At 36.8% G+C, this 122,720-nt stretch overlaps 1 protein-coding gene and 1 long non-coding RNA gene across 5 annotated transcripts; both read left to right on the plus strand.

The window, feature by feature from the left end:
- The first annotated feature begins 454 nt into the window (after positions 1–454).
- Positions 455–111,271, plus strand: RFX3 (regulatory factor X3). Of its 4 annotated transcripts, none has more exons than XM_057406068.1 (17): positions 455–793; positions 51,265–51,389; positions 59,839–59,936; positions 71,174–71,432; positions 82,420–82,494; positions 87,077–87,258; positions 87,820–87,939; positions 93,716–93,837; positions 94,722–94,834; positions 98,894–99,006; positions 99,529–99,683; positions 104,526–104,623; positions 104,922–105,071; positions 106,556–106,764; positions 107,749–107,902; positions 109,955–109,997; positions 110,943–111,271. In XM_057406068.1, exons 2-17 carry the CDS (start codon positions 51,273–51,275, stop codon positions 111,179–111,181), a joined length of 2,247 nt encoding a protein of 748 aa, XP_057262051.1. In that variant the 5' UTR covers positions 455–793; positions 51,265–51,272; the 3' UTR covers positions 111,182–111,271. The 4 variants fall into 4 exon arrangements, with proteins under 4 accessions (XP_057262051.1, XP_057262048.1, XP_057262050.1 ...); XM_057406065.1 differs by lacking the exon at positions 455–793 and adding an exon at positions 1,036–1,216; XM_057406066.1 differs by lacking the exon at positions 455–793 and adding an exon at positions 1,057–1,220.
- On the plus strand, positions 30,988–31,736 carry LOC130597499 (uncharacterized). Its single transcript, XR_008971785.1, has 2 exons — positions 30,988–31,375; positions 31,506–31,736. It is a non-coding gene; the product is annotated as an uncharacterized LOC130597499 (long non-coding RNA).
- Positions 111,272–122,720: the final 11,449 nt, after the last annotated feature.

Raw genomic sequence — 122,720 nt, forward strand, 5'->3', positions numbered from 1 at the left:
CGGCTGCGTGCCCGGGTGCAGCCGCTCCTCCCGCCTTAAAATGGCGGCAGCCGGGTAGCTCCCCCATCGCCGGGGGCTCCTCGCTGCCATTTTCCGAGGGAAGGAGGCGTGGGTCGCCCGTGACAGGCGGCGGTGGGTGGGGGAGAAAAGCCGCCGCTGGGCCCCACTTCCTGCCCGTCCCGCCTAGCGGCTGTCCCCTTGCCCGCGGGCAGGCGCTCTGAAACCCCTCCAGCAGCAACCGCGCCGCAGCCCGGCCAGCTGCTCCCCGCCCGCCGGAAGTGGCGTCAAGCGGCCGCAGGCCCGGCCCAGGCAGCACCCGCACGGCCACGCCCCTCGCGGCGGGCCCCGCGCCGCCACCCGCCGCCAGTAGCCCCATCGGGCCTCCGCTGCCACTGCTTCCGCGCTTCCGTCCGCGGCGGCACCCCTCGTGCGGCGTGAGAGCAGCGCGGGAACCGGTCTGTGCTGGGGGAGCCGCCCCCGGCCGCCCGGCGCCGTCCGTTAGGGCAGGCCCCGCCTTTTCCGGGACTCTCTGGCTGGGCCACCGCCTCCTCCTCCCTCGCTCGCTCTCCCTTTTGTGAGTTATAGCAACCGTTGCCTTGTGAATCAAGCGCCATAGTCACCGTAGTCCTGGCGACTGTTACCCATCAACAACAACCGCACCTCTCCTGCTCCTCCTCCTCCTCCTGCTGCTGCTCCTCACCCCCTTCCTCATCGTCACCCACAACAACAACAACAACAGCCACCTCCAGCAGCAACGACAGCGGGAACACCACCACAGCCCGCCTCAGCCCAGGTGAATACGCTTGTCGGGCGCACGCTGGCCCTCCCTCCGCTCTCCCTCCCCCAGCCGCTGCCTCCCCAGTTTTCGCAGCATCCGGGCCGGGGTGCTCCCTTGGGCAGCGCCGTTGGCCTCGGCGCAGCGAGGGGTACGTGGGTCGCCCTCACGGCTCCCCCGCTTTTCCCTGCCGCCACCCTTCTCCGTCCCTCTTCTGTGTGCCTTTCCCCCCCCCCCCCCCCTCACTCCCCGCCCCGCTGTCCCTGGGTGTACTTTGCGGTTGGGTGGGGAGTGCGTTCTTGAGAGGGGCGCTTGGGATGGGGGTGTCTGTTGGGCGGGGAGGGGAGCTGGCCGCTGTGCGAAGCGAGGAGGAAGAGTGGCTTGGCGGTGATGGGGACGGAGGCACGCTTCTGGGACCTCCAGGACAATTGCATGGATGCGGTGGGTATGCATCTTACTTGGTCTCTCGTTTGCATGGATGGGGGAACGTAGAAATTGGGGAACGAGGCTCCGGCCACAGTCTAAGGTTACTTACTTGAAACCCGAAAAAACCCGTGGGGTGGGAGGAAAGATGTAGCCAGACTCGGATCCTGTAGCACACCAAGAGGCAGGGGGTGTTTTTTGCTTTTTTACTTACAGGGGCCTTGTTCTGATTTGACGCGACTAATTGTTGCAGATTTTTGTAAACTTGCCGTGTCTTATAATGATACTCTTGTGCTATCGATCGTATTAATCACTTTTTTGTGCTTTATTTAGCCATGTATTTTTTCTTTTATTCATAATTAATGTTGCTGCTTATTTTAGTGCAAGCTGTATTTTCTTTGTATTGTGAAGCGTTTTTCTGCTTATTCAGTACCACCCCCACCCCCCATACACACACACAGAGCAGGAAGGGTTTTTTCCTTTCTGCACTCCTTCTGCAGGGGATTATTTTTTAAATGATGCTTCATACTGCCAGTGCATGTGCATATCTGGTTTATGCACAGTGAATTATGTTCACGTGTAGAGAATTTATTTCGTTTTCCTTAAACTCTGCACAATAAAGGAAATTCAGGATATTGACTGTGAGTTTGTGTGCTGAGCAACACAAAGAAGGGAGAAAACAAGAAACAGTACTAAAAAAAGTCTTTGTGATTTCATAATTGCCACTGTATTTCATGAGTACCTTTGGGAAAGAGGGAAGAGGCAACTTTTTACTTCTCAAGGAGCAGTAGTAGAAATTGTTATTAATGTGAATGGTTTACATTTGGTTTTTTGTTTTTAATCCAGAATGCTTGTTTTCTTCATCCTTTTTGTGTGCTTATTAAGATATCAAGATCTTCCTCATCAGTGATATCAAATTATACTTTATATACTTTTTAAATTCTGTGAGATGCAGTGAATTTTTGGCATCTATTATGGCAATGAAATTTTCTTATAAAATCTCCATATCCATGTTGCACTCTCCCCTTAGACTTGTAAAATCATGTGTGGCAAGCTGAATGACAGCTTGTTTATTTCCTTATTGCTTTATTTAGTAAAATAGGAAAAAAGATGGTTTTAATGTAAACCCTACATTATAATTGTATATACACTTTTTCTGGGTTTATATCTGTAGAAGCTGGTATAAAATGCAGGGTTCCTCACTGCAATTTCAGCAATAATGTATTTGTCTCACATCTGAACTACAAATGATTGTGACATGGGCAATTTTTCAAAGCAGCTATCAAACAAAAACCATGCTAAGCTGTTAGTGCACTGTTGATATGAATATTTCTTAGGCTAAGGCATATTGGATCTGTCTTGTCTTTTTTTTTTTTTTTTAATATATATTTCATGGGCCAGCAAGAACTTTGAAAATTTATTGTTTCAGTAATGACCAAAGGTTTCTACATCATCATCTTTTTGTGATTTCACTCAAAGATGAAACCACTGAGTACTGATTTTCTAGGTCTTGCTGTTAAATAAGCTCTAAAGAGAGTAAGAATTTTCAGTGGGACTTACAGTACTGCATCAGTTACATAGCACAGTTGAATCATAATGTATTTGTTATTTTATTGGGTAAATTATATGATTCATTGGTTGTAAAATCTTTCCTGGCCTTCTACTGTTGTTGAAAAGAGAGGATACTCATTCTGCTCCATGCCTATCTTGAGTAGCCCTCTTACAGCAGGACAGAGTACTACTTGGGAATGGAATCCTTCCTAGGCGTTGAATCTCTTTGCAGAACATGTATCCAGACCTGGTAACAATGGAAAGTGCATGTGTAGGCTATTAGACAAACTTTGTGTTTTTAACTTTGTGAGGAGACATGCATGTTTCTTAATAAATCAGATTAAAAGTATATGATTTTTGTCTAAAAAAAAAAAGACTTTTTTAGTACTATTTAGACATATGTTCCTTAGAAAATGACTGCAATTTGGAAAATAATTATGCAACTGTAATCACCAGCTTTAATGTTATGGACTTTACTGAGAGAAGTATTGACTTTTTGTTCTCTCTAAAATATAGTAATGATCATGAGATCTGCATTATGCATTCTGATTTCCTAATGCTATCAGTTATCAAATAGCTGATGCCTGTGATGGGAACCAGTATTTGAAAATGAGGTGGCTTCTGATTTATTTTTTTTTCCCCCATTGGTTTTCATGGCTTAGACTTTGTAACTGTCTAATTGTGTTTTAACGTATCCTCATGAGCCAAAATGGATCATATGCTCTATTCTGTTATTACTGAGCTAACTCTACATTGTGCTACTCTGGAGAAACCTTTTCAGTAATGTAATGTTGATAAATGAAATGGAAATCAAAGATACAATGCTGTTGAAGAGTTTAAAGTCAGAGTGCTTTATTTGATAATTAGGTTTGGCTTTGTTAGCACTATCCTGTTTCTCGTTCCCACTTGATAGGGTAGTTTGCTAATCACAAAATTGTCTAAAGAATAAATTCTGTAATTTTTTTTTTTTTTTTCATTTACTAAACTTTACATTGAGAAGGAAGGCTGTTAGTATTTTCCTCTCTTCTTGCTTGCAATGTAAGCAAGTGTCTAAAATGCAGTAATCTTTTATCATTGCAGTTCTAGCTAGTGTTTCTATCTTCACTTTGTCCTCTTATGAAAGGTTTCTTTCCCTCTTAAGGTATTCTGAATTAGTTGTATTTTTACCTGCAGTAAAATGAATAGGTTTTCAACAATATAAGTTTTATGACTCTTGAAGTCCTTTTTAAAAATTATTTTCAGCTGAAACAACATGTTATAAGTGCATCACAAATACAGAATAAAAAAGAAGCTTTCAGTGGTACTGAAGTGTCCTTGTAGTTGGAGTTCCATTTCAAAATCAAGCTCTTTGTTGAATGAATATTACAATACCAAAACAGTATGGTTTTGAATTATGAATGAAACTACTTATTTTATTACTAATAATGAGAGCTGAAAAATTAATGAGGCTTTTAAAATGAATAGGCTAATGCTTAAATCATGTTTTTCTGTTCACCACAAGTTTATTTACGTATTTCTGGTAACGTCCATTGTCAATTGCTACAGGACTTGTCTTTTCTCACAATCTGCCAGTATTCTGGAAATTTAAGGAGCTGTGCATATACTGTTTGGCTAAATCTAGTTTGTTAGGGACAGATGGCTGATTTAAACAGGTGTCACTTCCAGTTCTTGTGTGTTGTGTTGAGACTTCCAGAGGTTTACAAAAGAGCTGCTTAAAGCAGGTGGTGATCTCTGCTTTTGTGATTAGGAAAATGTACTTTTGTAGGAAATTATTTTCCCGGTGAGTAGGAGTGTTACAGTAGTTAACATGTCATATCAGAGTCTGAGGTGTTCCATATAGTATAATCATGTTATTTTTTAAATTCTGTTCTCATTGGACTTTTAAAGAGATGTGACTATTTGGGTGTAAAACTTAGCAGTTTGCAACTGTGTGATATAGTCCTAATAACTTGCTTGCTTTCAAAACCAGGAGCAGATATATTGCTTGATGTAACAATTTTTTTACTGAATTACCTTTTTTTCTTAAATAATGTTTGACTTTAATTTTAATAAAAATGACCTGTTAAGAATATAGGGTAAATTTCAAACTTCTTTTTTTTTCCCCACATTAGGACACCTGCAGTTTTCCTTTTTTAAAATTATTTTGTTCTTTAATAGTTATAATTTCCCCAGTTATAAAATATTTTAATAGAGACAATGAAATTTGATTTCTAATAATTCTTAGGCATTTCTTGTTTCTAAGATTTTCTTTTTTTTTTTTTTCCTTTTCTTCTATAATAATGACCGGTGTTTATTCATAGTTGTTTTCTTTCTAAAAGATGCACCAGAGGGTGCTATACTATTGGAAATACAAAAAAGGAAAGAAAATGCTAAAAAATCTTTCTTTCAAATACACTGATAACATAGATGTGATTTGAGTATATCTTATTTATTTCTACTTTTTTCTGTTCATTGCAATATATCAAGCTTCCTATTTTGGCAGTATTGTGCTAAAAAGCATGGGAGAAATTGGCTGTTCATAGGTGAGTATGTCTGTATGTGTAGGTACATATATAAATACACACACTTAAAACACAATCAATCTCTGTGAAAGAGAACAACTATTTGTATGTAAATTATGGCTATATAGCATATAGCTGAAATAGTGTATGCTTAATGAAGTAAATTATTGCTCATCTGAAAAGTTAGATGAACTTGAGAAACAAATGCCTTTTGGAGTGACTTTTATTATATGTTATATTTTTTCATTTATAATCTGTATTCACATTTTATGTAACTTGAACATTTATAGCTGAATTACTTTTAAAAAATGATTGCTGCTTATAGTTGTTTTGTTTTGTTTTTTCTTTGTTGCTGGAATTCTTCCTGGGTGAAACTGAGGTTGAAGTTTACTTGTTCACTTCCAAATTGCAAATGACACATGAGCTCTAGTTGATTAGGATAGGTTTCTCAATTGATCATCAGTTATGGGAAAGGAAAAAAACCAACAACCCCACTAAAAACCTCAACCCCCCCAAAAACAAAACAAAATAAAAACCAGCAATAAAAACCATATCCTCTACATATTTGAGTACCACTGTGTTAACATTGCAAAAATTTCTCTGTGTATATGAACCTAACAGATTAGAATTTCACTTTTGTAACTTCCATAGCTTAATAATATCTACTGTTTTTCCATACACCATACGATTAATAAGTTAATGTTTCTTTTGTGCATATGGATGATGGTGTCTAGTGCAGTACAATTTTACATTGCAAGCATGTGTAAAGGTGCAGGTTGTTTTTCCTGTTCCACCATGGTAAATTGCTTGTCTTTGGTTTCCTAGCTCCAGATATAGTGGCCCAAAATCAAAAGGCAGTGGATGGACTATACTGTCGGTTGTATTAGAAAAAAAAAGTAATAAAAAAAATAAAATCCTGTGTTACAATTTTAATATATTTTAATGACGCTTGGAAGTTTAAATTTTGGCAGTTCAGACTTCCTCTGTAAATTTGTAACTTCTGACCTGTCTTACTTGTTTAAATTCTTCAGTGGCATTTGTAACAATGCTGTGGGAACACCAAAGATTGTATATTAATTGCTAAATTTGAGAGATTTTTATTTATTCATTGGTAAGAGGAAAAAAATACCTAGCATGATTTTTAAAGGTCATTTCATCCACCCATGGGCCCAGTACACTGAGTATGTATCAACTTCTTAGACTTTCTTGGAGGAAAGAATTTCTTTAGTTCTTTCATTTTCATCATATTGAAATCTTATCTCAGGTAGGTTTATAAGGTCTTTGAGGCACGAACCATGTATTTAGATTTTGTTCAGGCTTTGGATGCTACCACTACAACTAATGACTCAAAGCCTCATTTATTGTGGATTTGCCAAGTAAATGGCTTCTCTCTTCTGTTTTATTACCTTGTGATAATTAATCTGTGTTTTCTCTTATATACTACCTCAGGGATGTTTTCTGAACACTTAAACTTACTGTAGTTAAATCATACAACATTGCAAAGTAGAAAGAGAAATGGGCAAATCTGTTAAAAGCTGCAGTATATCACTTTTCAGGTGTCATTGAATCACTTTAGTCTGCTTCAGTCAAGGTGTTGTGTTTTCTTGTTTGATTACCTTTTTCTGTGTTGCTTACCTATACTTCCCTTATGAAGAACTGAAGAAACGTAATGGCATTCTGAGCTGGAAGTACATACAATACAGTTGTTAAGGTTATATATAGCTATGTATTATGCCTATGTGGAGCTAAAATTCAGAAATACATATTTAGCTCCAATAAGCTAGTTCATGTCTGCTGAATTTTCAGGTGATGCATTTTACATTGTTTCCAGAGTAACTTTGGTCTGATTTTCTCCTTCTCCTGCCCCACACCACCTCCACCCTCAATGTACCAAAATCCAAGAGGGGAAAGGGGGCACTGTTTGGTTACTTGCTCCCTTAATCTGACAATGGTATTGGATATTTGTAGGCTATCTAAAAGGTTGCTTGCTAGTGTATTAGATGACCAGGATTGCCAATTTGAGCTAGTGTCTTTCAATGTGATCTGTTGAAGATTATATACAAAGCATTTGCAAAGACTCCTATTGGTCTCTGTAGCCTAATCGGTACAAAATGAGATTCTATCACCTTTTCTTCTTTCTTATCTCTTGGTAGCATTCTGCACTGTGAACAGTCTTACATGAGTTGAACTGCAAAAAGTAACTAGTATTTATTAGGGAGGACTAAGTCTACTCATTAAAGGTAGGTGAAAGCAAAAATAACAAATTAATTGTAATTCTCTTGCCATTGGAACAAGTGGTAGATATCAGGATTTCTGTCTTCATGTTAAATGTCTGAAATGTGAAGATTCACCTTCTGTTTAACTGCTGCAAAAAGTTTTCAGAATTCTCCATCTAAAGCCCCAACTACTTCTCTGCTCTCTCTCCCTCCCCCTTTACCCTCCTCCCCAAGTCTGTGCTGTATTCTTACCTCTTCGATATTCCGTATTTTACATAAGCAGGAGAGACAGTAGACGTACAGATTTAGTGAAGGCAGTTATTGTCCTACTCCACATTCCTGTTGAGGAGATCTTCCATGAGGAAGGGTATGTGGCTGTACACAATGGATTGTTAATTTGTATTTCTAGTTAAATTTTTATGTGCTATGTTTATTACGGTTATTTGATGTTAATGGCTTTGGGTGTCTTTGAGAATTTGTAAAGAAAATAAACTTGCCTTAAAACTACTTGCTTTAATTAAAAACCTCTGCTTGCTTTTTAAAACCTTTTCTTAGGAAAAGAGTTGTTCTATAATCACCATTTTAAAACTAAATTTACTCAAAATTTCTAATTAAAAACCCTAAATTAACGATCAGATCACACACAGTTTACAGTTAATTTATAGGAAGTTCATGGTTAGATACCTATAGGTCTACACACTATTACACCCATTTATAAAATTAATATATGATTTATGAAAACTATTTGGATTACTTCTGCAGAAAGGTCTGCTTGGATGCATTCCTGTGTAATGTGCTCTAGGTGGCCCTGCCTTGGCAGAAAGTTTGGACTAACTAATCTCCAGAGGTCCATTGCAGCCCTCACAATTCTCTGATTCTGTGAAGGTCTGGCTGTATTCAAAGTCTTGGCTGGTGAGGAGCAGTTGAACTACCTGCATAGTAGCTGATTTACCAAATTAACTGTTAGCCATGAGGTGAAACTGATGTCCTAGTTTGTTGAACATTTGTAGCTAAGGTCATGTCAACATGTTGGTTTGCATTTAGTATTTAGTTCACTCCTATTTCATTTGTCCCACTCTGTGTTAAACCACTTCAGCTAAGTTGCAGTGTGCTAAAGCATCAATAAATAACTCTTCCATATTTATTTTATTGTTTTATATCAGATTTAGTAAATGGAAAAAGTAGAATCCAGCAGATTTTGAACTCTGAAGAGTTGATTCTGTGTAATAATAGTAGCAATTCTGTGTAACTTCTAGGAAGACTATTATTTGGAAAGCTCTTCTGTAGCTATATCATCCTTATGGTTGTTTTAGGGATTAAAACATGCTTAGTTTTAGAATAGAGGTATGTATCACAGAAGTATGGCTGCATTCCCTTATTCTGTGAAAGTCCTCTTGTGCTCAGATTCTAGGTTTTGAAGTGAGGTGAGCGAGAGTGAGCTAACATGAAACTCTACATGGTATTGTCTCTTTCCAGTTTTCCAGGTGCTTTCCAACTGAAGGTTGTCCTGAGTTGCTGAGTTTTTCTCCAGCTCTCTGAAACTCCTTTGTACTGTAAGGAGCATAATCCTGACATGGTATTTCGAGGAACAGTAGCGGGCAGATAAATTTGTAGAAGTTTTGGTGCACTGGGTGTGTAATTATGTGGAGATAAGAAGGGCTTAGGGCTTTCCAAACCTCAGGCTGAATCTCAGAATTCGGGTTTTGTAACTGAAGTACACTTCACTAGTGAACTTATGCCAAATTAAGGGCAAGGTTTATTTGCAATAGACTGAGAATTAGAATTGGTCATACAAAGCAGTAGTATAATTTATCATGCAAGTAGTGATTTTGTTTTGTGAAACAGAGCTTCTCCTGGTATTTTAAAGGTTGTGTTTTTATGCTGGTTCAGTTGCAGCTGTTTGGTGCGTGCTTTTCCATGCACTTTTCAAGTCATCCAGATGGTCAGTAGTCGGAGAGCGTAACCTTATGAACTTATGTGGTCTGGGTTATTCAGATTTCAATTACCATCTTATATCAGTAGTTGTTTGGTGAGGCAGATCTTACTAAGATTTAAATTTCAGATACTAAAATCACCAGCCATGATCCTGATATGAGCCACTGAGTAAAGTTTTCTGTCTTTAATGGGGTTTGAAGGTGTTCAATATCTTCCGTGCTTGTCTTTTGTATAGTACAGATTTTTTTTCTGATTGACTTCTGAAGAAACTGACATTTCTTGACTTATGGGAAGAGCTAGACACAGGATCATAACTTGGGTGGTGACAACTTTCATCATTTAAGAAAGACATAGTCTTCATGTGGCCTTGAGTCATAAATTATGCATCACAAACGTATTTCAGATAGCTGAGATGAAGGTGAGTTTTAGGATTGCTTTGCATGTGGAAGACTGCCTTTTAAGGACTCCTACTGCTTGATTTGAGGATGGCATACTGGCTTAATTGACTGGGACCTGGGACAACCCAGTGCTGTGAATCTCAGCAGCTTTTAATGACTTGTGTCCTCAGCACAGTCATAAGCTTGGGATACTCAAAAGTTCTGTGTCAGCATAGTTGTGTTGTTGGTTACATGTTATGATTGAAGGATGGTTACTGTTCAGCTGAATTTCTTGAAAGCTCAACATCAACAGGCTGGCCATCTGTAGCCTACTGAAACAAGATTAAGCTGGAGCTAGCAGTTGTTTTGGTTTGTTTTTCTTTTTTGTCTTTGTTTTTGTGGGGTTTCTTTTTTTTTTCTTTTTGCTGTTGTTGTTTGGGGCTTTGTTTGTTTTGTTTTGTCTTGTTTTTCTTTTTTACCTGTACTGAAAATACCTGATGTTTTTATTAAAGTATATAATTTTCTTCTCACACCTTATAGTATTGGAAAAGGTATAATGTCCAAAGCAGAAAAACAGATGTATCTGAGAGGAGATTAGAAGTTAAGTTTTGGTCATCTATAACAAAGAAAAGAGTGTGTGTGGGAAGTTGTGACCAGAAGTGCTAATGTACGTAGTCCAAATCTGTTGTATAGGAAGGGCAACACAGCAGGATTTGGCCATTAAAAATGGCTTGAAGTTGTAATTGGATGTTAATAGTGGGTATAGACACGTTGATTGATAATGTGTAAAGTCCTCTAATAAAATTAGCTGTGTCATCTCCATAAACCAAGCTGCCTAGTCACAAGTGTAACTGTTTTATAGCTGTGCTTCTGAACTCCCAGTGATCTGCTTTCATTGGCTAATACTTATATTCTGTTTTAAAAAATGTATTTATTCTACATGAAGTACTTGTGTCTTTCATGTACTGATTCAAAAACTTTTTCCATACTCTAGATACAGCATTTAATTTACTAGTATGAAAATTGTTAAGTTTGCCATAAAACCAAAGGAACAGAAGATGCTTAGGGCATTCAGTGCTGTGTCCTTTGGTTGTTGTTTTTTTTTCTCAAAGAGCAAAAGATATGTGGCAGATAATTTCATAGGAATAAGAATCATCTAGTAGGGCATCACCTTTTAATCTAGGTGGTTCAACCTAGTCAAATGGAGTTACATTATGACAGTGGGTAAAACTGGTGGGTTTGCACATCTCTGACTGTTATGCTGTTTATGTATAAAGTGTATTTTCTCAAATAATCTGTTAACACAGAGTGTTAGAAAGTGCATCTTCTCTTACAGCAAATGTATAGATTATCTGTTGTCATCATGTTGGTTTTTTTTTGTGCTACTTGGTGAAATCTAGTACAAAAGCTGTCACTGAAGAAAGGATTCTCTTTTAGCTTACTTTTACAGTAATCTACTTGCCAGAAGGGAGAGGAATACCGGTCCTGACCCTCAGCCAGTAGTCAGTAGACTATGGGCTGGCGACAGAGTGGCTGGAAAGCAGTGCTGTGGAGGAGGCCCTTAGGTCCCTAGTTGACAGTAAGCTGAACGTGAGCCAACAGTGTTCCTAGGTAGTAGAGAAGATCAGCAGTGATTCTTGGGATGTATGAACAAGAGTATAGGAAGGAAATTGAGGGAAATTATTATCCCACCCTTCTCTGGAGTTACTAGGCAACATCTACATCCATGTTTAGTTTTGCCCTCACCATCCTGCCATTACGTGAAAAATGTTGGTAAACTGGGGTGTAGCAGAGGGCAACTAAGATAGTCAGGAGCTGGAAGAGCAAATGTCTGGGAGGAGACACTTAGGGACCTGGGCTTGTTCAGTCTGGAGAAGAGCTTCATGCTCCTAACAGCAGCTTTGCCTAGTGCCTGCAAGAGATCATCAAGATGGAACCAGTTTTTCGCAGTGGTGCATGGTGGAAGGATGAGAGACAATGTTCCCAAGATAAATCAAGAGGTTTACACTGGAGATAAGGAAAATCCTTTTTCCCCATGAGGACAGCCCAGCAATGCAGCTGGGGCCAAGCAAGGCTTTGTCATCTCTGTCCTTAGAGATTTTCAAGCCCTGACTGGATAAGGCCCCTCAGATGGCAAGTCTGAGGCTGCTTTGGGAAAGAAGTTTGACTTGAGAGCACCTGAAATCCTTGGCAACCTGAATGATACTGTGGTTTTACTTGTGACTCTGACTTTACAGAATATCCTAGGCTGTAGTTAGTTTGTCATCTTTTTCATGTTGGTCAGTTCCTTTTCTTAGGCCTGCAACTGAATCATCACTCTGGAGGAGTGAGAGTATCTAGAGCCAAAATCACAAAATAGTTGTCTGAGACATATCACAAAGTTATCATTTGGGTGCCCAAGAGATGATCTCCCTAAGAACACAGAACTCTTACATTCCTTTTTCCTTCAGTGCATTACTACAGTTATGTTATTTTGGTCTAACACTTTATTCTCTGGATTTCACAAACTTAGGACTGGACATAGACTGGGTTCCATGGATTTATTTATGAAATAGTTTACAGTGAAACCTTGAGAATTCTCACTGGAGCCCTGCAGCAGCAAAAGTAACAACAGTATAAAAAACTGCAATAGAAGGAAAACAAATTTGTTAGTCTCTTCAGGAAAAGGCAACTATGGATCTAAAAAGCAAGAAGAAAAGACCTTGGGTAAATACATGGCAAAACCAAACCCTAGTTGTTGATTTCTGTGGACTTTTATTTGTGTGTGTTTGTTAGGGTCTAAATTTGCATTTCTTAATTCTTTTATTGTAGCAAAACAGGAAAATAAAAAGAAAACTGCAAACAAAATTTTTATTGGATTTTATTTAAAAATTTAAAATTAATTTGATATTTCTTTGCTTCATTGAGAGCAGTTCATGGGTATTGATGAAGCATTCTGTTCTTTGCTGACTGGTTTGTAAGTGCTATTCAAGAAACAAAGGCCAGGAATCTGAAAAGTGTTGTGCTTCTTGGGGGGGCTGGTGGTGGTGGTTGTTTTTGTTTAGTTTTTTTTTTGTGTGTGTGTGTTTTTTCATTTCTTTATATTTTTGCTTTGTCTTGTTTGCATGTTTGTTGTTTTGGGTTTGTTTTTTTTTTTGTTGGTTGGTTGGTTTTTTTTTTTTTTTTTTTTTTGGTTTTTTTTTTTGTTTTTCCGCCAGTAATTAGGATATCTAAAATACTTTCCATACAGATGATCATTTCTGAGTGTCTGCAAGGAGGTGTTTGTTTAGAAAAAAAATGTTTCTTTAATCATGTAGATGCAAATAGAAAATGAATAGCAATGATGAAGAGCAATGGTGTAAGGAAGTGTATATGGCAGTAAATACTATTGGTGAAAGTATTTTTGTGATCAATACTTCTGTTGATTGTACTGGTTCTGGTTTGGTTTGGTTTTTGGTTTTTGGTTTTTTTTTTTTTTTTTTTTTGGCTGGGGTTTTATCACTTTGGGGCATCCAGATGCCAAAGCCCATAGCAAAATTAATGTATCTCTTACTGTTGTTCAACACAGCTTGAAGGATAAGCAGAGACATATGTATATAGTACTAATTGTGATACAGCCTTAATAATCAAGGTCGTACCAGAAAGTAATCTCTTTATTTAAATTCAGATGTTTCATTCTTGTCTGAATCAAATTCAATGACTAAGGTGTAAACAAGCAAATGCATTATTCAGAACCTGCATTTTGACTTTATTCATAAGTTGTTAAACTTACCTCCCTCAAATTTGAGAATTTCAGTGAAAGAGGGACATAAGATTTCCATAAAGTGTTTGCAGTGCATTTTTTCTTGGGAAAAATCCTTTTCCAAGTTGAACTAAATAACTGAATGCACAGTGAAACTTGAACTGTCCTAAAAGATCCATTACCATAATATAATCATTGCTTTCTTCAAGTATCTCTATTCTACTGTGCTTGTCTTTAAGAACATTCCTGTCAAGTAGGGTACATACCTGAATTTTGCAAGTGATTAGAATGAACACCAAGAAAATTTCTGATACAAATTTTGCTAAGCAAAACAATGAGCTTTGAGAAGAAAATTAAATAGAATAATATTTGGCGTATCTCAGAAACTGCGTAAGTAATATTCAGTGTTGGTGTTGTATGTGTCATAGTTTAGGTATTTATGTTCCTGTATGATAAATGAGATAGCTCATGGTATCCATTTAATAATGTTGTTACTTGTCAATTATGAAAAACAATGAAATTATGAAAGTTACATAGTCATAGTTTTTTATTTTAAGACTTAGAAATCAAATTCAGTTTCTGCTGTTCATGACATATACCTTTAATAAATATTGTCACTGAACATTATATTTGTATTGTTTTCTTATTCTATGTATGTGCAGTAGGGTGGAGCCTAATAAATCTTAATAATTACAGAAATAAGTTAACATTATCTTTCATTAAACTGTCTTTCAAAAGTAATTTACATTACGCAAACATCAAGGTTTTTGTCAGATATTATGAAAATTTCTGTTACGAATGTACTGTAACCTTAGAAACTAGAAAGCAAGCAAACAAACAAATATGCTTCAGATCCAGTTGTGCAATTATTGATATTGCATTTGTATTGTAAGTACAATAGCCATAAACATAGTTTTTTGTTAACAATTCACTATTGTACAGTACTAGATTGATTAATCTTTTTTTTTTTTTTTTTAGAATTAATGTACTTTTCCTAATTTTATGTCTGTGTGACTCTGTTGTTCAGTATTCACTACTTTATTTTGATTTTACACTGTACTTCCTATTTTTTCTACCTCGCTGATTTTTCTTTTGAGGGGGGAAAAAAGGTATGCTGGATAATCCTAGCTAATAAGCGCCATTATGCATGCTTTTATTTCACAATTTCATGTTTTCACATGCTTTCTAAAGTCAGTCTTAGCTAAGAGCTTGGAGAACTGTTTCAGAGAGAAATGCAATGTTAAGTAAGGAGGATATGATAATTTCAGGGTGTCATTTGTAAATATATGCCTGTAATCTAAACACAAATGTTGGAGTGGTTGGTTTTAGGTCACACATGGAACAAAAATAAAAATACGGATTTCCATCCAGGAAATACAAGTTAAGATTTTGTTCAAATCACTGTCTTTTAAGGTGCTCAGCACTCTTAGGTTGGAAAAGCAGAACAGAATGCACTATTTGCAACTGTCTTAACTGGAAGGTGGACAGAAAACCATGTGGGAGATTTTTGACATGTTTGAGTTAACAGAGTTTTATTGGTTTATTTTTGTGTGTATGAATTTGTGTATATTTTTACATTGGAAATATTTCATGATTTTGTGAGACACCAAAATCAAGCTGCTTTTCTCCCCTGACTCCCACCCCATGATAATAAAAAGTGACTTGTGAATAAATGTATGCTTGTGAAAGCTAACATACTGGAAAAAGTCATATGAGAAAGGAAACAAGGTTAAAATGAGTATCGTAAATGTTGTCCAGTGTGATAGTGAATTTCAAGCATGTTTGGTAAAACAGTATTCTTACAGTATTTCTTTGTCATTGCTTCCAACAGAATACATTTCTTATGTATTTCCTGTAGAATTACTGGATTTTCTCTTAACTTCAATGTGCATTGCTTAAAAAGTAAAGAAACATTTTGATAAGCACAATGAAATATTAGTCACCTCAAAAACTATACTCAGATGGCAAAGGACATGGATCCTTTTATCAGTTACTATATGTCTTTTTTGTTAATATTCTTGTACAAAGCAGAATGAGATCTATTTCTTTTGAACTAGCTTTAATACGTTATTAGGAAAATGATAATTTAATTTTAAAATTACTGTACTTTAAATATATAAAAAGTAAAGTGGTAGGTTTTTAAAGATATACTAAAGATTCAGGCAGCAGTGGGGCAGGGTGAAGGATATCTTTAGGACACGAAGCAGTATTTTAAAATCAGGTAGCTTCTTCTAAATGTGTGTACCCAATTTTGTAATTTCTCTGTGAATACTTGTTTGAAAGTTTTCTTTCTGATGTATATATACTTGAAGATTGATTGTTCATTTTCTTTTATTTCTTTTTCTTTTTCCTAAACAGGAAATTAAAGTATACATGACTCTTTAAGTCTCCCTTCATGTCAACATTTTTTTAATCTGTAATGTTCTTTTTTGCTGCTGTACTATATTATCACTGATGGCAGTAATCATCACATATGAACATATTCTGTTCACATATGTTTTGTAATTTCAGTTGTATTTTTAATATTTTTTGGCACTTGTTTTAGTTATTAAACTGCAGTTCAGTATCTGCTGTTCGGCTGGTTTTCACCCTCCCCACCCCGTTCCTTGTGGATGCCTGGCTTGCATATGGTTTAATATTTAACAGTTTACCTGAGATAATTGGCTAGGACAAGGCTGCTAAGGATCATACATTGTTGACATATTGCTATTCCTACAAGGCTGGATTGTACAGAGAGCCTACAGCTACTGATTTCTGCTTCCAGGGACTGAATGATGTTTTCTTTGCCAGCAGCCACTTTGCTTTCGTGTTTGCCAATCTCTAGTTTTCTCTCAGGGTGCTTTAGTCTACTTCATGTCAATGTACACAAATTTGACACTTAAAAGATATATTCTGAGGAACATTCTTTTAACCAATTTTATATAATTGGAAAAAATGTGTATTGAGAAGTTCACAATCTCTTTCTTTTACCAGCAACCTGAGAATAGCTGAATCTCCAGATTTTGGGGAAAAAAAAATTACTGCATGTAGGAGTTATTTGGGTTTTGTTTGGTTGCTGGTTGTTTTTGCTGTTGTTTTGGAGTTGTGGTTGGGTTTTTTTGTTTGCTTGTTTTTATCCCTCCTGCCTTCTTTTCTTCTTTTTTTACTTTTTTTCTTTTTTTTTAACTCACTTGAAACATACTAAGATTTTTCTGCAGAGCCTATTGATACCTGCTGCCTTTGTGGAATGACAAAGCCAAGCTCCCACAGCTAATAGGGCTGACCAAGGAGCTGCTGTTTGCTTGGGTTTGTCACAGTCTGTCCTGAAAAACATTCATACAGTCCTCCAAAGCAATTAAAGGCTAACCTTTGAAAAATCTGTGTGATTAATCCCAGAGTATCATCATTTATTATGGTCTTTACAGCCATAATTTTCTACACTTCTTTCCACACACAGTTATTTCTTGTTCACCGTTTTGAACAGTTCATCCGCAGTAGTTTTTAAATATATCATCTTTAAGGTACTAGCTTGATATTGCTTAGTTCAAGAAAAACTGAGGTTTAGGATTTGAAATGTTCAGACTGAGTAATTTGTTTTCAGTTTAGAACTCTAATGGAATGAGAAGCTGAATGTTTAGAGATTCAGGTTTCTTTAAGAATTGTTCTGGATTCTCACAATCTTTTATATTTTTCTAGTCATATACATATTCATAATCCTTTATATGTGATAAATTTTAATCTGTTTTCGTATTTGAGTGCATTATCCATACACAGAGGTATGAAGATTTTATAATTTACAATCGTAATTTTCATTTAACTTCAGAGTATATTATTTCAATAATGTTATTGTGTCAATATTCAGACTATGACTTTCATTAATATAATGACAAAGTTTTCAGTGGAACTATAACAGAATTAGCTTTGTTATTGTTTATAGAATATACCAGTCTTATTTAAGGTCATCCTTTTATGTTTTGAGATATGAAAAGAATGCCATCTCCTTTCATGTAATTGATTATAATACCATAAAAATTCTCAATTAATTTTTGCCAAAATTTTTAGTAACAGATACAAATACGGTATTTTTGCAGCCCTTTGTACGTGCAAAGTGAAAGGGTATAGTTTTTATTTCTGTATGGTCACTGTTCCGTACCACTTGGTCTTATGTGCTCCTGTTATTTCTGAATATGAAATTTGCAGCTCTCATAATCCTGAAAATTTAATACCTATTGCAAATAATAAGTGATGTGATTGAACACAAGAATATAGTTTTGATAAATGAAGATATTAAGAATGTATTAGATTTCAGTAAGAATTGTAAACAATTTAGAGAAACATATCTAGTCTTGTTTATTTTAAGCAAAAGATGTGTTTATTGTTGTAAATTTCATACACTTCTGACCACTCTGTATGGTCATTGTATTCTCTATATTAGGGGTAATCAAGTTTGGGCCTGCAATGTGTCTGCTTTTTTCTTGTCTACAGTTCACCAATTTTACAATAATTTTGAAGATATATGGACAGTGTCTTCAAAAGTGGTTTTGAGTCTTCTTTTTAGGTTTACAGCAGGAAAGATGAGATTCTCAGAAAGCTAAGAACCATTAATTTATATGCATTAATTCCAGCTTGTCTTCCCTGCTTTTCACTATTAGCTTTTGCTTGTGTATCAGCCCATGGCTGTTCTTTTACACATGCTTTATACCCGTTCTCCTGATAACTCTCTTATGCGCTTGGCCTTTTACAATCACTGATTCAGCCTTTGTCCTTTGTCTTCCACTTCTTCATGCTGCAGGAGTGTTTGGGATAAAGGAACAATAATCTCTTAATTATTGACTTTGGGACTGAACACCTTAATGAATTTGTAGGAAAGCAGTTAGGCAAAATCATAGCTTCAGAGTGGTGTCTTCACTAACCTAAGTGTACCATGTCAGTAATCTGTATGTGGAAGATGATTATGTGACCAATTTGTGCGTTTTTAAACAGAATCTCCAGAGAAATTTGGCATGTATGTATTTCAATACATACAGGCAAATAACTTTTTTCCCTCTATTTTATTCTTAGCATTGCTGAAAACTTTGATCTTCTGAAACTACTTATGCATGAGAAGAACTGTGTATCAAAATATATATATATATTTTTTAAGATGCAATAAAATAAGAACTGGTATAATGGGAAATGTATAAAAATGTGAAATACAGATAATAACATGTACGCCATTTAGTTTAGATGGGAGGATGTATATGTATTTCATGGATGAAGCAGCTGTTTTGTATAGGTATGTTTATATAAATTTACATGTACAGTATATGTGTATGCAGAGTGACTGTGTATGTATGTATATAATGTATGTAGACCCAAGTGTAGTCCATCTGCATTAAGTGATTTGACATCTGGAAGAAACTAGTAGAAGACTACAGGATCCCTACTGCCATGCACTGTTTCTGAAGGCTGAAGCAACCTTTCTAAGCACCCTAAACGACTTCAGGTTTTTTTGCTTGTAGCAGTAGTTACAGTTTACCAATCTCATGTAATTCATTTGAAGTTTTTCATCTGAACAGGAAACACAGGGAAGCAGTTCTGTGTTTATTTCCTCCAATATATTTGTGATGGTAATGAACTATATATTAAGAATAGGAATTCTAGAGTTATGTGGGACATTAACTTCTTAAATCCAATTGGTAATGTAGGACTGTCTCCTAGAGCTAATTTGCTACTGCTAAGGGAACATTCAGCTTGCACAGCTTCCTTGAATGGCCAGTCCTACAGGTGAGCTATCTTCTATAATAAAGGATGGAGGAATGCTAGGCTTGGCGTTAAGCTCCTTGTGGCCAGATTCTGGTCAAATCTCTTTTACTGTTGAGCAATCAGTGAAGACAGCCAGGGTAACTCAGCTAATTTGATAAATGAAGGCCCTGTTCTGTTTTTTGTAAACAGAACCTTGTTGTCCACAAGCTTCGTTTGCATTGGCGATGTTGACTTATGACAGGTTGTTTCAGGAAAAATGGTAGATAGGTATAGCTTTGGATCTCTGCTGTCTTTGTAAAAGTCCAAAATAAAGGACCCAGCTGGAGGAAATACAGCTTGCTTAGTTCTGGTGGTGTACAGCAACTTATTCTTTGGTGCAGTCGAGAAAAGCAGTAATATTCAGCTCTTCTGCCTTTCATTTCGTAACCATTCTCCAGTAAATTTACAAAAATACTGGCAAAAGAAAGGAATCTGCAGACATGTATGTAGATGTCTTATTTGGCTTGCATAATATGTAAAGGTGACAGATACACAAAGGCAGAAAGAAGTTTGACTGCAAAGTCTTGGATTTATAGGCTGCTTGTACATCTTTTGATACAGAGAATAAATACTAAGTATTATTCTGCCATTTGAAAGTTATTTTTAGGTTTTTGTTTGTTTGTTTTCTCATAGTTCTGCCTTATGATCCAGATTATGAAGCCTAGTGAATTGTTCTGTCAAAGTTTATTGTAAAATATCTATGCAGACCATGTTGTGCAACTCCACCATACTAGGTTTTGAAAGTTAAACTTTGAAGGGTTTTGAAGTTCGCAGATTTTAACTTGGGGAGTTGGGGGTTGACTGAGTGTTAATCCATTTAAATAAACTGGTTAGAGCCATGAGAGAAGGCCTGTGGTGTTTTCAATGCTTTTCAGCCTGAAAGGGCTGCATAACCCTTTTAGGTTGCATAGCAACAGGCTCCTAGCAACCACAGTAGATTGAATTTCCAATAGTGACCAGGCCGGATGTAATAATAAAACAAGAGTACAAACAGTTGTCATGGTCTTCTTTTCATAACAAACTAGTCTGAATTTGGAAGATTCTCTTCCTCAAAGTGGCAAACCTCTTTGCAAAATGAAGGCACTTTTGAAAATTTGTGGTACTGAAACCCTGACAAAGCTAGTTAGAATGAGTGACTCTGAAGTCTAGTAGTTTGAGACACAGGAGAGAACAATGAAACACTGAATTGAGTTATCAAGGAAAAAAGAGTATTTAATACTCTCTATAAATGGCTTGTAAATCTCAACTTCTTTTATAAATTGATCTATACTGGAACTTCATAGAAGTCCCTAGCTACGCCGGTAGACGCATATTATGGAAGGAGTATCATTGCTCACACTTGAATTGATGAAGTTTAGAAGAGACTTCTCCAAAGGAGGTTATTCTGTAACTGGCTACTATTTGCATTTGCAGCATCTATCTTTGAAGTATGTGGTATCAACTACTACTGGAGATTGGATATTAGTTATTATAAGGCTTTTCTAAAGTTAGTGTTTGTTATCTTCCTTTGATTCAGCTATCAGATACTGTGCAGCAGTTCTCTTTTTTTTTTTTTTTTTTAAAGATATATATTGGTACAAAAATCTATGTACAAAGATACTGTTCTGTAAGATACACCATAAAATAGCTTATTTTAAATCATTTGAATTCTAACATATTATTTAGAAAAGTTTGGAAATGTCTTGTGAAGATAGTGTAAAAAGGGATAGTGAATAAAACTGAGTGTCAGGCAAGTTTATTTTATGTCGTACCAATCTGTCAGGCTTTCATGTTTTCAAGAACTGTTATATGTGAAAGGTAGAAATATATTGGCAAGCACACGATTTGGGATGAGAGACAGAAATTGTCTCACAAAATAGTAATAGATATAGTTCTGGAGGATTACATTTTAGTTTAAAGATTTTGACCTGGCTAACCAAGTTGAAAATTGAAACACTGATTGTTAAGCAATGATATAGATTTACATTAAATAAATACCCGTCTTCCTGGGTCTGCTTTTGGGAATGATGGTTGAAATGTCACTGTGGTAAAGGCTAGTTACATTAACAGAAGGCCCAAGTCAGTTTGTAACTTGTTGTATTCCATTAAGGTGGCACTATATTTACTGAATAGGTGAGAACTGTTCGAAGAGTCTAAGACTTAACATGTTCAGTTACTGAAAAAAGGGGCAACTCCGGGGCTAGCTACACAGTGTAGAAGGAGAAACTCATAAAATGTAAACACATAGATGCTGCAATCTTGACTTCGGTTGTTTCACTGGATAACGCTGTTTCAGTAAATTCAGATGTTGATTGATAGTGCTTTCTTTTATCACAGGAATTTAAAAACAGTAAGTCTGAAAAAAGCTTTTCTTTTAAATGGACCTCTTAGGTCTGACAGCATAGATGGTATCCTCCAGCTTAACTATTCATCTCAATGTTTTTCCTCTACACCATTTAACACTGGAATCCTCACTGCAAAAGTTATTGCGGTATGGTGAAAGAGAGATATTTTGTATATATTCAATGAAACAGGATGGGTTTATATGATTTTATTTTAAAATTATATTGTGATGTATATATAAATCCAAATCTAGAAAAAAATCTTAAAAAGGTAGTTTGATTCATCTGAGCAATCTTTAACAAACTGCTCAGCTGGTGCTAATTTTCAGGTATGTGAGTTCTGTTAGTTTAAATCTGAGTTAAGTGCTAGTCTGAGCAACATTCTGTATTCATGTGATGTTCCTAATTTAGAGTTATCAACTCATTTAAACTCCAGAATTTAAAAAATTAAAACCAACTGATTTAGCAGTGTGACCTAGTCTGACTGAGTATGATATCTACTCAAAAGCATTTGAGCTGAAGAGCTAGGAGAGTTTGAAAGATTTAGTAAAACTGGAAACTTATGAAGAGGTTAAAATCTGATAATGAAATTCTATATACTATATAGAAAGCAGAAATTTAAAAAACCAAGAGCATACCTTTGTGGTTTTCAGATTCCTAAGTTGTATCCTTTTAAAGGTCTTTTTACTAAGAGTTGTTACGTGTATACACACACACATAGAGCTCAGACTTTTTCAGAGGACCCTGAAGCATTTTAACCTTACACTATAAAAATAGCATCCAGTATTTATTATGGCAAATATGTATTCTCAAATGATGTAAATTACTTTCAGAATTTCAGTAAGGATGTAATTTACTTTCCAGAATTGCAGTCACTATCTTTGTTCAGCTGCCTGTGCCCCTTTTCCCAAATAGCTGGATTTCTGTACATAGTATTGGTGCTTGTCTTTATTTTTAGACTAGATGATGTTGCTTAGAGTAGTTACTTCCTAATATTTTTCTTAGTGGACAAAAGCAAAAAACCTGAATTTGCAGGTTAATTCTTCTGTTTGCATCCAGACATAACCTCCTGGGCTGCGTAATTCATGATTTAAAAAAATACCAAAAACCAACAACAAAAAAACACCAGAAAAACAAGCAAACAAAAAACCCCACAAAACTGAAAACAAGCCCCACAAAAACAAACAAAAAAACCAAAAAGAACAAAACCAAAAAATCCCCCCAAACCCAAAATCAGACAAAATCCTAACCAACTAGTAAAAAAATAAACCCAAACAAACCACCCAACCCAAAACACAAACAAAAAAACTGCCAAAACAAACTGGACCAATGCTCCCCTAGACTCCTCTCAGCAAACAAAACCAGTCAACCAAAAAAAATACCCCTTCCCTTAGATGATGTGCTGTGCCAGTGTGATAGTAATGTTTCATGTTGTCAGTGAAGTTCAAATTGAAATTACATCTGAAAGGATACTTTGCATTTTTTTGAACTTTACCATTTTTATAAAAGTGAAATAACCTTCTCAGAATAAGCCCCCCCCCCCCCCCCCAAAAAAAAAAATCCAACCTGAGCGGTCAGAAAAACAATTGTATGTAGTGTTGTAGCATGTGACAATGGAGAATCTTGGGGACTGAGGGAGGAACAAAAAGGAAGGTAAACAAAGAGAAAATAAAATTATTTCTGAATTTATTAGTTTATTTGTAATATGACTATGTTATGCTGTATTAACAGTGTAAGTTTAGGAAATCTGTTCAGATGTTTGGGAATGTAGAAAAATAGGCTGGGAGGAAGTAGATTACTAAAGTTCAAAGGACAATACAAAACAAGAAATTTGGGAAAAAAGCTGTAGTCTGTGTGTGTGTCCCTCCAGCTGAACTTCCATGAAATTTAAAATGTTGTAGCATCACATTATGTGCTTACTCCTAACTTCTTTCTTAATTACTTCTGTTGATATGCAAATTGATTTCATGTAAACATGTTTTATTTGCATACCGCTTTAGTGTAAGCACAGTGGAAGTTGAAAAAATCGTTTATCCTTTTTATTTAATGTCTGTATGTTGAAAAGCGTAGCTTGAAATAATCGGACACCAATTCTGAAATAAACTTCATCTGCTGCTTAACTTTTGTAGCGATGTCTTCTTTTCTTCAATACACTAACCATGACTAAAATAACAAATCCAAACAATAATGTTAGTTTATGTAGTGTTATTGAAGTGCTCTGTAAAGATACAGGATGTTTAAAAATAAGAGTTCTTTTTAATGGGTAAAGAAAGTTTTAAGTACTGAATGTTTTCAAGCAAAAAACTGTATTTTCAGTAAATGTACTTGTTATGTGAGTGACTTCAAGATATAATAAGTTTTCTGGGACCCATCTGCTATTTATATGCTGCTAAAGCATGGATGGTACTCTTCTTAAATGAATTTACCAATATGCAATGTTCACTGTGGGATCATATACTGTATTTATGGCACAATTATCTATCAAGAAGAGTGAAGAACGTCAGTGAGCTATTTTCTGCTTAATTGAATACTTAAGACTCAACTTAATGGGCCTACATCATGTAAACATAGCATTTAATTAGATATAAGTACAGAATGCTGTTTGCATTGCAGCTATATTTGTGTTTGTCAGCATCTCCTTGATAAGCCCGTGAAAATTTTGAACTTATTTGTATGTGAAAGGTAGTTGTAGGAAGCTACAATGCAGTATTTTTATGTATCAGCCCTGCTTTTATCTAGAGAGGACAAAGGTATACAAAAATGATCTTTCTTGATGACCTTCTGATGAGGCAGATGGAATTTTCAAACTGGTAGATTCTGTCTGTTACTTCAAAAATTAAAGATTATGTTTCAGGAAATAGACGAAATAAAATGAGTTTCCTAGAGACAAATACAGGAAGGCTGAAGAATTTTCAGGACACCATTGGACATCTGTGCATGTCCAACAATAGAGAACTATTAATACAGAGATAACTATTAATAAATAAAACAATAGAGAACTATTAAAAAATTGTTTGTGAAATAATCTTAGTTTTACTTTTTAAACTTCAAAGAAGAAAACTCCTTTCCATTGTATGGATGTATATCTTATGACTTAATGAAATGTGAACATTATGTGAGTTAATGTACTTGCTATGTGTACAGTTAAATTTTCTCTGTGTGAAGCCAATTTATTGTTAGGTTCAAGTTGGGCAGGTTTGGAGAATTGGGTGGAGAGAAACCTATTGAGGTTTAACAAGGGCAAGTGTAGGGTGCTGCACCTGGGGAGGAAGAATGCCAAATACCAGTACAGGTTGGGGGCTGTAAAATAAATTGTGTTCAGACATACGTCAGTCCTTTTAAACAACTTCTGCTTTCTTACATTGTTTGGCTAAGTTACTGCATCAAAATTTATTAACATGTCAGTTATGGTGTGTGTTTGAGTTTGTGTTTTGTGGTTGGTTTTGTTTTGTTTTGTTTTTTGGTTTTGGGTTGGTTTTTTTTTTGTCCCCAAATAAGTTCCAGTATTATTTCAGCTTTTTTTGTTAGTGCTATTTTTCACACATGAAATAAAACTATTGTGGTGTTGAAAAAAGAACTTTTACCAGGTAATGTTGCCCTGAATGTTTATGTTAGTCTCCCAGGTTGTATGGTTAGTCAGTCACTTCTGGTTACATACTACAGTTCTTTCTTGCACTTGTCCTGCAATTTCATTCTGTATTTCTTCTTCAGTATGTGAGACAAATGTGTAATGGGTAGAGTTGTTTAGTTTTGAGTTGAATAAGTAAAATATCATTTAAACTGTAGCTGTATGACTAAAACAGTTGTGATGTCACAATCCTGCATACCCTGCAGTGAGTCTGATCACAAGGAAACAGCAGATCATTGTAAGAAATAAGTTACTTAAACACTCTCTTCAGGGACTACTTGAAATGTATGGAAGGGAGAAGAGAGAATTAAGTGGCTAGACGGTAATTGAATGTAAGGTCTGTTGGTGAAATTTGGTGCAGGTCTTGTGGAAAAGGACATGGAAAAGGCCAAGTTAACCAATGCATTCTTTACCTTGGTTTTGTTTTGCTTGTTTTTGTTTTTTTGTTTGTTTGTTTGGTTGGTTTTTGTTTTTTTGTTGTAAGACCTACATTCATAGTTACAGATAACAGGAGACCAGTAGGAAAGCCTGGGTCAAGTATGGCTTGTCATCTGTGGAAGAGGGTCATAACTGGTTAGACTTTGAACACATCATGGAGAATTGGGTAATCATGTTTTGACAAGTAGATGCTATAGATGAAAGTGGGGAAGGATCAAGACATTCAGTATGAGAGGACAGAAGGAAAAGTTTGAGAAATATTGCAGCATAGATGGATTCTTACAAAATATATTAATTCTTTGGTTTTGACATGTATGTAGGGAAATATAAATTAGGTTTCTCAAAAGTCTTAAATGTAGCAACTTCTGTAGTTCAAGCAAAGTGAGAACAGAAAGTATGCTTGTCTTTTCCTTCCTTTCCTTCCTTTGCCCTCTCTTTCTCCCCTTTCGTGCTTTTTTCCCTTTCTTACATTTTGCTGGATGAGAAATTGTAATAGTAGATTGTAAAGGAAGAGAGTTTTAACAGCTCATGCCTTTGGTAACTGTCCTTAAAATTTTGTAAAGGAAATATTCTACATAAGTTTCATTGTTTCACAAGCTTTAAGTTTCTCTTTAAAGTTTGAATTGAAATATAAATTGTAATATTCTTTATGTTTGTGAGATACCCAACCCTTCTAGTCTAAAAACTGAGCAGTACCACATATAGTTTACATTTGCAACATTTACAACTCTGCTTGTGGTTTTTAGATTAAATTTTTTTATACAGAGAAATTCTTTACAACTTTCAAAATTTTAGATGTGATAATGAAAAGAATGAATATTCTCCTTTTATATGACATATACATCTTATAAATGATACAGGGAATTTATTGTGAAAAAGAAATCCTTATTTTTATGCCTGATGTGTCTTCATTCACTCTTGTGTAGCTACTTACTGACTCTGTTTTCCAGAAAGGGGGGGAAAAAATGGAGTTTAAACTTGAAAAATACTTTAGTTTGTCCAAGGCTTATGTTGACCTAAATAGGTCTAGGTCTTCATTGTTGACAGCTGCAGATAATTAGCTTTTTCTTCCTTAACAAAGAAAGCAAATGGAGCTGCAAAATATTCATTGCCTTTTCTGTCATCGTCACAATAATTTATGTATTTAACTTCTGGAGTTTCTTACATTCTTTTAGTGCTAAGCTACTTTACATTACATGTAATGGGAGTGACAAGTAAAAAACTGCAAAGCATATTTGTGCTGCAAGAGAACGAATGATTGACAGCTACATTCCTCCCTATAAGGAGCAGCTGTGTTGCAGAGCTTAAAAGATGTTCTAAATGTATAATCCTTAGCAATTCAGAAGTTAGTTTTGAAAAGTGATTACCACTTCAGTTGCTTTTCATAGAATCATAGAATGGTTTGGGTTGGAGGGGACCTTAAAGATCATCTAGTTCCAGCCCTAGTTCTAGTTCAATGTGGAAACAGTGGTTAAAAGATAACTTTGAAAATTATTTCTTTTAAGAAATTTGTAAGCACTGCCAGTAATGGAAGTTATAAGAATAAAGAATATGTATTTTATACTCTGAAATAACATTTTTACCCCATTTGAAGGAAACCAAATAGCAAAGTCAAAACTAATCCAAATATATACTCTGGAAAGCACAGGAACATAAACTGATGTATTAAAAACATCCCATTTTGAACTGAAATAATTTAGGACTCATGGTTTTATTTTGCAAGAAATGGTCTTTACGTTAATGTATGTTTGTGAATTACGCGCATAGCTCTAGCATGTTTTACATCTATTTGAAGACTAAAGAAGATCCAAAATAAGGGTGTTAGTCTAGGAACTTGTAGCCTGTTCCCTATGATGCTAATGTTGTGTTGCCTAGAACAAAATGTTTAGGTCTAGGTACCCAAAGGTATTTAGGTATCTAATTGCTTTTAGCTAACTAATCATTAGTCAGATTATTCGTATGGTTATTTTTTTTTGTGATCTCCCCCCTCCCCCCAAAAAAAAAAAATTGTGGTTTTGGTTGGTTGGTTGGGTTTTTTTTTGTTTAATTTTGTCAATACACTTGACATAATTTCATTTTGTGATTTAGCAGCTCACATGTTGCTGAATTTAGAAGGAAATAGCTAGGATTTGAGAGATGTGTCTTGAATCACCACCTTTTCTTTCTTCAGTACTTATTTAATGGTGGGTTTTTTTGTTTTGCTTTGTTTTATTTTTTTTTAATGAGTTTGAAGAGCTTCCATTTGAGGAAAATAATATGTTGGCAAAAAGTAGACAACATCTTAATCAATAGAGAAGAAATGAGTCTAAACTGAGGACTGAAATTGTTTAGCATATATCAGTCTTTGGAACTTGAGTATCAGTTATCCATTTATTTCACAAACATTGATCCTTATGATTGTTGGTCAATGCAAGAATGTAAATTTTAAAAGTAATTCAAAAGTAGATAGATTGTATTATGGCTCATAGGCTCTGTCAGCCAGTTCTCACAGTTTTGTATCACCTGCAAGCTTGCCAAGGTGCACTCTGTTCCATGATTTATAATGAAGATATTAAATGGTACTGTACCCAGTATCAGTCCTCATGGGTACTCAACTAATTACTGGCCTCTAGCTGGACTTTGTGGCATTGATGGCAACCCTCTTGTATGGTTAAAATTCATTTAGAATTATTCTTCTGAATTATGTGTACCACCAAATACATCTTTCAGAATTTTGCAGGCTTGAAGACACAGTTTCTAGTCATAAGAAGTCATTAGTGGTGAATAATTCTCTCTTGGGCATTACTGTTGCTCTTCTCTTATACAAAATGCCTGTACCCACAGGAGATACTTAAAGGTGTGTTTACCTTCTGGTTCAGTGACTGGTTCATAAGGATTGCATGACAGGCATCTCTATAAATGTGTTAACGTTTATAATAATGTGTTATGATGATTCTGTTAGCGAAATCCTCTTAGCCTTCAGTGACATAAAACAGTATACTGCAGACCATTAGGGATAGTAGCGTGAGATGCTTCAAACAGATAAAGGACTATTTAGTAAGGAAACATGGCAGTTATGATATCTCTGAGTATCTGAACCTTACTTGTAATTTGTAACAAAAGTTTCTGAGCTACAGCTCAAGAATTAGTCTCCTGTCATCATTAACTTTTCCAGCAGTATTTGTCTCTCTTTTATGCCACAGATTTATTTATTCGTGCAGTTCTTAACCAGTTATGCTTTTGATCCAGAGATTTTCTTTTAACTAAGCAACACAATTGTTGAAACAATCTTTTCAATCTTAATTGCTCTTTATGCAAATCTCATATTTTAACACACTTTTTTTCCCCCCCCCCGCCATTCATCCTCCCCCCATCCCGCCCAAACCCCCCTTGCTTTTTCTGTAATGATGGCTGTGCTACTGTGTTTCTGATAGCATGGTGGTACCAAGTTTCAGGTGTTTCGCAAAAGTAACTATTTCCTTTTTTTGGCAGTACCGGAAGGGGGAGTCCTTTTTTGACAAGCAAGATTTTAAGTGCCCAAATCCATTTCCTAATCAGATTAGACACAGTCCTTTAATTAACTTTCACTTTCCTTGCTTATGCTTTCATCAGTAGTAGTATTTTTCCTTTTTTTTTTTATTGTTTTATTCAATTATTAGCTATTTTTTTCATGTACTTTAAAATCATGAGTGGAATTACATAAATTCTTTCTCAACCTCATTCCCATTTCTTATTTTGGAAGCTTTCACTACATCATGTTGGAGTGAATTGCAAATTCAGATGGGATCTAAGCTTTGAGAAGAGTCCAGTCTGGATAAATTGATGGTAGTGACCGAACATCCTAGAAACATGACGTTAGAATCAACTCTTAAGTTGCTGTATTTTATTGTGCTTTTGTTCTTCCTGTACAAGCTGGAAGAATCTGAGTAAAGTTCACTTTGTGTTCTTTAGTACATGAGACACACTGTAGAATATACATTGCTCCTTGCCAGTTTCAGAATCTGTGTTTGTTGATATTTACCTTCTCTTTCTGCTATCTCAGTCTGTTTTCTGTCTGTAATACAAGTGTAATGCTTCAAGTAATGTACTGCTTGACATAAACTAATACACAATAACAATTTGATTATCATAAAGATGCATCAATTTTCATAGAAAAGTTAGACAACTCTCAAATTGAAATGGTAAAATGTTGATATGTTGTGACTGATGTCATAACCCGTGAATGTATTTTTATCTGGCATTTGTTGCAGAGAACAGTAACAGTAACCATTTAATTTATGATGGCTTGCTAAAGGAAGTGTACCTCTATTTTCTGGAGGTCAGTTTCTACTTTTGCATCTTGTATCGTAAACTCACTAAACCAGAAAACAGTGAAAGCCATCTGAGTACTTTTTAAACTGTGTGATTTATCTGCATGCAGCAACATAATGCAAAGGAAAGAACATGTGTTTAAAAGAAAAAAATTGTCATTTAAGTGCAATTGGTTTCAGTATCTGGAGTCCATAGGAAGCTCTTTTAGCAGACAGACCAAAATTGTTGCCAAGGATTAATATGCCCTCTAAAAATTAGCTTACTGTTTTATCCCACCCCTCCTTGTTGCCCCTGTGAGCCATCATATTGTCATTGCTGCTGTGCACTGTATGTGCACAGAGAACACAGGGACCAGATGGAGCAGCCACCCCCAGTGATTTGCCTAAAGCAGGGTGGAGCTGGAGGTCACCTCCCACTACAGAGTTGGGGGCACCGTTTTGCTTTGGCTGTCATCTCATGGTGGGAAGACATCATGTTTGGCCACCGTGTAACCCACATGCTTACATACTGCCCTGCACCTGGCCACCAGCGCTGACAGCATCAAAGGCATGTGACCTGAACATACTTTCCAGCTGACTGCTTACTTCCTTTGGACCACAAAATTCCTAGATACAAATATATATGCATTTATATGTATGTATATGCATAGTAAATCTAGATATAAAATCCTTTATGAAGAAGTAAAACTATGTATTTTACTTATACTTTGATCAACCTTATATGTAGCTTTACAGAAGTATTATATACAATATAGATCTATATACTTTATATAGTGTAAAGGTACATAAATTAAATATATCTCTCTCTACCTAAAAGTGTATGTGTGAAATGTATAAAAAATATTTTTTAGAGCTAATGAAATTAAAGTTTAAATGTGAATATAAAGTAATTAAATAACAACATACCTGAACTAGTGGAAGGTGTCCCTGCCTATGAAGGGGGTTTGGAGCTAGATGATTTTTAAGGTCCTTTCCAACTCTGGTAAAGTAGGTTGGTGCCCTCTACTTCACAAGTCTAATGAACAAATCCTGACATGTTTGGGTGGAGGGAGGTACAAGAGGACAAGGAGGGGGTATGAGGAGGGCAGGGTGAGGAGAGGGGTACAATCAAGTGGGACTACTTGCCTGTCTTCAGAGATTGCCCACCAAGGGGCCCCTGTGTGTCCCCTGCAAAGTACAAAGAGGAGCCCAGTCCTGGAGCTCCACATTTGGCACCAGACAATCTGTTTATTGCCGGTGCAGCTTTGAGGCTTTCCACTGTGTTGCAAGACACAGGCATTGCTCTCTGCAAAAGTGGAAATCCAGAACAAATTTCCAACTTGAGAAGAAATGGGTGTGGAGACAATGAGGACAAACCCCAGCAGGACTCCTGAAAAAAAGACCACATGAAGCGGAACAGCCATCTGATAGGCCTGTGAATCAGGAAACAATCCCCAAGTAAGTTTCACAGAAAAAGGAGAAGTGCTGGTGGGAGTTGCTTTAGCCCACTGCTTTGGGGGAACATTGCGGTACCTTTTATATCACTGTGAGGTACAGGCTTGAGCTATATCTGTTTCCTTATCCTTAGGTTAATGTCCTTACAGGACATTTAAAAAGCTCTAGCCAACTAGCTGAGGAGGTAGAAGACAGAAGTGTTCCCATACAGGCCTGCAGCAGTTAAAGAATGATCAGAGAGAGGACAGTGGCTTTCGTGGAGGAGTGGGGTAAAAAAACCCAAACAACAAAATCCTTGGAAAAGCCTCACTAATGACTGACACCCATCATAACCATTAATAAAGTATCTTTTTGCATTAATTGAGTCATGGTGAAGTGTTAATTTCTTATGTGTGTGTAATGATGGTGTGTCAATAGAGATGTCCATATCACTTCCCTTTAAGTGCATTTGCTACACTCCTGGGGAAGTGGGAAGCTTCGGAGATAGAAATACCATTTTAGAAGCTACTGAAAGCCCAGCTGTTGATACGAACTGGAGCTAAGTGGCAACTTAATTTGCAAACCAGGATACCTGCACCTTATGCAAGCCACCAAGAAAGCACTTTATGAGACAAGGTGCTTGTGGCAGAGGTGGATGCTCTATATTAGCAGACTTGGTGTATGTGCAGTAGTTTTCCAAACATGACACTACTGTTAAGTGCAGCTTAAGTACAGTGCTAGACATACTACACAAGAATGTCTCTGCCATGGCAGAATGAGTTCTGATATACCAGACACTTGTAAAGTGATTTTTAGTGGGCAGTACACATATCAGAAATTACAGACTGATGGTAAAAAGATTTTTTTTTTTTTTTTTAAAGCCAGCCTTATACTGCTTTAACAGCTTGTTCAGTGATCACCATCTCGTTACTATCAACAAAGCAAAAGTTTACTTTTTGCAGAGTGTACTAAGTGTTGCTTGAAACTAAAATGTGGAAATATTTTAGTGTGCAATATGTTTTGCTGATTGACATGTTACCAGGTTCTATAAAGGGCTATATAACCGTAGCTTCCACAGAGCTATCAGAGCCAGGCCTGTGAATGTGGTCCCTTTAAACTCTGTGAAGGTTTGGAAAATCAAATCCCAGAATTTATTTTAAAATCAAAGAATATGTGCCTTTGCTGAAAAAGTGAGACTATATCACAGTGGTTGTAACAAGAGATATTTAAGAAAGGTTGTCATCAGATATTTTTGAGTGAAGTCTTCTCAATAGCAGAAACTGTGGGAAGGGAGTAGGTTTCATGTGCCATGGTCATAAAGCAATGGAGGGGACCTTTGGCCCTGAAGAACTTCAGGGGAGGACAGGAAGGACAAGAATCTACAAAACTGACAAAATCATTGCTGCAAAAGTTGAAAATAAGAAAGAAGCAGCAGCCCATATCCAGGACATGTAGTGGTTAGAGTTGGGAGTGGGGGTAAAATAAGGGTGGCAGGTGGCAGTTTCTACCTTATGCTAGCCAGCAAAAATCAGAATTTTCTCACAGAAGTAACTTCACCATAGATTTGGTGGGGCTCCTGGATCTGTTCTGCAAGTAGGATGGGAAGTTGGCAAAAATGCAATACCTGCACAAAAGGAATAACCTCAGTGAAGACAGCATCTTTGAAATAGCAAGGCAAGACATGGCTGGATAATGCATGGCAGCATCATTGCAGAAATCCTGTTACTGCCATCCCTCGGGTGTTGATGTAATGTACTAACCTTTCTACTAACCTCCACAATAGAGCTTCAGCTATCAGCTCCTCAGCTGTTGCCGTTGCCTATATCATGTCATAAAGAAAACAGCGTAGAATGGATGAAAATCCTTCTCTTTATCTCTTGTAATGCTATTCATAAATGCATGGTGTAAATAAAGCTTAGAACCCAACTTAAAGTTTATGTGTGTGGTCTTCAACTATTCCTTCAATTGTTTTAAAAATGGGCAATATAGACATCAAAGTTGAAAGTTTTTGTGATAAGTATTACCCTAAATACTACAGGGTAAGGCATCAAGCTTTTTAGGTAGCTTTCTTTTGAAACACGGTGTGTATGGTGCTTCTCGGTTCTCATTCACCTTAGTTGTTCCAAGAGATCCTGTTTTGCTGTGTTACCTGTTACATTCACCGCAACCAGGGTATTGGTAAAACGTTCCAACATTGTTATTTTCAAGCTTAAAGGAGCTTTGGGCAAACCACTGGGAGCAGCTGCTCCAGACACTCCCAGGGTGCTCTGTGTTGATGCAGGGGATAGCAATGGCAAAATGGTGGTCAAAAAGGAGGGGATGGAGGGAGAAAAGCTAGTGACATTCACAGAAGGTGAGGGAGTTTGGGGCCAAGTGGTGCTGGTGACAGGTGGAGGGGACAGATCTCCTTTTGGGTGCTGAGGTGCAGTGTCTCTTCCAGGATGAGCACCGTCCTCGTACTGCTTGTATATGTCTCTCCAACCTTCCTGCATCCTTTTCCTTTCCTGAGCTTTCAGGACACTCCCTGATGCTGGCCATCATGCTTTTCTTTGGGTACAATCCTGGAGCTGTGCTTTGGCACATCCCTGACTGCCTCAAGGGGATTTTGTTGTCTTGCCTTTCCTGATCACATGGCTGCTGTTTGCAGGAGACAAGCTAAAGGTATGGGATGTTTATTGATTTAGAGGTAGTGCACTGCACGCTGCCTGAGCCAAATGGCTTTCACGGGTCATTACAATAACTAATTTCACTGATAAAATGGGTGCATTTGTAAACCTGGTTTAATTTACCTATCTGCTTTGTTATAAACTTCCCATTCAGAATGGACACATAAAAGCAGTAGACTCTATGGAGTTTGCAGAGTGTACTGGATCTTGGCAGGTTGCTGTGTTACAAGCGTCAGGAGTGTTGCATGTGTTGATTCTGCTCTTTATGACTTATTTTAAAAGGTGTAGAGTTACACTGTGCAAGGTGATTTTTTTGTGGTCTCTCTCATAGCAAAGTGACAGCTTTTATTTCTACAATAGTTTACATAGCGCAAATCCAACTTTTACCTTTGGAAGCTTTAGAAGGGGAGATAACATTGCATGTTCTCTAAAATTAATGTGTTCACATACTGAGGGTACTACAAACTGAGGTTTAAAAACGAACTCTGAAAGCTGTTGTATCTTTATTCAATGTCTGTGAAGTGAGTTTCCATCTCTTGCACATTGAGGGTGAGCATATCTATCATCAGCATCGGCCAGGTGCTGGTTGGGCAGAAGTGCAGGAGTGGAGGTCCCTGGAGCTCAATTCTTTGTTGGAGGCTCCCTTTTAGTGGTGGCAGGTATTTGTTGCTGAGCCTTGGGCGCAGGTGGTGGCGCTGCTATGAGGACCTGCTGTATGCCCTCTGCGTGGTCACCCACCACATCCAGCAGGTGTGCAAGCTGGCCATGGACTCCTAGTCCTCGTCATCTGACCTTGCCGTGTGCAGGATGGTCTTGATTGGCCACCTGCAGAGTGGACACGTAGCTGCCATGTCAGCCCACTGCTTGATGCAGTGAAAGCAGAAGGCATGAAAGCAGGGATCGATGTAGGCTGTGTCATCAATGGGGTTCAGGCAGATGGGGCACAGGCCATTTGCTGCAGTCTCCTGCTGTGGCAGCTTTGTATCGGCCATTGTAGCAGAGTCACTGTCCTTCTCAGCACCCGATGCCATGTCCTGCCAAGAGACATGCAAAATGCCTGGACTTTTCATGCACCAGGAGTGGAACAGCAAAGCAAGCCCTGGAAAGTGGTGAGAGAGGGGAGGCAGTGCCCCCTGAAGGGTCTCCTAGCAGGCTGGAAAGTGGCCAGCCAGCCCCATGGGCTGCCTTCTACATGTGCCTGCCTCTCCCACCATCTCCCAGGCATGCTGTCCCCCATTTCAGGACCTCCACCCCTTGCACTCTCCCCCGGACAGCCAGCATGACTCATGCTAATAATGTACCTGCAGAAGGCAGAACATGGAGGAACTGGCTGGGAGCCTTCAGTGGCATCAAGAGCCCCTGCGCCCTCAAGCCAACAGACCTGGGTCAGCAGCTGTACAGGATTTGCAGCACCCACGCTAGCCAAGTCTATTCAGGAACACAGCAGAGGAAGTCCACACACAGGAGGTTGTGTGCTCTGTGTTTGCATGCTCAGGAGACCTGGACCAAATGCATTGCGACAGAGCCTGCACCTGCTGCAGAGCAGTAACATTGGGGTCATTACAGGAGTCTCTGGGCTGCACCCCAGCCACCACCTAGTGAGGACAGCAAGCACCCCAGGTGGGCAAAGCCCCTGCTTAATGGGTTGTTTGCCATGTTTTGATGATTTCTGGGGAAGGGATTGTTGTGCCTGAGCACAAAGACTCAGCAATGGGTAGCGCAGCAATGCAGGTGAGGAATCCTTAATGCCAATAGAGCATCCTGACTTGGCTCCTCCAAGAGCTGCCAGAGGAGAAGGGCTCACCCCTTGTCTGTAGCGGGAAACCTGCAGAGATGGCTTTTGAGCATCTTCAAGTATGGCAATGCCCTAAGCAGTGTTACTGCTTTTCATTCCACTGGGTGTCACTAGAGTTTAACACTTGTCTGTGGGCCAAGCTCAGTCTGGTCCAACGGTAACCTCACGGGTGTTGGTCATTCTGGTTTGCTTTTTTTTTTTTTTTTTTTTTCAGAGGGATATTGCCGACTGCTTTCCAGTTATCTTTTTCCTTCAAATACATGCAGACTATGCCAAGCAAGCAAATATGACAAAATACTGTACTTCCAAATCTAATTCAAATAGTCATTTTAGGTGCCTGGGTGTAAGGCAAACAAGATTATTCTGGTTTTCTTAATACAGCTTTCAAAGCCAGCAGCGTTATGTCTGAGACCAAGACTAAAAGGGTATGTTTCACAAATAGGTCTTCATACAGAAAAGGAAAGCTCCAGTGAAAGGTTTATCCGGTCTTTCCTTCTTTAGCAGGAGTAATCACTAACTCACTTGCTGAGCAAAATGACATACATCCTTGTCTTGCAAAATAACATTGCAGGTTGAGAAAGAAAGTAATAGGAGAAACTGGTGAGATTTTATCAAGTCTATTCATTGATTACATAAGCAGATTACATGTAATTATTCCTTCATTAATCCTTCAGATATCCCAGTTGTAAGCCTGTTTACGTGTCTGTTAGTTCAGTAGGGACAAGATTTGCTTTAGCTTGCTTGTTTGATTTAAACTAATGTTTTTATTTACTAGTGTCATTGCATTCTTGTTGAAATCTGCTTTCTTGGTATTTCCATAGATAAAAGATAACTGTAACTTCAGTAACTGAATAGGTTTTGCATAATTCTTCATCTTTTCTGTTACATGTTTTCCAGACCTTAACCCTGATACATTTAGAACATACTTCTCCAAATAACTTCCAGTGTGTCAGCAGTGGTTTTAACTAAGATTGTCAAATCTCAGAGCTGTATTTCAATTTTTCAGAAAATTAAGAAGTATTGAGATATATGCATCCCTAATTAAAAAAAAACCAAAGCTTCAGCTATTTGGAATCTGGTAATTTTCTGTTGGATGGACCTTGAATTAAATTTTATGTTGTTCAAAATAAAGGGAAAGTTGTTTCTCTTCTTTTTTTCTTTTTTTTTTGGTCAGATTCAGAATTTTCTTTTAGATCTGTTCTTTAATGTAGCATAGCAGGAACATGCTAGGTTTTACATTTAGCTGTTTAGCCTTTTATTGTGTATATATTCCTAAATTTAAAGGTGAGTTTTAAATTGGACAACTTTCAGCTTCCTGAAAGCTCTAAATAGCTGTGCATAGCCTTTTAACAGCTTTCAACGTTTTTTATCATTCTAAGCCCTCTTTACTATCTAGTGGTTATAAATTCTATTTTAGCAAATGGTATTAATGGGAACCTGAACTTGATATGGTGAGATCATTACTGTGTGAAACCCATGTTTATCTCTCTATTTGCGCCATTCTGATTTATTTGGCTGCTTCACTCCTCCCGTAGAACCCTGGATTATCATCTGTCCCCTGTTTTTTTTACTACTGCTGCAGTGATGGGTAATGGATTATTGGGCAATAATCAAGGTGTGAAGTGTTTCCTTCTTTTGGTATCTGGTGAGAAAATAGCCCTTTGAACATGGGCAAAAGCTTTCTTAGTGAGGGTGACCAAGGATGGGCACAGAGTCTCAGTTCCAGACATGATCCTGGGCAGAAAGCTGTGGGTAGTAGCCCTGCTTTGACCAGTTCCCTTTCAACCTCTGGGACAGCAACTGTGATTCACAGTGATTCCTGTAAAAGTAACCCAGGAAGCATCACAAACAGAAAATTTGTAACACAGGGGTAACATACAGACAACAGAAAATATTTTCTATAAATATTGTTCTTTCTATTTATAAAGCAGATGTCTCCAGCTGTAATGTTTTGACTTCTTATTTGTTTTGTTAGTATTAAGTTCACAGTTACACTTTCTACAAAAGAACTGTAGCACATTATAATCTTGGGGGGGGGAGAAACAACAAAACCCAAGGAACAGAACTCGCTTCTGAAGCAAAATCTAGATCTACTTTCAGAGCTGTATGGCTGATGCAGAACTAACAGAAGATGTTTTGTACAGGTGGTGATCCTTGCTTGTACATTCTTCCTTAGAAAGCACTGGCTATTAAGCAAAGTGCCTTGAGGGGTGATTGCCAGTGCTTCAACTATTGCACTTTGTCCTCTTCCCACTCTGCCTTGGACCAACAGGCAAATCCAGAATGAAATTTCATAAAATAACATTTTGCTGTGTTGTGCTTTAACCCCAGCCAGCAATTAAGTACCATCAGCTGCTCACTTATCCCCCCCTCCTCCTCCAATCCACCATAGGATGGGGAGAACTGGAAAAAATGGCCATTAAGAACAGTTTAATTATTGAAATAAAGTAAAAATTAATACTGATTGTAATGAAAAGTGAAAGAACAGAAAGAGAGGAATAAAATTCAAGAAAGACAAGTGATGCACAGTATGATTGCTCACCGTTTGCTGATGGAGGCCAAGACCTGAGACAGTTGATTAGCCCCTCACAGCCAGCGCCCCCAGTTTATATACTGGGCATGAAGTGCTGTGGTGTGGAATACCCCTTTGGCTAGTTCGGGTCAGGTGTCCTGTCTCTGCTTTCTCCCAGCTTCTCGTGGCCTTCCTCACTGGCAGAGCACAAGAGACTGAAAAGTCCTTGATGGGAGTAAGCGCTGCTGAACGACAGCTAAAACATTAGTGTGTTATCAGTGTGTTCTCAGACTAAATCCAAAACACGGCACTGCACCAGATACTGGGAAGGACATCAGGTATTTTGAAAAATGTGAAGAAGTAGCATTATACATGTTAGACTTTAATTCTGCTAATATTAGTTGTGGAGTAGAGTTAAGATCTTGACTCAAGCTAGAAGTTTCATTTGATATTGTAGTTATCATTCTGCATAGAGATACTTTCAGGAGGAGATACTTTCAGGAGTTAGTGAACAGGCTTGTCCCAGCCCATGAAAGTTACGTTGCTATATTGAAGACAGGTGCCTCAGTATATGAAAAGTACCTGAATGTCATTTAAGGTAGATAGACGTGAATAACTGCCTTAAAAGCCACAATGTATTTGACTCAGCAGTGTGAACATTAACTTAGAAAACACACTGAATTTACAGAAATGTTCTGTAATTTCTTTTTATCCATACTTGTTTCTGGTTAAACACAAGAAGCTATGCATCCCAACAAAGAAGGTCCCCTGAACTTCTTCCATGTGAAGATTGTTTCCTGAAGGCATTTTAATTTCTAAAAGGAACACACTGTTATTTCAGGTAGCTTGTATTCATCCATTGCTGCACTCCAGTTGTGTCAGCCATACCACCACATCTCTATGATCCCTACAGGGTTACAGGTCCTGTAAATGCAAATGCACACAGGTCTCTAATTTTTGTTTATTCACCATGTTGTGTGTGACCCATTTGTACACCAGTTGATGCATCAGTGCTTTAGAGAGGCACCTTGGCATACTGATCTCACAGAGAGGGGCTGGGTGTTTTTTTCATAAGATGCCTTGTAGCTACTCACTTGATCAGATACAGATGCTTGAGGTGACCGTGCTTAAGCCTCCTTTTGTTGATTATGTATTTTTCTTTCACTCACATGACCCCAGGCCCTTTGCTTGTCAGTGCTGTCCATCCTTCACAGGGCTGCTGGCAACTCTTTCTCTCCCCTCCTTGTTCCTGGTTTAAGTTAGCAGCCATCCTGCTGGCAAAGGTAACCTCTACTGCACTTGGTCAGGTGGATACTATCTCTCCTAAGCAGACGTTACACTCAAGGAAGATCCTGTGGTCATAGAAACCAAAGCCCTGTTGCCGGTGCCAGTTCCACAGACAATTGCTGACACACAGTATCAGTGCCCTCCTCTTCACACCGATTTACCCAGGATGAAGAACATTACCAGGGCTTTTTCACTCACAGAATGTCCAGTAGACAAACTCATGCCTTGGAATAGCATGGATATAATTGTTTTACGGTTTGCTAGTTTTGTTTCATATAACAGTTGCAGTTGCTAGTCTTGTCACAGCAAAAACTCAGAAGTTTTGTCCTGTTATTTGTGAATGTAATCTTGTTACTGATGTGTATTGATAGGTAGGGATGATATGAAGTACTGATACGTTGCCCACCAAGAGTAAGTAGAATTTTTAAGTTTTTGCAGGTAAAAATAGTACAAAGTAAGAGAGTCATGAAGTAGTCATTCAGACTAAGCATCCATGTGCTGTCTGTGATCTGGAAATAATGGAATTCAACTGTGACAATTGTTGACTAGTACTGTTCTTAGGTACTTAATAATTTTATTGCCAAGACATTGCTTTTTGATCTTCTGAATTTTGAAGGAGTACAGAGTTACCCACTTGCATTGTTCTGTTCCAGCATGTATCTCTCTGCACTTCCCCCTTCTGTTTTTCTGCTGTTGTACAGTTTTGCTGTTGGAAAGTATATATGAGTCCAGACAATCAGTTTCTATACTTCATTCTGTGCCATTCAGTTAACTGTTCTTCATCCCATAAATCTGTGAAAAGCTAAAAAAAAAATGAAAGTCATGTTGCTAACTGAAATATTTATCAACTAGTCCTTTTATCAGCCAAGTTTAGCTGCCTGCCTTGGTATTCCTAAAAACCTTGAGAGAGGACAAATAAATAATGTTTAGTGCGAAACTGGTGTTCTAACATGAAAATATGTTTATATCTCGAAACTATTCATATTATTCTTCCTGCTTCTTTCCCCTCCCCAGAATATCATGTGCCTTTTGCTTTACTCCTAACACATTTAAATGATTCCTTCAAATTCATAACAATACTTTTTTTTAAGGCAATTATTTATAAAACTTTACATAAAAATTGAAAAGTATTGCTTATTTGAAACTAGGGTATTACTGAAACTTGTTTCCATTTATACTGTTGTGCAGGAACCAAGCATTCTGTATTACTTTTTGAAACTTGATGTTCTAAAAAAATTTCCTTTATTGTGAAACACATTATGTTGCCAGAAATTCTTAATGAGTATATTGGTGATTCATCATTATAAATAAATAAGATCTTAAGATTAGCCTTTTATTCTGACTATTAAAAGCCTGCCATTACTGCATGTGATTACGAGATCTAAATCACTTTACCTTCTGTGATGTTTTATTTAGCATTCTAGAAGAGAAAAAAGAAGCTTCCTGCTGCAATAGAAAGTAAATTACAGGGTTTTATTTTCTGCATTGAATTAAAGCCTGCTGCATTCTTTGATCTAGACAATAAGACATATGTAGCTGAACAAAACTTTGCAAACTGTGGTAGCTTAAAAAAAGTAAGTTCAGGGTGAAGTAGTCCAGGAACAAAATAAATAGTAATCATTAATCTGACACATTTTAACAGTCTTATTAGATAAGTAATTGATCAAATTAGACTTAAAACATTCAGTCTTGGTATTTCAAGTCTAAGAAACAGAAGGATTCCAACGGAGAATTTAAGTGTATTAAGAACTCTTTTGGCAACTTAACAGACAATATGAAATTGCATAGAATATACATGAAAGGCGTAGTTGAACAGGAAAGCGATAATCAGAACTTTGCCTGAGTTCTGGCAGTTAGACTGAAGAAATATCAATCTTTTCACATTCAGCAGCTAGGCTTCGCAATATTTTCTTCCCAGTTGGAGGGGTTAATCAGCCTTCTTTCAGAATGTGGCCTGTTTAGCTTAGATTCACATCAAGCAACAAGCACTGGCTATACAAAGGAAATCCATTAACAGACGGGTGTGCCCAGCTGCTTAATTAGCCAGAATAAAAAAGGATCTTTATCAAACATTCATCTGTTGCTTGAGATACACCTGACAATCCCATTAGGCAAGGATGAAGTCTTTTCTGCTGTAATATGCAGTTCTTTTATTTCATATGCAGTACCAGTGAAAAATTGAGAGCCTTTGTTTAGCCTATAGAAGTGTGTCGGTGTAACTGCTCAGTACTGATGCCTCACTAATGTGGTTCTAGAAAAGCTTTCAGTGAATATGAAGGTGATGAAGGTTTACTATCAAACATACTGTGTGGCATCTGCAAGGAAAAATCAGTACTGCATAGTAAGCTATAGAAAATAATTGTATCTAGGGTATTGATTTCAAGCAGATTAATAGAAGCAACCTAAACACTAGAATACATTGATATTAGGTCATTTGGTTTATTTCTGTTTAGGCAAAACTGATGGTAAAGTTTTAAAAATATTTCACAACCATACTTTGCTATCTTAGTTTACCCACTGATAAGTCAGTCTATAGAGCAACCAGTTAACCTATCAGATTGTTAATAAAAGTGTTTTACAGTTCTGAGGTAGATAAGCACATTGGATTCTATGCTTAAATATAGGGTTGTCACCAAATTGACAGAGTGGAGATAAAGTGAACTTGGTCACCAAAACATTTCAATCAGAAGTGTATGTGCAGTTTACATATAATGTGGCTTTCCTGTCCTGTGCATGGCATGACATAGTCTGAAGTTTGGTAAGTCAGTGTAGCAGTGCCAGCTAAATAGTGGGTAGTTCTAGGCTGGGCGATGGGGTTCTCTGGGTCCTTTTCAGTTCTCTTGGGGGGTTCTCTCTCATAGAACCCTGGATTCTCACTCATGTGTTTCAGTGTGCTCAAGAGTGGTAATCTTGTGGCAGAAGGGCAAAAAACCAAGTTCTCTCTACTGGCAAGAAGGTACGTGGTGACCCAGACAGAGATCCCTCAAAATATGTAGCCAGCTACATCTGGCTGTAGTGAGTTCCAAAGCCTGTCAGTGATGTTAGATGGTAGTAGTGCAAGGTATGACCAGGTTGCTGATTTGCTCTGCATGGTGGCAGAGCAACAGGAAGAAGTGGGACAGCTAAGGAACTTAAGGGAATCAGAGGAGAAGATTAATTGTTGGAGCTGCACTCTGCCATCCCTGCATGAAGCAAGCCAGCTACCCAAAATAAATTAAGGGTCCCTTACCGTCTTCCCACCATGCAGATGGAGGGCACCTAAGAGACAGGAGAGGTTGGAAATAGGTTACTCCTCAGACTAGATGGTGTATTATCTCCCAGCTTATGTCATCTTTCCAGGTACCCCTCTACAAGGGTATCTACCAGAGGTACAATATTGGAGGCCCTGGTATTTGAGTGTCAGGAAGATAATGAAATAGATAAGGGATCTTCCAGGTTAGAAGTCTCTCCACACATGAGTCAGACATTGCCTTGTATCATGACCAACTCTGCTAGGGAAAAAAGAAGAGTGGTTGTGATTGATGACTCCACCATGAGAGGAACAGAGGTTCCGATATGCTGACCTGACCCAACTCACATGGAAGTCTTCTGCCTCCTTGGGGCCAGGGTAAGGGATGTCACCATAAAACTCTCTCATCTGATATGGCCTAATGATTACTGTCCTTTACTAGACTTTCAGGTGGGCAAGGAGGAAGTCTCATCAACAAGAAGCCTGAGGGGACTCAAGAAGAACTTCAGGTTCTTGGAGTGACTAGTTCAGGGTTCAGTAACCCAAATAGTTTTCTCTTATCTCTGCCAGTCACAATCAATGACAATGGTTACATCAGAAAAATCTCACTAATTAATTCCGGGCTCCGTGACTGGTATCAGCATCAGAATTTTGGGGTTTTGACCATGAATCGGTTTACACAGCACTTGTCATGCTGGCAGCAGATGGGGTATGCCTGTCCCAAAGGGGGAAAAGGATTCTAGCCCCAGAGCTAGCAGAGCTCATAGAGAGAGCTTTAAACTAGGTTTGAAGGGGATAACACCAAGCTCACTAGACGTGAGCTGCGGGATAGCGTGTCGCTGTTGGAGTCCAGATCCACAGGACAACTTAAATGCATCTGTGCAGGGCAACAGACAGGAGAAGCTGGAAGCCATTGTTCAGTAGGAAAACGATGACACAGTCACCATCACAGAAGTGTGACGGAATGAGTCACATGATTGGAGTGCTGCTGATGGTGACAGGCTCTTCAGGAGGGATGAGCAAGGAAAAAGAGGTGGTGGGGTTGTGTTGTATGTCAGGGAGTGCATCAACTGCCTGGAACTCAGTGTTGTGAGTGAGAAGGCTGAATGTTTGTGGGTGGAGATCGGGGGGAGGCCAACCAAGCTGATATCCTGGTAGGAGTCTGTTATAAACCACCTAGTCAGGATGAAGCTACAGGTGAAGTGTTCTTCAAACAACTGGGACAAGTTTCAGGATTGCTTCCCATTGTTCTCATGGGGGACTTCAACCTACCAGATGTCTGCTGGAAGCACAACACAGCAGAGAAGAAACATTCCACGAGGTTCTGAGAGGTGTGGAAGCTACCTTCTTAACACAGCTGGTTAGTGAGCCAACTAGGGGAGATGCCTGGCTAGATTGCTGATCACAGAGAAGGACTGGTGGGTGATGTGATAGATGGTTGGAGGCCATCTTGGGCAAACCCATCACTAAATGACTGAATTCTCAATCCTTGGAGAAGTCTGGAAGAAGGTCAGCAAAACCTCCACCTTAGACTTCCGGAGGGCTGACTTTGGCCTGTTTAGGATGCTGGTTGGCAGAATTTGCTGAGAAATATTACTGAAGGACAAAGGGAAGGCCAGACAGTCTTCAAGAATGAAATCTTTAAGGCACAGAAGCAGGCAGTCCCCATGGGCTGACAGTCAGACTGGTGGGGAAGAAGCCAATGTGGCTGAACAGGGAGATACTGCTGGAACTCAGGAGAAATGAGAGAATTTATCAGCTGTGGAAGAAGGGAGTGTCACCCTATGAAAAGTACAAGGATGTTGTTAAGTTATGTAGAGAGAAAGTTAGAAAGGTAAAGGCACAGATGGAACTAAATCTGGCCACTGCCATAAAAGATAGTAAGTACTTTTACAAATATATTAGCAACAAAAGGAGGGCCAAGGAGAACCTCCATCTTCTACTGGACACTGAGGGAAACCTAGTGACTGAGGATGAGGAAAAGGCTGAGGTACTTAATGCTGCCTTTGCCTCAGTCTTTAATAGTCACACCAGACATCCTCAGGGCATTCAGTTCTCTGAGCTGGATGGCAGACGGGGAACTGATTGAGGTCCCCATAATTCAGGAAGAAATGGTTAGTGACCTCCTGCTCCACTTAGGCATATGCAAGTCTATAGGGGCAGATGGGTTCCACAAAGAGTGCTGAAGAAGCTGTCAGAGGAGCTTGCTAAGCCATTCTCCATCATCCATCAGCAGTCCTGGTATAGTGGGGAGGTCCCAGAGGGTTGGAGGCTGAACAACATGACAGCTCTCTACAAAAAGGGCAGGAAGGATGACCCTGGGAACTACAGGCCTGTCAGCCTGAGCTCAGTGCTGAGGAAGGTCATGGAGCAGATGATCCTGAGTGAGATCAAAAAGCACATGTGGGAAAATGGAGGGATCAGGCTCAGTCAGCATGGGGTCATGAAGGGCAGGTCCTGCTTGACCAACCTGATCTCCTACAATAAGATGACCCACTTGGTTGATGAGGGAAGGGGTGTGGACATTGTCTATTTGAACTTAAGTAGAGCATTTGACACTGTCTCCTACAGCATTCTTCTGGAGAAATTGGCTGCTCGTGGCCTGGATAGGAGGATTCATCGCTGGGTTGGAAACTGGCTGGATGGCCGAGCCCAAAGAGTGGTGGTAAATGGTATCACATGTAGTTGGTGACTGGTCACTAGTGGTGTCCCGCAGGGCACCCCTCAGTTATTTGGCCAGTTCTGTTTAATATCTTTATTGGTGATCTGGATGATGGAATCGAGTGCATCCACAGTAAGGTTCAGATAACTCCAATTTGGGTGGGAATATTGATCACCTGAAGTATAGGAAGGCTCTGCAGAGGGATGTGGACAAGCTGGATTGATGGGCTGAGGCCAATCATATAAGGTTCAACAAGGCAAAGTGCCAGGTCCTGCATTTGGGCCACAACACCCCCATGCAATGCTCCAGGCTTCGGGAAGAGTTCTGGAAAGCTGCTTGGTGGAAAAGGACCTGAGGGTGCTGACTGACGGAGCTCAACATGATCCAGCCTGTGCCCAGGCAACCAAGAAGGCAAATGGCATCCTGGCCTGTATCAGCAATAGTGTGGCCAGCAGGGCCAGGGCAGTGATCATCGCTCTGTACTCAGCGCTGGTGAAGCTGCACCTTGAAACCTGTGTTCAGTTCTGGGCTCCTCACTTCAAGAGGGACATTGAGGTACTGAAGCTGGTCCAGAGGACAGTGAAGCTGGTGAAGGATCTGGAGCACAAGTCTGATGAGGAGCAGCCAAGGGAACTGGGGCTGTTTAGTCTAGAGAAGAGGAGGTTCAGGGGCAACCATATTGGTCTCTACACCTGAAAGGAGGATAGAGAGAGGAGGTGGCTAGTCTCTTCTCCAAGTAACCAGTGACAGGACAAGAGGTAATGGCCTCAAGCTGTGCCAGGGCAGGTTTAGACAGGATATTAGGAAAAATTTCTTCACAAAAGCGTGATCGGGTATTAGAACAGGCTTCCCAGGGAAGTGGTGGGATCACCATCCCTGGCAGTGTTCAAAACAGTGTAGATGAGGCCCTTAGTGACATGGTTTAATGGACTTGGCATAGATTCATAGAATAATTTGGGTTGGAAGGATCTTCAAATGTCATCTAGTCCACTCCCCTGCAACGAGGAGGGACATCTTCAATGAGATCAGGTTGCCCAGAACCATCCAGCCTGGTCTTGAATGTCTCCAGGGGTGGCACCTCTCTGGGCCACCTGTGCCAGTGTTTTACCACCCTCATTGTAAAGAATTTCTTCCGCACATCCAGCCTGAAACTCCCCTCTTTCAGTTTAAAACCATCACCCCTTGTTCTGTTGTGACAGTGATAAAAAGTCTCTCCCAGTCTTTCTTACAGGCCCCTTTCAAGAACTGAAAGGCCACAAGAATGTCTGCCAAGAGTCTTCTCCAGACTCAATAACCCCAACTCTTTCAACTCTTTCCTCTTCTCATAGGAGAAGATCTTAAAGGTCTTTTTCAACCTGATTGATTCTGTGATTCTGTGGTATGGCTCTGGACATTGTCAGTTCCAGGAGTGGGCAGAGAATATCTTAATTCCTTGACTATCCCCATTGGTACCCCTCAGTGCCTACCAGGAGACCATGGGCACTGGTAGTCTGCCTTTCTCAAAGCTTCTTCACAGCACTGATATCTGGTTTTCAACCAAAGTATCCTCTGTTCTTACAGTGAAGCTGCTCCCTTTTTATTAAATTGCTAACGCTGGTGTCAGCCAGCACGATCCATGATGAGTGCTGCAAGAAAATGAACACATCCTGTTCCTCACTTAGATGAAAGTACCTGGCTCTGGTATCTCAAGCATCTTGAATTGAAGCTGCAATGATCAAGGACTGCCTGACATATGACAGAGCAATTAACAGATACATGGCAGTACAGAACAGTCTCTCACCAGTCAAAAGTGTATTTACCTGCAGCAGCATTTCTTCCCCTTGCAGTGGTTGACATGTTTGTACACAGTAACCATGAAACAATATATAGTCAAGTAAAGCCAAAGGCAGGTATAAAACAATGCCTTTTAATTCCTTTCAGCTGTTCAGGTTTGCTTTGCATAGAAGCTGCAGTATCTTAAATGATTGTTGGAATTGCTGGCTTAAAATGACCTGTTGAATTGTGCTCTGAAACTGACTGGAAGTGGTTTTATAACAAAGAGGTGGTTTAGGAAGTTACTCAGTGCTTATCTTTTGATTTCCACTATTCTGCCAGCTTGCCAATGTTTTTGTCAGGGTTATATATACAAGTGAGAGCAGGGTTGCTCAGACAAACTGGTTGTTTTTTTACTTAAATTTAGAAAGAATTTTCAAAGGTAATGGACTGAGAAAAAAGTAAAGGTGATTAATTAGTTAAGGTGAAGGTACATGCCTAAGTAAGTAGACATATACATAGGATTATTCTGATGCTTTTGAAAGTTTTGCTGCCCAAACAGCGCTGTTGAGACTACACTTTTTTCTTTTCTGTATTTTTCAGTATTTATGCATAAAACATTGTCCAATGACTTTTATGTGTGATTGTGGAAAATAGCAATTGAAAGGAGATTATTTTCCCAACAATTTCAATATGAAGAAATTAGCCTTTCTTAAGTAACAGTTAGCTTTGCACTCTAAATAGGAAGCATATTTATTTATTAAAATGTCATTAAGTGAAAGATAATTTAAAAGTTAGTTAAATGTAATTTGCTGTTCACAGTTTCACTTAAAAGCCAGTTTCATTGTATTTGTTCCTTTAAGAGTGTTAATATTTTTACAACTTAGGTTTTGTTTGCAGTGGCTTTGTACTGGGTAAGAACTGAGTAAATCATGAATTATTCAAATTCAGTTTAAAACTAAAATGCTCACTCATTCTTATAACATTAGGAATGTTAGTTACCATTGTTTATGTCATTTGTTATGTTTTGGAGACTCCAGAAAGTACTTGATAGCTCATTGAGCTGTGCTGTGATGCTCTTCAAACCGTACAATGATCACTATTATGGTGATTATTATTTATTATGTATATATCTTCACCTTAACTAACTAATCATCTTTACTTTTTTCTCAATCCATTACTTTTGACCAAGAAAATTCCTTCAAAATCTCAATAAAAGAAATATATGCTACAGTGATTATTATTTTTTATATATCTATTATTTCCATATATATATATATGTTTATTCATAGATGTATAAAGTATAGGTCCCCTTTTGCCTTTGTTTGCAAAAAAATAGTTTTCTAAATCTGACAATTTATTTAAGCTCACACATTTACATCGTTCATGAGTTTGGTCTATTGCATTTAAGGATGTCTTATGTGGACAAATGTCTTGTTAATTTATCTACAGAAATTTAAGATGATTGTATACCATTCGTTACTCGGAAAGTAACTAACATACTCTTTCAGGATGTTATTACTGGAAGTTGAATATTCCTGTTAATATTGGAATGAAGGGAAAAACTGTTGGTTTTCAGTTGGGGTGGTCTGATACCAGGACTGTGATACTGATTTTAGCATTAAATAAATTTATTCTGGATTATATACAGTATTTTCTATAGGCAAAAAAAAGGTAGGAAATTTACTACTTTACAGTAAACATAGAATCACAGAATTGTAGAATAGTTTGGGTTGGAAGAGACCTTTAAATGTCGTCTAGTCCACCCCCCCTGCAATCAGCAGGGACATTTTCAACCAGAGCTGGTTGCTCAGAACCCCTGCCAACCTGACTGTGAATGGTTCTATGGGTAGGGCATCCACAGCTTGTCTGGGCAACCTGTTCCAGTATTTCACCACCTTCATAATAAAATATCTTTTCTTTATACTGAGTCTGAATCTACCCTCCTTTAGTTTAAAACCATTACCCACTGTCCTGTCAGAAAAGGCCCTGCTAAAAAGTCTTCCCCCATCTTTCTTATAAGCCCCTTTAGGTATTAAAAGGCCACAATAAGGTCTCCCCTGAGCCTTCTCTTCACCAGGCTGAACAAGCCCATCTGTCTCATCCTGTCTCCATAGGAGAGGTGCTCCAGCCCTCTGATAATTTTTGTGGCCCACCTCTGGGCTTACTCAAGCAGGTCCATATTTTTCCTGTGCTGGGGACTCTAGAGCTGAATGCAGTACTCCTGGTGGGGTCTCACGAGAGCAGAGTAGAGGGGAGAATCACCTCCTTTGACCTGCTTGCCATGCTTCTTGTGATACAGCCCCGCATACGGTTGGATTTCTGCGCTGTAAGCACATATTGCTGTGCTATGTCCAGCTTTTCATCACTCAGTACCCCCAAGTCCTCCTCAGGGGTACCTTCAGTCCCTTCATACCCAAGCCTGTATTGATTCTGGGGGTTGCCCCAACCCAGGTGCACTAGGGACGTTGCACTTGGCCTTGTTGAACCTCATGGTGTTACCCTGGGCCCACTTCTCAAGCTTATCAAGGTCCCTCTGAATGGTGTCCTGTCCCTCAGGCATGTCAGCTGCACCACTCAGCTTGGTGTTGTCTGCAAACCTGCTGATGGTGTGCTCGATCCCACTGTCTCTGTCACTGATGAATGACAGAGATGGTTCCAATATGTTCCTCTGCGGAACACCACTCATCATTGGTCTCCATTTGGATAATTCCAGTTATTTTATCCCTGTGGTACTAGCCTGAGTTTTTCTAGGATGAGTCTCATTTCCTTTGCCTATTTTCCCCGTAGTGACTTCTTTTGACTTTTTTTTTTTTTTCTTAATATTGGAACCCACCCAGATTCAGTTCTATCTGTGCCTCTGTGCAGGCCTTTATTAATTAATGACAGCGTTAAATCAGACTGGATCAAGAACTCACCCCCACAGCTATTGTGGAGTAAATCACATTCTCACAACCTGATCTAGAGCTATGAGGAGTAAAAGCAAAAGCAAAGGAAATAATATTGCTCATATACAAAATAGTAAATTCATATACTCAGTTAAGACTATTATAAATGACCAGGATGATGACAAAAATTTCCAGAAATCGATTTTTGCAGCAGAATAATCAGCTGACTCTGCCTCAATTTGGCTATCATTTTCATTGATTAATCATCCACTGCTTAGAAGAAGTAATAATAACAATTTAAAAAGTCTAACTCCTGTTTTTTAATTAAGTTCGGTTTGTCAGCCACTCAATTTTACTGTCATTTCTCCTGTGTAAAATTGAGGAATCCTGCAGTTCACAGTCTGTTTCCTATGAAATCAGAAGTGATCCTTTCTGATGAATTTTCTTTGTAAGGCATTTCCCTTGTTTCTTGAACCATTTCTGTATTCAACTTAGGTTTCCACTGTTCCCTTCAAATGTCAGGGTCATGATCCTAGACACTTGTCTACCATCTGTGTATTTCTATATTGTTTTTGTGTCAAAAGTTTCTTCTCAGATTTTAACTTTAGTGGTTGCTTTAATACTTTCTACTGAAAGTTATTTGAGTTGCTTTTTCACATGACTCATTAAATGCTCTTCAGAACTTGCTTTCTGGATTACAGCCCTTCATTCTGTGGCCTTCTAGAAGTTTAACTTTGAATTTGAATGTATGGTGTTTTTAGCATAATTCAGTAGGACAGAGAAAAAAATTTTGAATGTTAACCAGTTATTTTCACACTGAGAGAAGATTCTATGTTGATTTTTCTGAGTTTTTCCTAAAGTGATGAAACTCAGAGAAATTATGCATGTTTCTGCACATGTAAATAAAAGGTATTTTGAATATAAGTAAGATAAAAACCCATTTGCACCAACTTACATGCTAGTAGGGGTAAAAACCCTTTGTCTTATATCAAGATTGGTATTAACTAATTTTAAGATCCAAATACAGATAAGCAACGAATTAGTATCCTAATAAAAGTGCCAAAAAAAAAAAAAATCACCAAAACACTTAACATTTTAATTTTATGTCTTAATTTTATTCAGAAATCACAATGCAGACATCGGAGACTGGGGCGGATACAGGTTCAACTGTGACTTTACAGACATCTGTGGCTGGCCAGGCAGCAGTGCCCACACAGGTAGTTCAGCAAGTACCAGTTCAGCAACAGGTAGGTGGCTGTTATTTTTGGGAAGAAAAATCAGGACGGATGATTCTTCACAATGTATTAAAGAACTCTTATTTTGTACGATGCTGCTAAGTGAACTCTTCTGCTCTGCTTTTATCAATTTTATTTACCTGGAATTAAAGTAGCCTTACAAAGGCAAGCTCTTTTCAGGATCTGTTCCTTGCCTAGGACATCTGACAAGCCTGAGTAGTACACCTACATGATTCTAATGTAGGTTATTGTGGAATTCACGTAATAGCTCATAGAAATTTACTTTCATTTATGTTACTGAGTATTTTTTCCATTAAGCAATGAGCAATGAATATGTTTCTGATATTATTGGCTATATAATTCCTCCTTTCATTTGGACATCTAGGTAAGTGCAATACAAATGTAAAAATGAAAAGCACTGTCCTTTGCATTGCTAGGCTTGAATCCCTGCAGATCTTTGCATAATCTCATGGAGGTATTTGTGGTGTAGTTCATGATGTGAATTTCCCAGGGATGTAAGAAGACTTTTGTAGCAGCCAGCACAGTGCACACCTGTTACATGAGACAGTTACTTACCTATGCAGCACACACAGGCTTTGGAAGGTGTGGTTGCAGAATAAAATAGCGACAAAAAAAGGAAAAGTATAGGGGTAGAAAACAGAAACTGAATGTGAAAAGCCATTTCAGCTGTCCCAAGACTTTTCTGGAATATACAGAAATCAGGTGTCCATGTGATTAGTACTCTGGGTGATAGTCTGATGTTGTTTTTAATCAAAAACTGACTTTAAAGTTTCAGAATGATATGAGAACAGTACATAGTTTATTAAATAATGTAATTTGTTTCTGTGCCAGTGAAGCACTTTTCCCTAAATTTAATTCTTCAGCATTTATTAAGTTCAGTTCTAAAATTCCAGGTGATACATTTTTATTTTTTCACTGTGTTCCACGGTCTCATACATTTCAGTGACAATTTTTCCCTGATGCACAGATTCTATTTATAATGTCTCATAGTTTCATTCCTATCATTTCTGCTTATGTCTTCATGTATCTTTTAGGATGCAAGCTTTTTTAAAAACAATAAATATTCAGAAGAGCATTGAAATGGAATTAAATATTTTATTTAAATGCCTTCGTGTATTTGCTCAGAATGCATCACTAGTGAGTCAAGAATTGTTTGAAATATTTTCTCTTGACTTCAGACAGTAAAATAGCTTACTGTCTTTTTACTTTAATGTGGATTAGGATGAAGGCTTTTAAATACTATGCTAGGTTTTGATTGCAGCTTCCTTTAACTCAGCTAACCTTTGTAGGAAATTTTGTCTAACTATTTTGTAGCATTTATGAAGCTGAAAAATTCTTCATGAAATACCATTTGGATAATTTGTCTGATTTTTATGTTCTTTCATGATGACAGATGTTTAATAGATGTAGTTTATGTGATTTTTTCTTTGTGTTTCCTGTATTTTAGCTGTTCAGATAAAAGGTGGCAATTTGGTATGCTGCACATTTGCTTGTTTTAAGCAAACAGGATATATTTTCGATGGTCTAATATTAAATACTGAGTTTTATCCGTGTGAAGTACTGATAAGTATGACTCATTGAAGATTGGTAACCAGTTAGTGGCATATAGAAAGGTATTCCAGTTGTCCTTTATTAATGTAATACTTGTGTCAAAACTCAGAAGCCCAGGATTATACTGAGTTTTTTTCTTGCTTGATTACAACTTAATGAGAATAGGAAAGTGATTTTTTTTCTTTTGGTTGCACTGAGTATGTAAAACTGTCCCTGTAAAACCTTACATGCATCTCTTTTGGTACTGCTGCTTTGAGTATTCCCTTTCATTGAATGCTCTATCATTATTCTGGATTTTTTTTTTTATTGTTGTCCTTGGGGGGATGTTAGACTTTATCTCTTCTGTTGACTCTGAACATTGCTCATAGCATTAAGCATAATGTTTCAGAATGGAAAGCTAAGGGATCAAACTAGCCAAGGAAGAGGATAATCTACAAAATTTGCAGGGATTGAAGATGCAACAAGAATGTTGGGAAATCCAATGCAGACAGTATTGCAGTGATTAAAACATGGCATGCATAGGAGATCTGTGTAGAGAGAGGACAGATTATGGAAGTGGATGTGTGGCAAGGAGGAAAGGAAGTGTGAAAATATGTGGTGTGCCAGCAGGAAATGAGATGAAGAATGTGGGCAGGATAGCTAATTTTAATTGTAGAGTTAAAAAAAAGGAAGGAATATCAAACATTGAAACAATCAGCATATTGAGGAAACTGTAGGTGTGATCTGCCCTCAGGAATTATCTGCTTATAGGTTGCATTTGCCTGAAGTTAATATTGGCTTTATGTACATTTGATAGGGCTAATTTGCCTAAAGAAAATCAGGAGAGTGTTAATTTCATCAAGTCGTTCTTTTGATGGCAGAGGAAGAGCTTACTATTTCTGAACATTAAAAGTTATCAGTGTTGAAAGTTGGAGGGAAGGTTTTAGGTGCGTAGTATAAAACATATGCTTTAACTTTTTTCTGCTGTTTATGAAAGACGTAATAATGCCAGCTGTATCCAAAATACACGTGAACACTCACATTAGGATTATATTCTCTTGTGAATATAATTTACTAAAACAATAGAGTGTTTCTTGAATTTGGTTAAACTCAAAAATACTGTAATGCAAGTTCCTGTGCACATACAAATTGGCATGAGCTGAAACATCTGTATGATGTTTACAGTAGTTTATTAGTACTTTTTAGTGAAAAATGCCATTTAGGAGGGGTTTTTTATGCATTAATATTAAAGCATTGTATAGTATTTAATTTTTCCTAGTGAGGTCTTTGTTTCCTATGTTTCCATTCCTGTATATGCACCATACTTAAATGCAAGCATCAATTTGGGGTTGTTTACAAGGCATCAGTATTTCATTTATTCTCACAAAATGTGTATCTTTTTCAAAATGTAGCATTTTTGCCCTGAAGAAGAGTAAGCTGAATAAGTGAATGGTGGACTAAGAGCCTTTTTTCTATAGCTGTGTTTCTACTGAAGCATCTTCTGAGCAAACAGTGAAAGAGTAACTTTTGATATTTTCAGATAAAACAGATCTCTAATTTGCATATAGCTGGTATAAATATGGAGCTCATATAAGTCTGCTGTGATACTTCAAGCATAGGGAAAAAAGGGTACTATTAATGAAAACCTGGGCTTCCCCTCTTGTAAAAATGGCACTGTTGGCAGTGGGATTCATGCAGCCCAGCCACTGTTAATGTTGAGATGGGATAGATGGGAATGATAAGGGAATAAACACATCCACATGTAAGCAAAAAGCTCCAAGAATAAGACCAAAAAGGTGGAAGTGTAATTAAATGATGTTCTAACAGCCTGAGTCATTTGTTTCCTCAGATATGAGGATTTTTCACTAATGTATCATCTCTTTTTCAACAAGCACTCTTAAACACAGTGCAGTAAACTTCTAAGGATTCAAAACTCAGCTTGTAGTTTATGCCATGCAATGTGGAAGAATTGGAGAAATAAAACTAAAAATAGTCATATAATTTCTTTCATAAAAGTATATCCATGCATCGGAAGTTGAGCAAATCATTTCTCCATATTCACTATACATAATGGCCATCACGTTCATAAAGCATTCTATCATTTACTGAAGATGGAGACACTTCTGCTAATCAAAATTGTCCTTAATGCAAAGTCATGTTTAGCATATGAAAAACATAATCATGAACTGACATTAGCCATAATATAAATATGAATGTGCTTAGAGTATTACCGCATATGCTATTTAGATGTTACTTGGCAAAAGTAATCCAGACTAATGAAGCTACAAAAATTTTCATCTCTGAGAACAGAAAACAATGCACATCTAAATCATTTGCATCATTTGCACTGTGGATAATTTTATGTTCTTTTTAAAATGGAGTTTAAAAATCCTTAAATGTTTTGTCCTTTGTTCTATTCTTTGCTTAATAGTACTTCGAATACAAAAACTTTTTATTACAAATCAAAATTCTATCTTAAATCTGTGCTTCAATGTAATTTTTGCATTTCAGTATGCTTTTATGCACTTTAATTTGTTTACAAAATCTCATTGATACAAATTATCTTAGTTCCTCAATTCTCCTCTGAGGTAGTATAGTTAATAATACCATTAATTTTCTTTTTTTTCCCCTTCAACTAGTAATTATAATTACACATGTATAGTGAAATGCCTCTTGCTCTTCTGGAACATTTCAGCTGCTTACTTCTAATCCTGTTGTAGTTATTTGTTTCAGGCTACAATCACTGAAGCAAAAGTAACAAAAGATCTGCTGTCTGACCCTCCTTAACTCGTTTCTTGTACAAGTCAGTATGTTTTCTAGCCAGACAATAACAACGCTTACCATGACTAGCTCACCAGTCCACCCAAAACCATACAATTTTTGAACTTGCGTACTGTTCATTTTAATAACTAATTCATTGTATTTTCCATTTTCACCTCAAATCATTTATTTCTTGCTATATTTTTTAATACAAGAAGGCTATTTAGATTTAGATCTCTGTTGAATATTCTCTCTGTGATCTCGAATTTCTGCTTTGCCCCAAAACTAAAGTAGATACCTGATACAATTTCTTTAACAGTTTAACGAAAGATGCAAGGAAAATTATAAATAAAACAGAAAGGAAGAATTTTTTTTTTCCCCCACAATTTCCACAAGAAATGTTGCAGGTTTTTTTTGGTGATGTTTTGTTTCCTCAAAACCAACTTCTTTTCAAGTAATTTGTGTAATTTGTATAATTAAAGAAAGTAGATAAATGCAGTTAATTTCTTCCTGACATTGGAGAATAAAAAGAAAATCCAGAGGCACTAGAAATGATTCCCATTAAAATATTTTTCCCCAGATGGAGTAAAATAGAAAATAAAATTAGTAATGGAGATATAACAAAGATTTTCCACCTGGCAGAATTTTCATATACAAGGCCATTCTAAAGGCCACTTTTTTTATTTGTCGTAGCTTTACTTCTAACTTATTTGTCATAGGTTTGCCAATAACTTTCTCTACCTTAAGGATGTTATGTACATTGCAATACAATGTAGTGACTAAACCTCCCTTGATCACTGTAATCAATTTAAAGATAGCATTACTGAGTTTCAGAGAAGCTGAAGCAAAATAACTTCTTTTATAAACTGCCTTCTTTTATTATTGGAAAAATTAACCTAATTCAGTGGCCCTTTTGTATTGAACTTCATCATTAAAATTTAAAGGAAAAACATGTTGATCTACAGAAGTATCATAAGATACTATAATAGCACTTAGTCTATCCATTCTTAAATGTTGCTTTAAAAGATGAGTTACTTTATTTGCATAAAGAGTCATGACCTTTCTAGTAGTAGTGCTGCATGTAATGAGTTTATTCTTGTTGTTCCAAACCAGAGAATAAACACATTTTGGAACTTTTCAGTTTCCTGTCAAATAGACATTGAGATTTGATACACTTTATACCACTTTTTCCCTGCAGTATCCTCTCAGTTCTATGGTAAGGGTCTTACACTATGCTGAACCTGGTTTTGAAATGATGGTAGCTTGTATCCTTTCTAAGCCTAACTATTCTATTATTCTATGATATAAATTTGTTATATAACCATTGAATGGTTTGGATTGGAAGGAACCTTAAACATCATCTTAAGTTCCAACCCCACTGCCACAGACAGGGACACCTTCCACTAGACCAGGTTGTTCAAAGCCCATCCAACCTGGTCTTGAACATTGCCAGGAATGGTGCATGTACAGGTTCTCTGAACAACCTGTGCCAGTGCCTCACCACCCTCACAGAGAAGAATTTTTTCCTAACACCTAATCTAAATCTCTCCTCTTTCAGTTTAAAGCCGTTCTCCCTTGTCATATCACTACATGTCCTTGTAAGAGGTCCCTCTCCAGATTTCTTGTAGGCCCCCAACACATGTAGTGCTTAATGTGGGAAATCATGAAACTTTCGATTTTAATAAATATTTCAACCATCATGTTGTGTTTCATTGCTGTTAATGGGTAGAAAAATCTGGTTTCTATCATGCCAGTACAGCTGCATTCAAAACCTTCAGTGTTTCTGGTTTCTTTCAGAGTTCAGGCTTTAACATGAACCCAAGGGAAGTTTTCTGTGAAAATCTGGATTCTCCTTTCACAGTCTCAGTCAATACTATATAAGACTAGGAAAAATGTGGCTATTTACAGAACATCTAAAAATACAGCAGAATTGAAGGTATTAAACCAGGGTATTCCCAAAGAGGTCTTGGAGATGATCCATCAAATGTATGAACTCAGGTTCATTGGGTGTTTGCAGTTGGTAGGACCAACTTGATAATGCTGAAGGTAATGGATAAGAAAATGACAGTCACGTAAGAGTAGTTTATGTTAAAGCTATTTACTAAATATGTGCATTGTCACTTTCTTAATACAGTTCCTTGGGTAAAATTGTGCTGGGCTGTGAAGTCTCTTAAGTCCTTTTATATTTCTAGATTCTGGCCTGCTCTTGAAACAAAGTATGGCTTCTCTAAGTGATGGAAGGCTAAAATATGGAATTCTTAACTGTTACAGTGGCAGAAGATGAAAAAATTATTAATGGAGAGAAAATTTACATAACCTGAGGCTTCCTTACGTAGTATATAAATCAAAGGAATTGTGTTGAGACTAGTCTTGTTACACATCTTTGTCACTGACATGGACAGTGGGATTGAGCGTGCCCTCAGCGAGTTTGCCGATGACACCAAGCTGTGTGGTTCGGTTGATACCCTGGAGGGAAGGAATGCCATCCAGAGGGACCTTGACACGCTTGTGAGGTGGGCTGATGCCAACCTCATGAAGTTTAACCATGCCAAGTGCAAGGTCCTACACCTGGGTCGGAGCAATCCCAGGCACAGCTACAGGTTGGGCAGAGAAGAGATTCAGGGCAGCCCTGCAGAGAAGGACTTGGGGGTGTTGGTTGATGAGAAAATGAACATGAGCCGGCTTCAGTGTGCACTCATAGCCCAGAAAGCCAATGGTATCCTGGGCTGCAGCAAAAGGAGCGTGACCAGCGGGTCAAAGGAAGTGATCCTGCCCCTCTATTCTGCTCTTGTGAGACCTCACCTGGAGTATTGTGTGCAGTCCTGGTGTCCTCAACCTGAAAAGGACATGGAACTGTTGGAACAAGTCCAGAGGAGGGCCACGAGGATGCTCAGGGGACTGGAGCACCTCCCGTATGAAGACAGGCTGAGGAAGTTGGGGCTGTTCAGCCTGGAGAAGAGAAGGCTGCGTGGAGACCTCATAGCAGCCTTCCAGTATCTGAAGGGGGGCTATAGGGATGCTGGACTCTTCATCGGGCACTGTAGTGACAGGACAAGGGGTAACGGGTTAAAACTTAAACAGGGGAAGTTTAGATTGGATATGAGGAAGAAATTCTTTACTGTGATGGTGGTGAGGCACTGGAATGGGTTGCCCAAGGAAGTTGTGAATGCTCCATCCCTGGTGGTGTTCACGGCCAGGTTGGACAGAGCCTTGGTTGACATGGTTTAGTGTGAGGTGTCCCTGCCCATGGCAGGGGGGTTGGAACTTGATGATCTTAAGGTCCTTTCCAACCCTAACTATTCTATGATTCTGTGATTTATGACTATGTGTGCTTTTACAAAACAGGTGTGCCATCTCATCAATATATATGAAGATAATCCATGCCTTAATGCCTTCTGTTCTTTAGCTCATTGATGTAAAACCAGGTTTTGTCAGTTTGTTATAGCTGATAATATTTGGTGGAAGTGGTTACTCAGTTTGAGTGTTTTGATGAGGACCTCAGTTACATGGTTTAGTGGTGGACTTGGCAGTGCTAGGGTAACGATTGGACTTGATGATCTTAAAGTTCTTTTCCAACCTAGTTGATTCTATGATTCTGTGATGCTATGATCCATAATTTTATATTGGCTCAAAACATTACTGGCGAAAAAGCTCATATCGCTGTAGTGTACAAAGGTCAAAAGCTCTTACACAAGAAGTAAGTTATCTTCATGCAAACCTTTATTCTAAACTTTCTACAACGCTTCTGAGCTGTCATTTAAAGTTTGTCCTATGCAGGACTGAAATGAAAGAAAAGGCAAAATGTGGTCAAATGATACCTTATTCCATAGTAAATATAATTCTTCAGCTTGGTGCAAAGCATAGCTATACTTCATTTCATCCTTACTATGCTTTCCAGTTAGTTGTGTCTTTGACACTGAAGGTGTATATGCTCCATGAGTGGTTATCTTCAGTGTTAGGGCTCCATTTACCAGTCTTATGGCACAGATACTGCGGAAGAAAAGTAACTTGCTTTGCTATTGCTGTGACATACATTTAGTAATTATGAGAACAGAGTTATTCTGTATTGTTTAGAAGCCATTAGGTGCACTTGAAGCATCAGTCCTTCTTTACAATAGTCCAAATTTCTGCTGTTTTTTTTTTTTTTCAGGTACAGCAAGTGCAGCCTGTGCAACAGGTACAGCATGTCTACCCAGCCCAGGTTCAGTATGTGGAGGGAAGTGACACAGTCTACACTAATGGAGCTATGTAAGTTGGCAAATTATCAGAATTTGAATGTTTATTAAACTGAGAAGTTAAATATGTATTTTCAGTTACATTCTACCAACTAGTGTATTCTAAGGTGGAAGTAAAAATGACTCAATCAAAGCTCTTTTATTGTCAAAATAGGTTTTTTTAATGAAAATATGAATTCACACTGTTTATGAAGCGTTTATTAATATTAATTTGTTGAGGCATATTTTTTGTGTAGGTAGAATTCTTGTGATTGTTTTAATTGTACTTACATGAAATTATATGTACAGCATTGTGTTTGAAGGATACAACAGTACCTTTCAGTTTGTGGCCTTGGCAATGCTGGGGAATGGTTGAACTTGATGATCTTAAAGGTCTTTTCCAACCTAGTTGATTCTATGATTCTGCGATTCTGTCTGTAGGATGTACTCTGTTAACTTCTGTCCTCAGGACAGAAGGCAAGTCCTTCTGTCTTCCTGGCTGCAGTCCTAGTGGCAAATGCCTAGAAAGGTGCAGCAGCTGTTACTGTTCTTTTAAGAAAGTAGTAATATAATTATTTTTTTCTGAAGCAAAGAGGAGAGGCATAAGGAAAGTAATGCTGTCTCCTTTTGCTGTTCAGTAGTCTCTTTTCTGCACATTATTGTGCATTTCCTGCTTCCTTGAACATGGTTTTGAATCATCAGGTTCCTTTCTCCAATATGCAAGCTTAGAAATATAAAATAATCTAGGCTTGACCAGACCTCTGGAGGTTATCTAGTCTAATCCCTGACTTGGAGCAGCACCAGCTTTGAAGTTGGCTCAGACATCAAAGTAGGATCATGTTGCTTTGGAAGAAGCTTCTCTACCTCTCTTTTTCATTTACCATGTTTACCTTGTTACTGGCTTTAGAAAGAAATACATTTGGAAAGCTTCTTTATTCTCTGCAGGTACTTATTTGTTGATGGTAATCCAACAGTGATTCAAAAGAGCAGTATTATTTGGATCAGAGACTCCTGATGTTAACACTGGAAGCATACTTTGGTCATTTCTACTAGCACATTTTGCATACTTAATTTTTCACTTACTTTGTCTGTTTTCTTTTAACTTTTAAATCCTAAACAATGTATCTTAAATATGCATTAGACTTTCTTCTTGTACTGGTTTTGACAGAGAGAATTTTCTTCATAGCCGCTGCTATTGGCCTTGTGTTTTGTGTTGTATTTATATTTTGGACTTGTGCTAGAAACAGCCTTGATAGCAATAGGGATGTTTTAGTTCTTGCTGAGCAGTGCTTATGCGTAGCCAAGGCCTTTTCTGCTTCACATAACTACCCTGCAAGCGAGTAGGCTGGGGATACAGCAAAGGGGTGTCTCAGACCGCAGGACATTATGCTAACAATGAAAGCTGGGGGAGGAAGGAAGAAAGGAGAATGTTTGGAGTGATGTTTGTCTTCCCAAGTAACCATTACATGTGATGGAGCCCTGCTTTCCTGGAGGTGGCCGAGCACTGGCCTGCCCTTCCTACCTCATGGAGGCAGTGAATTAATTCCTTCTTTTGCTTTACTTGCATGCCTGACTTTACTTGCAAAACTGTCTTCATCTCAGTGCATGAGTTTTCTCTTTTACCTTTCTGATTCTTCGCACAGCCTACCAGAGGGGAAGGGAGCAAGTGGCTGTTTGGGGCTTAGTTGCCAGCTGGGATTAAACCACAGCAGTCATTTTTGGCACTTAGTATGGGACTGCGGTCCCTGGCTATGGTGTAAAGCATATTTTTTCACACTTTGACCCTTTCAGACCAACACAAATGCTATGGTCTGAACTGTGTCCTGTAGGGCTGATGTGCCAGGCAGTCAAGTTCACACAGTCCAGTAAACCCAGCTGTCCCTTTCCTCCACCTGAGTGGAGGCAGGGCCTCTTTATTCCTGGTTAGAGTATTTGTTACTTGAATTTTTGTAACTGCAAAAGGCAAAACTGTTTTTTAACATGTACAGGAAAAAAGGGAGCATGGCAAATACTAGGGCTCTGTTTCCATCCCTGGGGCAGTCAATTCCAGGTATACTAGATATCCCTCCAAGTGAAAGAAAACTGCAGCCTGCACTCTGCTGCCAGAGGGATCAAGAATTGTTAGGGATATCAATCATAATATACCATTTGCTGCATTTGACTCGGACTGAAGTTTAGCATGTCCCACAAAACAGCACTCAGTGGCAGCATGAGTTCATTGCAACCATAACACTGTTAGCCTACAAAAGAGGTCATTCTTAAAAAAAGCTGTTATTCAGATTTCTCTTTTCAGTTATCTCTTGTAAATTCTTACGTGAGCTGGGGGCCCACACACTTTTGGCACTGCTTGAGATACGAACTACATGACTATTTACAGTCCTTCATAAAACTAGAACCAGATGTTACTGACTGCTTTGTACAAACCTTCAGGTTTCCATGATTTTAATGTGTTTCTGAATCTAAATCACAAATCACTTTGTCAGTTTCTGCAAAATCAGTCAGTGGGGTACAAAAGACTTCCTTAATACAGTAAGAAAGCTCTCCTTAGCAAGTGAGCCTAACCTAGATTGTCTTTCCCTACTATGCAAGAAAAATTTACCTGTGTTGTTGTGAACAGCCAAATTGTTTTTAATTATTTTGAGAACATTAACCTCTCTAAAGATTATAGTTTCATTTGTGGAGAATCAGACAAGTCTGTGTTTCTACTCAGAATTCTTAAGACTATATTTTGTGAAACATATTTTCCTCATATACTTTTATACTCCAGATTAAGAATGGAAAAATGTAATTTATATAAATTAGTTGACGTTACTGAATAGATTAGACGTTAGGAAAAAAATCTTCACTCTGATGGTGGTGAAGTCCTGGCATAAGTTGTGGGTGCTCCACACCCTGACCTTCAGAGAAGCTGTGGGTGCTCCATCCCTGACAGTATTCAAGGCCAGGTTGGATGAGGGTTTGAGCAGCCTGCTGTAGTGGAGGGTGGGGAACTAGGTGATCTCTAAGTTTCCTTCCAAACAAAACCATTCTATGATTCTATGATTCTCTGACTCTGTGTATTACATGCCATAGTGCTATTTATTTGATAGGTGAAGGAGAATGTCCTTTCGAGGTTGCTGATGGCTAGCTTCCTTCAGAAATTGAAGAACTGTTTTTCTATTTGCTGTTGACTCCTGTTGTGATAGAAAACACAGAGGCCAGACTCTTGTGCTAAAATATTTAGGCAAGTATTTAGATTGCAGTTAATCTTTTTCTATTCTTCATAGAATCGTAGAATAGTTAGGCTTGGAAAGGACCTTAAGATTATCTAGTTCCAACCCCCCTGCCATGGGTAGGGACTCCTCATATTGAAATTTATGAAAGATGGGCCTCGTAGATCCTGACAGATTCACAGAATTGTGTATCAGGCAGTTTGTCTGGTTACTCCCACTCCAGAAATTGTCTGTTTCACTTTCAGAAATAGAATTAGGTTTGTAAATTATGTGGTAGACTAGAGTGATCACTTGTTTCTCTTTTGGGTTGGTTTCCTATAATTGTTTGATTTATTTTGTGATAATGCTAGATCAAAATCTTAATTATAACTCAAAATCAGATATAGGGTGCTTCCATAATCTATCAAGTTGACAGTACAGCTCTAGCAATGGAGTAAGAAGACTGCAACCAATAGTTAGGGTGAAGACGTTAATTCAGTGTACAGGCATCTCTGGAAAAAAAGTTACAGCATATCTAATGAAAGACTTATTTTTTTATGTCAAAAAAGCCCTTGCAAACTAGGCCTGATTAAACTCTATATATGATAGCAACAAAGGATGCAGTTAGAATATATATGAGGAAAGTTACCTGAATCTTTTGAGTCCAAAGGTAAGAAGTTTGTCAGTTTTCACAGTCTTTGCCAAATGTAACTGTTGCATTCTTGTAACACAAATGTTCCCACACATTTTATAGCATGATTTGTCTACACTTAACAGTTACTTGTTGTTAGTACTATTGGAGGCATAATGGTAATTCAAGGGGTGTAACCTGCAAATTGTCACATTTATTGTGTAATATGAGGATATTTGAATTATGTTATCTACATTTGTGTCTGGTTAATAACAATTTTACTTGTCAAGCATGTCACTCTGTACTGAAACAAAAACGCATGGTTATTGCAATGGCATGTACAGGTTTATCTGGCAGTTTAGAATAGATAATATTATGGCTGCCCCTATATTAAGAAGCCAAGCAAGTCCCCTCTGCTAGACATGAACTTTCTTCTAATTATAATCTTTTCATCAAATGTAGCCATTTACTTGATAATTCTGGTGTGGCCAAGAGGATTTTAATTGCTGAGATTGTCCAAGAATTGCTGTTGTGCCCAGAACACATTCTTCACAGATTTTTTTGCTACCATTTGTGTGGTTTATGTGGCAAAAGACATCTTGAACCAAGAATTTGCTATTACTTAGGTTAAAATCTTAACTGTCAATTCAAAGAATCATTATCGATAAAGTTATTATCTTCCTAGGACTTCTAGTATCCATCTTTTTTTCTCTGACATTATGCTTGCCCTTTTACTACCCCTCTGCATACTAAGGTCAATGGCTTCCACCTGAGAAGGAGTTACAGCAAGTTACAGCCATGACAGGTCTTGTGCTTGGAGAAGTATGATGCGTTGCGGGGGGGTTCTGTACTCACACTATGTCCACTTGCAGCTATGTTAATATGTTTCCTATCACAGTCCTCACATTATGCTTCATTGGTTTCCATTTTTCATGTTACATTTGAATTTACTGTATATAGCATGTTTTATGTTTGCTGGGCACTTTTGAATACTGTCACTCCAGCTCATGATCCTCTCCTACACTTTTAATCTAGGGTCATCTGCACATAATAGCTATTTGATATTACTGTCTGTTAGTTAGAGCAATGCATTAGCATTTTAATGAGGCGTTTTATGCCACACAATTGTAGAAAGCTAATCTAAAATGGAGACAGCTTAAGTAACATTTATCTGATTGTTCAACAGTTACTATTACAGCTAAACTAGGACAGAGCTTTAGGCTAGCACAGACAAGTCTAGACAAAGGAAGCCTGACAAACCCAAGTCTTGAGATCTTGCAGAGTTAGTACAAACACTGTGACAGTTTCCTAACAGTGGCAATACCATGTTATTTGGATTACAGGTCTGCAGTACTTCGTTTAGAGGTCTGTTGCTAAGGTTCCCTTACCTGTCTAATTTATGGGTCCTGAGAATACAATTCATAAGATTTCTCTTCTATTGTCATTTACTTTGTTCCTTGGTTTACTGGGATTTTGTGCAGCTGTGCATTGAGTGTGCTTTTAATGCTTTGTTTCCATGTGGAAAAATATTTTGGACTGAGTGTTGAAGATCTCAGTTCTTTGTTACTGATAATGAATTACTGTCAGTAACATACTTACTTTAATTTTTGAATATGACTAGTAAGAGTTTCTTTATGTAGAATAATGCTACTGTATTTTAGGTAAATTTTAGAAAGCTTTTTAAAAGCATTTTTCTGTCTGATATGTTTAAGTTGTCCATATAGAAAAAAAATGTGTATGTATAAGGCAGGTCAGCTGTTCACTATTACGAAGGAAATTACTTACTCTGAATTTTTGTTCCCTGGTTATATATTCATCAATTGCCCTTTCTTAGTGTAGGTTTTGATCTTTGATTTTAGCAGTTTCAGTTGATAAGTGAGGATAAGTGAAAGGAAACAATGACTTGCTGTCTTGTCAGGTCTTCCATCTTTGTCTTTAGGTCAATCAAGGAGGCTTTTGTGGAAGAAGGTTATTAATTTATTGGGATTTAATTTGTTATTAAAAAGCCCCAGATAAATATTCTAGGTGCATGAGTAGATTTCTTTGTGGGAGGAAGGGGACTGTGTGAGACAGACGATTTAGCTTTCTCCATTATCATTTGACTGCTTTATCATGTTCTGTTGTGTCAATGTTAGGGCATATGGCACTTCCTTTTCTTCCCATTGCTTATGATTTACCACTTCCAGAGTCTGCACCAATGGATTGGCTGTTTTAAGGCCTTCACTCAGTATTAGAAAAAGGATTCTGTTCTCTCTAGTTTCTGTGAAGCCCACTATCAGCTTTATGCCGACAGGGTTGAACAGAAATCTTAAAGGAGTTCAAGGATATTCTTCTGTTGTGAAAGACTTTCTTAGTTTTTATGCATGGAGATTTTCTACCATATTGCAATACTACATAGCATTATAATGAGCATTAACTACTGTGCATAGAAGTAACAGTGTACCTGGAAATGTTTGTTTTTATCTAGTGTTTATCATATTTATATTCCATGAAATAATTCCTTAGTTAATTGAGTATCATAAAAGGCTAACTTTCAATATCGAAATGACAGCAGAAAAATGCTTATATGCCTGCCTGCTGATCTATGTAGGTAAACCATACTAAAACCCACAAGAGTAATTCTGAGGTTATTACTTGAGGAAGACGATAATAATTATTATGTAACTTGCTTGTTTGAATTAGAATTACAGAAAAATAATAAAAAATTACACTAATTATGCTGAATGGTTTTATTGTTTGAATTAAGATGCTCTTCTTGTACAACCACTGTAAACAGATGATGCTATTTCAACTTACACTATAATATATGTATACGTACTTATATGTACTTATATGTATGAGTATATACGTACTTATATCTATATAAGTTCAAGTAAAAAAATAGATTTATGTGCATTTTACCTAAGACTTGAATTTTCCATGTCAGTGCCTACAGCTAGCAATTAGAATTCAGTAGTTAATTACTTATTTTGCAAGACACAGAAGTTACTAGAATATAATTTCAAATTAAAATCTAATTAAAACAAATAGAAACTGCACTGCCTGAACTTCTAACCTGATTTGAGATTTTTTCTTTAAACACACTCTGAATTTATCAATTCCTGGAAAAGGAAATGAATTTTCCATGTCAGTGCCTACAGCTAGCAATTAGAATTCAGTAGTTAATTACTTATTTTGCAAGACACAGAAGTTACTAGAATATAATTTCAAATTAAAATCTAATTAAAACAAATAGAAACTGCACTGCCTGAACTTCTAACCTGATTTGAGATTTTTTCTTTAAATACACTCTGAATTTATCAATTCCTGGAAAAGGAAATAAATCTCTTTAGGGTTTGGTTGTTGTTTTTTTTGTCTAAAACACAGAATGATGCAAAAATGTTTCAACAAGGCAGGTATTTCTAAGACATGAATAAAACTACCCTAAGCCTGCCGGGGACTGGGCAAATATAAATATAGGAAAGGTAAGTCTGTCCCATCAACTGCTTGCTCAGAGAAAATCTGTGGCCATGATCAGCCTATGTTAAAAGCTCGAGACATGGTGGCATGGCAGGAACACTGATGTATAGTAGTCAATAGATCAGACTCTTGACATTTACATAGATTGTGAATTGTTTCTTATGTGTGAATGTATGCATGTACACACTGAAAACTAAGGGAGGGCAACAACAAGGTTAACTCTGTGCCATTGTTTTTATTTGTCACCTTTCTCTGAAGAGGCAAAAGTATATCTAGAAGTTAAGCTCAGTAACATTACATTAGTGTCTGTAATATAGCTCAAAACATTGCACTTAATTTACAGGGTAGTGCGGAGGTTCAAATTGTTATAAAATATATGTAAGCAATAAGGCATAATAGGTGATGCCTTGAATTACTGTACCTTGCAATCCTATCCCAAGTCATGCTGATCTCATTAATTTCCAGTGGGGGATCTTAACATTGGACACCTGTTCTGGGCTTGCTTAATCTTAATTGAGTTTGCACAGTGTCTGGCTTTGTTTGACTTGTTTTCAGGGTAAACATCATTTAGTTTGCACAACCTTCTGGAAACCTAGGATTCTGCAGCGTAATTACTTAGATTTCAAACTTATTAGTAACTGTGATGAACATTCTAATGCCGTGTTCTAGTAAACACTGAATTTCACAGTGTTTAGATAGGAGGAACTATCTATACTCTACCAAGACAATTATTCTGTTGTCTACCTTGTATCTCAAGCCATAGGATACCATTTTGGTATTCTCATAAAAAGCCAGAAGACTTTAGTTGCATTGAGTTTCGTCCCTAGATCATCTGTATATGCAACTGTCAAAGAAAAGAAGGGCTAGGAGGGCTTTTACAACCTTTGCAATGAGAAAGAACTGACTATATAGTATATGACAGATTATCTGAGAAAGTACTGCTTGTTTGTCCTACTAGTGCTATGTAGAAGTTCCTTATTTCAAGTTACCTCTTGTGTGTGTGTCTAAAGGATGTAGCATCTTATTTTCTTCTTTGCTACAGTTTAATGGTGAGAGGTCATGTTATCATATGCAATGAGCTTAAAACATTTGAGTCACTGCTTTCAAAACAACATCTCAAATCCAGCTGCATTTTTTTAATTTCCAGATGAATTTATTTGTATTTTGGTTAAGTTAAAAAGGTCTTTGCAAAGTTGCAGATATTATTGCATGTAATAGATATGGTTTTATCTCACTTTAATTACCCTGCTGGTCTCAATTGCTGAAGGTTTGCTTAATCATCTCCAGTAGTCAGGTGTTCTAGAAGAACCTGCTGGTTGTTAGAACAAAGGGAAGAGTGTGTATGTTGGAGTGTGTACAAGTGTGTACCCCAGTGGTTGGTCTTGCTCCGTTGACAAGGAGTGCTGTTATATGCAGATATAGGGGTTCTGATATAATCAGTCCTTTTTAGAAACTATACATGATAGACAGATCTAAACAAGGTGAAAGCAAACAAGCATTTCCTTTTGTCTGTTACACACAATTTCTGTGCTGTAATTTTCTTTTGAAATTTTGAGCCTTCTGTGGGGTTTGCCATTGCTTTAAACAACTGCCTCTTTAATTCCACTTCTGCAAATGAGATTTGTTCTCCTCACATCTTCTAGACAGTCTTTTTCTTCTAGCCATGTCTATTTTTACTGCCAACAATGGTGTTGTCTTTTGTTCCTTTCTTTACTGGTACCTGATACCGATATCAAGTTTTTCTTTCCTCTTTTGGCAGAAATTACAACATATGGTCCTTTGATAATCATTTGCATGAATTGCTTCCCTTGACCTTCCATCAGTACATTTTCCTAAATTGCCCTCTGCTGCATAGCTCTGTTCACATTCTGTAAACTGTGTAATTCTGAGAGAGATGCCACACCAGCTTTGCTAGCAGTTACCTTGCACATCATAAGATAAACAATACCATAATGATACCAAAAGGTATCACAATGATACCTTGGCTTGATAAAACAGATTAGTTGGAACCTGAATGGTACCCAAATACATACAGAGGTTATTACAAAGCACAGATAACTAATTTTAACTCTCCTGAGTAAATGTTAATGAATTAAGCTGTCTGTTTGGTCATTAGTCCCTTTTGTTTTCAGTAGGCTGAAAGGCATTTCTGCATCTGACCTTGAGGCTTCTGAAATGCTCAAAATAAAAAGGAAAATTTTTAAGTAGCTTAAGGAGGGCTGAGAGCAAATAATACAGTATGATGGTTATGAAACTTTTAGGATCTTAAGATTAAAGTTTTTGAGATTCCAAAAGTCTCTGAAGAGAGAGGGAGAAACTGTATGTGAATACAACTAAAGTTCTGACTTCAGTTGTTGATAAGGTACTGTATGTTCTTGAGTTATCTACATGTTTACTAGAGCTAAAGAAGTAATTGTTCTCTCTGAGCCCATTGTGTACTGATTACTCTAGTGTAAGTTTTCATAATTAAAAAGCCATAACAACAAATAATAAAATGCCATGGCCTTTTCTATATATAGATAAGAAACTAATTAATCCCTGTCTATATAAAGGGAAAAAAAAAAAAAAGACTGATTTCAAATTCCTGAATAAGTATATTAATCACCAGCTGCATAAAAGTTGGATGCTGCTTCCTTCTTTTGTTGTGTTTTGGGACAAAAGTGAATTTTTTTGTTGAACTTGTTTAATTGCATGGTGTTGCATGATTTTGTGGGTTTTTTGATGATATTAAATAAATTAGAGACTTACACAGAGACTGGTCACCTCTCTGTTTTCTCTGAATCATACTTATAGGATTTATTTACTTGGACTAAGTGCATCTCAACATATGCAGCTCCAAGTTAGTAGAAAACTTTGAATTTGAAAATGGTGTTGCCTGTTGATTGCAAGCAGTATTATGGGGTTTTAAGCTTAAAGAAGAAAATTATTGGTTGAGTAAACTGACTTGGTTTACATTTTGACCTTTCTATCATTATGCTTGCCAAGATACAAAGCTTAGCAGTCGCGAAACAGGATAAAACTTCCAAACAGGCTTTTCCGAAATGAGGAATCAGGCCTTTGAAATAATGAATGCTATTTACTTAACAAATCTGAAATATGTAGAAGATAAAAATTTAGTACATGGGAACAAATACATATTCAAAAACTGTAAATTGATTATGAACTATGAAGAGTAGTGACGTGATTAAGAACATGAAAGAATGATTGAAGGTTTCAATAGCTGAATAGTTAGGGTAAACCGCTTAATGAGGCATTAATGTTTCAGAGTTTAAAGTGATTTAAAAGTGTTACTAATGCATACTCCTAACTTCTTTCATGTTTGTGACCTTTTTGTAAGTCATAGTTCTGTTTTGGTTTTATTTCTTAATTTTATTTTTTTTTCCTTCATCACATCGTGCATTCTTATCCTATTTTCAATTCACCTTGTAAAAATAATTGCATTTCCAGAAATACCAGTGAACTCAGAATTTGAAGTTTCAGCCAAGAACTTTCATGAATTTAAAGACAATAGATCATGTAGGATTCTCGAACATTTGGTTCTCTTGGCTGACATTCGTATCATTTTTTTGAAATGTTGCAACATGCACAGTATGCAAAATATATGACATCTGACTAAAATTCAGTTTTGTTGTCAGATAAAAAGTATGGAACTTTACAAATTGCTTTGCATTATATTAGTAATCATACGAGCTCTTTCTTAAATCTGTCTCCTCAATTTTTGTCATACTTCCATTACCTTCTCACTTCAATGTAAGACTGACAAATTTTTCTGGAAGGTTTGGTGGATACATGGTTTAACATTGTCACTGAATTATTTATTTAGTGCCTTGACTTGATTAAATGTTTTTCTCTGAGGAGGCAGGGATTGTTTGCCAATCTTACTTAATTTGGTTACAGCTATTGTACACACGTTTCTAGAATTATAACATTTCTCTCAGCTAAATGAACAATACAGATAATTTCTTTTCCTTTTGTTTTCTTTTCTTGAAGCCGATCAACAACTTATCCTTACACAGAAACCCAGATGTACAGCCAAAACACTGGGGGAAACTATTTCGATACTCAAGGAAGTTCTGCACAGGTGACAACAGTGGTCTCGTCTCATAGCATGGTGGGCACTGGAGGGATTCAAATGGGTGTCACAGGAGGACAGCTTATTAGCAGCTCAGGAGGGACCTATCTGATTGGCAATTCAATGGAAAATTCTGGTCATTCAGTGACTCATACAACACGGGCCTCCCCAGCAACAGTAAGTATTTGAGACCAATGCAAAATCTTTGAGACTAATTTCTTATCTACTCAGATGTTCTTGCAGACTGTCAAGGTTTTTGTGACAGAATGTATAGCACTATTGAGTTGTCAGAATAAGTACTATATAGTACTTTTTGTAAAATTAGTATTAAGAATATAAAGTAAGATACAGGAGTAAAAATATTGTGCAAATTTAAACATCAAGGCAGGCCTTTCTCTTGACAGCTTGCAGATATTTACATTTCACAGGTTAAATTTTTACATTCATGTAGTATCAGTGAATGCTTTGGGAATGCTCACATAATAGTTTGTCTGAGCTGAATATTTGTCAGGTTAGGAGCTAAGATTTTGTATTTAATCTGGAAATTTAAGAAAACCACAGTGTTGTTGAGTACAACTATGTTAGATGTAAATGATAAATTATGACTGTTACATGTGTAACTTCCCTGCATTTGTTTGGTTTCTTTGCTTAATATTAGTGTAGGCTTCGTAGTTTATTCCAAAATATTTCCAATTGTTCAGAATACTCAGATACTACCTTTTAACAATTTGTTCTTACTTAACCTATGGTATGTCTCCAAAGTCTGTTCCAGATTAAAAATCTGTGGGGGAAGTGTCTTACAGTACTGTGGGAAGATGCATTCTGTTACAACTGTGATAGATAATATCACTTAAACACAAAACTTGCCCTTAAAAGCTTACTCAATCAGCCTGTATTTCAGTTAGGAAAATGGGCTTATACCTAGGCTACCTTTGCTGCATAGCACTAATGAATACTTTTACCTAATTCTGGGTATTCTAGTCTCAATGTAGAGACTTGGAAGTAATAGGGAAGAGAACTGTGAAACATAACAGTAAGAAGAATTGGTAAACATAGTGACGGGGATAAAGTGTCATTAACAATACAGATTCATGGCTACCCAAAGGGGACTTTATTTTTACCAAAGGTAATGAGTAAAAATCTAATATTCTTCTATTTGGAATTATGATGAATGTTTATGATAGCATTGGATAATTTGGATGATCAGACAAAGTCGCTATTTTGATTTTTAAGGTGGTATGAATAAATACAAAGGTGGTATGGATAAATACAAGGTTTCTGTACAATATAAAAAGTATTATTTAATCCAAAACCTGTGTAATATTATTTTTGAAAATATATATTGTGAAAGGTTGCAATTTATGAATTGTATAAAACCCAGTAACGTAGTGGGATCTTTCAGCTAGCAACAGAGAATCTTATCTTCAAGTTACAAAATCAAAAAAGTGTATATTAAGCTCTGTGTGTATTTTACATTATTTTAATAGAAGAACAGAGTTGCTGGGAAAAAAAACGCAAACATTCCTCTTTCAGATTCATTCAGTTAAAACCAAGATTTGAAGTTCATTGTTTTCTTTTTTCCTTTAAACTACTTTGTCATTTTACTTATTTGGAAGATATTTCAGTAGCTTTTCGCCTGACTATGATTGCCAAGCACAGGCAAAACAGATAATTTTCTATAGGCAGAAGTGGTGAGGCACTGGAACAGATTGACCAGAAGAAGTAGTAAATGTTCCGTCCCTGGCAGTGTTCAAGGCCAGGTTGGATGGGGCTTTGAGCAACCTCGTCTAGTGGAAGGTGTCCCTTCCCATGGCAGGGGATTGGAACTAGATGGTCTTTAAGGTCCTTTCCAGCACAAACCATTCTGTGATTTAATAATTCTAAGTAAGGAATAGGTCTTCTAGGTAGGCTGAAATTTGAAATTGCCATTCTTAAAAATTTGAAATTACGATACTTAAATGGTAACAGTATTCCTATTTTTCTTAGTTGTTTTAAATTATTCTAGATTTCAGTACAAGTATTTCCTGGTTTAGAGATCATGCTAGTTTTTTCCTTAGTCAGATAAGAACAAATGCATTTTTGTGTTTTGATTATCATGCTCTTAAGTTTTCCTTTAGTCATGAACAGCACAATTCAGTCAGTGGAAATACTTAACTGAATATGAAATCAGGTGAGGCTTAAATGCACCAAGTAAACACAAATGAAGAGCAGTAGATGTACCTTGAAGTTGGGTGTCCTAGAATTATTTGAATTATACCAAAACTCCATGCTATATTTTTCAACTTCAAAATGGTTTTGATTTTTTTTTTTCAAAATTAGAAGTAAAATTTGTCAAAATTTATCAATATGTGAGGTTCATGCTTTCAGCAACATCTTTCTCTTGGTTCATGTGCCAATGAAACATCCTGGGGTAGTTGTTCTAAGTAACTTTTATACTACTGTATGAGCTTGCCTTTAAGATAGGAAAAAATACTTCTAATTAAAGTACAAGTATTAAATTGCATTTTTAACATTAAAATAGCATCCTCTGTTTTTTAAGGTGCTATTATGTATGGTATAGTTCTGTAAGTATGAGACATTAGAATATATTAGAAGTTCATTTCTTGTTAAGGAAGTGGGACACAACATGATTTTAGATTTTATAGTTTTAGGCTGGTGGTATGTAAGGCTCAGCTGAAATATTCAAGAGTTAATTGAAACAGAAAAGGTTATGCTTAAACTGTAAATTTAAAGAAACAAGTCTGTTTTCATTTTACTAGAGGGCATAATTAAACAGAATAGAGCAACATGGTGTCTTATTTGGATTGCACTTTAGATAGGTAGAGGTTGTTTCACTTGTGATTCTCATTTGATCTTAACCATCACAATATTTTTCATTTTTGCATAGCAAATTTATTGGAGTCATCAAAATAATGTATCCAGGCTGGTTTGCTAGTATAACACTCTGAAAATATTTCTAAATTTTGAATTAGTTTGGAGAATTTTCATATGAAGACAAAGACTATTGAAATTAATAAGAATTTACTTATTAACACTTGTGATCATCACAAGCTTTCTGTTCTTTTGCCATAGAGGTACTAGTCCTTTTCAGTCTTTTCAGCTGCTAACTTCATTTGTTTTGTTGTTATTCACCTTTACTGATTAAATCATTGCCTTCTGTAACAAGGTAATTAATTCTATTATTGATGTTATCTATTTCTCATACATCTAGCTTAAGTTAAAAGAAACAAACAAAACAGTTTCAGGTCTAATATATAAAATAAGTCAATTTCATTAACTTTGTCTTAGATAAACCCAGAATTTAAAATTAATTGACTTTTCACCAGGTTTGCTATTTGCTTTATACAGAATTCAGTAAAAGAGACATGGAGACTTTTTAAGTCTTCACTTCATTTCTTCATGGTTTAATGTAATTCTGAGTTCAGCTTCGGGTTTAATAAAGAGCTAATACTTTGATTGTAAGATTTAATTAATTTCAATTTCTGTCAAACGTTCATACAAGAAAGCTGTCCTGCTTAAGCTATAGCAAGCAATAGCAGTGTATTTATAGCCAAAATATTAAGAATGGTGCACTATCAAAACTATTCCAACATACATGCAGTCATGGTTTATGTTAGAACATTTGTTAGTATTTTCTTTACTTCATTTCCATCGATTTCATTGCTTCTTCCTTTTTTCATACAACAGTTGTACAGTATCCTTTGCTGGCCTATTAAACTACTTCTCTACCTACTAAACAGGATTTTTTCACTAAAACAGGCATTCAGATTATAAGGCCTTCTATACAAGATATTAGGGAGATAAATAGCTTTCCAAAACAACCATTTTCATGAAAATATATGTGGATTGGTAAGAATAAATTGTAATTGCACTGAATAAGAAGTGATTTACCCTAGCTGGATGTCTACTTGAAATGATTTTGCATGTTGAAGCCTGTATGAAAGAATTGTCTGTTAGGTTTATTGGCAGCTATCAATAAAAAAGGGGTAGCTGTATTTAAAAGACTAACTGCAGAATGGACTGCCATGTTAATAATGGAATCTAAACCACCTTAATTTTAAAAAAAAAAATTTTCATATGTAAATATCTAAAGATTGTTCTTGTGATGAAACAGGTTTATCTAATCAATATATTTCATAATATCACAAGGTTAAAAAATTCATATAGTTTCTAGTAATAAATGTGGTGTTGTACTTGTCAGCTGGTAAGAGGCTCCCATCTATTAGTCTTGTTTTCTAACAAGCTTTAACTGATCTGCAATTACAGTTGCCATTCATCCAACATCAACAGCCACAGGAGGTCTCCACTTGTGCTGCTGGAGAAGTTTATCCTATTTCAGTGCAAATCTAAATGTGCATGAGACTAAAAGCAAACTTAATATGGGCATAAGGTATCAACACAAATTGTAACTTCTGGTACTAAGCACAGTGTGCAAAATTTACTCTTTAAGGGAGGGATGGTACTTGGGCAAGATGTGTTGTAATTAAAGGAGGGAGAACAGCGACAACAGCAAGACTCAATGTAAATATAATATCCTGATAATATAATTTTAGTGGAAGAATTATTATTATTTTAAGAACAAAAAGTAATAAATGTTTAAATAGTCCATTAGAAGTGGATGGGTTATGAATTGGAAAATAGTTTGAGATGAGATTTTATTTATTAATTTCTTTCTTGCTAGAGGAACTTTTTCCTCCTCCATTCTCACAGTTTTCTAGTAGTTTTATTTAGATAGATACATCTTAGCATAAACCAAACCATTTCTGATCCAGTCAGAGATGCACAGATTTTTATGCTACAAAGTATTATTAGATGGTTTGGTCTGACCTCTTACACTGCCAAGACATTGAATTCTTCAGTTGAGCACAGTGCCATCTTTTGTGGAAAAAAAAAAAAAAGGCATCCATTTCAGATACAAGAAAGCAGATTATATCATTTTTAATTCTTTCAAATGAGCTGTAAGAATAGTTGATCATACTACTGCTAAAAAACATTTATGCGTTATGAATTAACTGAAGGGGTGGGAAGTTTAGAGGATTTGTGGATCTTGTGCCTCCTGTCTCCCAGACTTCCTCCTGCTTTGCTTTCTTCTTTAGAACTGTAGACCTTCATAGAATCATAGAATAGTTAAGGTTGGAAAGGACCTTAAGATCATCCAGTTCCAAACCCCATGCTGTGGGTAGGGACACCTCACACTAAACCATGCCACCCAAGGCTCTGTCCAACCTGGCATTGAACACTGCCAGGGATGGAGCATTCACAGCTTCCTTGGGCAACCCATTCCAGTGCCTCACCACCCTTACAGTAAAGAACTTCTTCCTTATATCTAATCTAAACTTCCCCTGTGGAAGTTTGAACCCGTTACCCCTTGTCCTGTCACTGCAGTCCCTAATGAAGAGTCTATCCAGGCATCCTTATAGCCCCCTTCACATACTGGAAGGCTTCTATGAGGTCTCCGTGCAGCCTTCTTTTCTCCAGGCTGAATAGCCCCAACTTCATACGGGAGGTGCTCCAGCACCCTGGTCATCCCTGTGGCCCTTCTCTGGGCTTGTTCCAACAGTTCCATGTCCTTTGTATGTTGAGGACACCAGAACTGCACACAATACTCCAGATGAGGTCTCATGAGAGCAGAGTAGAGGGGCAGGATCACCTCCTTCGACCTGCTGGTCACGCTCCTTTTGATGCAGCCCAGGATACGGTTGGCTTTCTGGGCTGCGAGCTCACACTGCAGCCAGCTCATGTTCATTTTCTCGTCGACCAACACCCCCAAGTCCTTCTCCTCAGGGCTGCTCTGAATCTCTTCTCTGCCCAACCTGTAGCTGTGCCTGGGATTGCTCCGACCCAGGTGTAGGACCTTGCACTTGGCATGGTTAAACTTCATGAGGTCGGCATCAGCCCACCTCACAAGTGCGTCAAGATCCCTTTGGATGGCATTCCTTCCCCCCAGCATATCAAATGAGCCACACAGCTTGGTGTCATCGGCAAACTTGCTGATGGCGCACTCAGTCCCACTGTCCGACAAAGATGTTGAGCAAGACTGGTCCGAACCCAGATCTCTGAGGGACTCCACTCGTTACTGGTCTGCAGCTGGACATTGAGCCATTGACCACAACGGTTTGCATGCGGCCATCCAGCCAGTTCTTTACCCACCGAGTGGTCCATCCATCAAATTGATGTCACTCCAATTTAGAGACAAGGATGTTGTGTGGGACAGTGTTGAACGCTTTACACAAGTCCAGGTAGATGACATCAACTGCTCTACCCCTGTCCATCAGTTCTGTAGCTCCATCATAGAAAGCCACCAAATTGGTCAGGCAGGATTTCCCCTTAGTGAAGCCATGCTGGCTGTCACCAAGCACCTTGTTGTTTTTCATGTGCCTTAGCATGCCTTCCAGGAGAATCTGCTCCAAGATTTTGCCAGGCACAGAGGTGAGACTGACTGGTCTGTAATTCCCTGGGTCATCCATTTTCCCCTTCTTGAAAATGGGGGTTATATTTCCCTTTTTCCAGTTGTCAGGAACTTCACCTGACTGCCGTGATTTTCCTACTGTGATGGGCAGTGGTTTAGCAACTTCATTTGCCAGCTCCTTCAGGACCCGCAAATGGATTTCATCAGGTCCCATGGACTTGTTTGTTCAGGATCTGAATATGGTCGTGAACCAGATCCTCTCCTACAGTGGGCGCAAGGTCTTCATTCTCACAGTCCCTGCATCTGCCTTCCAAGACTTGGGTGGTGTGGTCAAAGCATTTGCCAGTGAAGACCGAGGCAAAGAAGTCATTCAGAACCTCAGCCTTCTCCAAATCCTGTGTAGCCAGTTCTCCTGAGAGCTTCCAGAGGGGGCCCACATTGTCCCTAGTCTGTCTTTTATTCGCAGTGTACCTGTAGAATCCCTTCCTGTTATCTTTCTTATCTGTAGCCAAGTTTAATTCTAACTGGGCCTTAGCTTTCCTAACCTGGTCCCTAGCTTCCTGGTCAACATCCCTGTGTTCTTCCCAGGCTGCCTGTCCTTGCCTCTGCCTTTTATAAGCCTCTTTTTTCCCTCTAAGTTTCCCTCTGAGTAAAGTTCTGTGGATTGTTTTCTTATGTCTTGACTTCCTCAGAACAACATACTGTAAATACTTTGTGTTATTTAGTTGAATTTTTAGTTAATTAGCACAACTGTTTCTTTCTTCATACTAAAAGGAAGGCAGGTCTTTTTTCAGCATGTTTTTGGGATAGGTATTTGCTATGTCTAGCTATACACATCAGAGACTATTATGCATATTTTCTTTAGTAACATGTTAATGAATATTAAGATATAAACTAGGAACAGTTAATAACTTCCCAATCAGTCGACCAGTTAAAGACTGAACATTGTAGGATTTCAGATGCTTTTACTGGGATCATTCTGTTGAATTTTTTAACCCCAGGTAGTACCCTTAGTTATTAACAACTGTGTCAGAATATAAGGCAGTGTTTCAGTTGGCACATTAATTGAAAGAGAAGTCTGCAATCATAGTTTTCATACCTATCATGCTCTAATTTTATAATGTTTATGTTGCCATACAAACTGATTATTTTTCCTACCGGTAGTGTAACATTTATCATGGTTTAGTTGGAGTTGTGCAACAATGGGGGTGCACATTTCAGTTGTCAGTCGGAACATTTTAATAGTTTTCAGTCTTGTTAAGAGAATAGTCACATATTCAATTAAATGAATGTATAATTCTTGTTGCCATTTACCATTTCAGATGTACAGTTAGTTAGTTGTGCCCGGAATCTCTCACTGCACATTGCTAAAAATGCAAGGGCATCAGTCTACCTTTTGTATTTATGCAGAATATAATTTTAAGTGTTAAAATGACTCTCATAGTCTGTCTACAAAATATCGTAATAAAACCCACTGCATCACCAATCTTCATTTGGAAGGGACCTACAACAATCATCTGGTGCAGCTGCCTGACCACCTCAGTGCTGAGCAAAAGTTAAAGCATGTTGTTAAGGGCATTGTCCAAATGCTCTTTAATGCTGACAGACTTGTGGCACTGACTGCCTCTCTGGGAAGCCTGTTCCAAAGTTTCACTACCCTCTCAGTAAAGAAATGCTACCTAATGCCCAGTCTAAACCCCCCAGTGCAGCTTTGAACCATTCCCATGCATCATGTCAATGGATACCTGGAGAAGAGCTCAGTACCTCCCTTTCCACTTCTCCTTCTCAAGCAGCTGTAGGGAGCAATGAGGTTGCCCCTCATCCTCCTTTTCTCCAAAGTGGAAAAGCCCAACATCCTTGGCCATTCCTCCCAGCACATGCCTTCCAACTCTTTCACCAGCTTTGTTGCCCTCCCTTGGACACATTCAAGGACCTTCACATCCATCTTAAATTGTGGGACCCAGAACTGCACAAAGTATTCCAGATGAGGCTGCACTAAAGGCTGAATACAGAGCTGGTCATCTCTGTTGACCAGCTGGCCATGCTGTGTTTGATGCAGTTTGTCCTCTTGCCTGCCTGGACACTTTGGTGACTTGTGTAGATCCCGCTGTTGACCACTGCCCTCAAATCCCTTCCTGCAGGGCTCCTCTCCATCAACTCCTCTCCCAGTTTAGATCTGCGACAGCGAAATGTCATTTCTCTGTCCCATCTGCAAAATCTGGCATTTATTCTTGTTAATTTGATGGCACTGATGATTGTCCAATGATCCAGTCTATCCAGATCCCCCTTCAAGCCCTCTTGTCCCTCAAGAGTCAACAGCACCTCCCAGTTCAGTATCATCAGCAAACTTACTTATGGTGCATTCAAATCCTGCATCCAGATCATTGATTAAAATATTAAATAGAACTCACCCTAGAACTGATCCCTGAAGATCACCAGTAGAGGAAAACAAGCAGTAGCTGAAAATTTTCAGAAAGGGCAAGATGAATAATTAAGTCCCAAGAAAATCTGTCCTCAAGTCAAATATACTTTCTGCTCAGAATTAGTTAAAAGTGATTATATAGCCTACATAGGAAGGTTTCTGTTGTTGGAGATATGTATCTGTCAAATAAAGCAGAAAGTTAATTTTATCAAAATTTAGATTAAAACCAACAAAATAATTAATAGTAAGAACAATTTCTCCTGAAGCTTGCCATAGTAGAGTACGGTGAAGATTCCTTTTAAATACAGGTGACATACTTTTTTGAGCTTGATGAAGTAATTACCATGTTTTAGTGGTGACTAACACTGCTTGGCTTATGCTATGCTGTAAAAGTGAATACAGATTCATTGTGTTCGGTGGTCATACTAGTGAAATCTAAAAGAAACCCCAACAACAAAAATTCCTTGGATGGCAGAAAAAGAAAGTTTGTGTATTTTTATTCTCACTGTATAGCACCAAAACTCATTGAGTCAATATGGCAGCAAGAAATGAGTGTCATCTGTAATGCCACTTTTCTTTTTAAGAGCAATTACTACTACTTTTTAACAGTTTGATTCTCTGAACAATCAAGGCCACAAGTTGCAACAACAAAATGAGAGTAGTGCAGTAGTGGAAATGCGCAGTAGGAGGTGTAATTTCAGTGCTGTAGTACTGCAGTGGACTAAGCATTGTGGAACAAGTAACCCAAGATTCAGAATTAAGATTTAAATGTGTGTACAGTATTTGTTGTTTGATCCTACCATTATGTTAAGAAGGGAAATACTATGGCTGTGGTTGTAAATTGACTTTACAAATTTTAGGATGTGTAGTTTTTAACATGCGGCATGTTCTGAAAATTTGATCTTTCTTGTGTGATTGACTGCTGTGATCTCATAGTACTTTCCACAAAAGCAAGACAAAATCAGAATATTAAGAAGAAAACCAAATCATTATTACCATGTAGGAGTATCTTTTTTTACTTTTTACATACTAATTTTTTTAATAATGTACTTTTTTAAAAAAATAGGCTTCTTTAGCTAATAATGAACAGCTGTAAGAGGGAAATAAGAAGCAATTCCTCACAGTTATTGCACTAAAATGTTTGTCAGTAGCCCTGTAAAAAAAGGGAGAAGCTAATTGTGTATGTGCAGTAAATTCAAATATCAGCTGTAGTGTTTTTCAGTTTCCGCTATACAGAGAGTAAGTTCAGCCAATGTTGATAAATTGTGACACTAATATTGTGGTGCGATATTTGAAGTAAGATAGGAAGTGCTTATTAAAGAAAGGTCTACACAGAGAATGATAAGTGGTTTTGAAAGTGTAAGTGGTGGTTTCCATTGCTTTCATTTTGGCCATTTAATGTAGCTAATTAATTGCATGTCTTTTTTTTACTGCACATCCTGTTGTCTCTGTCATATTCATTGTTGTTTTTGCTCTTCTAGCTGCCCAGTTAAATTATGCTTAGGTTCTAATTTTTTTTCTTTAATGCTGTCATTATCAAACTGGTCAAAATATCCGTTGATATTAAAAAAAGAAAAGAATGGGAATGGATGTTATAGTATTCATACATTTGTATTTGAAGAAATACTACTTTGTATTTTAGTAGTGCTGTGTTCGCTTTTCATTTTAAAAGGCAAATCTGAACAAATCTGCTTTTCCAAAGGCTGGATCCTGCAGTCTGTGTAACTTCTGACTTTCCATTTACTTTGACAGCTGGGGATGTTCAGAGCGTCTTGCAGCAGTAAGGGTGGTGTCCTGTCCCAGTGAAATTAATGGTGAAAAAGCTGTTGAATTAATTGGATTTAGGATTTGATTCTCTGATTCCAAAAAGCTGAAGTTTTGTTTCTAATTCAGTTCTTATTGCAAGCTGTGGATGTCTCCTCCTAACATAGTTGAAGGGAAAACATAAGGAGGTCTTTCTTAAAATTCTGTTTAGGGATTTATTTATTTTTTTTTATTTCATTAATGATTTTTTTTTTCAGTTGGGTTGTTTTTATTTCAGTGCAGCTCACCCGTAAATCTACTCTTTTAATTTCCTGAGCAAGCTGAAAGGTAAAATGGACTTTGATGCTGTGATCCTGCAGTATATATGCAAGCAAAATGCCTTTCCAGCTTCATTGGGGAGGTTTGTGTTCACTGGGACTCTGGAATGAAGCCTTTTGGTAGAACATATGCCCTGGCTAGGCATAAAGGAGGCATTTCTATTGATCTGTAAGCAATCTGTCAAATCTTCTCTGATCAGGCTTTTTTACTATCTCGTCTTGAGTCCTTTTTTTAATGACATCTATTATCAGATTGAAATGGCGATTGAGACACTGCAAAAGTCTGATGGTCTGTCCACTCACAGAAGCTCTCTTCTCAACAGCCATGTAAGTTGTCTCTTCTTCACATACACTCTCTCTTGCTTGTTCTGCATGCTTAGCCTGCCTCTAAATGTTTGTTTTATTTTATTACTATTTTTTGTTCTTAATCTTCTCATCTTAGTTGCTTGTAATTTCTACTACATCTCCCATGGCTTTATTTTGTCAGATGAAATGTCTTTATGGTATATTGCATAGTGTTACCTGTTTCCCATGCTCTACACTTACGTTAAGACAAGTTAATACATTTGACTGTTTTGTGGATTATGGTGTAAATGTCAAAATAAAGTTCAAATAATGGCTTTTGACATTTTAAATAAAGTTATCTACAAATCAAAGACTCCATACCCTATATTAATTTTAGAGCATGTGAATAGGAAGAGAAGAAACAGACAGCATGCCTAAGTAATATCTTTATTTTTAGGTGTTTCTTTGTTTATTCTGAGTAGAGAGTTTATTATGAAACAACTTACGTAAGAGTCCTACAGTTCTTTATGATGAACTGGAAAAAAGTCGAAAGCATTATCTTAATTTGAAGTACAGAAAAAATGTATTATCCAGCTGCCTTTTGCTTTGTTCTTACTCCTCAAATCTTACAGTGAAGAACTTTCAATATACAAATCCAAAATATATTTGGGTAAAAACATGATCTCCAGTAATACAGTGATGATTTCATTATACGTAACTTTAAAATCACTGGAAAAGGCCCCAAATTAATTTTTAATATATAAATAATAATATTGATTTGTAAGTTGCTAGTCTTTCTTGATTTTTTTTTTTTCCTGTTAGTATTTGTGGGTTTATATTTTGTATTTTGCCACATTGATTAGTTTGTATTCACCTTACCTCTTATTTCCTTCTCAGGTTTATGAATTACATACATTCAAATTCCTTTATAGTTTTACAGAAGAAATTTAAATTTGGTTTGTGGTCTTAATATAAGAATGTGGTCATAGAGGCTGTACCTCAGAAATCAAATTAAAAATACATGTTTCGACAGGTTTGGGTTTTGGCTTTTTCTGTATGGGTCTAGTTATGTCAAAGTTTTGTTTTGTGGAAATTTTAAGTGAAATTACCTTTTTTTCTTTAGAATAAATGCCAGAAGTTAAAAAGGAAAATTGAATTACAGGAAGTCATACAAAATGTGACACAAAAAGTCTTTTAGATTCCACCTCGGATGCTTACAAAATGCATATTCTGGAAACAGTATAAAAATTGTTATGAAAATGAAAATAAATAATATAAAAATTATTTTTTAAATGTAATTTTTAAAAGGTCCATAACATTTTTTTGGCAAAGTGTCAGAAATTTATGTTAAGACTTGAAACACTTGAACTGTTGTTAAGTTTGTGTTTATCTTATATGTAGTCCGGAATCTTGGTATAAAACCAAGAAGAATTACAAGGTAAGCTGCTGTGCTGCAGTATATTATGTTCCACTCATTCCTGATGCTATGCGTTGCTCACAATGTGTTTCTAATAATGAGAGTCACATTCAACTATGAAATTTTACATGATATTTCTCTCTTGACTGTCTTTTTCAAATTTATTCTGATTGTGTTATATCTTTGGGGAAAAAAAAAATCAGAAGTACCAGTACATGTTCTTTTGTCAGTAAGTCTTTCCTAGCCTTGGTCATTTTGGAAGAGTGTCAGTAAGTCTTTCCTAGCCTTGGTCATTTTGGAAGATGTTAGCAATCTACATCAAACTTAGTGGATATTTTACCTATTTTTAAAGCAATGCTTCCTGTTTTTAACTCAAGTAAGGATAGTGTGGAGAAAGTTTTTTGTCTCTTGAAACTCTTCTACTGGTTTGGTTAGGCATTTATAACAATAATTGGGTTTAATAGGCTTGAAAATAGAATTTAATTTGTGTGTTCAATTAGATTTTCACTGATAATTATTATTTATCTTTTTTTTCAATACTGGGTTTGGAATTTGGATTTCCACCCTATGACATCTCTGCGAGGTTGTCTAGGATTTTTTTTTTTCCTAATTCATCTGTGTTCATTTTAAGGAGTTTATTCTTTCTTCTCTGTTTTCTTTTCTTTCCTGATTTATTTTTGCATGAAATTGAATTAATTAGTTGCTAGTTAAGTATTTTATAAGCACTGCTGCTTAGTTGGAGTCACAGTCAATTTAACAGGTCTGACTCTGTAAATATTTCATACCTTTACCCATCTTACCCATACAATATGGACAGTATTATGAATTAAAAGCCAGGATTCAAACCTGAACAGCTCAGTTTTAGAATTATATTTCATCCTGATAGAATGAGGCAAAAAAATTCCCACATTGCACTTTTGTTTTTTGTTTGTTTGTTTCATTAGTGATTTTTTTGGTGTTGAATAATGGAAGTTATGGTTGAAATAGGATCTGTTATAAATTCATATCATTATTGAAGTACACTTAAAATGATTCATAATAGGTTAGAAGTCATCTGGAGGAAAATATCTTTAATGCTACATAAAGAACTTAATTGGAAAATAAGAATTTTTTGTTTGTCAGTGTTTCAGGATTGACAGAGTTGTCCCTTTAGGAAAGGCAGTAATACTTCACATTTTGTATCTGGGCTGATTAAATTATAGATTTATTAATATATGACAAATTTTATTAAAATGTATATAATATAGATATAGATGTAATACATAACCTTTAAATACAGATAAAATGAAATAGCTGAAAGGTGTAATTACCTTTGTTTCTGAGCCCAGACAGGCTTATGGCAGGTCATTAGTGAAGTAAGTTTAATACATTCAGATAAAAGTTAAAGTTTATGATTATTATTTTTCTTCAGTTTTATTATAAAATGGCAGATGCTCAATTTGGAAGCAGTTGTGAATGCGGAGACTTGAAAAATAATATGATAACTCATATAAAGATGATTAGGTGTACTTTTAAATTTTGTATATTTAAAATGCAAACTTACCTGCAAACCGAGCTAAGAATTTTGTGTCTTGGAAGCATTTATATCTTACTTGTACCTCTTCTAGAGCTTGCTTTTAAAAAACTTGGAAAAGTTCTGAGCATGTTTTCAATAAAAAGTAAATATGGAAATGGTGTTTGAATGTTCTAGAGTGAATTGTATAGTAAAAAATTTTTTTGCATTTTTATTGATGAATTTCTCACTTTTACTAAAACATAGCTGGGAATTCAATGTATTATCATCTGTACTTAAGTACAAAACAATTTTGTGATAAAGATCAGGACTGAAACATTTCATGGCTATTGCACACTAAAATATTCATATTCTTTGCATGGTAAGTTACAGTAAACATTGATAGAACAGAATTTATGCACTGCTCTAAAATAAAATATTTCTTCAAAGAACATACATAGAACATATTTAGCTTTTATTGTCACTTAAGAATTTGTGTTCTGGTAATACTAGTTACTGCTTTGGTGGACTAAATTGAAAATTATGACAAATATGTATGAATATCTAGCTCATCAGAGTAAAAGTTTGTAGCAAGTCTTGGAGATAAAATATCCTCAGTATGCATTTCCACTGGATAATCAAATTAAATCCCAAGTTTTGCTAAGATCTGTGATGCTAGCAAGCTTGAATAATAACACTGTATTATTTTGGTATAAATACTTAGGAAAACAGTGAGAAAAATTTAAACAGAAAATTAGATTTGTGAATCATTCAATCTATATCTAAAGGAAAATTACAGGGAACTGAAAGCATGGCAAGTTCTGGAGGAATGTAAGGAAAATGTTAGCATATCAAAACCCTAAAACAATGGAATTTTAATGCATCCTCAACCTATATTATTTTGTATCTATTTTGACATTCTCCTATAATGTTAAATCTAGAAGTTTTAAATTGTCCTTTTTATCTTTTTGTTAATTAGTGACAACTAGAGGTGTTACATGAGTGTGCACTACTTTTCATGTGTGTATCTAAAAACACGTACCACGGTCACATGGAAAGATTAATATTTTTCCAAGTATATAATTCTGTTCCTTCTGGAAGTCAAAGGCAAACAGGCTACAAGTAAAAAGGATTGTACCCCTAATGATTTATAGATGTACCAGCTATTTTCAATGTTGTCTAGATTGCTCTTTCACTTATATGTAATAACTTTTATATGTATCTGAGAGTTAAAAATACCTTATTCAGTTAGGTGTTGTAATGTTTTTTTTTTTGCATCAGGTAAAGAAAAACAGTATGATATTCTAGGTTAATAAATACATTGTCGCTGTGGTTAGTCCAAGGAGTTTGTTTTCTGCAATTTATCTGAATTGCATACATGATTAGGTATCTCTTTGCAGTACCAACAGTTTGCTTCCAAAGCATAGATACCTTTATCAAATACTGGTATGTGTTACTGAATCAAAAATATTTTAAGAAGTGGACACTTATCTGAGGTCTGAATGCAATGAATTCTACTATTTCCTGGTAATTCTGAAGATCTTAAAGCAATATGGTAGAATTAGCATTTAAGGAACCTCTGAAGGAAGAAGTAATTGTTTAATAGACCTGAAGAGTGGTTTCAGAACTTCCGTAAGTTAATATTGTGTGGTTAAAATATTTTTAATAAAGTAAGAATGTTTGGGTTTTTTTTCTCTGTTTTGTATGTGATATAGCTTCAGTGGCTTTTAGACAACTATGAAACTGCAGAAGGAGTGAGCCTTCCAAGAAGTACCCTTTACAACCATTACTTACGACATTGTCAGGAACACAAATTGGATCCGGTAAATGCTGCCTCCTTTGGAAAACTCATACGATCAATCTTCATGGGATTACGGACCAGAAGACTTGGAACTAGGTTTGTGTTAATTAAATAACAGTAATGAAAATAATAGACAAAAACAAGTAATAATTATGAGTATAGAAACCTCTCTGCTACCAAAAAAATAAATCAAATATTACACTGGTTTTGTCTTAGTTCTGTCTCAGTGTTAGACAGTTTTGTGCTTTTCCAGATGTTATTGTAATTCTACATATGTTTTGACTGTTTATGTGTTTACATTTTGATAAATGCAGTGCAGATTTTTATCAATACAAATAAAATGTAGGTTTTTGTTTGGAAATTACTAAGAATTGTGTTTCTTCATAACTAGGTATGTAAGTTGTATGTAAATTTTATGAATTATGAATTTGATTTTTCTCACTAAAGTGAATTATGAGTTATGATGTTGGAAAATACTTGTTTAAGAGAGTGAATAGATTTCCCAAAGGTGGTAAAATGACACCCATGTAAACTAGAGGATCAGGCCTGCCTGATCTGTGGGTAATGTTTTCTAGTTAGTGTAAATTATGAATTAAATGTAATGTAGATGCATAAAACTAGCGTTGCTGTTCTTTTAATTTTTGCTCTTTTATAAAGGGGGAACTCCAAATATCATTATTATGGGATTCGCGTCAAGCCAGACTCTCCTCTTAATCGACTACAAGAGGACATGCAATATATGGCTATGAGACAACAGCCGATGCAGCAGAAGCAGAGGTAAAGTGTGAAATGGACATGAGTACTTATTAATATTTCTAGATCATAATGCCTTACTTTTCCTCACATGAAGAGTTGAAATTATAATGCAACTTTTGTTAAACTTCTCTGCTGTGAAAAATAGAAATTTGCTAGATAGCCAGCTGATGTCACTGAAGTTATGTATCAGGCAACAAGAAAGATTGTGAAAATGTAGAAAGATTGTAAATCATAAATTTGTGAATAATAATAATAATAAAATGAGATGTGTGAACAGAGTCCACTATCTTGAATTCGAAGATAAAGAAAAGTAGTGACAGTTTAAATTTCGATTTTTGCTGTTTGTTTTCATTACTGTATAATTTTATTTATAAACTGCTTATAAGACAGCTTATTATTAGTTTCAGTTTGGTGTTTATCCCCTCTCCCTGCAAACAATTAATGTGACCATAATGGTTTTCCTCTGAGTTGATTTTGAGTATTTTCCTTCAGCATCTGTTGTTCCTGAGGATCCTGTGAAAGCTCAGAAGTATTCAAAAGCAGTGGCACAGAAGAGCTATTCTGGTGGTGAAAGAGTACATGAATATGCATATGAAAAACTATCCTGAACAGAAAATTTTAGGAAAGAAGTGGAAATCAGTACATTTATTTGAAATTTCTTTTCATTTGGCTGATATCACTGGCCTCCCATATTACCCTAAAGTGAAATATCTAAGATGTGTCATTTCACGAAACTCATATGTGGAACAGTAGTGTACCAAGCAAGACATCTTTAGAGCTTTTACCCCCTGAAAAACTTCCAGTTAGTGTACTAGGCATAATTTGTGGCCTTGGACACAACTGGGACATGGAAAACGCAACCTTAGATTTTAAATTCAAACTCAGATACCACTTTAATCTGAAATGGTTTTACTATCACTTCCAGAGGTAGTTACAGCAGTAACTACATATTCATTGCAAAATATATGGTCTTTACTATCTTGTGTGGAAACATGAGATGTGTCCCACTATGATCATGTGGGAAATCCTTGTTACAAAAATCATCACAGGATTATATGGTAAGAAAAGGTGATAGATATTTAATAAATGTCCAAGCAAGCTTATTTTACCAACTTATGCTCATTCACTTACAGATTTAATTCATTCATATTCAAAATCACATGTATGCACCAAGATGTATGCCACAATGGTCATAACTACAATATTTTCTATGAACTTGTTTCTGGAGAAATTTCTGCAGTTATGTAATCATAATCACCTCTTTTGTCATCTTCTTGATTCACAGTGACAAAATTATTTTAGATTCATAGAATTCTTTGTAGAATTCTTTGAAGTGGATACTACTTTTCTTTATTGTTTGCTTTATTATTTTCTTTAGCACCAGCATATGTCTTAGGTAGTTCCCTTATTTAACTTACCTAGGTGTGTTTGGTGATATTTCCTTAACATTATCTTCATGTAGTATGTTCCCTGATTATATTTGAATGAAATCACATGTACAGCATTGTGTAGCAGTTAATGGATACCTTCCTTTAACCCATGTTTTGCACATTTTTTTTCTTTTCTTTTTAGTATGTACAATAACTCTGCTGTTAATCTGCAGTACAACATTCAACTAACACATATATTATTGTTCTAACCAGAAATCATGAACCACTACTTCCTGTGGATGCTGTTTAACCTATGTACTTATTTTATGTAGAAAATAATCTGTATTTTTCTACTGTTCTCTCTCCCGTATTCTCCTGTTTCTGCAATGTACTCTTCAGTCACACCTTACCCTTAAACCAAGACACTATGAGTCCAAAGCATCATGTATTGATAGAACTTTTTAAAGGGGGCTTATGTTTATGGGCAACGTGGATATTACACACTTTTATCATGGTATTCTTTTTGAAGATGCAGGGCAACAAACGCTGGCATCTTTAAAACCAGGCTACAGGTTTCTTAAGACACAATATCCTATAATGACAATAAGAGAACTTACATGATATACTACTAAAGAACTTCCTAATGGAGTAGTTCAGGAAAAAAATCACAGTTTTTATCTGTAACAAGCACAGATATTTTGTGTATAGTATGGTTAGGGTGAGGTGATTGTGGCTTAAAAATATAAATTCTGCTTAGGCTTGTAGATTAGACATATCTCAACAATGCTTATTGGACTGAGGAGAGATGACTTAAGAACACACACATGAAATATGCATTCCTTAAATCTTTTATGCTTTTACCATATTTGATTTCCGATAAACATGCTTTTGTTGAAATATAGCCTCGACATTATTTTTGAGTCATTCTAGTGTATGCACAATGGTATATTTGGAACTGTTTTTATTTTAATTTAACCGTGCCAAGTGCAAGATCCTACACCTGGGTCGGAGCAATCCCAGGCACAGCTACAGGTTGGGCAGAGAAGAGATTCAGAGCAGCCCTGTGGAGAAGGACTTCTGGGTGTTGGTCAATAAGAAAATGAACATGAGCTGGCTGCAGTGTGGGCTCACAGACCAGAAAGCCAACCATATCCTGGGCTGCATCAAAAGGAGTGTGACCAGCAGGTCAAAGGAGGTGATCCTGCCCCTCTTCTCTGCTCTTGTGAGACCTCACCTGGAGTATTGTGTGCAGTTCTGGTGTCCTCAACATAAAAAGGACATGGAACTGTTGGAACAAGTCCAGAGGAGGACCATGAGGATCAGGGGACTGGAGCACCTCCTGTATGAAGATAGGCTGAGGAAGTTGGGGCTGTTCAGCCTGGAGAAGAGAAGGCTGCATGGAGACCTCATAGCAGCCTTCCAGTATCTGAAGGGAGTGTATAGGGATGCTGGGGAGGGACTCTTCATTAGGGACTGTAGTGATAGGGCAAGGGGTAACGGGTTAAAACTTCAACAGGGGAAGTTTAGATTGGATATAAGGAAGAAATTCTTTACTGTGAGGGTGGTGAGGCACTGGAATGGGTTGCCCAGGGAGGTTGTGAATGCTCCATCCCTGGTGGTGTTCAAGGCCAGGTTGGATGAAGCCTTGGGTGATATGGTTTAGTGTGAGGTGTCCCTGCAGGGGGGTTGGAACTAGATGATCTTAAGGTCCTTTCCAACCCTAACTATTCTATGATTCTATTCTATGAGTCAGATTTTTCAGAAAAAATACTAATTCTGAGACTTAAGAGTAAAATCCAAATAGGGTCAGTGTGGTGGCAGTACAAGCAAACAACAAAATTTGAAGAAAAAATTAACTGAAAAAGCTAGTATCTGGATTTTGGCTGTCTTGTGACTTAGTCAATCCATTTTGACCTCTCATAGTTTTGATAATTTTCAGCCTGTTTCTTTTCCCTACTAACTTCATATATGCATTTCAAACCAAGCAGGCATTTATTATACTTTGTCTTCTGCTTTAACTTGTTGAGGAATATGGATTGTTTGCTGCACATGAATTTTAATCAGGAAGTGGTTAATCTGTTGTGCAGTGAGAGAGGAAGTTTCTGTTACTAAAGTTATGTCACAGTTAGACTGTGGAACTTAATGAAGTTGCATTCTAAATTAACTGCAAAGTGAGACCAGTGCATCATTCAGTGTCATTTCTGAATTTCCTGATTCTGTGTTCTGGATTCAGTGGTTTAGTGTTGGTTTTTTTTATTTTTATTTTAATACCTTTGCACAAATTGAAAAAATGTCTGTTGTTAATAAAAGACTTTGCAATCTTTTACTGTGTTTATCCTAACCTATATAATATTCAAATGGTGTCCTTTCTGGGTCAGGCATCATTAGGAAGCTTTAATATTCATGGAAGGTCAGTTTACTTTATTTTCTTCTCCCAGTCTCCTAGCACCTAGTAATTTGAAATAAAATGTGAAAGATTAAATAAGGTATAGGTTAGTAGTGAGTAAAATGGAGAAATAGATTAAAAATCTGGTCACTCTTACCAGTTAGGAAATTATAACAATTTTCTTCATATACCAAATACAGCTCAAATTTAACTAAAGAATTCTGGAGGACTGTTTGATGTCTAAATTGGCAAAGCTCTACTTATGAAAACCAGCAGATCTAAAGTTGTTAACCACCATCTCCTTATGTTTAATCTGAAGTTCCTGAAAAAGATTTTTTTTTCTTTTTTTTTTCATTCTTTGGTTTCATTTTATAAGTGATTTTCTAGTGTTGTTGAACTGGTTAGATCTTGAGAGAAGTTAACCTGTTACAGTGCCAGAATTAAGAATTTTGCCCAGCATATTTTATATAAAGCACAGTGGATTAAGTAGGTGGATAATCCTGATTCTTAGCACCAGAGGATTAAGTTGCCTTTTATATTTTAATTAATTTTTTTTTTTTCATAACTGAAAAACTCTTAGAGGCATGTTATTCTGATGTATTCAAAACCCCATTTCAGGAGCTGAAGGGTCAGTAAAATAACACATTTTGCAGAAAGTACTGAAACTATATTAAAGTATAGGTTTAGATTTACAAATATTCCCAGAAGTTGGTCTTCTGCCTGGTATTTGTAAATGTAATATATAATAAGAGGGAGGTTAAACATTTTTCCCAGATGAACTGCCTGAATTGCAGGTGCATTCATCAAGTAATAATAAGCTTATTTGGAAAAGTTCAGTGACACCAGAGAGTAATTTTTTTCTTTATTAGAAAAGTTACTGAGAGTTTCACTGTTGTCTTCAACATCAAAGGCTTTTGCACTGGACCACTGCAGAAGGTGAAACTTTATGCAAATGTCCTAGAGATAGGTGCAGGTGTCTTCTTGTTTCTCAAGCACTGAAATTCCAGCAGTTACAAACCTATTTGTTAATCAGACCAGTCTTTCTGTAAAAAGTGTGTTTTCTGTCTGTCTTTTGTTGTATGCGTTCATGTCAGGAATGCCTAGAATGGGTGTTTTCCAGAGGAACTTCTTTTTAAAGTAAAATCTCAGTAATTACATGAGACAGTGGTGGTTTATATTTACTGGAAACAAACGGAAATGTTCCCAAAGTAATGCATAAAGCGTGAAATTTCTTGTCACATTTCTGAAGTTAACATGGAGTTTTCACAGCCTGCACAATTCCAATCTGAGTGATTGTTAAAACACACCTTAGCTTTGAGGTTCCTCTTACTTCTCTTTTCCAGTGGTTACAATATTTTCCAGAATTACAAAGTGTCCAAGATGTAACCAGTAAGATCTGGGACGGAGTGAATTCTCAGTTGTGTTGGAAGTGACAGATGCGATCTTCAGCCTGTTAAGACTGATTGTCGAGACAACACTTGACCAACAAAATCAGCATTCCTATTTGTATCACTGTGATTTTTCTCCTCTATAAAAGAGTCTGAGAACTGACTAGTGAAGAGTTTAAGTTTCCAAGTAGCTTTCTCAGGCCTTCTATGCTTATGAGAGAAGTTTGTTGGATTTGAAAAGCCTTTACTATCCTCAGACAGTAATGTTGTTTTTTCTTAAGGCAATGAAATATTATTTTTGAATTACATAATTACTGGGAAGCCAAATTGTTTGGAAAGGGAAGCATTTGTTTCCTTTTAGTATAAATTAGCTGTTCTTATGCTGCTTCTATGCTAAATTCTGCAATAAATTGGAAATGGGTAGTGGTGCTATAATAGCACCTTTAGGTATTCTGTAATGCTTGCTAATGGTCTTGCTTCCCTTAGTAACTGCTTCTGTTATTTACAAAATAAATTAAAATGTGTTAATTCTGTTTTTACTTTTCCTCAAAATTTTATTTTGAGATGGAGAAATCAGAGTGAACATATATTGTATGTTCTTATTTATGAAGAAGTGAACAGAAGGGATAATTCTGTACACTATATTTTTATAGGTATAAGCCTATGCAGAAAGTGGATGGAGTTGCAGATGGCTTCACAGGAAGTGGTCAACAGACAGGCACATCTGTTGAACAAACTGTAATTGCCCAAAGTCAACATCATCAACAGTTTTTAGGTATGAAAGCGGGTTTTATAATACTGCATAATTAAGTAAGATGAACTTCATTATCACTTGAATATGAAGTCACGTAAGTATATTAGTTGCTTCTGAAGTTACCATAACCACCTCAAAATTCTTACAACTGCTCAAAAAGGCAGTTAAATTACATGTTCTGTGTGGTGAGCTTTACATAATATTACACATCGTATAACTATAAAAGGAATAAAATATGCAAATTCTTTTTTTAGGTAGCAAGACTCTTTGGTTGTGTTACTACAGAAGATGTAGGATTATTTGGTTGGGTTTTCAAGTACCAAATCTTCTGCCCTAATTTTGTTATTATTGAAATCTTTGAGAACATAAGGGTAGCATTAAAATGTTTTGCGTCTTCCTTTCCAGGTATCTTTCAGTCCAGCATTTTTCTCTTATCAGCCTGTCTCTTGGAAACAATTTGTGACTGTGGCTCTACTTGAAAGTCTAGTAAATTTCAAATAAAAATGTATATTGAGTCTACTAAGCCCCATCATACCTGGCTACATAGAAACTCTTCAGCTGAACAAGAAAAAACTGTTAAAGGATTAATCTTTCATACACTGACATAGATATTTTCCTCCATCCTGTAATAGTCTGAAAACGTGTGTTAGCTTTTTTATAGGTGTGGTATGTACATGACATCTTTTTAAAGTCTTTAAGAATAATTTTGTATTTTTTTCTGATTAAGAAATGTGGCTGAAATTCTTTATAACTTTTAACATATGACAGGTATGAAAAACTTTTCTCTTAGAAAATTATGACCTTCTGGAAATGATTTCTTTGTATCATCCGTAATTTTTTCCTTAATCATACTGTAACTGGCACTATTAACAATAGCCTCTTTCATTATGTTGTCATGGAAACAGATGCATCTCGAGTACTTCCAGAATTTGGAGAAATTGAAATATCTTCTCTCCCAGATGGTACTACCTTTGAGGACATCAAATCACTGCAGAGTCTTTATCGAGAGCACTGTGAGGTATTTCCTGGAAATCATTATTTTTTTAAAGTTCATCTCTTCTGGTGAAGTACAAGACAGTAATGCCATATACTGTTACAGCCATGTTAGTAATATGTGACTTCCCTTCCCCCCCCCCCTCCCCCCCCTTATTAACATTTGTAAAAAGGTTTTTCTTTACAGGGGAGAAAAAGTATTATATAATAGACACTGACAATGAAATGTAGTTATGTGTATGTTTTCAGAACGTTACAGCAACTAGTCTTCAGATTATACATACAGATTTTTGGTTTAGTCAGTAGGAAATTGCAGTGGTTTAACCTCAGCCAGCTACTAAGCCCCACACAGCCACTTGCTCATTCCCCCCCAGTGGGCTAGGGAAGACAAATCAGAAGGGTGGAAGTGTGAACTCTCATTTGTTGAGATAAAGACATTAAATAAGTAAAGTGAAAGCTACACACACAAGGAAAACAAAAAAAGGAATTCATTCACTGCCTCCAGCGACATGACAGGTGCACGCAAGTGTTCAGCCATCCCCAGGAAAGCAGGGCTCCATCATGCTTCCCCTGGTGCAGCTTGAGGCTATTACCTCTTGTCCTGTCACGAGTTACTAGGGAAAAGAGACCAGCTGCTTCATCTCTACATCCTCCTTTCAGGTAGTTGTAGAGACTGATATGGTCGCCCCTGAACCTCCTCTTCTCCAGACTAAACAGCCCCAGTTCCCTCAGCCGTTCCTCATAAAGTGTATTCTCCAGACCCTTCAGCAGCTTCATTGACCTTCTCTGCACCTGCTCCACTACCTCAATGTCTCTCTCAAAGTGAGGGGCCCAGAACTGAACACAGTATTCAAGGTGAAGCCTCCCCAGTGCCGAGTACAGGGAGATGATCACCGCCCTTGCCCTGCTGGCCACACTATTGCAGATACAGGCCAGGATGCCAGTTGCCTTCCTGGCTGCCTGGGCACAAGAAGGCATGTTCAGCTCTGTCAGTCAGCACGCCCAGGTTCTTCTCCACCAAGCAGCTCTCCAACCACTCTTCCCCAGGCCTGGAGCATTGCATGGGGGTGTTGTGGCTCAAGTTCAGGACCCAGCACTTGTTGAACCTCATGCCACTGGCCACAGCCCCATTGATCTGGCCTGTCTGGATCCCTCTGCAGAGCCTTCATAAGCCTCAGCAGATCAACACTCCCAGTGTTGTCCACACTCGATGCCCTCATCCAGATCATCAGTGAAGATATTAAACAACACTGGCCCTAACACTGAGCCCTGCGGGCATCTCTTGTGACCGGTCACCAGCTAGATATGATACCATTTACCACCACTCTTTGGGCTCAGCCATCCAGCCAGTTTCCAACCCAGGGACGAATCCTCCTATTCAGGCCACGAGCAGCCAATTTCTCCAGGGGAGTGCTTTGGGAGACAGTGTCAAATCATAGAATCATAGAATCACAGAATAGTTAGGGTTGGAAAGGACCTTAAGATCATCCAGTTCCAAAAACCCTGCTGTGGGTGGGGACACCTCACACTAAACCAAATCACCCAAGGCTCTGTCCAACCTGGCCTTGAACACCACCAGAGGTGGAGCATTCACAGCTTCCTTGGGCAACCCATTCCAGTGCTGCACCACCCTTACAGTAAAGAATTTCTTCCTTACATCCAATCTAAACTTCCCCTGTTGAAGTTTTAACCCGTTACCCCTTGTCCTGTCACTACAGTCCCTAATGAAGAGTCCCTCTCCAGCATCCCTATACACCCCCTTCAGATAATGGAAGTCTGCTATGAGGTCTCCATGCAGCCTTCTCTTCTCCAGGCTGAACAGCCCCAACTTCCTCAGCCTGTCTTCATACAGGAGGTGCTCCAGTCCCCTGATCGTCCTCATGGCCCTCCTCTGGACTTGTTCCAACAGTTCCATGTCCTTTTTATGTTGAGGACACCAGAACTGCACACAATACTCCAGGTGAGGTCTCACAAGAGCAGAGTAGAGGGGCAGGATCACCTCCTTCGACCTGCTGGTCACGCTCCTTTTGATGCAGCGCAGGATACGGTTGGCTTTCTGGGCTGTGAGCCCACACTGGCAGCTCATGCTCGTTTTCTTATTGACCAACACCCAGAAGTCCTTCTCCGCAGGGCTGCTCTGAATCTCTTCTCTGCCCAACCTGTAGCTGTGCCTGGGATTGCTCTGACCCAGGTGTAGGATCTTTCACTCGGCATGGTTAAACTTCATAAGGTTGGCATTAGCCCACCTCACAAGTGTGTCAAGGTCCCTCTGGAACACCGAGTGGTCCACCTATCAAATTCATGTTTCTCCAATTTAGAGACAAGGATGTCGTGTGGGAAAGTGTTGAACACTTTGCAGAAGTCCAGGTAGATGACATCAGTTCTGTAGCCCCATCATAGAAGGCCACCAAATTGGTCAGGCAGGATTTCCCCTTAGTGAAGCCATGCTGGCTGTCACCAAGCACCTTGTTGTTTTTCATGTGCCTTAGCATGCCTTCCAGGAGAATCTGCTCCAAGATTTTGCCAGGCACAGAGGTGAGACTGATGGGTCTGTAGTTCCCCGGGTCATCCATTTTCCCCTTCTTGAAAATGGGGGTTATATTTCCCTTTTTCCAGTTGTCAGGAACTTCACCTGACTGCCGTGGTTTTTCACATATGATGGGCAGTGGCTTAGCAACTTTATTCTCCAGCTCCTTCAGGACCCGCAAATGGATTTCATCAGGTCCCATGGACTTGTGCATGTTTAGGTCCTTAAGATAGCCTGGAACCGGAGAGGACCTGCTTTACTTAAGTTTACTTAATGCTTTATGTAAATCCAAGTAGACAATGTCCATAGCCTTTCTCTCATCAACCTGCTGTGGCATAAACTTACCCACAGCCACAGTTGCTTTGAGATGTACCTTCTCCACTGTGGCCTTATCCTTGGGTCACAATCCTTTCAGAGGTATGTATACATTCTGTGGCACAGACATAACTATGGCCACAGATGCTTTGAGATGTACCTGTGCTGGTGTGGACTGATTCACAGCTGCAGAGGATTTAGGTGCCCTGCTCCCATGTGGACTCATCCACACTTTGACTTGAGTTTGCTCTGGATTTCCATCCTGTCCAGTACTTCAGTGCAAAAACAACAGCGGTGCCCTGGCCGTCTGCCAGCCCAGTTACATCACCATTGTTGTTATCAAAGTGTTCCCAGGCACAGCAGAGTGAGATGATCAGCAGTATGGCAAACACCAAAAGCAAAAGGTAGCCACTAAAGAACAGTAGACTCTTCATACACAGTAAGGCAAGCAAGCACAGGAGCCTGCTAATTCATAGCTAAATAGCAGTAACAGCTATAAATTCAATCTAGCAAATCCCAGTCAAACCTGTCTTTTATCTCAGAAACCTTCAAGCACAAGTTGGCTTCAAATTTGGGTGCCAAACAGTCCTACAGAAAAGGCCTTGATTGTGTAAGCACTGCTCAGCAGTAATGAAAACATCCCTGTCTTATCAACAGTTTTCAGCACAAATCTAGAACATAAACCCATACCAGCTACTGTGAAGAAAATAAACTCTACTCCAGCCAAAACTAGCACAGCAATATGAATCAGGTTAAATTATGATTTCTTATTTTATATTAAAAAGTGATTTTTTTGTTTTCAATTCGAAGGAAATATTGAGATGTTAAAGCCACATTTTATACTGAAAAATTTATATTTTAAATTTATTTTTGAAGGTGCTTTCAAATGTGTGCTGATTTATGAAAATTAATGAGATGTCAGGTTTCCTTTGTATTTGCAGTAGCATTAAATATTTTCTTTGGTGAATCCTCTGATATGTTTGCATATCCATGCTAATTTCTAGAGACTTCCATGGATGTGCACTTCACCTTACTTAAGTCTCTGTGCATGCCAGTTTATACTGCTGAATAATTTACGGATATCAAAGATATTTAAACAGACATTATTTATAATTTGAGGAATGTACAGTTTGCCTTTGTTCCAGTACTTTATGAAGGAAAAAAACCTGTAGGTCTAGATGGAGTTGGAAGTGGGGCAAACCTGGGTGGAAGATAATCTGTATTTGTGGTTTATTTTCTCAGGCAATACTGGATGTGGTTGTGAATCTTCAGTTCAGCCTAATAGAAAAATTGTGGCAAACTTTCTGGCGCTATTCTCCCTCTGCTCCACCTGATGGCACTATTACTGAAACAAGGTCAGTAAATACTTCTATTTGTTTACCGCTTCTCATAATAGAAGTGTCAAAAAAGAATAAATCTTGTTTTACCTGCAAAGTAATAATTTGTTTCATATGATAATTTTTCAAATTAAATTTGTCTGACATTTTTGTATAGACTGAGTGTATGCCAAAGTGCAGTATTGAAACAATTGTGTCATCCATATTTTAATGTCCTTGGACGACTACAGTAAAAGTGTTTTTTCACAGAATCACAGAATTCTCAGGGTTGGAAGGGACCTCTGGAAATCATCTCGTTCAACCCCCCACACAAAAAGGAGCATTCATACCTTTTCATAATTTTTGAGCTATAGCAGAGCTATGGAGGCACTTTTTAAATCCATTTCCATATGACTCAAGGTGTAAAGACGTTCTGTTGAGTGTGTTTGAGATATCCATGACATCTTAATCAAAAAAATACATTTTAACACCCATTGGAGGTTTATACCTGCTGTGAATGCATTATCATTTATATGTTTGCGACGTTTTTTTTCACACCAGCAATCTGAGTGAAATAGAAAGTCGACTTCCAAAAACAAAGTTGATTACTCTGTGCAAGAATGAATCTATTCTGAAGTGGATGTGTAACTGTGACCATGTCATGTACCAGGCTTTGGTGGAGATACTCATTCCTGATGTCCTTAGACCTATTCCTAGTAAGTTGAACTTGAAATATTTTGTAAGGATTTTTGTGCATGTGTGTGTTATGCTGATGGTGTTCTTCTGCCTCACAGGGCAGCATTAGTTTGAAAGGTAGGGAAGTATTATATATCTATTATCCTTAATTTTATTGTGAGGGAAGTTGTGCTGAGAGCTGATGTATAGTTTGTATTTTTAAAAGTAACTGAAAAAATTAGTACAGTTGGAAGATCTAGTTTTCAAGGTGTAGTTTCATATCAAAGGTGTTTCTTTGAGTGTTACATTTCCGGATGAAAGTGTTTTCCTTTTATGCTGGCTGTAGGCTATCTGATAGGCTTAGACATGAGCCCTGTGGCCCTGAGCCAGTGTGCGCTTATGTCAGTTGATCCTTCCACTAAATTCAGCAGGTTTTACAGAAAACATTACATATTAATCTTTGATTAGTCTGGAAAAAAAATGTATATGATCTTTATGATTCCATTTTTGGACTAACAAGAGTTAGTATTTTGTTCCTTATCAGTAGCTGCTGAAATCAATATTAATTACTGTTAGACAATGAAAACTTAACTCCAAAATTTTTAATCCAATTTATTATTCCAATCTAACTGTTCTTTCTGACATACAACCTTCATGAAAGAGTCAATAACTGGCCTGCCATTCAACCAGCTTTCTCTTTTTTTCTTTTTTGATTATTAGAATCCATCGTTACTCCAGCAATGCATTTTTATGGCTATTTTTGATAGAAAATTAATCTGTGTGAAGGAAGTTGAACTCCTTTGTAAAGCATTTATTGTCTCACACATGCTGTGCTAAATATTAAAAATAAATCATGTTAGCAACCCACTATACACCTCGTAACTCCTACCTATTATATCCTCTCCATGAAAGAACAGTAGTCACTTTGTAAAGTTAGATTAATATTAAAAAAAAAATAAAAAACTTAGGGCCTTAAGTAGCTTTGCAACTAACAAAGCTATTTTATTATGCTGTGAACACCCCTTCTGATATAGTGACTCCATCAGTAATAAGTACTCCATAAGAATATTTGCAGGTATTGCCTTGCAGAAAAGTTTTACTGACATTTTGCTTGTCAGTGAAATGAAATCAGGTTTTAGTAAATGATATGTGATACAAAAAATATTTGAAACTAGAAATGTATAAAATCTGAAGGTCGGTCATTTAAAAATGCAGTTTTACCTTTTTTTAAGGAGAGGGTAAATTCTTAAAGATCAACATAATTTCTCTTTCATCTATGTAGCAGAATAAAGGAAGACTGTTTTCTGAAATACATGCAGTTATTGACAACCATTACTTATAGAAATTATTTTGCATTGGTTTATATTTAGTGTGTTACATTTCTGTCTAATGACAATGACAGTAAGTAGGATATTAATTTTAGAGTAATATAATCTATCAGAAGTGAACAGGTAATGATAAAAACCCCACAAATTTAATCACAATATTTAATAGGTTGAATTAAAACTGTCTTCAAAGAGCACATCACTTTCTTAATGAAAAGAAGTATGACGTGATTTTTCATCAGACCTGCTGTCACCTTGCTTTTCAGTTGGTTCCCCTGCACAGCCTAGCAGTCTCCAGCATATTTGTATAATAGTTCTTTAGTGTGTGGTGTCCACCTGCCTCGTTACAGGGTTTCAAGAAAATGGGACACAAATAATATCAGTAATTGCAGGCACCAGGTCCTTTTCATGTTATTTCTTTCTTTGTAAATTAGCACTCATATTTGAGTGCTGATACCTACTGTGTTTGACATTCCTGGTTTTGGGATGATTATCAGACTTCTTCATGCAAATATATCATCTAATCCCAGCACAAATTCATCCCAAAAGACTTCTGCCTGTATTTTTTGAAACATGCAGTTGTTTTCTGCTCAGGAGTACACCCACTGAGTTACCTCTGGATGACAGCTAATGTATTTTTTTATTTTATCTTTAGGACTAGCTAACTAAATGGCTTTTTCCAGTTCGCTTTCCGGTAATGACGATTCATGCAAGTTCTCTCTTCACTGTTAAATATTTAAAAATAATGCTAGTTTTTTAACTCGGGCTTTTGAGTTAAAGTATCTCCAGCCATTACAAGAGACAAAGGGAAAGACTGGTTGTGCTTAATGGTTGAGTCTAACAGTTATGGAGCTGAGTAAAGTAGACAAATTCATCCTCTTCTGTGAGAAAACAGCAGTTCATAGGGAAGTTTGGACTATCTAGTGGAAAGGGGATTGTAAATGCTTCATCAAAGTCGTGCGTATAATTTTTTTTTCTGAATAAATGGAAAGATACCAAGAGCAGCTGCTCAAAATAGGGAAATATATTAATTTGTAAAGAGCTTGAAGTAAGCATATAATTTTTAAAGTTTTATCTTTTTTCATTTCTAAATCCTCAGTGTCTCGCTGTGCTACTTAGCTGTGTGGTAGATATCATTGGAGTAGAGAAAGAATGACCACTGAGGAAAAATTGTTATGTTTTAACCTGTCTGAAATTTGTCATCTGAAATGTTTAGCACCCACTGAATGCAAGAATTGCTGTGTATAAACTAGCAAAATTCCTTTTCCTAAGAAAAGTGAAATGCTGTCCCTTTGAGTCAGAAAAAAAGGCCATAATTATCTGATGTCTTTGACAATAGACCACAGCTATTATGTCTTAGAATGGATTTTTTGCACCTTTACAAGTGACAGGATGGACAGTATGGATGCCTGTGACTTAGTATATATCGTAGGTGGAGAAATTTATACTATACTTCCACAATTCCAGGAAGACAAAATTTTAAAGTACTGAAAGGCTCTAAAGCCTCTTTTCATGAGATTTACATATTAAAGGGGTTTCAGCTGAGAACGCAAGCTTTTTAGGTGCTTATCCAAATCAACCTTTCTATTAGTAACTGCCACTGCAACATTATTTATTATGTGTCTGGTAACATTTAACTATCTCAGGCCATTTACTTTGCACCCTACTCATCATGTGATTCTTTGACAGTAATTTTTTGTTTTTCTATGGTAACCAGATGAATTTAAAAGCAGGCTTTGAGGATGTAGATACTTGAAGTTTTGGTGATGGCTAGATGTGTGCTTAAAGATGGAGTATGAAAAAAAAAGTCTGTATTTAATATGATATCTCCAAAGCTCATTAGAAATTCATAGTTATTCTGTGCAATACTGATGCCTGATTAACTATTTTAGCTATTTTATTTCTTCAGAATTTAATATTTTCTTCATTTGTTCCTTTTTCTTCCTAGTTAAAGGCTGGTCTTAAGGCCTGAGCTGCTTTTCCATATTTATTTTTCATGGAGATCACCATTACAGTGATGCAAATAGATAGTTGGGTGAAAAAGAATAAGGAAAGGAAATTAAAAGTAAAAAAGCAGTAATATTTTCCTTAAATGTCTGTCATTCCGCTTTGCATTTTCGTGTTCTGTACGTAAGAAAATGTGAGTGAATACATAGTTAATTAGTGAGTGCACAGAAATACTTTACAAATCAGCACAAGAGAGCTGATTGGTGATCGTCAGGATTGAAGGAAAAATCTTATTCCTCATGTGGAAACCTCAAGGCAGGGGGAAGAGGACAGCGGTTACCATAGTGTGTTCAGCTAAAACAGATACTTTGTAAAATAAAACTGTGTTTAGCAAAGCATCCAAATGTATGGTCAATTACATAAATTACTGACATGGATTCTACTGCTTATCACTGCAAATCCAAAGATGTGAAAAAGATGTCATAAAGAATACATTTTTTCTTTTAGTAAATTTACTCTGCTAGTAGAAAGCTTCATTAAAAAGGAATCATCAGTAATTCAAATGGGAAAAATGCATTTCTCAATGATAAGGTCTATCAGTGTCAATTTCTTACTCTACCCAGAGTATTCAGCCGCATATACAATTTTTACTTGGACTGTTTCTTCTCGCATGTAGCTAAAATAGTTTGAAAATAAATATTATTTCCTCTTTCTAGTTTTTTTATTCTTCACTTTTTTTGGTTGCATTCATTTTCTACTACTCTTTAGAAGCATAGTTTTTTTCTTTTCGTTATCTCCTTTTTTCAGTGGATTGAGTGGATGCTAGTACGTCAGTGAGCAAGTGGTAGGTATGCCAAGTGAGGTTTCTATTACTCAGGAGGCAGGATTTTCTTTTTTCCAGGTGCAGTTCCTTAGGAAAATACTTCCTGTCCTCCTCCTTTGAAAACTTAAAACTTATATTTTGAGTAGTGCAGATTGCTGTATGGACTTCAATTTCTCTCTAAGTCTCTGTCAGCCACTCACTGGTTCTGTGAGTGCTATAGTAAAGAAACAAAAATACACACAGAATCCACAGCCATTTGAATAGTCTTATTTTCAGTCAGTGAATCCTATATTTCACTCCTATATTTTACTTGCTGGTGATATACTTAAGCACTATATGTGCTTAAGAATACTTTGCATGGCTTAAGGTTATTTTGGGCTTATTTGAGACAGCTGCAGTATTCCAGTAACTGGAATTCTTTCTAGACTTTTGCTCTTTAATAGAGGTGCTTACATGAAATGGAAACCTGAAAGTTTGTGGTGGAAATTTCCATTATGACAACAGCTGCAATTACTGATGTTCTTCTGTAGGAGTGCCCAAAACAATACTGGTGGTCACAGACTTCTTGAAAGATTGTTAGTTGAGGAAGTTAGATCTTCTTATTAAACAAAACCTAAAATCATTATTGCATAATCTATATCTGAATGAGGTATTTTGAACCTAGACTGGATTTGTCTTTTAGTAAGTAAAACCACTGAACACTGACTATGTAAGTCCTGAGGATGCAAAGCATTTCAAGACAGGTACGTTGCTTTCTTTTCATTCTGTTTTTATTCTTTAATGCACAGGTGCCTTGACCCAAGCCATTCGCAATTTTGCAAAAAGCCTTGAAGGTTGGCTTTCAAATGCCATGAACAATATTCCACAGAGGATGATACAAACCAAGGTAGACAAAACTGTTGCAGTATTGTTCTTGCAGTGGCAAACCAAGTGGGCAGTAGCATCTAAAAGAAGTAGCATTTTAACGTCAATGCTAAGTTTCATGTTTAGCATCAAGCATCAAATAATGGGAGAGAAAATAACCTAGTTTTGCCAAAAAAAATTGTAAGGAACACACTTGATCTGGTACATGGAGAGAAGTCGTATATGAGGACTTGTTAATATAGAATATTAAAATGAAGGTCTGTAGAGTTAATCTACAGATAAAGAGTACAATACTTAAAAATAAGTTAATTTCTTCATAGGTTGCCGCTGTAAGTGCCTTTGCCCAGACTCTGCGAAGATACACATCTCTTAATCACCTGGCTCAAGCAGCCCGTGCTGTGCTTCAAAATACTTCTCAAATCAACCAGATGCTCAATGATCTTAACCGTGTTGATTTTGCCAATGTTCAGGTAAAAATTAGCTTTAAATAACTTGCTTGCTTTTAGATTTTGAGCTTCACTTTTAGTTCTCATTATTCTATCAAGAAAGTGCAGTGAGAACATTTTGCTGATTCATATACGCAGTGATTCAGCCCAAATATGACAGCTTACACTTTAGGGAAGTAAGAGGTCAGAACCATTATCCATTTCCATTTATTGTCTTGAAGTGCAAGTATTCTTTCAAATTCTATGCAAATACAGAGCAAGTAGATTCTTAGAATGGGTACCATGACTGATGTCTTAGTAATGCATAACAATATTTTAGACTATTTAGCATAAATAATATTTTAGAATTAGATCTCAGGTAATAGCGTAGGTTCTGAATGTCTCTAAAAGTTATTAAATGCACAGCATTGTTTTTAGTAAAGACTGTTTCAGTATTTCAAAGACAATACCATTAGTATACTTCAGCTAATCGCCTATGCTTAAATTTACAAGATCTGTGTAACTAATTAGGTTAGTACAGATTATAACTAGGTTCCAGTTAGCTAGAGAATGGAAGTTTATATTTTCACTAAGCCTAATGTCTCCACATGTTTTTGTTCCTCTGAAGTAAAGTATTTTTAACTTTTGACCAGGAAAGGGAAACGTTACAGATTGCTGGTAGTTCTGTGTTTGGCCATGTGAATGAGTGTCTCAACATAATTCTTAAAAATCTTAACAAAAGTCAGTGAAGAGTACTTGACCAAAGATATAGTATATCAAGAATTGTAGTATGTTAACATGGATATGGGATCTGTTGTGAGGTGTTAACTTAGCAGATAATACCTAGCATTTGAAAATATGACTTGCAGTTTGTAAGTCTTCATTTTTGTCTCTTGCTTTCTGAATTAACAAGCTAGTCTTATTTAAACTAGATAACACTGACTAAATTGCTTTATTTCATGCAAAGTGTATTTCTCCATTTGTGTGCTGTTTGTGCTGTACTTTAAGTAACCTAAAATCTATCAATGACTGTAGTCAGCGATCAGAACATGTTTACATACAAAGCTTTTTTCTGTAAGATGGCATTACAGAAATTTTCTTTAAGCTTAGCTTCTCCAGAATGAAAGGAAACTTGCATTTAATTACTTGCTACTTGGTTTTTTTTAGCTATTCCTCCTGCTTGCTCTGCATTTAGTCCCAGAAAAACATGACAGGTCTTGAATATTTCAGTAGAAAAATTATAAACGAGGAAAGTAGAAACCTTTTTTTAAAATTAATACGGAAAATGACAACATACTTGTGTCCATTCCCTTGTTTGTTCTCATTTCTTTATTTGATGCTCTTATATGTTATGCTTTTCCCACCCATTTGCTTTGAACAAAATTGTGATAGACATAAAAAATGCTTCTTAGTTTGTCTAGTGAGTGGGTTTTGTCCTTTGCATCCAATGAATTGCTTAATCTTTGAGAGAGAATTGCATTCTGTGCTTTGGATTATGTATTGTTAAGTCAAGAGTTGTATTGTAACAGGAGCAGGCTTCCTGGGTATGCCAGTGTGATGACAACATGGTTCAGAGACTAGAAACAGATTTCAAGATGACTCTTCAACAGCAGAGCACTCTGGAGCAGTGGGCTGCCTGGCTTGATAATGTAATGATGCAAGCGTTGAAACCATATGAAGGAAGACCCAGCTTTCCTAAAGCAGCACGGCAGTTTCTGTTGAAATGGTCTTTCTACAGGTAGTATTTAATAGACTTCTAAAATATTCTAACTGTTGCATTATTTGCTGAATTTTTCACAGTAGTAATGTTGACAGGTGTAATATCAAACGGTGGGTCACTAGGTCATGAAAAATGTGTGCCTTTTTTTCAGAATACTCACTGTTCTTGTGAACTTGCAAATCGACAGGGACTTACATGGTTCTTGCTTATTGTTTTAAAGGCCATATGCAAAGGAATGCAGGTAGAATTTTGACCTGAGTTAGAAGCATAATATTTATTTTTAGGGTTAATTTTTGTGGGCACACAATTAATACACTACTTTTAATATTATTTATTAAAACACTCTTGTATCTATGTTTTTTACATAAGGAAACAAAACCTGGTTTTAATGTGTAAAAAGAACATTAAGACAAGCATTCCATATTAGCTGCATATTGAAACAGTTACCAGAGTAAACCTTGTTCTTTAAAAATGACTGTAGCAACTAGTTGCCGGAGATACCAGAATTTGTCAATATAATATGTACACACAGCGTATCTTTCTGTAATCTTAAATTTCAAAGTTTTAAAATCATGGCATTTAAAACCTCTGTACTGGGAAGGTGGACACAATGGACACTACTTAAGCATTAGTTTGTTTAAAATCAAATTGTTCTCTTACCATTTTAGTTATGTTTTCAGTAAAGTTTTTCTTCAAGTTAGGTTTTGCACATGCTCAAGTATTACACAATGAAAATGAAAAGAGAAAAATGGAGGAAAACTGAAAAAACAAACCAGTCTGGTAATGTCTTATGTAATGTGGTGTCTGACAATTCCTTCAGAGAAAGAAGCAAATGGTTGTCTTTTCTGAGTATCTCTTTCTGAAGGCACTTTAAATAAGACATTTTTGGATAACATTATTTTTGAGAATAGTGGTTTTGAGTTCAATTGTCTACATGGATGAGTCTTAAAATGACTATGACATATAATACATAAATACATATATTTTTCTATTTTTGAATAGCTCAATGGTGATTCGAGATTTAACCTTGCGCAGCGCTGCTAGCTTTGGCTCTTTTCATCTGATCCGCTTGCTTTACGATGAATACATGTTTTACTTAGTAGAACATCGTGTTGCTCAGGCAACCGGAGAGACACCTATTGCAGTTATGGGAGAGGTAAGATAATATGTAAGAGACTAGGTTCATAGATGTTGTGATGAATTTGAGTATGTGTCTTCGCAAATTTTTTAAACATTTATCTGGAACTGTAGGATTTTCTGCAATATAACCTAACAACAGTTACAAACTTGTTTTATTGGTTGATTGTCAGACTCCTAAAATCACACTGGATTCTAACAATCATTTATGAATGAACTTGCTCCTTTACAAATCTGCACACAGATTCATATGCACAGTTTGAAAAATGTTGATCAACGTTCAACCTTTTTCCAGTCTTTGAGAACTGAATATTTTATGTGAAAACTTAAAAAAAAAAAAAAATTAGGAAACTGTTGCTTACATGGCTCTGTTTTGAATTCCCGCAAGTAAGTGACATTGACTTCAGAAGTATGGCTTACATGCAGAATTTTGGTTTGTACAATACTGCTTACATACATGTAATAAAAACAGCACAGATCTATATATAGGTTTGCAACACAGTTGATATTCAGAAATGTGATTATTGGTTTAAAAAACAAAATAAGAGTATCAATTCATAGCCAGTTTCTCATACTTATCTATGGCATCTGCAAGGCAAAGTTCATCTCATCCCTCTTTTCCATTAGTTCATCTAACCTTTTATTTTGACTGAGAGATGAATTGTCCTCAAAGAATTGCACTTCAAAAGTGCTGGAAAACTGATATATTTTAAAATATGCTAGATAGTTAATGGCACAGATTTGTTACATTTTTACACTTGAAAGTCACTGTTACATTCTGTATTACTGTTAAATTGCAAGTCATGTTGTGGATTCACTTAGCATCAGGTTATCGTTCTTCCCTCAAGATACACTGATAGGCTCATTTAATACTGTAAATAGATGCTATACTTTGAAGAGAAATTGGAAATCTCAAGCTTTATTTGTCAAAAGTTTTTATATTCTGTGTCACAACATGCTTCAGAAAATCAAAACAACATTGTTTCTGCTTAGTGACCCACTAATTGTGTATTTGCTGAATATCTGCCTTGTATTTACAGTACTACAGTCACTTCATTCTTGTCCTGTTAAGAGACACTGTATATGCTGGACATAAATGTAGTGTAGAGTCTTCTAAAAAGTTTATATAGGTTGACGGTGGAGATATTATGAGGAAGTAAGTAATATAAAATTTTTGGAGGTGAAAGGGGCAGAATAGAATCAATAAATATTCATTAAATATTTAGTATTTAGTGGTTTTATGTTTCTGTGTATTCAATAACCGTCATTGAAATAAATGAGGAACTGTAAGAATGTGGTCCAACAAACACGTTAAGACAGTATAAACTGGTGTTGCATCTGAGCAAAACGTTCTCCTTTGTCTTCCTTCCTCTTCTCCCAGCTTTGGATGCACATATTGGCAAAACTCCTCTGAAAAAGACTGGTATCATCATGTATGGTTGGAAATGTATTTATCTAAATAATGTAATCCTTTCATTTGAGATTCATTGATGGCATTTTGCTCTGCCAGTTCTTAGTTAAAAGAAACTTAAAGGATTCAAGAGAGGAGAGGGAGGAAGGTTGTATATCTAGATTATGAGCAACTTTTTTGAAGATTTTTTTTTTTAATTAATGTAAGGAAAATCAGTTACAAGACTGCAAATCCTTTTTCAGAAGTACCTTTCATCTGCCTCACAGGTACATTTGCAACACTCTGACGTACCTTCATTTTTGTTCCAAGACAATTAAAGTTGTCTCTGGGAAATTTTAGAAAGAGGTTTTTGTTAAAATATTGTCAGTTCAGAATCAATATCCATCATAATTTATGGCTTTATACAACACATAAATAGCTCACTTTAAGCAACGAAGGCCGTGATGAAGTAAGCTTAAAAAAATTTGTCATCCCCCATTCTAACTTTTGAGGGTTTACTTAGTGATAATTGTCTTAATAACTACAAGACTAGGAAGAAATGGAAAATGAATTACTGCAGAATGGATGTGGCTGCAGAGAAGATCTGCTCCATCTTGGATGCTGTAAGTTCACAATTTGCTTAAGACTGTGTCCAGGTTTTTTTTATCGTTTCTTTTGCAGTTTGGTGATATAAATGCTGTGTCCCCTGGAAATATGGATAAAGGTAAGGATTTTAATCTCTCCTGTGTATAAAGCTAATGTGTCTCTGAGCAAAACAAGTTATGTTTTAAAAATAAAGTAAAACAGAATTTAGAGCTGTATCATGTTTTAAAGAACATATAAATATTACATGGATTAATTAATAAATTATATGGATACATTAGCTATCTATGCAATGTGCAGCATATAATAATCATTAGAATATTATACATTTGTTTGAAAATAAAGACTATTTCAAAAATGCTTATAATTGACACAAGAAATATTCAGATTTTTACACAGAGTTTAGTTGTATCTGATGAGACAAAGGAGGGTAATGTGGGAAGAAAGACAGGAGTATGCTTATATCTATTTTATCTGTAGTAAACTTTCTGCTAAGTGAAAAAGGCAGAATTTCATGTATGTAGTTATCGGATAACTTGTCAGTAAAAAAGGATAGAAAGAAATTAGTTCATTATAATCTCTTCATGCCATATTTTGACATACGTTCCTAGAGTGACTAGTTGAGTGATTTGAGGTATCTTGACCACAGATCACACAACTAATAAGAATATCTGCCAAATTTGAATCCAAGTCGCTCCAAATCTCTTCAGTTTCCATATCAGTAACTAAAAGTAATAGCTTTTTTGTTCATCATGTCTTAGAAGTGAGAGGCACTTAGCACTATGAAGTTAGCATTGTTTGTTAGAGTTTGTTTTTGAGATTGCAGATATTTCACGCACATACTGTTTCAACAATGTATAACTCAAGTGATCAAGGCTAAAAGTCTGCTTACCTATTTGAGATAATTGTTGACCTTTTCCATTAAAATTTTACTTTTCAGATTGTACTTTGCCAGATTCCTAATCTTACCTGTATTTTTGTATTTCAACTGTTATTTGCAAAATAAAGGCGCTTGTATTAGACTTTTTTTTCTTCATGCTAGTTTTGTGGTGTTTTGTTTGTGCAGATGAGGGCAGTGAAGTTGAAAGTGAAATAGATGAAGAGCTGGATGAAAATGGAGAGCCACAAGCCAAGAGGGAGAAAACAGAGCTAAACCAGGCATTCCAGGTGGGCTGCATGCAGCCAGTGCTTGAGAGTGGAGTACAGCAGAACCTCCTGAACCCAATTCATAATGAGCACATTGTTGCAACTACTCAGACTATCAGACAATGCAGTGCTACTGGAAATACATATACTGCAGTCTAATATGAAACCTCCCCTTTTCCCACAACGCACCCTTTGGGTTTAATATGAAAAAAATAAAGATAGTAAGTCCGAAGGACGACTGTTGTCAAATTTTAGCTGTGCTGAACATTATTTTATTGGAGTTGTTAAATGGAATGGGTGTACGTATTTTGCCAGATCTGTTAAAAAAAAAACAAAAAAGGAAAAAAAAAATTTTGTAAGCAGAATCATTTTACATTGGCCGCTCAATATGAAGAGTTTTCTTCCTATCAAATGCAAGGACGATTTTTGCAAAGCTTAATGTTAATGTTTTTGTCCTCTTACAATAATTTAATTTTTTTCATAGTTTTTAAAAATATTTTAATGTTAATTATTAGTTACAATGGTGATTTAAAATAGATGGGGTTTTAATTTGATGCACTTCTGTGAAATATCAAAAGAACTGTTTTCTTTGATTTACACTGGAGGCATACTTGTTTGACAGCAGATGTATCAAATATGTTATGTTATAAAAGGTGCTTTTCATTGGACAACGAGAAGACACTATTTTGATAAAATTGTGAGCATTCACAGGGGGATTTTTTGTAATAATGCTGGAGGGTTGGGGAGATCTCCTAGTTTCTTTCTGTGAGCAAGAAGCAAGCTTATATGACAGAACTGTAACAATATTGTAATGTGTACGTCATAAACGTACCTAACTATCTGACCATCATGTAAACAATGCAAGCTTCCTTTAAAATCAACAGTTCCAAATATTTGCATACCAGTTCCTCTGTTTTGAAGACTAATGATTCTATATGTAGGGCCACTGAACAGATGCTTTTGGCTGTTGAGTGGTACTGTAGTTGTTAGAAACTGAAGCTAAAAAAGAAGTGACTTTATTATTATCAATTTTAAGTGTATGTGCTACTTATGCTGAACTGGACATACAGGAAAACATTCCATTTGGATGACTTTCTTCTATTCCAGGTCTTTTCCTACTAGTGGTTCAATCTGCTGCTCTTAGAAAAGATGATTTATAGAATGCAAGGAATGTAGCAACCTGCATCATTTTCATTTCAGAAATATTACCTTGTTAAAGTGGATTTAAATTTTTACAAAAAATTAGATAAGGCAGTCTAACTGGCACACCTCACTTGTACTTATTCCCAATTGTGTAGAATTTGAATAGGTGGCTAGATGGACCATTGCCATTTAAGAATGTACATCAGGGATCATTGTACCTCGGCTATTACATGGTGCCTTAAACAGAACTGAAGCTAAGACTTAGAACTTTTTGTTATTCTTAACTCTTAAATTAATTCAACAACGTATGCCTGTCATTTTCAAATTGTCGAAGAAGGACAGGTTACATAGCCTTCAAAAGAATAAAAGGACTTTTTTTATTATTAAATGATTTTAATATCCCTCTTAGAATGACAATAAACCTATTTTTTCTCATTTCTAGCTGGATTTCACTTTATTACAAATAAAATTTGCTTGGGAATTTGGAAAGCAAAACTAGCTTTAATACCAACATAAAATGTCAAAGTAGATTGACCATAGTCCCAAGCATGATTATATATTTTCTAAACCCTTGCCTACTTTTAATTTTAAAAACTAAAAATAAAAAATGAGCAGGTACATAATGCAGTGCACGTTTTCAATTTCTGTATTTTGTGGGGTATCAGCAAGATACTACATTTTAATGGTTAAATAATGACAGATCATAGAGACCATATTAATTGACATTAAAAACTCAAATTTTTCTTCTTAAACACTTCATTATGCAGACACATGAATTTGCTACACTAAAATAGTGGAATTAAATAAACAAAAAAGCCAAAAAGCGAAGGAGAGCACAAAAAGATCAACTTTGCAGAAAAGACTGTGTAAGAAAATTAGGGGTTCTTTTATTTTGTTTATCTACTGTGTCTGAAAATGACTTTAAAGTCATATATACCAAATGGGAGAAGAGCTTGTAAAATGAACAGCATATTTATAGCAAACAAGTTTGTTGCTAGAGTTTATATATTCTCCAAATACAGCTGCACATCAGCTGCAATGTCCTAAAATTATTGGTGTACAAAATTAAATTTTAATGCCTTTGCAGAACTGGGAGATGAACCCATCCTGCTCATTCTATGTAGGCATAATCCTTACTAATGTCGGTACGTGGCTTCTGCCTCAATAAGAAGTGAGGTTTATATTCATTATTTCTAAACTCATAAATGCACTGAATATCATTATAGATTTTGTTGTCACATATATTGATCAGTGTGTCCTGATTTTTCCTTGGAAATCAGCACATCTGTACCCTTCACCAAAAATGCTAAAACTAAGCTGTGATAAATATTTACTCCCCTTCATTGTGCATTATAAGATGTTTACAAGTAAAATAAAGTGAAGTAATTCAACATTTTTTTAATTTTCAGCATTTTTAGTACTGTAGTACTTGTTTCAGTTTTTGTGTTGATTGACCTGTAATGTTTTCTTATTATTGTCCTTTTTTGGTTTAATGTTGGATTTGCTGTTGCTGAAAAAAGAGTACAATTTTAATAGGTAAATCTAGATTGGTACAAAAGGTGGGACCTGACTATCTTTCATTGTTTAGCTCCCCACTCCACTCAGTTGTTCACTGTTCACAAAGTGCAAAACAAAACTGAACAAAAATCTGATACAAAAATTAAACGTATCTCATAGCTTCTAAAAAACAATGAGTTATCAAAACAAATTGGAACTATCCTGGGTTCAGAAAACTGAATGGAGTCTGTAGTTCTGTGCTTAAATTCTAAACATTTTACCAGATTTTTTTTTAGAAATATTATGTTACTGTAAACTGCATTGTATACTTACAGGTTTGGGGGTCTTCTGCTTTGGTTTTACATTTAGTAAAATTTTAGTCAAACACTTAGATAAAACATTTTGCACATTCTTGCTATTAAATAGTTGGGGTTTAGTAATCATTACACTGCATAGATACAAATACCTCAGTCCATATTCTGTAATGTATAGCATGCGGTTGCATTGCCACACCAGCTCTGAAGTCTTTTGTTAGTGCTCTGGAGAGGTGTAGCATGTATCCACAGGATAGACATTATGAGAGTTGACATGGTTTATGTGTTTTATCTAATACTGACATAGGATCCAAAATAATTATTTTATAGGCATTTCCCCCATTAGCACAAATAGCGCAGTGAACATTGTGGGGGAATGGGTAATGTTGAACTACCTTTTCAAAAGGGCCCAGTTTTCAAAAGTTTTGTATTTATTAAAATGCATTGGTACATTTTCATCTTTCTCATGATAAATCAGATTGAAAGGGGTTTTTTTCTGTTTTCAGTTGCCGTTTCTGTGTTTTGCTCTTGTACTGTAGCATGTTCTAAGCACCTTCTTTAAAAAAAAAATCCATAAAAATTGGAAAATAGATTTTAAATTATTTACCTATAAAACGATGATTTACAGCATTACTGCCTTTAGTTCAAAAATAAGAAAATAGATAATGTTTTGTCATTCAGGAATATATAGGTCTATATACAAATTTAATTTAAAGCGAGGTATTTTAAAATATCTAAAAAACTTCTTTGTTCACTTTGTTTTCCCTTGGAGAAATGATCTCATGTCTTTGTCAATCTCACCAATTGACACCTGCACTGTTTAAAAAAAAAATTGTATTAGAGATGCGCTGCAGTCCAGTTTAATTCAGAATGTTTTTACAAAACAAAACCAACCACTGATGGCCATAAAAGTGCTGACAAAAATAGACTTATTAGTAATATGAAGATACAACAGTAATTTCAGAGTTTAAAGCATTCATTCAAGAGAGCAGTATGAACTTCTGAAAATTGGGCCCTTGTCTCTCTAACAGGACATCTTCTTTGTATATGGTTTAAAACAAATCAATAAATGGAATTCTAGTATCTCTGCTAATTGTTTGTTGATTTAAGACAAACAAACAATAAAAACTGGAATAGAAGCATAAACACAGTGCTTAGTTCTAGTAGTAGGAAGTTAATTTGATGTAATGCCTTGCATTAACCCTTTGAGCATTGTAAGGAACATGATGGGAACAAAGCTTTTTAGATAATTAAATTAGTCCACTGAGCATATACTTTGAAATAGCTAAAATAGCTAGTATAGTTGTTTTTTTTAAATTATGTTTAAAGTAAATACTTGTATACTATATGGGGATGTTTTTGTTATAGGAGGCTCAGTAGATGTAGGCAAAATATTCACTGCCATTGAGGTGTACTGTCATATGGAAAACAGTACTTCAGCTCTCTTTTTTTCGTTATTGCATAAATATATAAAGAAAATAAAACTTATGTTTCTACAGATAAGAAGTTGTCTACTTTAAGATGCCTTTAGGAGATAAAGGTTTAGAAAATATATTCAGAAAATCTCCTGGCATAGGTTAGTTTTGGAATACTCTGGTACTGTAAAAGAGAATCTTTAGAAATAAAAGAAGGCTTAGTGAAGAAGAATAATTTTGCAGAATATTTGGTATGTTTGCATTGAAATTTTTGGCAGTGATTGATAAACTAGAACAAGAAATGCACAATTATATTGATATCCCTTCTAAAACTCACTGCAGTAATGACTAGCTAAAAGATGAAGGTATTTTATTCATTTTCATCTATAGGGGTACAGTTTGGACGGCCCCTACTGAATGTCAGAATTTTAAAAGCAACCTAGAAAATGCACAAGCCTTTTGCCATTTAAAAGAACTCCTTTGTTCTTAGAAATACTGCTCACAAGAACAAAGGAACAGGTGTAGTAGCAAGTAGAGATTCTTCAAACTTACAGATAGAAATACCACCTTACTAAGTAAGAGTACAATACATTTTCTAGTGGTTTCTTGCAATATAAATCAGCAAACACCAAGTGCAGCTGTTCTAGTCTCAGCTAGAAGACTTATTTAAATCTAGCTGAGGGCAAAAAAGGGTTTCATTTTAAGTTATTCAATGGAATTATGTCAGTAGTATAGTACAAGGAAGTTGTAAACATTTTTAGTCAGTTAATGCAAATTTATGCATAATTGATTAACATAAATGCAATACTCAAAGGGTTTTAATTTAACATCTTTTTTTATTCATAATTTACTGTAAATGCTTCTGAGTTTGCATGCCTTGATCATTGCTGCTAGTGATTTTATGTGCCAGTAGACCTGAGTTTAATTTACCAGTTTAACTAAGAAATAGTAAAAGCCACTTACAAAGTGACTGCCTAGTGTTTGTTTGAAGTAAAATATGCCTTAGTTTGAAAATTATCATTTTTACTTTTTTTTTCTTTTTTTTTCCCCCACCTTTTCGTGTTGAAAAAAGAAATTAATGTTTGAGGATTGGAAGCCCTGAGTAATTAAATATATGATAAGAACTATTGTAGATTGCTCATTAGGGCTGAAATTCACTGCAGAATTGGCCCGATACAAGCCAATGAGCATCAAATAAGCCTCACTTAAATCTAAATCAGGAAAATGTTCTTTCTGTGTTCTTAAGCACTTTCTTGATTATGGTGCAAACATCTTACAGGAGTTTTGAGTTCTGGATTAATTTTACTCTGAAATAATAAATATCTTTGTAAGAGGAATTTAGACTTCAGAGGAATGACCTTGCATAGAATGGTATTTAGCAGGAACTCAGTTCAATTCTTTTTGACTCACTGAAAATCGTAAGAGCTTTTTACACGAAGCCTGCTTAGAGGGTTTCCCAAGTTTCCTTCAATATTAATATGTTTGCCTTGTATTTAAATATTAAATATCCATCTTAAAGTAACCCAATTAAACAATTTAAAATATGCTAGAAAAATACCACTTTGTACCAAAGCAAGTTGCCCGTCTCGACTCATCTTCACTGAAAATTTGGATTTACAGTTAATAACCAATGAGGCTGTTGAAGAAACTTTGAGTGCCTTTCAAAACCTTGGAAAATTGTGCCTGAGGTGGTAAACTTTAATTAGGTTAATTCTAGAACTACCAATCAGTAATTTTATCATCACTCAGGGCTTTCTTACCTTCTAGGAAACTTCCTTTGTTGAATTTATTTTATACTGTTTTGTTTTTTTTAAGTGCCGTCGTTTAAATTTCACTTAGTAAGTGGCAGATTACATTATTCAGTCCCACAGCACAGAAACATCTTAACACTAGGACATATTCACACCTTTATTTTCCAGTTGACTGAATATATTATGTAAATGAGGTAAGCAACTTTTTGTAGATTGTATGTGTGAGATAATGTAATGTTCTTTTCCAGTTTTTGGACTACAGTTGAATATACTTTTTAATTATTTAAAGAAGACATCTTTACAGAATAACGTGATGGTTTTTTTGTATAATGTATTTGATTTTGTAAATAGGTATTTCCTGATGTGATTTTTGTGAGAAATGCTAAATCTTTTAGTATATCATGTCCTCTCAAAACTGGCAGGAGCTAAATAATAGTTTGTGGGCAATTTGTATTGTGTACTGTACAATAACTGGGGACCTTTTATAATTATAAAAATATATATTAACTTTTAGTGTGTTGTTTAAAAAAATGACTGGAACATACTAAAGACAGTAGGATTTTTCTGAATATTTCAGACTTGAACTCAGGCTAGCTTTCTTGTGTTTTTCAAAACGAAATTGTGTCTTGTCTTTTAAAATCAATAAATTTGTTTTCTTGTTACAAACACATCTGAATTGCTTCACTTTTTATATAACCAGATTTGTTGGATTGTGGTATTGTTGATTTTGAGAGAAAAATTATTTCAAATTATGCCTTTTAAATAAGACTAATTTTTCATTTAGCAGCAGTGGAACTAAGTGATGAGTGTGTCTCAGACTGCAAAAGAATCTAATATTTTGAAATGTTAATTAGGTACCTGTCACATTCTCATAAATACAGATAGTAATATACTTAGTAATTTCAATATTAACAGTAATTTCCCGTTACGGAGTCAGCTTATTAACAGCTGTCAGTGAGGGGGGCATGTGGACTTTGGTCTCCAGGAATCAGTGCTATCAATTCATTACCAGCATAACCTACTTCTGGAAGTTTTGCTCTAAATATTCTGCAGTATGCCAATGCATTGATGTTCTGGTTGTTTCACAAAATACAGACAAAGGCCTAATCCTATCACGTCATATTTCTTATGGGTCTCTAGTATGTGCTAGAGGCAGTGTTTCATTTAAAGAAATGCATAATGTTATTTTAACTGGGGAGGACCCACTGCGTAATAGGTGCTTAAATACCAAAATTACTATTGGATACCACTCAAAACTATGGTAACGACAAAAAAGCTGCATCCAAAAGCTTATTTTTCTTAGGAAATTCATCTGTAAGCTGTGGTCCTAACACTGCTTATCCTTTAATTTCAGATAAAGACCCGAAGCTTGGTTTAGTACAATGCTGGTTCTTACAATGCATTCTATCAAACGAGAGTGTAAATTTTCTACACCAATGACCAGCCACATCTATGTTTACAGAATACTCATAATTGGTTCACTGTGAAGACTAAGACTTAATTTCCTAGCTGATGTCTCACTAAGACTTAAGTCTTGTTCCAGCACACATGCACAGGAAAGCAATCCGTAGAGGGGCATCTCCTCCTAGGGGGTTCTCACACCAGCCAACAGTTGATATAGCTGGCAGGCTATGTTACACAGTTGGTTTCCACTGACACTGTTACCAGGAAGACCCAGCAGAATTCAGCCTCTGCTGCTGTTTATAATAATTAAAATGGTTTAATTAGTTAACAAGTGAAAGTTTAGTTCAGCATACAAAAGTAGTACAATCCAGACCTCAAAGCATGAAGCACAGCTGACATGTAGGAGAAACTTGGTTTGGAAATACTGGGTACTACTGTAAGAGAATGCACATATAAGAAGGGTAATAAGTGAAGCTTATTTTTATTACTGCTGTAAGGTTATTTTCTGCACAATCTTAATGATATCAAATAAGTGAGATACAGTCTATATTTGCTTATTTTAAGTGTATTTAATTTATCTATAGCATTCACTTCAATTATGTAAAATATCATGTAGGTTGCAGCAATTAGTGTGCATCAGTTGTTTAGTTCTATATCAAGGTCTATGCCAAAAGCAATGTGAAATATGTCAGTTTTTTTTCTGCAAAGGCATCTGACCAAGGCTAGGAAGAACAGTTTCTGGCACTGTTAACAGTAGACTAGATGGAGTTTTTATTCTGACTTGGTTCTGCAGATTTCATTCCAAATTTTGCTAAATTCCATTATGTATGTTCTTCCCCAGCACCTGAATTAACCTACCCAGTAGGACTTCTCTTGAAGTCCCATTCTTGACCTCAGTGTGCTGCTGCTGACAGTTTAATCTAAGCAAATTTATAAGCAGAACTGTTGCTAGTAAGAACATACAGACATTTTCCACTGACACAGTGCACAAGATCAGTTCTTTTCCACGACTTTGATGGTCAGAGTTTAGGGCAGACCTAGTATTTCAGTACTTACTTAATAACTAGTAGTTAATAACTGGGATATACTTTTGGAAATCTAGCTGGAAGTGGTATGAAAAAAATTGCAGCCTCAAGCTGTTTTCTCTCTGCAGCTGGATGTTACCTTTCCCCACAGTGGAGCCACACTGGACACAGTGGATGGTGTCCTGGCACAGTTCTGGTTTAGCCACCTTTGCTCAAACTGCTGCTAAAAGTGGTCTGTGCTGTGTCTGCTGCTGTCGACATTTGTTGGTTAGAAAGTCCTGACAACTTGCCAAAAGTACAAGAGTGCTCAGACTCTTTATCTTCCTTCATGAAGTAATACTGGTACAAGCATATTTACAACACTTGAGTTGTTAAAGCACAGTTTAACAGAGCTACTGGTAATATTGTGAATACTGTTAAGTATGCACTTCAGAAGGGTTTGTGAACTGGTCCTTTGCTAGAGCTGTAACTTGAGGTTGTATTGTCTTCCACCAATATGAAAAGGCTCCAGAAAACAGCTGAAGAAGCTTCCATAACAGCACATTGATTGAAGTTAGGAAAGAGTTGTGTAGTTGCAACACGGGCCCATGGAAGAGAGAGGATGACTTTTGCTCGGAATGGTACAGTCACTTTCTTTTACTTCCCTAGTGTTCAGCAGTTCCTGATGACTAGAAGTTTAGCCTCCCCATCTTCCTCTAGTTTGACCCAAGAAAACTGAACAGTCAAAACTGAAACGCGCAGCAAGTATCATAGCAAGGAAATAGCACAGCTCTAGCCTGGAAAAAAACACTTTCACCAACAAAGGGAGGCTTGGAGATGAAGAAGTATGGAATGCTCCCCAGGCTTTTGATGGAGGGAAGACAGATTCTATCATCTGGGATCCACCAGTGACTAGCATGATACTAAAGCTGTTTCAGGTTGCTGGCATGACATAGCAAGTAGGAAAGCTGGTCACGTTGGTGTTGCTTAACTGTTGGAATAATGCTCCAACCTATCTCCTGGATCTTGTTTATGGAGGAGATGTCCCCAAATGCTGCTTGTTTTAGAGCTGCCTGGTGCATTCTCTCACACTTGTTAGGTGCAGCTATCTCTTTGCTATAGGGTCAAGTCAGACTTCTCTGAAAGGATTTTGAGAGCATCTGAGTATTACAGTCACAGATGTGACACACAATAGCTTTTGCAACCGTACTTATCCTCAGAGATTTCAAAGGTGCATTTTTTTTTCTACAGGAAGGAAATGCTGAATAGTTCTGAAGTTACTTTGGCTGTATGTGTGAAACACAAAAATGTTTTATCTATAAATATGGCTAATCATCACCAAGTAAAAGGTAACATTCCCTTCCTGTGGACTTCTTGTGGAGGGACTTTGAAAGCACGATCCTTCTACCTGTATACCTTCATCCACTTGTTTTTGGCAAGTCCAAATCCATGCTGCTTCTGCACCAACTGCATTACCTGTGGATAAGAAAATGTTGTAGGATGTTTCTGCAGAAAAAATTGCCAAAATATTTATTAATATCTATGCTGAATAATGTAAAAAAAGCTTAACCACAGTTAAGCTTTTTTATTTTCTTCACATTAAAGGGAATTTAATTGATCTGAAATTCCTAAAAGTTTGGATGGACTTTAAAAAAAAAAAACACAACAAAACAAACACAAAACAACAAAAAAAAAAGTGATTAAGTAACCAATCCATTATAGACAAAGCTTATTGCGATGTCTGAAAGAGGAAGAACTTTGTATCATTTCACACCTCCAAACTGTGTACCTTTAAACCCACTAGGCAGGATCCTAACTGTAGTGGCTCTTCATTTGAAAAGCAGTGGGGCTGTGCAGACACAGCAGTCCAACTGACTGAAATTCAAACACAGCTTTGACTTAACAGCACTAGTCACATGCCGAGGTGGTTTTTGCAATTGGCAATTTGTGTATCTGCCAAATGGACAGGTTCTGCCTGCCGAGTTAAGTGCTGGTTGACCTGCTCTAGCCTTCAGTGTCAAAAGGAGAGCTTAACAGTAATATTTCATAGAATATATTGTTGCACTATTAGATTTGGTTCAGATTTCCAAGTATAAAGTACTTGCTTTAGCAGGAGATACCGAAAACTTACTGTTTGTGCTATTAGTGAAGAACTAGTTAGTAACATTAATTTCAGACCTACTGTCCTGGGTTCAGCAGTAGCAGTCATGTTTCTCCTCCTTGGTAGCTGGTGCAGTGCAGTGTTTTGACTTTCGGCTCGGGAACAGAGCTGATAGAGATGTTTTGGTTTGGCCAAGGACTTTGTGAGCCTCATGCTCTGCCAGGGAGGAGGGGAAGCTGGGAGGAAGCAGAGACAGGACACCTGACCCAAACTGACCAAAGAGGTATTCCATACCACAGCACGTCATGCCCAGGATGTTACTGGGAGTTAGCCGGAAGGGCTGGGAGACTGCAGGGTTGGAGGAGGTATCGGTCGGAGCTTGGTCGGGCTTGGGGAGCGAGTTATCGGTCAGCAGGTGGTGAGGTGTTGTATTCTGTTCCCTTGTTATTTCCTTTATCATTATTATCATTGGTGGTAGCAGTAGTGATTTGTGTTATACCTTAGTTACTAAACTGTTCTTATCTCAACCCATGGGAGTTGCATTCTTTTGATTCTCCTCTCCGTCCCTCCGAGAGCAGGGGGAGGGCAAGAAAGGGGGGAAGTGAGCGAACGAATTACCTGACTGGGTTTAAACCACGACACCTACTGATACTGCTGCCTTTTTTGGTAGGCAGTAAAAACCAAAACTAGGTTAAAAATTGTTTTCCTATTACTTCCACAGATCAATTTTAAAACACAAAGGTTGCATTCTACACAATAAATCATTCACAGTGGGGTAGCAGTTTCAGGTGAGCAACATCATGAACAGTGTTTCCAGTCAAATTTTGATGGAAATTGCCATATGAGGGATACAGCAGCACGCTGTATGTTTGACCAGCAACCACTGAAGTTGTTTACTCACACTCTCCAACCTTCACTGTCTCTTTTATCTTTTACCGGCAGGTAGGTAGGGCGGTGGTCTAAGACAGACACCCAATCTTAACAACAAATCAACCAACCAAAATATATCTAGCAGAACAACGACGCCTACTGCTCAACATTGCTGTTACACCTTTATGGTCTTAGAGAG

The sequence above is a fragment of the Pezoporus wallicus genome, unplaced genomic scaffold (genome assembly GCF_028554395.1).
Source record: "Pezoporus wallicus isolate ANWC-B61680 ecotype Strahan unplaced genomic scaffold, APGP_CSIRO_Pwel_v1 contig_7506, whole genome shotgun sequence".
Classification (NCBI taxonomy): domain Eukaryota; kingdom Metazoa; phylum Chordata; class Aves; order Psittaciformes; family Psittacidae; genus Pezoporus; species Pezoporus wallicus.

What these genes read in the sequence shown, in the direction of transcription:
- RFX3 (XM_057406065.1), top strand. Translation starts at nt 1,093, where the DNA reads ATGGGGGTGTCTGTTGGGCGGGGAGGGGAGCTGGCCGCTGTGCGAAGC. An exon ending in AAGTACCAGTTCAGCAACAG is followed by an intron (nt 51,390 to 59,838) that starts GTAGGTGGCTGT and finishes TTTTTTTTTCAG; the next exon opens with GTACAGCAAGTGCAGCCTGT. An exon ending in ACATCATCAACAGTTTTTAG is followed by an intron (nt 93,838 to 94,721) that starts GTATGAAAGCGG and finishes TCATGGAAACAG; the next exon opens with ATGCATCTCGAGTACTTCCA.